This window comes from Hypanus sabinus, chromosome 29 (genome assembly GCF_030144855.1).
Source record: "Hypanus sabinus isolate sHypSab1 chromosome 29, sHypSab1.hap1, whole genome shotgun sequence".
NCBI lineage: Eukaryota > Metazoa > Chordata > Chondrichthyes > Myliobatiformes > Dasyatidae > Hypanus > Hypanus sabinus.
The window spans coordinates 23,784,545-23,928,723 of record NC_082734.1 but is presented as its reverse complement, the minus strand read 5'-3'; the positions used below and the strand labels follow the sequence as shown (position 1 = coordinate 23,928,723).

The following is a 144,179-nucleotide window of genomic DNA, read 5'->3' as shown; positions in this document are numbered from 1 at the left end:
GCCTCCCTCCCTCCCTTCTTGAAGAGTGGAGTGGCATTTACAATTTTCCAGTCTTCTGGAACCATTCCATAATCCAGTGAATCTAGAAAGATCCTTACTAATGCCTCCACAATCTCTTCAGCCACCTCTTTCAGAACTCTGGGGTGTACACCATCTGTCCCAGGTGACATATCTACCTTCAGAACTCAATTTCCCAAGAATCTTTTCTCTATTAATGGTAACTTCACACTCTTCATGACCCCTGATACCTGGAACTTCCACCATACTGCCAGTGGCTTCTACAGTGAAGACTGACACAAAATACTTGTTCAGTTCATTCACCAATTCCTTGTCCCCCATTACTACCTCTCCAGCATCGTTTTCCAGCGGTCTGATATCCACTCTCACCTCTCTTTTAAACTTTATGTATCTGAAGAAACTTTTGGTTCTTTATTATTATTATTGGTTAGTCACAATTGTGTCATCTTTCCTTTTGAATACTTCATCCTTTTTGGGATGTATATCTCCTATGCCTTCTGAATTGCTTCCAGAAATTCTAGCCATTGCTGCTCTGCCATCATCTCCGCTAGTGTTCTTTTCCTATCAGTTCTGGTCAACTCCTCTCTCATGGCTCTGTAATTCCCTTTTCTCCACTGTAACACTGATACATCTGACTTTAGCTTCTCTTCAAATTTCAGGGTGAATTCGATCACATTATGATCACTTGCCCATAAGGGTTATTTTACTTTAAGCTCTCTAATCAATTCTGGTCCACTGCACAACACCCAATCCAAAATAGGTGAGCCCGTACTGGGCTCAACCACGAGTTGCTTTAAAAAGCCATCTTGTAGGCACTCTATAAATTCCCCCTCCTGAAATCCAGTACCAACCTGATTTTCCCAATCTATCTGCATATTGAAATCCCCCATGACTATTAACATTGCACTGTTGGCATCCATTTTTTACCTCACATTGTAATTTGTAGGCCACATCCTTACTGTTGTCTGGGAGGTCTGTATACAACTCCCATCAGGGTCTTTTTACCCTTGCGGTTCCTTAGCTCTATCCACAATGATTCAGCACCTTCTGACTCTATTTCACCTCTCTCTAATGATTTGATTTCTTTTTTTTTACCAACAGAGCAATGTTGCCTTTCCCTTGCTTTCCTGCCTGTCCTTTCAATACACTATGTGTCCTTGGACGTTAAGCACCCTGCTATAATGTTCTTTCAGCAATGATTCAGTGATGCCTACAACATCATACGTGCTAATCTAAAACTGTGCTGCAAATTCATCCACCTTATTCCATATACTGTGCATATTTCATAGTTCCCTCAGCCCAAACCTCCCATTTCTACCTCCTACCCAAGATCTACAAACACTCCTATCCAGGTATACCCACTTGTTCCTGCTCTACTGAACTTAAATCTGCATATCCTGATTCAGTTTTATCCCCCGTTGGTTCAGTCCCTTCCTACCTACATCCATGACACTTCACACACTCTTGATCTTTTCAATGGTTTCAAGTTCCCTGGCACCAATCATCTTATTTTCACTATGGATGTCCAGTCCCTTTACACCTCAATCCCTCATCAGGAAGGCCTCAAGGCTCCTTGTTTCTTTCTGGACACCACACCCAAACAATTCCCCTCCACTGCCACTCTCCTCTGTCTGGCGGAACTGATCAATCTCTGTAATTTCTCCTTTGGCTCCCCCACTTCATTCAAACAAAAGGTGAGGCCATGGGCACTCGCATGAATCCCAGCTACGCCTGACTTTTTGTCCGCTACATGGAACAGTCTATGTCCCAAGCCTACACTGGTATCACTTCCCAACTTTTTCTACGCTGCATTGCTCCCAGTGTGGCCCGGTGTGGCTCCTGGTGTGGCCTCCTGTATATCACTGAGACGCAATGCAGATTGGGAGACCACTTCTTCAAGCACCTACATCAGCAAAAGCTGGATCTCCCAGTGGCCATCCATTTTAATTCTATTTCCCATTCCAATTCCAACATGTCAGTCTATGGCCTCCTCTACTGACATGATGAGATCAATCTCCATTTGGAGCAGCAACACCTTATACAGTATTCCATCTGGGTAGCTTCTAACCTGATGGCATGAACATTGATTTCTCAGACTTCCAGTAATGTCCCCCTCTCTCCTTCACCATTCCCCATTCCCATTCTCACCTTATCTCCTTGCCTCCCATCACCTCCCCCTTCCCTTTCTTCCATGGCCTTCTGTCCTTTCCTATCAGATTCCCCCTTCTCCAGCTTTTTATCTCTTTTACCAATCAACTACCCAGCTCTTTACTTCACCCCTCCCCTCTCCTAGTAGTTCACCACACCTATCAACAGCCTCTCCTCACAACACATTGCCTCTGTTTGTAAACCAGCCACCTCATCTTTAGCACTATTATCTGCCTTTCCAACGATACTTCTTGCATTGAAATATACGCAGCTCAGACACTAGTCGTACCATGTTCAACCTTCTGATTCCTGACTTTGTCAGAGGTCTTAACATCTGCATCCACAACCTCTCCACTAACTATCTGGCACTCTGGTTCCCACCCCCCTGTAACTCTAGTTTAAACCCCATCGTGCAGCATTAACAAACATTCCCACTAGGATATTAGTCCCCTTCCAGTTCAGTTGCAAACCGTCCCTTCTGTACAGGCCCCACCTTCCCCAGAAGATCCACAAATCTTATACCGTCCCTCCTTGATGCACCATCAATAACTCACACTGAGACGTAAGGCGAGATATCGGCTTTTATTGACTGGAAGAAGGAACCAGGAGTGAGTGTCTATCATACAATGTCCTGGAGACTGAGGCCGAGCGTCAGGCCTCAGATCGCCTTTATACAGGGGCCTGTGGGAGGAGCCACAGGAGCAGTCAGCAGGGGTCGTGTCCCGACAGGCACATAGTTCACCACACTCCTACACCAACTCTTTAGCCACATATTAAACTGTATAATCTTCCTAACTCTAGCCTCTGTTGCACACTCAGAACTAATACACATGGCAGCCTGATCAGCTCCACCAACAAGTGAGACCTCTCGAGCCGGGAGAGAAATCCTCCTTTGAAAGTTGAGAGCCGCAAGTTAGCCCACACTGTGTGGGGCCATTCATAGTGGAGAAGATTATCAACCGAGCCTCCTATAGACTGTTCTTATCATCATCGATAAGAATCACCCAGCGTTCCATGTTCCCCAGATCAAGCCGATAACTTTCTGCCCACTTTCTCCAGTCACCTCCCCCACCTGCCCTAGGTTTGGTGGATGGGTCCCTGGTCTATCTCACCGGGTGAAGGGTAGGGTCCAGTCCCTCGTGGACTGGGAGGGGTATAGCACAGAGGAACTTTATCAGGTTCCAGCTTGTGACATCCTGGACAAGTCTCTCATCCAGGACTTCCAGCAGACACAGGTTTGACTCCCCAGGAACTGCGCCTAGTGAGAGGCACCCCGTCACAACCACGAACTCTGCCACAGAGTCTGGGGGGCAGCTGAACAGGGTCAGCAATCACACTCACGATTATGCACATTCCAGAAAATTCTTTGTGGTATTACTTAACTCCCTCCCTTACATTTCTGTCTTGTTGAGACTTGAGCAAAGCACAACGATGGCTACGCTCCCTGCTCACCTTCGTCCTCCTTCTGGAAGACTACCACTTCAACTGACGCTGTAAAGGAGTGGAATTAATTCAACATTAAGCTACTGCTTCTGAGCTGCGGTGTCAACGTTAGCTTTAGTTTGAGAGTTTTAGTTAACAGCCATGTTGGGCTAAAGTTTAACACTTCATTTTCCCTTCCGTTCTGCACAGTTCTTATAAAAAGTCAGTGAACTGTTCAATTCACTTCAATGTCTCTCCTTCTGCACTTGGGCCTTCACTGCATATCCCTGTCAGTATAGAGGTGTTCCGGGACCACTGGGCACCACAGGGAATAAATGCCAACCTTGAAAGGGATGAGAACCTTCTAAATTGGTTTAAAAGTTTTAATTTAGTTATTGTGTTTGTGTTTGCTGTGGTACTGCAGCATAGAATGTGTAATCAACATATTTTTGTAAGAGAAAATGGTTAGATACAGAGTAAAGCTCCCACTACACTGTCCAATTAGCATAAGACCATAAGACATAGGAGCAGATTTAGGCCATTTGGTCCATCAAGCCTGGTCCACCATTCTATCATGGCTGATTTATTGTCCCTCTCAACTCCATTCCCCTGCCTTCTCCCTGTAACCTTTGATGCAAGATGGAATGGCCTAATTCTGCTTTTATGCTATGTCTTAAATCTTATGGTCTTATGGACTGTTCCCTCTGGTCTTAGACTCCCACGTTATAGGGAACATCCTTGCAATGTCCACGCTGTCTAGGCCTTTCAATATTTGGTAAGTGTTAATGAGATCCCCCCCTCATTCTTCTAAACTTCAGCAAGTGCGGGCCCAAAGCCATCAAATGATGTGATGATGTAATGACGCAGCTCTATAAAAGTCTGGTTAGGCCACACTTGGAGTACTGTGTCCAGTTCTGGTCGCCTCACTATAGGAAGGATGTGGAATCATTGGAAAGGGTACAGAGGAGATTTACCAGGATGCTGCCTGGTTCAGTGAATATGCATTATGATCAGAGATTAAGGGAGCTAGGGCTTTACACTTTGGAGAGAAGGAGGATGAGAGGAGACATGATAGAGGTGTACAAGATATTAAGAGGAATAGACAGAGTGGACAGCCAGCGCCTCTTCCCCAGGGCACCACTGCTCAATACAAGAGGACATGGCTTTAAGGTAAGGGGAGGAAAGTTCAAGGGGGATATTAAAGGAAGGTTTTTCACTCAGAGAGTGGTTGGTGCGTGGAATGCACTGCCTGAGTCAGTGGTGGAGACAGATACACTCGTGAAGTTTAAGAGACTACTAGACAGGTATATGGAGGAAATTAAAGTGGGGGTTTATATGGGAGGCAGGGTTTGAGAGTCGGCACAACATAGTGGGCCGAAGAGCCTGTAATGTGCTGTACTATTCTATGTTCTATGTTTAAATGTGCCTCATACATTAACCCTTTCATCCCCAGGATCATTCTTGGGAATCTTCTCTGGACCCTCCCCAATGCCAGCACATCCTTTCTTAGATAAGGGGCCCCAAAACTGTTCAGAATACTCCAATTGCACACTACTGCGTCCTGCCACACATTCCAAGGACAGGGTGGCACAGGTTTGATCCAGGATGAAGCTCTCTCTACACCAGCTGTTCAATTTCTCTCAGGATAGACAGAATGTGTGCTTTAATGCCGACTAATCGCCCTTTGCTCTGTCAAACAAATGGTTTATTCAGTTCCAAAAGAGCATCTGTGACAAGATCACTGTGTTCCAGTTTCCACATAAATAAACCTCAAGAGCTCTATAGATGAAATTGATCATTTAGCAACTGCCAGGACAAATACTGAATATTCATCACAGCTTAAACTTACAGAACCAAGATAATGTTCAGAGACATGTGAAAGTTACCCTTAGAAGCTGATCTCTGTACTTAATCGCTTTAAAGTTATTCCTCACTGTTTAGATGACAGAGGACATGCACAGGAGAGAAGGCATAAGAACCTTTGCATTCAGTGATCATAATGCCATATTCTTCAAAGTAAAAATGGAAAAGAGATAGGTCTGGTCAGTGGGTTGAGATTCTAAATTGGAGAAAGGCCAATTTCAATGGTATCAGAAAGGATCCGGCAAATGTGGATTGGGACAGGCTGTTTTCTGGCAAAGGTACTTGGTAAATGGGAGGCCTTCAAAGGTGAAATGTTGAGAGTACAAAGCCGGTATGTGCCCATCAAAAGAAAAGGTAAATTTCACAAATATAGGGAACATTGATTTTCAGGAGATGTTGAGGCCATGGTTAAGAGAAAAAAAAAGAGGTGTAGGCAGGGAGGAACAAATGAGGGGCTTATGGAGCATAAGAAATGCAAGAGAACACTTAAGAAAGAAATCAGGATTAAAAGAAAGCATGAGGTTGTTCTAGCAGACAAGGTGAAGGAGAATCCTAATGGATTCTACAGATATGTTAAGAGCAAAAGGATTGCAAGGAATAAAATTGGTCCTCTGGAAGATCAGAATGGTGACCTATGTGTGGAGCTAAAGGATGGTGGAGAACTTAAATAGATTTCTTTTGCATCTAATATTTACTCAGGAGATGGACACCAAGCCTACAGAAGTGAGGCCAAGCAGCATTGACTTCTTGGACCCTAGACCGATTACAGAGGAGGAGGTGTTTGCTGTCTTGAGGCACATTAGGGTGGATAAATCCCCAGAGCCTGGCAAAGTGTTCCCCTCAGACCCTGTGGGAGGCCAGTGCAGAAACTGCAGAGGACCTAGATAAGATATTTAAATCATCCTTAGCAAAACATGAGGTACTGGAGGATTGCAGGATAGATGATGTTGTTCTGCTGTTTTAAAAAGGTGATAAAAATAAACCAGGAAATTATAGGCCAGGGAGCCTGACACCAGTAGTGGGAAAGTTATGGGAAGGTATTCTAAGGGAGCAGACATATGAGTATTTGGATAAACACGGACCAATTAAGGATAGTCATCTTAGCTTTGTGCATGAAGATTGTGTGTAAGCAAGTTTTTCGAGAAAGTTGACAGGAATGTGGATAAAGGCAAGGCAGTGGATGTCGTCTACATGGACCTTGACAAGGTCCCGCATGGGAGGTTGGTCAAAGCGGTCACTCAGCACTCAAGATGAGGTAGCAAACTGGATGAGACACTGGCTTTGTGGAAGAAGTCAGAGAGTGGTGGTAGATGGTTGCCTCTCTGACTGGAAGCATGTGGCTAGTGCAGAGGTCGGCAACCTGCGGCTCCGGAGCCACGTGCGGCTCTTTGATCTCTGTGATGCGGCTCCCCGTGGTTTGTTAGCTTTTGAAATGTAATTCGAAATTTGAAGATTATGGTGATCTTGTACAATCTGAAAACTTTGCGGAGACACCGTTTCCTGGCACATCCGAACCGGCTCACAATTAGCCACCGTTCCGGCTAAGGGAGATAGCCTACGGGGGTTTGTGAGTACGTCTTTTGGAGCATCCGCGCCCACGGGGATGGGTTGAGGGAGGCTTTAAAGCAAGGCTGTTTAGTTCGAATAAAGTTACCTTTGACTGCAGTCTTTATTTTAGCGCTGCGTGTAGCACACCGCTACAACGTGTTTTTTTATCGCTATTAATATACATCACAACTGCCAATGCCTGACACCCGCCAGTGCTCGCATTCTTTTAATTCTTCGATCCAAGGTAGGCTACCTAAGTAGTAACCTTCAACCCAACGTCTTTTTTTCGGAGTTCAAAATGTTTTTGTTGCATGCAGAAATGTAATTTCGTTTTCTCTGCAGGAGTTCATCAATTTCATAAATGCAACACATTATAGTTTGTTTATACATAGCATAAAGGCAAAAAAAAACCGTTGTATGCAGTGTTATTTCATTTTTTGGCTCCCAGTGTTTTCTTTTCTGTGGGAAATGGGTCCATATTGGCTCTTTCAGTGGTAAACGTTGCCGACCCCTGGGCTAGTGGAATGCTGCAGGGAGAATGCTGGGGTCCTTTGTTTGTCATCTATATCAATAAAAGTAAAGTTGGTAACTGGATCTACAAATTTGCAGACGACAATAAGGTTGGGGTGTAGTGGGCAGTAAGGAAGGCAATCAGAGGACCAGCTGGAAAAATGGCTGAAAAATAGCAGTTGGAATTTAATGCAGACAAGTGCAAGGTCTTGCTCGTCGGTTGGACCATCTAGGGTAGGGCTTACACAGTGAAAGGTAGGGCACTGTGGAATATGGTAGAACAAAGGGATCTGGGAATACAGGTACATAATTCATTGAAAGTGGCAGCACAAGTAGATAGCATTGTAAAGAAAGGCTTTGACAAATTGGCCTTGATAAATCAATGTACTGAGTACAGGAAATGAGATGTTATGTTGAAGTTGTATAACATGTTGGTGAGGCCTAATTTGCATCTAGGCCTAATATGGAGTATTGTGTGCAATTTTGGTCACCTACCTACAGGAAAGATGTAAATAAGGTTTATTAATGTCCCATGTAGCTAGGTACAGTGAAACAGAGTACCAGAATGCACTAGGCCTAGTGTTCACAGTCCCATCGTTGGCCAGGCTGCTGCTCGAGGCTTAGTGATTGAAGTCCCACCATTAGCGAGTCTGGAGCTCAGGGCCTAGAGTCTGAAGCCCTGCCATTGGTGAGTCTGGTGCTTGAGGCCTAGAGTCCGAAGTCCTGTCACTGGCGAGTCTGGTGCTCAAGGCCTAGTGTTTGACGTCCCATTATTGGCAAGCCCGGAAAACCTACCTCTGATATTTCCTCAGCAGTCCAGGCGTCGTCTATGGAAAAGAGTACAGTCGATGTTTTGGGCCAAGACCCTTCAGCAGGACTCCTCCATACTTGTCTCCAATCACCTTAAAAATTATAATTATAAATTATTAACCATTTTCAGACTGGGAAAAAGCCTCAGGCTATCTGCCCTATCTATGCTTCTTATCATCTTGTGTGTATCTATAAAGTCACTTCTCATCCCCTTTGCTCCAAAGCGGAAAGCCCAAGGCTTTACCTCAGGGATGTATCCCAGGGAGAGAATCGGAATCAGGTTTGTTATCACTGATATACATTGTGGCATCTATCATTCTGCAGCAGCAGTACAGTGCAATACATAAAAAATACCATATAAATGTAATGAAATATATAAGTAGGGTAAAAGAGAGCAAAAATAGTGAGGTAGAATCCATGGGTTCATTGACCATTCAGAAACCTGATGGTAGAGAAGAAAAGGTTGAGGGTGGGTCGTCAGACTTGTACCTCTTCTTTGATGGTAGCAATGAGGAAAGGGCATTTCCTGGGTGGTGATGATCCTTAACGATGAATGTCACCTTCCTGAAGCAAGAACAGTCTCAGCCCGGAACGTTGACCGTAATTTTTCCCACAGATGCTGCCTGGCCCGCTGAGTTCCTCCAGCATTTTGTGTGTGTTTCTTGGAGCATCACCTTTTGAAGATGTCTTTGATGGTGAAGAGGCTAGTGCCCATGATAGAGTTGGCTGAGTTTACAACTCTCAGCTGCTTTTCCGATCCTGTGCAGTGGCCCCTCCATACCAGACAGTGATGCAACCAGTCAGAATGCTCTCCACGGTACTTCTGTAGAAATTTGCTAGAATCTTTGGTGACATAGCAAACCTCCTCAAACTCCAAATGAAATATAACTGCTGGTGTGCATTCTTTGTAATTGCATCAATAAGTTGGGCCCTGGATAGATCTCCAGAGATGTTGACACCCAGGAACTTGAAACCGCTCACAGTTTCCACTGCCGACAGTGTGAGTCAGTGACTGTGGAACTGCACGTTACAATACTCCAGTGTTTGGGTTTGAAACCTGGTGAGATTGAGAACCTTTTGAAGTGGAGAAGCGAATTGTGTTGGAACAAAATGATGTTGTCAATCACTTGCAGAAACACCTCTGCCAAATGCTATACAGAGCCTTCACGCCACTAACATGGAACAGCAGAAACATGCCAGTTATCTGCACGTCCTTTGCCACGCTCTCTGCTGGGTGCTGACTCCCTCCTCTACCCTCACAAAGGTCACTCCTTGTCAGAGCAGAGCGCCCGCAGAGAAGGAAAGTACATAAATTATAACTGATGCAAAATCAAAAGTTCAAAGTAAGTTTATTATCAAAGGACATGCATGTCACCATGAGATTCATTTCTTAAGACCATAAGATTTAGGAGCAGATTGGCTCATCATGTCTGCTCTGCCATTTCATCATAGCTGATCCGTATCACTCTTTCCTGTCTTTTCCCTGTAGCCCTTCATGCCCTGACTAATCAAGAACCTATCAACCTCTGCCTTAAATGTACCCAATGACTTGGCCTCCACAGCTGCAGGTGATGTCATTCACAAAAAAAATACAATAGGATCAATGAAAAGTTACATCTCCACCATGGACAGTCTTTGGGCAAGGAACTAACAACCTTATCCCATAAAAACCTACAGCAACAGATGCTCCAAAGACCTCATTCATGGGAGAAGAAGATTCTTTGCCTCTACTGACACCTCCTATGCCCCAGTAGGGGTAATGGGCTTAAGTAAATGAGAAACTATACACAAATAAAGACCGACAAACAACCAAGATTCAAAGGAAGACAAACTGTGAAAATACAAAAAAAACAAATAATAATAACAAACGAGAGGTTGCCGCAGTAGAGCAATGATATTATAGCGTGGGGCGTTTTGGAGTGCGGTGGTCAATTCCGGCACTGCTCTGTAAAGAGTCAGTATGTCCTTCCCGTGGAATGCATGGATTTTCCCCAGGTACTCTGGTTTCCTCCTACAGTCCAAAGACAGGTGTACTGGGTGGGTTAATTGGTCTTTGTAAATTGTTTAGTGATCATGTTAGGGTTAATTGGGTTTGTTGGTGGTGGCTGGGGTGGCAATGGCCTGAAAGACTGGAAGGACATACTCTGCTCTGTGTTGCTAAATAAATAAGACTGAGAACATGATTTGGAGAGTCCATAGGCTGCGGAGTCAGTTCAGTGTCGAGATGGGTGAAGTTATCCATGCTGGTTCAGGAGCCTGATGGTCGAAGGGTAATAATTGTTCCTGACCTGATGGGCGCAGTACCTAAGGCTCCTGTACCTCCTGCCCAATGGCAGCAGCAAGAAGAGACCATCCAGGCAACCTCCTTTGGCTTGAATCCTGCGGAAGAGCTCTTCCATTCTCTTGGTTCTTCAATGTCCCTGAAGACCCTTCCACCTTTTACCTCTCTGGAAATATTGTACGCCTCAGAGGAAGATTTTGGAAGAATTTAATCCCAATCTGTTGGCCTCCACGTGAGGCTGTGTCGCAGATTAGGGAGGCCGCTTTTTATTTATTTAGAGCTACGTCGCAGTAAGCATCCCCTCTGGCCCAACGAGCCTGCGATGACAAGTTACACCAACGTGACCGATTAACTGACAGACATAAGCATAAGAGAATCTGCAGTTGCTGGGAATGCAAAGTAACACCCGCAAAATGCTGGAGGAGCTCAGCGGGTCGGGCAGCGTCTACGGAGAGGAATAAAGAGTCAATGTTTCCGGCTGAGACCCTTCATCAGGTGGGGGAAGAAACCGGATCAAGAAGGTGGGGGGGGGGGGGGGAGGTGGACTAGCTGGAAGGTGCTAGGTGGGAAGGGGAAGGTAGGTGGGTGGGGGAGGGGGAATGAAGTGTGAGGCTGAAGAAGGAATCTGGCCTACTAACCTATATGTCTTTGGAATGTGGGAAGTCACAGGGAGAATACACAAACATTTTACTGACAGTAGTGGGGATTGAAACCATGTTGCTGGTGAGGTAATAGTGATACCCTAACCACCACCCTCCCATACCAGGACATATCCCATCTGGGCTTCACTGCAGTTACCCTAATTGTTCACATCATCCTTTCCCACCACCTCTGACCTCGCCAGGACCAGAAGCCTGTGAGATAAGGAGCTGGCCAGGAGGACACCAGCACAGGATGACCCTCCATGACCCACATCCCCGGGCGGCAACTGATAGCCACCAGCATCGCCGCGGCAACTGAGAAGGCAGAATCGACCTTCCATCTCCCCCCTTGCCATTTCTCTTCCTTTTGCGAGCAGCCACAATGACACACTGCTTGCATTAAAGTTATTAGCATTTATCAAAGTGTGTCTGCCAGGCAATTCCTCTCCACCAATGAGAGAGGAGAGGGATAGATCATATTTGTCATTATGTCATTGCAATAAATGACTCGATAACGCTCTGCCGTTCGATTTATGCTGCACAGATGCCAAGTGAAAATGCACAGGGATGCCGTGCACAGTTTGGCTGAAGGGACTATTCCTTCTACCTGAGGTCCCGGCAGCACTCCAAACGCTAAGATTGGTAAACAGGTTTGTTTTTGTCACATGTACCAGGGTAGGATGAAAAACCAGGCTTTGTATGCCATCTGCACCCTGTGGCCACTTTATTAGGTGCACCTGTACCCCCTCCTCGTTCATGTAAATATCTAATCAGCCAATCACGTGACAGTGACTCAGCGCATAAAGGCAAGCGGATGCAGTCGAGAGGTCAATTGTCATACAGAACAAATATCGGGATGGGGAAGAAATGTGATCTAAGATGCTTTGACTGTGGAGTGATTGTCGGTGCCAGATGGGGTGGTCTGAGTATCTCAGAAACTGCTGATCTCGTGGGATTTTCACACGCAACAGTCTTTGGAGTTTGCACAGAATGGTGCAAGGAAAAAACATTCAGTGAGTGGCAGTTCTGCAGGCAAAAAAAGCCTTGTTAATGAAAGAGGTCAGAGGAGAACGGCCAGACTGGTTGAAGCTGACAAGAAGGTGACAGTAACTCAAATAACCACACATTACAACAGTGGTGTGGAGAAGAGCGTCTTTGAATTCACAACACATCAAACTTGAAGTGGCTGGGCTGCAACAGCAGAAGACCATGAACATATGTCAAGTGGCCACTTTATTAGGTACAGGAGGTACCTATCTAATAAAGTGGCCACTGAGTGTATAAGATCATTACATGACAGCAGCACCATTGAGGTAGTACAAGAGAATAAAAAGAGAAAAAGAGAAAAGCAGAACACAGAATAAAGTGTTACAGTTACAGAGAAAGTGCAGTGCAGGCAGGCAATAAGGCTCAAGGGCCATAACAAGGTAGATCGAGATGTCTAGAAGCCACCTTATTCTACCAGGGAACCATTTGATAGTCTCAGTGGGTTTTTGTACGTTCTGCCCAGTGGCAGAGGGGGGATTAGAGAATGCCTGGGGTGGATTGGGCCTTTGATTGTGCTGTCTGCTTTACTGAGGCAGTAAGGAGTATAGACCGAGTCTGTGAAGGGGAAACACGAGGAAATCTGCAGATGCTGGAAATTCAAACAACAACACACACAAAATGCTGGTGGAACACAGCAGGCCAGGCAGCATCGATAGGGAGAAGCGCTGTCAACGTTTCGGGCTGAGTCCCCTCGTCAGGACCAAAACGTCAACAGCGCTTCTCCCTATAGATGCTGCCTGGCCTGCTGTGTTCCACCAGCATTTTGTGTGTGTTGTTTTTCGCTTCTTGTGGTCTCAGATAGAGCAGTTGCCATACCAAACTGGGGAATAACCGGAGAGAGCCCAGTCTGAGGTGACCTGTCCCCAGTTACTCCTCATCCCCCCCTCACTGATATGAATGGAGGAACAACATTGTACTGGTGTCACCAAGATAATAGTGGCCCACTGGGTGGGTGAAAGCCCGCTACCCCATTCTGTTTCTACCATCAGCAGTTTCTTCAGACATTTGAGAATCAGCCTCATTGCACTGAGTTCAAAATGGACCAGGTTTCCAGTCATGTAACCTGGTCTCCTTTCATTCAAACCCAACAAATCATGTCTTCCTAATTTTAAAAAAAACAAGAGATTCTACAGATGCTGGAAATCCAGAACAGCACACACAAAATGCTGGAGGAACTCAGTAGGTCGGATTGCATCTAAGGAGAAGAACAAACAGTCGACGTTTTGGGCCAAGACTTTCATCAGAACTGTGTCTGTTCCTTGTCTTTCTAATAGTGTCATAGTCATAGTAAGTTACCTACTAAACCTGCATGTTAACTTTTTCTCATAAAGCAGTAACCCACCCCCCCCACCACCACCAGATTGCAGCAGTACGGTGCAAAACATTAAAAAAAAACATAAATTGCAATAAAAATATATACAGGCAGTCCCCGAGTTACAAATGTCCAATTTACAAAACAACTCATACTTACGAACGACAGGAGGAGAACGCTATCCGCCATTTTAAGTCAGATCACGATGCCGTCCACCATTTTAAGTTGTTGCCGTTAATACTGTGTTGAGTGTGTAACTTTGTATTTGGCTTAAATATTTCTTAGCAAGATTCACTCCGTCCCAGTCAGCACTTGTCCCATTTAACCTGTCTCAGTTGGGTGGACTTTAGGACCCGGAGGAGCAGAGGACTCGTCACCCACGGTTGCTGCTGAATCCGCAATGTTTCTGTTCCATTGATGGAAAATAACCGCGATTGAAATTAAAGTGGAAACAATAAAGCAATCAGAAAGAGGTGAAACGCCAACAGTCACTGGAAAAGCGTTAGGCTACAGTCGGTCAACGATCGGAACAATTTTAAAGGATACAGGTAAAGGATAAAGTGATAATAATATACCATGTGAAAGGCCCTGCCCGATGAAGGCTACAATTATTACTAAGCAACGCAGTGTTTTTATTATTGAAATACATACGTTTCTTAAGTGTTTTATATGCATAGAATGGTAAAATACATACTATATACTAAGACAAGCATTTGATTAACTGACGCTAAATAATACCGGACGTACCCGTTCCGACTGACGTACAAATCTGACTTAAAGACAGACTCAGGAATGGAACTCGTTTGTAACCCGGGGACCGCCTGTATGTATCAAATATAGAAGTAAGGTAAAAAGAGAGCAAAAATAGTGAGGTAGCATTCTTGAGTTCATTGACCATTCAGAAATCTGATGGTAGACTAGAAGAAAATGTTGAGGGTGGGTCATCAGACCTGCACCTCCTCAGTTCCTGGGTGGTGACAATCCCTAATGATGGGTGCCACTTCCTTGAAGAAAAAAGAGTCTCGGCTCGAACTGCCGACTGTAACTTTTTCCATAGCTGCTGCCTGGCCTGCTGAGTTCCTCCAGCATTTTGTGTGTGCTTCTTGAAGTCAAGTCAAGTCAACTTTTATTGTCATAAAAATGAGACAATGTTTTTCAGGACCATGGTGTTACATGACACAGTACAAAAAACTAGACTGAACTATGTAATAAAAAAAAACACAGAGAAAGCTACACTAGACTACAGTGCAGGCATTATAATAAATAATAAACAGGACAATAGGGCCAGATGTCAGTCCAGGCTCTGGTTATTGAGGAGTCTGATGGCTTGGGGGAAGGAACTGTTACACAGTCTGGTCGTAAGAGCCTAAATGCTTCGGAGCCTTTTCCCAGATGGCAGGAGGGAGAAGAGTTTGTATGAGGGGGTGCATGGGGTCCTTCATAATGCTGTTTCCTTTGTGGATGCAGCGTGTGGTGTAAATGTCCCCAGTGATCTTCTCAGCTGACCTCACTATCCGCTGCAGGGTCTTGCAATCCGAGATGGTACAATTTCTGAACCAGGCAGTGATGCAGCTCCTCAGGATACTCTCAATACAACCCCTGTAGAATGTGATGAGGATGGTGGGGTGGGAGATGGACTTCCCTCAGCCTTCGCAGAAAGTAGAGACGCTGCTGGGCTTTCTTTGCTGTGGAACTGGTGTTGAGGGACCAGGTGAGATTCTCCGCCAGGTGAACACCAAGAAATTTGGTGCTCTTTACGCCTCACCTTTTGAGGGTGTCGTCAATGGTGAGGAGGCTAGTGCCCATGATAGGGTTGGCAGAGTTTACAACTCTCTGCAGCTCTTTCCCAATCTGTGTAGGGGCCTCTCCATACCAGACAGTGATGCAACTGATCAGAACGCTCTCCACTGTAAAATCTGTCGAGACTTGCTAAAGTCTTTGGTGACATGCCAAATCTCCTGTCTGTAAAAGGTTTGTACATTCTCCCTGTGACTGTGTAGGTTTCCTCAAATATTCCAAACACGTACAGGTTAGTAGGCTGGATTCTTTCTTCTTCAGGCCTTCACCTCTTCCACTTGTCCCCTCCCAGCTTCACACTTCATTCCCCCTCCCCTTCCCCCTCATCTGGCTTCACCTATCACCTTCCAGCTGGTACACCTCCCCCTCTCCCCACTTTTGGCCCACAATGTTGTGCCAGCCTTTTAAACTACTCCAAGATCAATCTAATGCTTCCCTCCCACATAGTCCTCCATCTTTCTATCGTCCATGTGCCTCTTTAGGAGTTTAGTAAATGTCCCTTATGTATCTGCCTCTACCACCACCCTTGACAGGGCACTCTAAGCTTCCACTCTCTGTGTACAAAACCTACCTCTGACATCTCCCCTGTACATTCCTCCAATCATTTAAAATTATGCCCCCTTGTGTTAGCCATTTCCACCCTGGAGAAAAAGTGTTGACTGAGACTCTTAACATCTAGTACACCTTTATCAAGCCACCTCACATCCTTCTTCACTCCAAAATGAGAAGCCATAGCTCGCTTAATCTTCTCATATAGGACGTGCTCTCTAATCCAGGCAGCATCCTGTCTAAAGTCTCCACATCCTTCCTGCGATGAGGTGACCAGAACGGAAGACAGTATTCCAAGTATGGTCCAACCAGAAATTTATAAAGCTTGTTGGATCCTGATGTTTTTGTGATCCAAAAGCTCTTTGGAAGTCAAGAGTGAAGCTTAAAACTTGCTTGCGATCGTGTTATATTAATTGTTGCAAGAGGAAAGAAGAGGAAGGAAGGGGAGGCATGGCAAGAAAGAACAGGGGAAAGAAAAGCCAGTGTGGTCTTCTCACCCCAGACTAGAGATGACAGAAATTCCATTGCTCACAATTAACCAATAAAATAGTCAGGTTCGAGTAATATGTCACTTGCCATTGAAGCCACAAGGTTTCCAGAAAAATTATATCTACTGGAAAACACACTGAAAAGTTACATGCAATACTGTGTAAAAGTCCTGGGCATATACATATAGCTAGAGTGCCTAAGACTTTTGCAAAGTACTGTAGATGGCATGCAAAACAAATGCAAAACAAAGCTTTTTGCTGTACCTCGGTGTAGGTGACAATAGTAGAGCGATTAACCTTTTCTCAGTGACGTTTTCGTCTCTTTTCTGGATGTAGGCATTGCTGACACAGCCTGGCTTCCTACAGTGAAGTTGTGCTGATTGGTCACCTCCCTCAATGGCTGCGGTGGGTGTCAGAGTCAGCAGTCAGGAATCACGAGTAGGTCAGATAGGGTGGAAGGGAACTGACTGCAAGCATACCCCGACAGGTTTCACCGCAAAGTAGAAGGTTTTAGAAGAAGAGGCACCAGAGATTCTGCGCCTGCTAATAATCCAGAGCAGCACACACAAAATGCTGGAACTCAGCAGATCAGGCAGCATCTATGAAGGGAAATAAACAGCTGATATTACGGGCTGAGATCCTACGTCAGAAGTCCTGATGGCTAATTCCCATGATGGAGCTGACCGAGTCTATAATGCCCTGCATGGTGGCTACTGTTCAATATTTCTACCTTGGGAGAACAATTCTGACTATCTATCCTATCTGGACCTCTCAAAACTTTCTCTCACCCTTCACCCTCTGACACTCTAGACTAGGTTGATCTGGACAAATATTCTCCCCTAAACAACATCCTTGTAACAGATTATTGGCTGTTTGTGAGATCATGCTGTGAAAATAACGATTGGCCCAATTTCATAAATAACAACAATTCATTACTTTTGATGAAGACATTTATGAGAGATTATAAGTGCAATATTAATTTGTACTGCGATGAGAAAACATTTCTCCCATTTCCATGGTGGTGTGGAGCCCAGTGCTGCCATCTGGAGTCAAGATCCTCTCTGCATCTTGCAGTTTATTTCTCTAAAATGTTCAAACTTCAGAGTAAATTAATTATGAAAGTATATATATATATATATATATAAAACCATATACTACTCTGAGATTCATTTTCTTGCAGGCATTCACAGTAGCATCAATAAAGAAGTTTGCTTGTGGGCCCCCAAATCCTAAGAGCTTTCTATAGGGGCACAATTGAGAGCATTCTGACTGGCTGCATCACTGCCTGGTATAGAAACTGTACTTCCCTCAATCGCAGGACTCTGCAGAGAGTGGTGCGGACAGCCCAGCGTATCTATAGATATGAACTTCCCCCTATTCAGGAAATTTACAAAGACAGGTGTGTAAAAAGGGCCCGAAGGATCATTGGGGACCTGTGTCACCTCAACCACAAACCGTTCCAGCTGCTAAGATCCGGGAAATGGTACCACAGCATAAAAGCCAGGACCAACAGGCTCTGGGATAGCTTCTTCCACCAGGCCATCAGACTGATTAACTCATGCTAACACAACTGTATTTCTATGTTATATTTATTATAAATTACTATAAATTGCACATTGCACAATTAGACAGAGATGTAATGTAAAGATTTTTACTCCTCATGTATGTGAAGGGTGTAAGTAATGAAGTCAATTCAAGTACAATAGAATCAATGAAAAACAACATGAAGACTGACAACCGATGTGTGAATACTAAAGGAAATAAAGAAAGAATACCTAGAACACGAGTTGTGGAGTTCTTGGAAGTGAGTCTATAGGCTGTGTTCAATAATTAGCTCAGTGTTGAGGTGAGTGAAGTTATCCATACTGGTTCAGAAGTTTGATGATTGCAGGGCAGTAACTGTTCCTGAACCCGGTGGTGTGGGGGACCTAAGGCTCCTGCATCTCCTTCCCAATGGCAGCAGTGAGAAGAGATGGACTGGATGCTGGGATTCCTTGATGATGGATACTGCTTTCTTGTAGATCTGGTCAGTGGTGGGGGGTGGGGCTTGTCCGTGATCAACTGTAATTGACCATTGCTATTATGTCCCATGTAACAAGAAAGAGTGAAATAATTCATTTGGATGCTATCCAGACAAATCATTCCACTCCAGGGGTGATACAGCAAGGAAAGAGGTGGATGTAACAGACAGCTGAAAACAAACCCCGGTGAGTATGGGAACTTGCGTGCCAGGAACTTTAAAGAGGTACGGAGAAAGGGCCTGGTTAGGAGCAGGGGAGACACACCTCAGCAATTTTACACAGAAGTGGGTGTGGGAGCAGGACTCCTCGGTGTTCAATCAGATGGTGGGGCCCTTCTGAACCAGTTGTCAAACTATTGGGATTTCCAAGCAATGTCAGAGTTCAACTATTTCATAAATCTTGCAATTATGTGTGACTTGCAATTATCTCCACCATAGATGTGTGGTGGAGAGTATATTTTCCGACTACATCACAGTCTGGTATAGAAACACCAATGCCTTTGAACAGAAAATCTTACTAGCGTAATGGATATGACCCACTTAATTGTGAGAAAAGCCCTCCCCACCATTGAACACATCTACACAAAGCACTGTCATTGGAAAGCAGTGTTCACCATCAGATCCAGGCCCTGTTCTCTTCTCACTGCTGCCATCAGGAAGGAGGTACAGGAGCCTCAGGACTCACACCATCAGGTTCAGGTACAGTTACTACCCCTCAACCATCAGGCTCTTGAACCAAAGGGGATAACTTCATTCAACTTTAGTCACTGAACTGTTCCCACAACCAATTGTCTCACCTTCAGGGACTCACTCTCATATTCTCGGTATTTGTTGCCTATTTATTTATTATTATTTCTTCTTTGTGTATTTGCACAGTTTACTGACGTTTGCTCACTGGTTGAACACCCAAGTTGGTGCGGTCTTTCATTGATTCTATTAATGTTATTATTTTATTAAAGATTCACTGAGTATGCCCGCATGAAAATGAGTCTCCGGGCTGTATACAGTGACATGTGCTTTGAGAATAAATTTCCTTTGAGTCTTAATTAATTTACTTTGAGCACATAAAACAGGACAGCCCATCTCGTCTGAGACTAATTACACTAAATCACCATCATTGAGCACATTTACAAGGAGCGCACATCCATCATCTTGGACCCTCACCAGCCATGCTCTCTTCTCGCTTCCAGCATCGGGAAAGAGGTACAGGAGCCTTATGTCCTCCACCATCGGGTTCAGGGACAGTTATTACCCAACAACCGCTGGGCTCCTGAACCCGTGTAGACATCATCACTCACCTCAGCACTGAACTGATCACTCAACACAAGGGATATAGATAGGATAGATTATCCATGCAAGCAGGCTTTTTCCACTGGTGTTGGATGAGGCTAGAACTAGGCTAAGGGTGAAAGGTGAAATATATAAGGAGCTTCTTCACTCAGACGGTAGAGAGAATGTGGAAGGAGCTGCCAGCGAATGTGGTGGATAGAGCTTTGATTTCGGCAGATGATAGAAATTTGGATAATTACATGGATGGGAGGTGTATGGTCCAAGTATGGATCAACGGCTCGAGGCAGAATAACAGTTCTGCATGGACCTGAAGTGCCTGTTTCTGCGCTGTAATGTCCTATCACTCTAAGTAGTGTTACAAACCCCGTAACTGGGTCACTCACCAGCAAAGATAGAGAGGTCCGTTGAAGTCTGATGATACTATTTTTAACAGTATTTATTAGTAAAAACACACAAAAATAATATCAATGCAAATATACAGATAATATATGTCGTCAATACTAAATCTAAAAGTGCGGGTATAATAATAATCAATAAGAAATAAGCTCTATCATTGTCTAGGGGATAATGTATTGTCCGATGGAAATATAAAGTTCTCTCTGTTCATGCAGGCTGCAGCCTTTGGGGACCGCTGGGTTGTAATGGTTGGAGAGAGAGAGAGTTTTGGGAGAAGAACTTGCCAGCTTTCCTTTTATGATTTCGATCCGTCAGGAGTCCTGTTGGGGTGGCCGTTCACTCGTGGCCTCTCCTTTAGCTAAAGCCGTTCTTCTGTGGTGAGCCCGCCAATCCCAGGCAAGGGAAGGACGCACACGAGCCCCCCACCGGCTGTCACTATTAAACGCTGTCACAGGATTTCTAGTATTTCTCCTGGTGTGTCTAAAGGGGTTGTTCCCCAGACCCTCTTTTATCCTTACTCACGGGGTCTCAGATGTCAATCAGGTTGGGATGATGCAATCCCTCAACCAGCCCACTCTGGTCGTCCCCTGAGGGGCTTCAATGAATAGTACAGTACTCAATACACAATTCCGTCTCCCAGAGACAATAGCCGTTATCAGTGGTTTTGTTTCCGCTGAGGCCAGGACACATTCCAAACCTTGTGGATTCTGTGTGTCTCTCTCTCTCATTTCCTGGGTCCCAGACCCGAATTAATAGCGATCTTGTGATTCTCAAAAAGGAGGGGGGCAACTTTGTACCCTTCGGCCCCTCAGAGTTGTGGCACATTCATAACAGTAGGTTTAAGAGATTATTACACAGAGCATTACCTATGTCTAATGGGGGGAAGAATCTAATGTTGCAGTCCTTCCTCACAGAACCTCTGCAGTGACTGTGTTATTTACCTTGCACGTCTGCGCCCCAGACTGGAACATTTGGTTGCGATCAGTCCCTTGCCCTACAAGATAAAACAAAGTACGTCCTCCATAGAGCTGATGACCCTCCTGGGTAAGGGTTGGTGTTTGTCCCAAGGAGCACAGTCCTGTGATAAAGATTGAAGATGAAAGAGATAAGCTTTATTTGTACCTCGAACATCACAACATACAGTGAATTGCCTCGTTTGCATCAATGACCAGGACAGTCCAAGGATGTTCTGGGGGCAGCCCACAAGTATCGCCATATTCTGATCCCAACATACGGTGACATATATGTACTTCGATAATAAATTTAATTTGAATTTTGAACTTTGCCAACAACTTACTGATTATATCATTATAGAGCATGCCATTACTTTTGGTTATGATATTTATTTATGTCAATATTACATGAATTTTTCATTCCAATTATTTTATCAGAAGTAAGTTTGAGAAGTTATTACAGAGTCCTGCCTTGGTCTGGTGGTGGGAAGAATCTATTATTAAAGTCTGCAGATGCTGGAAATCCAAAGCAACACACACAAAATGCTGGAGGAACTCAACGGGTCAGGCAGCATCTATGGAAATGAAGAAACAGTCGACGTTTTGGTCCGAGACCCTTTGTCAGGACTGAGAAGGAAGGGGGAAGATGCCAGAATAAAAAGGTGGGGGAGATGGGGAAGGAGAATTATCTAGAAGGTGATGGTACTGTGAAACTATTGTTGTAGATTTAGTAAACTTATATATCTTTGGTACATGGGAGAAAATAGGGGCACCCAGAGCAAACACATGGGGTCTGGAGGAGAATGTTCAAACTCCATATGGACAGTGGTGGCAATTGAATCCCAACTGGTAATCGCTTGTGTTAGAACAGTATTTCGCCAGCACTGGGTTACTGTACCACCCACAACTGTTCTGATATGCAAATGGTCTGGAGCCTCAACAAAGGCTATTGTACTCCTTCCAGGAAATTGATACAGTCTCGTAAGAAAAACTGAATGCGGAATATAGATTGAAGCTAGAGAGAGGGAGATGAGCTTCATTTGTTACATGTACATCGAAAAATACAGTGAAATGTGCCATTAGCATCACCGAGCAATGGACTCTGAGGACGCGCTGGGGGCAGCCCGCAAGTGTCACCAACATCGCGAGCCTACAACTCGCTAACCTGTACGTCTTTGGAATGCGGGACGAAACCGGAGCAGCGGGGGGGGGAAGCCACAACGTCATGGGAGAACATGCAGACGGGGCGGGAACTGAACCTGATCGCTGGCGCAGTAGAGCGTTATGCTAACCACTTTGCTACTGCGCCTCCCACAATTGTTCTGATAGGCCACAGTTCGCGAACCACTGCATCCCTTCTACCCTTTCCTGGAAACTGATAAACATAAAGCCATGAGCCTACAAGACCATTAGACACAGGAGAGAATTAGGCCATTCAGCCCTTTGAGTCTACTCCATCATTCCATCATGGCTGATTTATTATCCCTCTCAACTCCATTCTCCTGCCTTGTCCCTGTAACCTTTAACACTCTTACTAATCAAGAACCTATCAACCTCCGCTTTTTTATATACACATACACACACACACACACACACACACACACACACACACACACACACACACACACACACACACAATGACTTGGCTTCCACAGCCATCTGGGGCAATGAATTCCACAGATTCACCACCTTCTGGCTGAAGAAATCCCTCCTCATCTCTGTTCTAAAGGGACAACCTTCTATTCCAAGGCTGTGCCCTCTGGTTCTAGACTTCTCCATGATAGGCTTCAATGAGATCCCCCCTTCATTCTTCTAAACCTTAGTGAGTACAGGCCCGGGGCCATCAAATGCTCCTCATACATTAACCTTTTCATTTCCAGGATCGTTCTCGTGAACCTGATCTGAACCTTCTTCCTTTCCAGCCTATTTTTAGATATGGGGCCCAAAGCTGCTCTCAGTGCACCAGCTCGGGTCTGACTAGTGCCTTATGAAACCCCAGCAGTATGGTTTCATCCGCAGCCCCTTATGGGCAGTTGCAGTTTGACTGAGACCTGGGCTGCGCGTGAAAGGGATGAAAAGGGTGAGCCCTTCTCACCAACAGCAAGGCAAAATCTTGCTTCCCGCTGAACGCTCATGAGAGAAGTCTTTTCTGTCGTATGGGCTTGACAGTTTGCTCAGGAAACTGTCCAACAAAATGCACAGGGCTTCAAGCAAGAGCAGATCATTACTGACTGAATTCTGATCGACGATGCCCAACCACACAACCATCAGGCTCCTGAACTGACATGGATAGCTTCACACACCTCAACACTGAACTGACACCACAACCTACAGACTCAATTTCAAGGATTCTATAACTCACAAACTCAGTGTTATTTATTTACTTTTTACTATTTGCATGATTTGCCTTCTTTTGCACATTGGTTTGTCAGTCTTTGTTATTTATAAATGTTGATTTTTCAGTTTCCAATTTAAGATTTATTTATTGTCGTGGCTATCCCTCGAGGCCGAGGATGATGGTCTTCGTTCCGTTGATCTATCACAGAACGAAGATTCCTGTGCGTGTATTTGTTTAACGTGTACTTGATGTTGCACTCCAAGAAGCACACGATACTTCACAAATCAACCAACTGATTCCAATGGCATGGAAACCACGACGATTGGAGCTGATGGATTTGTTGCAGCCTTCCTCCACCTTCACGGCCGTTGAGTTCAAAGTAACTTCGTTGTTCTTTGTCAGGGACCTCACCCTCGACCTTACCGCCATGGGTGACCCTACCAGGAGCATAGCTCCAGACGGCATCTCTCTCGGGTTCTCAGGACTACACAAGCTTCTCCACCACGACAAGGTGACAATCCACGGAGAAGATTTATTTAACACACCCACGGACGTGTCGGGGTTTCCCGCAACTCTCGCCACGCATTCTGGCACCAACAAAGCGTGCCCACACAAAATGTTCAACACAATAACAACAACACAACGCCAGTAAAACAAACCTTTTTCCCACCCTCCCAGCTCCTCACACACAGGCCGCCAATCGCAAGACAGGCCACCTCCAGGTCTCCAATCTTTGGCACCAGGATCTCAAACTCACAGAGACTGGGCCTCCAATCTCCACATTTTTCCTGGTGCTTTCACTAAAGTTTGTCAGGAACTATTTCAATGTCTTTATTTTCCTGCAAGTGTCCACAAGAAAATGAATCTCAAGGTAATATATGGTGACACATACACTCAGTGGCCACTTTATTAGATTGACCTGCTCCTTAAAGCAAATATCGCATCAGCCAACAATGTGATGACAACTCAATGTATTAGACTCTATGACAAAAAGACATAGGAGTAGAATTAGGCCATTTGGTCCATTGAGTCTGTTCTGCTATTCAATCATGGCTAATCCATTTCTCCCCCTCCTCAACCTCACTCCCCGGCCTTCTTCCCATAACCCTTGATGCCACGGCCAATCAAGAACCTATCAATCTCTGCCTTAAATACACCCAACGACCTGGCCTCCACAGCTGCCTGTGGTAACAAATTCCACAAGTTCACCACCCTCTGGCTAAAGAAGTTACTCCGCGTCTCTGTTTTAAATGGACGCCCACTATCCAGAGGCGGTGCCCTCTTGTCCTAGACTCCCCCACAATGAGAAACATCCTTTTCACATCTAAGCATGCAGACATGGTCAAGAGGTTCAGTTCTTGTTCAGATTAAACATCAGAATGGAGAACAGTATGATCTAAGTAACTTTGTTCATAGAATGATTGTTGGTGCCAGATGGGGTGGTTTGAGTATCTCAGAAATTTCTGATCTCCTGGGATTTTCACGCACAACAGTCTCTCGAGTTTACAGAGAATGGTGTGAAAAACAAAAAGAAACATCCAGTGGGCATCAGTTCTGCTAACGAAAGGGTTCAGATAAGAGAGACCAAACTAGTTCAAGCTGATACAGAGGCAATGCCTGGTGGCCCTGGTGTGGATGCTACATAGTCTCCTCCTTGAATCTGAACCTGAAATGTGTGGCCATGCTTTTACTATGACCCTCTGGAAACCCTACAGTCAGTTCAAACTGATCTCAGAGCCTTAGAGGAATGAGATAGATCGGTCGGTTGAGTGGTATTTCAACAACAAACTTACACTCAGCGTCAGTAAGGAACTGATTGCAGACTTCAAGAAGGGGAAGTCAGGCAATACACACCAGTCCTCATCGAGGGGTCAGCAGTGGAAAGGGTGAGCAACTGAAGGGTTCCTGGTGTCAACACCTCAGTCGACATCCTGGGCCAAGCGTAGTGATTCAATCACAAAGAATGCACAAGATCAATAAAGGCTACAACAGGTTGTGGACTCAGCCAGTTCCATCATGAGCACTAGCCTTCCCTCCAAGGTTCTCTCCAAACGCAGTGCCTCAGAAAGCATCATTAATTACTAAGGACTCTCACCATCAGGACGTGCCCTCTTCTCATTTCTACCATCAGGGAGGAGGTACAGGAGCCTGAAGACACACACTCGACATTTTAGGAGCAGCTCCTTCCCCTCCACTATCAGATTTCTGAATGGTCCATGAACCCTCCAACGCTACCTCACTAACAGGAGAAAATCTGCAGATGTTGAAAATCTGAGCAATGCACACAAAATGCCGGAGGAACTCAGCAGGGCAGGCAGCAGCTATGGAAAAAAGTACAGTTGAAGTTGTGGGCCAAAACTCTTCGGCAGGTTTCGGTCCAAAATGTTGACTGCACACTTTTCCCTAAATGCTGCTTGGCTTGCTGAGTTCCTCCAGCGTTTTGTGTGTGTTGCTAACACCACCTCACTACTTTCTTTTAGATTTTTGACAATATTTCATATTTCAGCTTAGAGCAATTTTTTATATATTTCACTGTACTGCTGCAGCAAAACAACAAATTTTATTTGTCAGTGATAATAAACCTGACTCTCTGATCTCTGACATATAAACAGTGGGTCAGAGCAGAGGGGCTGATTATCACGTACAGGAAGAATTTGACCTGCAGGGCAGTGACTACTCTTATCTCTACGTCTTTTATGGTGGATTTCAGCCAAACACTTCATACTTTTGTTGGATGGGGGGGGGGGGGGGGGATAAGTCACCCAGATGGTTCCTCAGAAGTAAAAAATGAGGCTCAATCCTGAAAGTTCCACCTGCGTTATTGGATGTTCATCATCATGCAGGTCAGATTGCGTGAGCGATGGTAGTGTAGCAGTTAGCACCTTGCTATTACCACTCAGATGTTCCAGAGTTCAGAGTTCAATTACAGCGCTGTCTGCGACAATTTTGTGCGTTCTCCCCATGAATTGCGTGGGTTTCCTCCGGGTGCACCAGTTTAGTCCCACAATGTAGGTTAACTGGTCATTGCAAATTGTCCGTTGTTAAGTAGATGGGTTACTGGGCAGTGTGGCTCATTGGGCCTGAAGAGCCTGTTCCTCATTGAATTTCAGAATAAAAATAAACTTTAAAAAATACGGAGCAAATGAATAAAGAGAAACGAAAGGAACAAAGAACTAAAGACTAGACACCTCATGGTCATTCTTTGCACAGCAAGCATACTCTGATAAGAACAGTCTGTGAGACAACAAGGACAGTCTTGATTTACACAGCCATGAGATCTCAGGCTCACAAAGACACTACAGAAGTAAATGATAATTGAAAATCTGAACATTTACAGGCAAACTGGTGATTATGTAACATATAAGTGAGCTTAAGAAATTTTTTTATTCTTAGATGAAAGAAAAATAAAGGGCTATGTTGGAGGGAAGGTTGAGAATAATCTTGGAGTAGGTTGCAATTGTTATAGGAGCACACTCAAGAATGTCCTGACCAGCTGTATTGCAATCTGGTAGACAAATCACAAGACATCCAATGGCAAGACCCTACAAAGGATTGTGAGGACTGATGAGAGGATCATCAGTCTCTTCCCCCCTTCAGAGATATTTATTAGAATCACGGTGTATGCAAGGCCCTTACTGTAGTCAATGATCCCTCTCATCTATCTCACAATCTCTTTTGACCTCTGCAATCAGGCAGGAGGTATCATAGCATTAGGACAAGGACTGTTAGGATAGGCAACAGCTTCTTCCCCCAGGCCGTGAGACTACTGATCTCCCTGTTGCCACCAGGCCTCACCACATATGAAGTGCCGGTAGCGTTATTGTTCTGGCCACTAAAGGTGCAGTTCATTTTGTTTGAATATCACTTCCTGTACGCAAGGCTCTTTTTATGTTAATTTCCTGCAGAGCTTAATTTGGATTCAACTTGAAGCTCACGGCAGAATGACATCCATCTACATTTTCTCTTTATTGTCCCTTGAAACAGCAAAATCTGTGTATCTTAAGTTTTGTTAATGTCGGCAAACATTTAGTAGATATATTTTGAAGGAAGTACGTTTATTGTTTATCATTATTGAAATATCATTGCACTATGAGTTTACTCTTGTTTACTCAGCAAAGATATGGAGTGTGCATGAGTGTATTACCTTGGTGAATACCATTGTGAGAGTAATCAGTGGTATTAATATATTCAGGTGTGCGATGATTCTGTATTGAATTTAATATGCATTTTACATAATTTTCTGAGTTTTGCAAGTAAGATTTAATTAAGAGTTCCATCTCGGGTGATTTTTGAGAAGGAGTTTAATTCACTTCATAGCTTTGTACATATGCACTGCGAGGGCAATAGAATGAAAAGATCACTTGTTTTCAAGCACAACTTGAAATGCAGGTGGAGAAAGATCGCAAAATCACGAAGAAACCTTGTATAGACATGGAGAAAGCACGTGAGGACATTGAAGCACATGTATAGACTTGGACAAAGTGTATGTAAACATTGAAAAACATGTATAGGCATGGATAAAACATATGTAGAAACTACATTAAGTACACTCAAGGAAGAGCGTGAAGCTGAGGTTATTTCAGCAGAGGCAGAGCTGTATGAATCAGCACCTGACCCAGACAGTGATGAGTCTGTAACCAGAATCAGTCATACTTTGCCATCACAACAGCTAATGCAGCCTGCTAAAGAACGTCCAAATGAAGACAGTGCTCCAGCTCTACAAGGAGAAGTTGTCCACACCACACAGCCAACTTGTCTTTCACATAGTCCAGGTATTGACAGACAAGGTCTACAGCAGCAAAGATCTGCAACACCCCCTTCTGTCGTTTCATCACAGAAAAGACTTCAGTCAATAATGCCAATCCCATCCGAACAAACGTGATCAGACTGAACTTCCCTCTATCCCGGGACACACGTTTGGCAAACTAGTCTCCACAATTCTCTCATTCAGGAGCTGCCGGTACAAATCTGACTTGTCGAGACACAGTCACAGCGAGACTAAAAGTCTGCCAGTTATCTGTTCAGAAAGTCAAGCTTTTGCAATACCGTGGAGTGAATGAGCCTCAAACCTAATGAAGAGGTGGACCTTCTCTGTGAGCGGCTTGATGCGGAGTCACTGCAACATGCAAGAAGGGTTAAGGCAGTTCGGATGAATAATTCAGCTAAGTGTTTACAAATGTTGTGGCAAAGGCTGGACAAGTGCTGTGGCTCTCCAGGGGAATGAATCTCTCTTCAGTAGACCTGATGATTTTCCGAAGCTCTCACATAAACAATCTCGGAAGCTGCTGGACCTTGCAGATCTCTTGTCAGAACTGCAAACCACAAAAACCAAGGATTCCCTACTAGGACTGAGTCACTCGGACGCAAACCCTATCGTGGAGAAACTAACAAACAATATGCAAGAACAGTGGATAACGGACAGATTCAGGAATAAAACCAAGTATCATTTCCCCATCTGCCATTTTCGTTCTCTGTGGAATTCAACTGCATCCACGCAGAAATGCAAAATGATCCTAGTTTTATGCTCTCAACTTCCAGCAACAACTCATTCCAAGAAATGTCTCTAACAAACGCATGGAAAACCAAAACCCCTGTCAATGATCAACGAAACTGAAGTAGAAAGCTCTGTCACGAACGCTGATAGACAATGCCCCATCCATCAGAGACCTCACTCCTTAAGGAAATGCAGAAGATTCAGGGAAAAGATGCTCATAGATTGATAACAATTTCTAAAAGAGCACTCAATATGTTTCAAATGTTGTGCTTCAACAGCACGCTGAGCAGAAGTCTGTAAAGCTATCAGGTACTGCAACAGTGACCAGCATATATCAGCAATTTCATTCAGGGCCGGCACCTTGGGCTGTTACTGACCCCGGCACACCCACAACAGAGCACAGCTGAGCACACATCAGATGTAGCCACTTCCTCATGCACGGGGTATACGGGAAAGGATTCCAAGGCAAATCCAGCTCTAAAATAGACCAACACCTATCCAAAAGTCTGCTCCAGATCCTCATGTGCTTCAGAAATGAATTGAATTAAATTGACTTTATTACTTCCATCCTTGGATGAAGATGATGACTTGGATAGGTTAGGTGAGTGGGCAAATTCATGGCAGATGCAATTTAATGTGGATAAATGTGAGGTTATCCACTTTGGTTGCAAGATCAGGGAAACAGATTATTATCTGAATGGTGGCCGATTAGGAAAAGAGGAGGTGCAATGAGACCTGGGTGTCATTATACACCAGTCATTGAAGGTGGGCATGCAGGTACAGCAGGCGGTGAAAAAGGCAAATGGTATGTTGGCATTCATAGCAAAAGGATTTGAGTACAGGAGCAGGGAGGTGCTACTGCAGTTGTACAAGGCCTTGGTGAGACCGCACCTAGAGTATTGTGTGCAGTTTTGGTCCCCTAATCTGAGGAAAGACATTCTTGCCACAGAGGGAGTACAGAGAAGGTTCACCAGATTGATTCCTGGGATGGCAGGACTTTCATATGAAGAAAGACTGGATCAACTAGGCTTATACTCACTGGAATTTAGAAGATTGAGGGGGGATGTTATTGAAACGTATAAAATTCTAAAGAGATTGGACAGGCTAGATGCAGGAAGATTGTTTCCGATGTTGGGGAAGTTCAGAACGAGGGGTCACATTTAAGGATTAAGGGGAAACCTTTTAGGACCGAGATGAGGAAAAACTTCTTCACACAGTGGTGAATATGTGGAATTCTCTGCCACAGGAAACAGTTGAGGCCAGTTCATTGGCTATATTTAAGAGGAAGTTAGATATGGCCCTTGTGGCTAAGGGGATCAGGGGGTATGGAGAGAAAGCAGGTACAGGGTTCTGAGTTGGATGATCAGCCATGATTATACTGAATGGCAGTGCAGGCTCGAAGGGCCGAATGGCTTACTCCTGCACCTATTTTCTATGTTTCCATCCTTCACATACACGAGGAGTAAAAATCTTCATGTTACATCTCCATCTAAATGTGCAATATGCAATTTATAGTAATTTATAATAAATAGTATGTACAACAGAACTGTCAATATAACATAGAAATACAGTTGTGTCAGCATGAATTAATCAGTCTGGTGACCTGGTGGAAGAAGCTGTCCTGGAGCCTTTTGGTCCTGGTTTTTATGCTGCTGTACCATCTCCTGGAGGGTAGCAGCTGGAACAGTTTGTGGTTGGGTGACTCGGGTTTCCAATGATCCCTCAGGCCCTTTTCACACACCTGTCTCTGTAAATGTCCTGAATAGTGGGAAGTTCACATCCACAGATGCGCTGGGCTGTCGGCACAACTCTCTGCAGAGTCCTGCGACTGAGGAAAGTACAGACTGAGGGAAATGAGTCAGCCAAAATGACAGAAGGCATCGAGCAAATATTCCATAGCTTTCTAGGTGAGAGAAGACCAGCAATATCACCTCGAAATCTTGTGGTTTTGCGACCACCAACTAGCCAATGAGATTCTGGAGTAATGCATGAGAGTGCATGCATTTGGGTACTGTCCCTCTCCAGCTATGCCAATCTGTGGCCTTAAGAATACAGAGAAGGTATTCTGGACTGAAGCACGGAGGTCCAGTCCATAGATAAGCCTTTTTTAAATCATTTTCTGGTGCAGAAGAAGCAGCTAGCATGCCAAAAGCAGCTGAATTGTAGGTTGAAAGTGGTGATGAATCAGCATATAAGAGGGAGACTGAAAATCAGAATCAGGTTTAATGCCACTAGTAAATGTCGTGAAATTTGTTAACATAGCAGCAGCAGTACAATGCAATACACGATAATGTAGAAAAAAGTAAATCAATTTCAGTAAGTATCTATGTATATTAAGTAGTTAAATTAAAAATAGTGCAAAAACAGAAATAATAAAAGTGAAGTAGTATTCATGGGCCCAATGTCTGGTTAGAATTGGATGGCAGAGGGGAAGAAGCTGTTTCTGAATCACTGAATGTGTGCCTTCAGGCTTCTGTACCACCTGCCTGAAGAGGGTATGTCCTCAGTGATGGAGGTCCTTAATAATGGATCTTATAACCATATAACAATTACAGCATGGAAACAGGCCATCTTGGCCCTTCTAGTCCGTGCTGAATGCTTACTCTCATTTAGTCCCACTGACCCGCACTCAGCCCATAACCCTCCATAATATCCAAGGACCTTCTTTCTGGTCCTTGAAGGTGTCTTGGATTTTACGGAGATATGGAGATGACTAATTTTACAACTTTCTGTAGCTTCTTTCAATCCTGTGCATTACCCCCCCCCCAAACCCCATTTTCCAGACAGTGATGCAGCGTGTCAGAATGCTCTTCACAGAACATCTTTAGAAGTTTTTGAGTATTTTAGGTGACAAGCCAAATCTCCTCAAACTCCCAATGAAATACAGCTGCTGTCTTGCTTTCTTTATAGTTGCATCAGCATGTTGGGACCAGGTTAGATCCTTAGAGATCTTGACACCCAGGAACTTGAAATTGCTCTCTCTCTCCACTTCTGATTGCTCTAATGAAGACTGGTTCATGTTTCCTTGTCCTACCCTTTCTGAAGTCCACAGTCATCTCTTTGATCTTACTGATGTTGAGTGCAAGGTCGTTGCTGCGACACCACTCAACTAACTAATAGATCTCACTCATCTCCATCTAAGATTCTGCCAACAATGGTTGTATCAAAAGCAAATTTATAGCCTAGCCATACATTCATGATTATAGAGAGTAGAACAGTGGGCTCAGCACACATCCCTGAAGTGCACGTGTTGATCATCAGCAAGGAGGAGATATTACTAGCAATCAGCATAGATTGTGGTCTTCCAGTTAGGAAGCTGAGGATCCAATTGCTGAGGGAGGTACAGAGGTCCAGGTTCTGTAGCTTATCAATTAGTTCTGCAGGAATGACGGAGTTAAACGTTGAGGTATAATCAATAAACAGCTTTGTGACATAGGTATTTGTATTGTCGAGGTGATCTGAGGCCATATGAAAAGCCATTGAGATTGTGTCTGCCATTGACTTAGTATGGAGATAGGCAAATTGCAGTGGGTCCAGGTTCTTGCTGAGGCAGGAGTTGTTGCTGGCCATGACCAACTTCTCAAAGCATTTGATCACTGCAAACGTGAGCGCTACTGGATGATAAGGCAGCTCACACTACTCTTCTTGGGCACTGGTATAGTTGTTACCCTTTTCAAGTGGATGGAAATTCCAGCCTGTGGAGAGGTTGAAAACCTGGCTGAGTGGTACCACAACAATGACCTCTCACTCAATGTCAGCAAGACCAAGGAGCTGATTATTGGCTTCAAGAGGAGGAAATCAGAGGTCCATGAGTCAGTCCTCATTGGGGGATCAGAGGTGGAGAGGGTCAGCAGCTTTAAATTCCTCGGTGTTCTCATTTCAGAGGATTTGTCTGGTGCCCAGCATCAAAGTGCAATTACAAAGAAAGCATGGCAGTGCCTCTACTTGCTTAAAAGTTTGCAAACACTTCAAACTTTGACAAACTTCTATAGCTGTGTGGTGGAGAGTTGTGTCGCAGCCTGGTATGGAAACATCAATATCCTTGAGTGGGAAATCCTACAATAAGCGGTGGATACGGCCCAATCCATCATGGGTAAAGCCCTCCCACCATAGAGCAGGAAAGCTGCATCCATCAACAAGGACACCCACCACTCAGGCCATGCTTTCTTCTCGTGACTGCCATCAGGAAGAAGGTACAGGAGGTAATGGGACCCACACCACCAAGTTCAGGAACTTAAGCATCAGGCCCTTGAACGAGAGAAGATAATTTTATTTAATGGGAACACTCATATAACAGAGTGGGAACCAATGTTGGCTGGCCATATTTTAGATTTGGATTTGCCTTGGAACCCTTTTCCATATACCTCTATAGAAATGGATCTGATGGATACTCAACAGGTGTGCTGTGTTCAGGTGTCATCCAGGTGTTCAGACCGCTGTGGGTGTGCTGGAACCAGTGTTATACTGTTCACTTTTTAACGTGTTGTAAATGCACCTCATTATTTGATCCTTATTTATGGTAATATTACTTTATGTCTTGTTTATGCGCGTGCACGCATGAGAAGTATTTGTACTGTGTTGTGCACCGTGGTCTGCAGGAACGTTGCTTTGCTTGAAGGTACATGTGTTCAGTTCTTATCCTTCTTACCTATCACCCCTACTGGGGCAACATCAGCTTACCAGGGTCCTCTGTCCTGGGCCAATGATCGGCCCTATGGCTTTCACTTTCACCACACGGCTTCATACTTCTAGGAAATGATCCTTCCTCTCCCAGGGATGAGGTCTTTGGAGCTTCTACTGGCATTTCTGTAGCTCTGGGTTTTTATTGGATGGGGTTGCCAGCCCCATGCCCAAACCTCCTCCCTTCACAGCCAGGCTTGGGACCGTCCATGGCAGAGTTGCCTGCACAGTTGAATGAGAATAAACTTAAACTTGAAAGGTCGGCACAACACCATGGGTCATCGGGCCTGTAGTGTGCTGTACTGTTCTTTGGCCTATATGCAGAAAAGTTAACAACATAGCCCCTAGTGCAACTCTTGTTTCAGTGGCAACCAAACAGGAGCAATACAATCCTGTGCAGTACGGGGCAGAAAATTTGATTTCAGCTCCTACATTTGGACAACATAACCAGAAGCAAAGGAATTTTCTTTTTTCTGTACATTGAGCCTCTGCCACAGCTCCTGTCCTTGCGCAGTACACACCAAACATGAAAGTAAAGGCCTCATTCCCAGCTGATCAACCTCATCATGGCCCTTACCCTTCGGCTGTGTACCTGGGCAGCACAGTAGCGGAGTGGTAAGCGTAACGCTTTACAGCACCAGTCCGTTAGGAGGTTGAATGTTCCCCCTGTGGGCTTCCTCATGCATTCCAAAAGATGTATGGGTTACGGATAGTAAGCTGTGGGCATGCACATTGGTTGTATGTCAGTCTTTGTGTGTGTTTTTTCACTGATTCTATTGTATTTCTTTGTTCTACTGTGAAATGAATTTTCTACAAGAAAATGAATCTCATATGGTGACATATACATACTTTGATACAAATTTCCTTTGAACTTTGCTATGTTGGTGTTGGAAGCATGGCATCACTTCCAACTGCCTCTTGCACATCTGCAGATTGTTGGTCATTGATGCAAAGTAATGCACTTTACTGTATATTTCAATATTTCGATGTACATGGGACAAATAAAGCTAATCTTTCATCTTTAAACTACCAGCTTCTCCAGTGAAATGGGGGGATGGGTATCAACTGCTGGAATTACACCCTGCTTCAGTGAACAAACAATTAATTTCTCCTAAAATGTTGGCCGTTTCTTCTCCTGATGAAGAGAAAACAGGCATCAGTTCTTACATGGCTGGCTGCATCACTGCTTGACTTGTCAATCCCAAGCATCTCGTCTCAAACTCCAGTAATTGCTAGTAAATTATCTGACTCTTTTCACCATTTTCAAAACAATGGGAGTAACAGTTATTTGCAAATCTGCCTTCTGGGTGAAATCTCTCAACAACACAGATCTGGCAGGCAATTTGTTCCCTTTGCTTTTTGCTTTGCAGGGAAAAAAAAAGAACATTTCAACATCCAGACTTGTCAGATCTTCTACAGGGAACCTCATGCATGAGATCACAAACTCCCCCCTCGTGATTCTAACCTGCCACTATATAAAGTGAACCAATAGCCTCATTATCCGCTCATTTTAACAGCCCGCGTACTCCTTGATCTGTAAAAATTTCGAGAGTAGAACACTACAGCACAGACAGGCCAGTGACCCACAATACACTGCCAAGCTTCCAGTCTACTCAAAATTTAATCTAACCCTGAAGATGAGAAAATCTGCAGACACTGGAAATCTGAAGCAATGCACACAAAATGCTGGAGGAACTCAGCAGGCCAGGCAGTGTCTATGGAAAAGAGTAAGTAGTCGATGTTTTGACTGTTTCATCAGGACAAGGACACTTCCCTCTTACAAAGCCCTCCACTTTTCTATCACCTAAGTGCCTGTCTAAGAGTCTCTTAAATACCTCTCTAAGAGCCTCTATCACCAGAATCAGAATCAGGTTTAAGTTAAATAGTGCAAGAAGAGAAAAAAATAATGCAGTGAGATAGTATCCATGGGTTCAATGTCCATTCAAAAATCAGATTGCAGAGCGGAAGCTGTTCCTGAATTGTTGAGTGTGTGCCTTCAGGCTCCTGTACCTCCTCCCTGACGGTAGCAATGAGAAGAGGGCATGTCCTGGGTGATGGGGGTCTTTAATGACAGATGACGCCTTTTGATCACGCCTGGATGCTGAGTTTACAACTTTCTACAGCTTTTTCCAATCTTATGCAGTGGCTTCTCCATAACAGAGGGTGATACAGCCAGTTAGAATGCTCTCCACAGTACATCTGGAGAAATTTGCGAGTGCGTTTGGTGACATACCAAACCTCCAAAATAATAACACTTGGGAACTTAAAGTTGCTAACCCTCTCCAACTCTGATCCCCTGTTGAGGACTGGCTGAAGGACTTCTGGCTTCCTTCTCGTGAAGTCAATAATCAGTTCCTTGGACTTGCTGGCATTACTGTAAGTAAGAGGTTGTTGTTCTGGCACCACTTAGTCAGATTTTCAATATGCTGATTTATCACCTCTTTAATTCAGCCTACAACTGTGAGGTCATCAGCAAATTTGAATATGGCATTGGAGTTGTGCTTAGCCACAAATTCATAAATGTAAAGCAGGTGGAGCAGGGGACTAAGCACACAGCCTTATGGTGCACCTATGCAGATGGAGGTCATAGAGAAGAAGCTGTCACCAATCCGAACTGACCATTGTCTGCAAATGCAAGGATCCAATTGCACAGAGGTATTGAGGCCAAGGGCTTGGAGCGTATTGATCAGTTTTGAGTGGAAAATGACATTAAATGCTGAGCTGTAGTCGATAAAGAACATCCTGATGAATGCATCTTTGCTGTCCAGATGGTCCAGGGTTGAGTGAAGAGCAGTTGCTGTGGACCTGTCGCTCCAGTTGGCAAGCTGGAGTGGATCTAAATCACTTCTCAAGGAGGCGTTGATATGCTTCATCACTGTGGCTGTACGTGCTGCTGGGCAGGTCACCGTGCTCTTTACCACATGTTCATGGACTGTTAAGAGACCTGATGGCAGAGGGGAAGAGGCTGCTTCTAATATGTTGAGTGTGTGTCTTCAGACTCCTGTATCTCCTCCTTGATGGTAGCAATGAGAAGAGGGCACGTTCTGAGCGGTGAGGGTCTTTAATGAAGGATGCCGCCTTTTTTTTGAGGGAGGCTAGTGTCCACGATGGAGTTGGCTGAGCTTACAGCCCTCTGCCACCTCTTTCCATTCTGTAACGTTGGCACCTCCACACCAGTCAGTCAGGTAACCTGTCTGAATGCTCTCCATGGTATATTAACTTATTTATTGAGATACAGAGCAGAATAGGCCCTTCCAGCCACACTGTCCAACAATCCCCCCAATTTGAACGGAGCCTAATCACGGGACAATTTACAACAACCAATTAACCTACCAACCATAATGTCTTTTGTCTTTGACTGTGGGAGGAAACCAGAACAGCTGGAAAAAATCCACATGGTCACGGTAGAATGTACATGCTCCTTACAGACAGTGGTGGGTTGTCTGTACCGTAAAGCACTGTGATAACTACTAAGCTACCGAGTTGCCCATTTGTAAATATCTGGTAAAGGAGATTTAATAGAGTAAGTATTAAATATTCAGAAGAATGGGCAGCATCTGTGAAGATAGAAAAATGGTGTTGACGATATAGGTTAAAAATTGGCATCGAAACCAGCCAGTTATCACTGCAAATTAAAACACATTTGATTTCTTTTCCTACTGCCACTGAAAGATCATCATTATGCAACACTGATCCTGTTTCTCTCTCCACATAGACAATGAAGAACTATCAGTACTGTCCGGCTCTATTCCAATTTCTCCAGCTCTCCACGCAATTCAGATTCAGATTTATGTTCAGAAATGTGTCCTTAGCATCAGCAACCTAAGCTGGAGACAGCCCGCTGGCTGTTGCCACACATTCCATTGTCAACACAACATGCCCATAATGTTTAGCAGAACACACGAGGAATGGCAGCAATAGAACAGGACAAGACAGAACGAGAAACAAAATGACCACAGCTAAGCAAGCCCCTTTCTTCTTGCCCATCCCACACGCAGACAGTCCTCCAACCCCCGACAAAGCCTCTGGGCCTCAGGCCTCCAGCAGATTCAAAGACACCAGGCTTCCAATTTCCTGTCGGACTCTCAGACTCGTAGACCCGGGCCTTCGACTTCCAATCGACTTTCGGACTCTGACCTTCAGTGTCGATCCCAGGAGTAGTTGATAATGGCGTCCCAAACTTCAGACCTCGGACTGTGGACTCACTAGCTCACCAACCCAGTGGGGCCCTCGTGTCTCCTAATGCTCGCATGGTCACTTGATTCAAGTTGACATCCTGATGTCAATGGATATTCTTCACCACACATCCACATTGCTGATCTTTGAATGCAGAGTGGAGGCCTATACTCAAAACTCCTCTGCATCCCTGTCCCTAAACCACATATCTGTCTCCAAACCCTACCCTGACACCTAACTCCCCTCACTGTCCTCAAAACCATCCCTACAATCTTAAGAAGCCACACAGTCTATCCACATCCTCATTGGAGGCCTCACCTCGGCCGCATCTTGACCTAAGGACGGTTAGAATCTCTCGACCCAGAATCCATTTCCATGCTGTGGTACCCTACACCTCTATCTTGCTGAGATGAGAACTACATACAGGCTAGACAGGGCTAAGATGGCAAATTGAGGTAGTATTTAGCTAACACGTGGACAGGAACATGGAGGGTCATAGCTTAGAAGGATCTTGGTTGAATGCAGGAAATTCAGACCAGTTGGGTCGGTGCCATGGTTGGATGAACACATTGGAAAGAAGGAATCACCATCAGAATCAGAAGAAAACAGAGACACAACAGAACGCAGATGCTGGAATCTGGAGCATCAAACAATCCGGAGGAACTCAGAGGGCTTAGTGATCTGTGATCACTCCTAGAAGTTTATGCTCATACCTCTAGCACTGGATGTAATCCTTGAACCAACACACAAGATGCCAGGCGGCATTGATGGAGTGAGATGGACAGTCAACATTTTGGTTTGAAACCATATCCCTAGGTGGGATGCATCCAGTTGTGAGTCCACATGACATGATTCAACCCAAAATGTCAGCATTCATTCCCCTCCACAGATGCTGCAAAAACTGCTGAGGTCCTCCAGCATCTTATGTGTTACTTCCAGATTCCAATACATGTATTATGCCTGGAAAAAACACAAACACAAATAAATCTGACTAAAACTGATGGGTAGAGAGAGTCATAAAGAGAGCTTTGGAACATCGGCCTTCATAAATCAGAGTATTGAGTACAGAAGTTGGGATGTCAAAGTTGTGAAAGACATTGGTGAGGCCAAATTTGGAATATTGTGTGCCTACCTGCAGGAAAAATAGCAATAAGATTGAAAGAGTACAGAGGAAATTTACAAGGACGTTGCTGTGGCTTGACTGGCAGTCCATCTAAGAGAGGGAAAACTCTGATTTCAAACTTCTGCTGGCTTGCGGCCATACTTACTCATGGGAAAGGCTTCAGGAGTAAACCGAGGACAAATCCAGAACTGGAGTCCCTAAGGCAGTCGACTTTGCCTTCAACCTCATTCTGACAGCTGCTGTGACGACACTGGTGCCAAGCTGTATCGGCCTTTGCCCGTACCTTGGACAACATTGGTGTCATGGAGAGGGGAGACTTGCAGCATGGGCAACTGCCGGTCTTCTATACAACCTTGCCCAGGCCTGCGCCCTGGACAGGACACACCAGTACTTTCCAGGCGCAGTTCCATTGTCTTGCGAGACTAAAGGATGCCACCGGGGGAATGAGTGGAGGTTTGATAGAGGTATAGATAGGTAAATGCAAAACAGGTTTTCTTCCTACTGAGCAACACACACAAAGTGCTGGAGGAACTCAGCAGCCCAGGCAACATCTATGGATATGGACAAACAGTCAAAGTTTTGGGCTGAGACCTTTTTTTTAAAAAAAAGAGGTTCAACAAGACTGGAGCTAGTGGTTATCGGTTAAGGATGAAATGTTAGATAATTAGGGGGGACCTTCCACAGAGGGTGATGCAGGTGTGAAAGGAACTGCCAGCCGCAGTGATGGTTATGGTTTCAATTGAAACATTTCTAAGGGTATGGAAGGCTATAGTCCAGGTGTGGGTCGATAGAACCAAGCCTGAGATGGAATAGAAGGGCTAAAGGGGTGCAAGTCCTCTATGACTAAAATAATGTACAACGTTCACTGAGGGTGGTGAAGAAGGCTTTTGGCATCAGTCAGGGCACCGATTTGGGACATTACGGTATAGTTAATAAGCACATACTGACGTACTGAAATCCACATGCCCTTCACTCCCATCATTCGCCATTTCACAATTTCTACAATCGCTAAATGACGTCACATAGCGACCGCGATATTTGATTGGTTGAGCTAAGGCGGGAAGACTGACGACATGACAGACGATAGGTACAAACAACAACCAATCAAAAATGCTGACGTCAAGACATCGAAGCTACTATTGGTCGATTTGAAACTGGTCGACCGCTGATTGGCTCTAGCCGCGGTCCATCAAAGTGGGCAGCGTCGGCCGCCATTTTGTGGCGAGATTCGGAGAGGGAGTTTAGGAGGCGAGAGATCTGAACAGGAGAAGTCGTGGACGGCAGGTGAGGCCTATCGTGAAGAAATGTGCGGCTCTGGGAGTGGTGGTAGCCCGCAGCTCACCGGTGGGAGGGAAGAGCAGCGACCTGGTCCCGTTGTAATCCAAGCGGAGGAGCGTGGGCCCAGCGTTGCTGCTTGAGGCCTATTTACGCCCCCGTGTTCACCACTCCTCTTCTCCTCTTTACACCCCGGTATACCCATTTGTTTCCCACCTTTATACCCCAGCCCTTCCCTCTCTCCTTGCGCCTGCTTGTAGTCTTTTCCTTGCCCCTTGTAGTTCTCCCCTCCCCCCACGTGCTCCCTCTTGGCCCTCCCCGCCCCCCTGACCCTCAGCTCCCCCCTTGTGCCCCTTTTTGGCCCTCAGTTTCCCCCCCCCATGCTCCTCTTTTATACCTGTTAAATGCCCTGCTTGTTTCCCCTTCCCCCTTTCTGTTATCCTGCTGCCATCATCTTTGCTTTGCACAGTCTTCCCCCTGTGTTGCACCCACATTTATTATGCTGCCTCTATCCAAGTTGCAACATTCCTCGGGGCCTGTGTACACAACACAGTAATATAACTCGCACACAAAACATAAATTTATATTACCACAGATATTTAGCCATACTGTGCATTTACGATGCAAGTTTAAAAAGTAAACTCATACATGATGAAATTTGGAATGGCGACAGGGAGTTCAGTAGTCTTGTGAAATAAGCTGGTTCCTATCTATCCTCATGTTTTTCAAGTTTTGATGTTTAACATTTTGGTATGGATCTTCTCCTCTGCACTAGTTAATCACTCTCCTAAATCTAATGTCTGCTTTCTCTCGTAATTCTCAATTTTTCTCCTTTATTATATTATGTTGAGCTATGACAGGATTCTCATCCCTCAAGATTTCAATATTCATTTTAATGACCTCTCAAATGCTCACTCTGCCAGATGTATTCTGGAGCCTAGATCTTACCCAACATGTCACTGAGCCCACCCCATTGATTTGGAAATGCACTTAGTAATGACAAAAGGGTTAAATATTATTAGTGCTTCTCTCTCTGATACCACTGTGTCTGGTTGTTTCTGTGTAATTTTTTATGCTCGCATGTCTGGAATCAAAATCATGAAAGAAATTATAGCTAAAGAAATGTTCCTGATGCTGCAACTCCACTTAAATTCTCTGAGCAGGCTAGTTTATCTGACCCCTGTGACACTAAACTGCTCAGTAAATTGAAATGATTGATCCTTCCAACAATAACTTGACGAATATAATAAACATGGTGGCCCCATTTACAGTTAAAAAGAAATCACATATGTGATGTCAGAATGTTCACAAGATCACAAGACAAAGGAGCAGAAGTGGGCCTTTCGGCCCATCGTGTCTGCTCTGCCACTCCACCATGAGCTAAACTATGAACTCATCATTCAGAGTAGCTGAGTGAAAATGGAGGAAAACTGGACTAGAATACATAATTGTAATCAACAAATTTACTTCCATTAGGGAGAGTATAGATCGGTAACCTCTATAAAAAGAGGGTAACCATGTCAAAATTTATAAGTATTTTCAGTTCAGAACTGCATAAGATTATAACAAAGAGTAAATAGTTTACTTGCTGTCTCAACTCTGCCCCACTGCACCTTTTAAGGATTCTTAATAATAATGTTTTCAATTCTTTTAAGAAAATTATTAGCACATCCCCTTTTTCCAGATGCCTTCAAAGCAGCAGCTGTCAAACTGCTACTTAAAAAGTCAAGCCTCGAAAATGAGGTAGTACCTAACTACAGGGCTATATCTAAACTTTCCTTCATGGGTAAGATGTTTGAAAAAGTCATTTTCAACTAATTTGACAACTTTCTGAATGGGAACTATATTCTAGAAAAGTTTCAGGCAAGTTTTAGAACAAGCCACAGCATGGAAGTGGCCCTTACCAAAACTGTCAGCAACCTTGGACTCAGCACTAATGAGTTCTAATTCTTAAATCTGAGTACTTCCTTCAACACAATTGACCACAGCATTCTCCTAGATTGCCTTGGGAACTGGGTTGTCTTAGAAACCAATTTTCTAAGAGTTATGATGTACCTTTTGGTGGTGTTCAGGAAAGATGTCTTGGCCCTACTCTCCTCTGTAGAAACGCTCCCTTTAGGAGACATCATTAGAAAGTTTCAACTTGATTTCCCCTGTATGCTGATGAAACACAATTGTATGTCTTGGTTGAATCTGATCATAACACCCTGACTTTTGGAATGGCTAGAATAAATGGATGAGCAACAATTTTCTAAAACTATATGAAGATAAAACTGGTCCCAAGGTCAAAAAGAGATAAACTTGGGAGCTTTGCTCCCCTTGTAAAATCAGAAGTAACAAACCCGGGTGTGTCCTTGAATCAGATTTGAATTTTAAATCCCACATAAAGTGACTAGAGCAGCATTTTTACACTTGAGAAATATTGTAAAGCTACGTTTATTTCTGTCATGTAATCTTGCTGAAAAACTTATTCAAGCCTTAGTATCTCGAATAGACTTAGATTACTCCAATGCACTTCTGACTGGCCTTACAAAACAATCTATTGACAAACATCCAACTCATTCAGAACTCTGCTGCTAGACTTTTAACCAAAACCAGGATGAGGGAAATATCACTCCATACTAGCTACTCAGAATTGGCTTCCTGTACCTTTTAGAATTGATTATAAAGTTCTCTTACTTAGTTCTAATGCTCTTAATGGTCTGGGACTGGAGTGAGTATAACATAATTGTTTTTTTTTAATCCTGCTCCAGCTTTCCGGTCTTCTTCCGTCTGCCTCTTAAATGTAAACGATCTCCCTCTAAAGATAATCAGGTTTTTTGAACTACACTGCTAAACAGGAATACTTAAAAGTATAAGGGATACAGACTCAGTGGACACTTTCAAACGGCAGTTCAAATCCCACCTATTTTTGCTTTTATCCAGCATCTTTTTGTCTTATTATTTTCATGATTATTTTTAAATTTTCTTGTTTGTACTTTTATTCAATTTTTATTCACTTTGAAGTACATCTGTGTGAAAAGTGCTCTATAAATAATTATCCTAACAGTTGTCCTAATGCTACAGTACCTCTGGCCTGATGGTAAGGGATTCAGAGAGATCAGATTGGAGGGTGCATTGACTATGTTAAGGGCCCTGCATATTCAGTGCTGATAAATTTTGTGGATATGAAGAAGAGAATGATTCTTTTAGCAGTCCTCACAATTTACAATTAATTGTTTTTTTGTGAATGCTGTATATGGGGCTATACACCTATAAGTGACAATAAACTCAACTTGTCTTGGCTTCTTTCAATTTCCAAAAGTATTTTAATCTCTTCTGAATGTGATCTGCAACTGATCCTGACACACTCTAATTAAAGAATTCCTAAGGTTGACTGAGTTTTGGATGAAGATTTTTTTTATACTGTTCAGAATATATGTCTAGTTTGCTTTAATATCCTCAAGGAGTTGGTCTATTGAGCATTTGCTAACATCAACCTTTTACCCTTCATTTGTTAAGTTGGGACATCAACATGCTATTCCAGTGCTGGATATAATTAAATCATCTCTAGTCTGATATCCTCTTGCAAATAGTAAAACGTTCTTTACTTGCAAGTTAATTTTTAGTGATTTATGTAGAACATCACTGAGCATTTTCTGAACATCAGCGCTTTTCAGTTGTCTCATTTACAAACATGAAATCGCTAGTTTTCTAAGTCGATGACGTCCCATGCTTCCACTTTATATTTTATCTGCCACATCACTGCACGTTGACTTGACCTTTGTATATTACCCGAAGCCTTTCTGCATCTCCACTGCTGCCCACTTTTGTGTTACCAGCAAATTTGGTTTTGTCGCATTTGATCTTTTCATCCGAGTTATGCATGCACAAAATGCTGGAGGAACACACAGATCAGGCAGCATCTATGGAGTGGAATAAAGAGTGTAGGTTTCAAGCCAAGACCCTTCACTAGGACTGGAATGGAAGGGGTGAGGAACCCAGCAAAATCTTTACTGCCACAATGATGCCACTCTCAGGTTGGAGCTGGGTAGCCTTCAACCTGATAGCATGAACATCAGTTTTTTTCACTTGCTGTAGTTTCTCTTCTCCCCCCCACCCCCCTTTCCATTCCCTGTTCTGGTTCTCCCCATTTCCTTCTCGCCTATCTCTGGTACCTCTCTTTTTGTTTTCTCCCACGGTGCACTCTTCTCTCCCATCAGTTTCCTCCTTCACTCCTGTACCTCCTCTCAGGCTAGAGAGCACAGCCTCAGACTAGAGGGATGTCCATTTATAACAGATGAGGAGGTGTGGTGAGTCTAGAATTCATGGCCACAGAAGGCTGTGGAGGCCAAGTCATTGGGTATATTTCAAGCGGAGGTTGATAGTTTCTTGATTAATCAGGGTGTCAAGGTTATGGGGACAAGGCAGGAGAATGGGGTTGTGAGGGATAAAAAATTAGCCTTGATGGAATGGCAGAGCAGACTTGATGGACTGAATGGTCTAATTTGCTGCTATATTCTTAAGGTCTTACACCTATCTCCTCCCATCTTATATCATTCCTGTTCTCAACTACCTATTTCCCCCCCCCCCCCCAATTAGTTTCACTCATCACCTGCCTGGTTTTACTCCTCCCCCCTCCCCTACCTTCTTATTCTGGTTTCTTCCCCTTTCCTTCCCAGTCTTGATGAAGAGTCTCTGCCTCAACATTGATTCTTTATTCTTCTCCATGGGCACAGCCTGACCTGCTAAGTTCCTCCGGAACTTTGTTGCTATGGATTTCCGGCATCCACAGACTTTCTTGTGTATGTAATGGTGCACAGCTGGATTTCACTGACACATTCGTGCAGCATCTCACAAGCATCTGTTTCCAAACACAAGTGTGATTTTTTTTCCAGAGGCATGAAACTGGATGCTGGAATCTGGAGTACCTCCCCTGCCTGGCACCAGGCATTATCTGCCCGTCATCTAGTCCACCGATTGCCTCAGAATCCATTCTCATCACTTTTCTTTGTGCTAACCGTTTCATTATCATTTCATTATGATGTAGCATAAAGACTCAAAGCTTCAACAGCTTCTTCACTCCATGATGCTGCATGACCCACTGAGTTTCCTCAGCACATTGTTGCTCTTTTCTGTGCTTTGTTCTTTTTAGTTCTCAAGACTCAACATTGTTTAACATAATTTCCAGTGCACAAATGTACAGGAGAATGAAAAAATTGTTGCTTTGTATCTGATGCAGCATAATTAATAAGTCAATGAACACAATAATTTAAAAAAGCATGATAAATATAAATACCTAAAATAGCTTATAGGAAGGATCTCAGCCTGCAAGTTCAACTGTGTGCACTTTTCCTGACTGGCTAAGTTCCTTTAGTGTTTTTTTGTGTGTGTGTGTGTCTACAGCTCATTACAGGCCCTTCGGCCCATAATGTTGTGCTGCCCATGTAACCTACTCCAGAAATTGCCTGGAATTATCCTACTGCATAGCCCTCTATTTTTCTAAGCTTTGCGTACTTTCATGTCTCTGAAAAGACTCTTGTATCTGCCTCCACCACAGTCGCCAGTAGTGCATTCCACACATCCACCACTCTCTGGAAAAACTTATTACTGACATCTCCCTTGTACCTTACTTCCAAGCACCTTAAAACTATGCCCCCTTGTGTTAGCTATTTCAGCCTGGGGAAAAAGCCTCTGGCTAACCACACGATCAATGCCTCTCATCATCTTATACAAATATGTAATTAATTTATAGATTAATTGTATGTTCATAAAGTGACACCAGGCATAGGAGTGTCTACATAATGTGACTGACAGGAAATTATAAAGTAGTGGTTGGGGGGCTGTTGACTAGCCTTGCTGCTTGGGGAAAGTAACTTTCTGAGTCTGGTTGTTCAGGCATGGATGTTACATACCTCCTTTCTGATGGAAGTGGAACAAACAGTCCATGAGCAGGGTAGGTGTGATCCTTCACAATGTTACTGGCACCTTTCTGTATATGTGCCCTTGGTGGGTAGGCTGGCAGGGGTGATGCATTGGGCAGTTTTGGCCACGTGTTGGAGAGCCTTCCTATCCACTGCAGTGCAGCATGTTAGGATGCTCTGTACTGTTCATTTGTAGAATGACATGAATGATTATGCGCTGCATAATCCAGCTCTTTTTAGCCTCCTCAGAAAGTAGAGGCTTTGGTGAGCTTTCCTGATTGTGCAGAATGTGTTCTAGGATAATGAGATGTTTGTTTGAGATGTGTACTCCCAGGAATTTGAAACTGCTTACTGTTGATGTAAAAAGGGATGTAAGTTGTGCGAGTTTTTCTGAAGTTTCTCCTTTGCCTTGTTGAAATTGAGGAAAAGATTACTTGCCTGGCACCATGTTTCAAGCTCTTCCCACCTCTAACAATCCATGCCAATATATCACCCAATCTTCCGCAAAGGTTGTTTAACAATGTTTTGAATGATACCTTATCAAAAACTTTCCAGAAGTCCAAATATACCAACTAATTTGCATTTGTTGATTGAGAGTGATACAAAAAAGCAGAACAACAACTCAGCAAACTTGTGAAGGGCAATTTCACTTTGATCAATCTATATTGACATTAATCAATCCTAATATTTATTTTTTAACTTTTCCAGAATGGTAGATTCTGGTGTTTTCCCTATTAATGTCGTTTAGTAATCCGGTTTTCTCCTCCTTCATTTCAATGTTGGAGTTATTTTGATTACAGCATTCATCCAGAATCCATGGATTTATGCCCATTACTCAGCATTTTCAAAACCATAGGATATAGGACTGTAGGTTCTAAGGATTAGCTATCGTTTGATCCAATTAATTACAGCGCTAATTTTTGAGTTTCTTGTTTAGACTATTCCTGTATTATCTTTTTGTGTTGTGCAAGTCGACACTAGTTAAAAATAGTTTCACTTCCTTATTCCTCAGTGTAATTTATCCTGTCTCTGATGTGAACTAATTGATCATTTTCTGTTTCTGTGGGAGTTATTAGCCTTTCTTTGATTTTTTTTCCCCACCAATAGCTCTCATTCTACATTATTTTTCCTTAAAAATACCTTGGTCTTTCTTTCACGAATTCTGATTTTCCCCCTTCATATCCCCAGGCTATTGTTTGTTTTTGGCCATAGGTCTATTTCCTTGAAATATTACTACCTCCTGATAGCCATGGCTGCGCTTCTCTTGCAGTTGAGTTTGATTTGCCTAAAGGATTATATTGTTTGTAAACAGATATGTTTCCTTAGATGTTAGCTACACTCAAATCTCTTAATGTAGTTTTCCAGTGTGCCATGGGCAGCAGCTCCTTGTACTTTTGTTCGTTCCCATGCTCGCTGTGAAGGTGTGTTTTATTATAGTATCATGCTCGTATTCTGTTTTCTCACACAGCTGACTGTATAAATGGTAAATTCAACCTTGATCATCTGCACAGACCTTCACTTCTGGAAGACATTACACGTGGCAATCAAAAACAATGAGACATAGGCATATTAGCCCACTTGACCTTTCGAGTCTGCCCGTCATTCCATCGTGGCTGATTTATTATCCCCCTCAGCACCATTTCCTGCCTTCTCCCTGTAACCTTCGATGCCTTTACTAATCAACAACCTATATGTCTCTTTTAAATATACCCATAACTTGATCTCCATACCTGTGGCATCAAATTCCACAGATTCTTCACCCCTTGGCTAAAGAAATTCCATTTTACTAAAGAATGTGTCTCTATTCTGAGGCCTAGACACCCCAAGAAGGGAAATGTCAGCATGTCCACTCTATCTAGGTGTTTCAATATTTGATAGGTTACATTTAGATCATCCCTCATTGTGCTAAGTTCTAAGGAATACAGGTCCAGAACTATCAAATGTTTGTCATACTGTCATTCTCGTGAACCTCATCTGGACCCTCTCCAATGTCAGTGCATCTTTTCTTAGAGGCCCAAAACTGTTCATAATACTCACAACTGTGTCCACATCAGTAATGTGCAGAGGTAGCAAATGGCAGTTGAAGCAACAGAACAGCTTGCATTCATTTAGCACCTTGGATACATTACTACGCTCTGAAGTGCTTTGCAGAAGATACTGATCCAAGTTTGACAGTGACCCTTAGAGGTGTTGAGAGAAATGCCATTTTGATAGAAATGACTTGTAGAAGGAAGAAGGGTATACTGGTAATTTACTTTAGAAGCTAGTCCAAGGGAATTGGGAGAAGGAATTGAAAGACAAAAGTTTTTGTAGGAAAAGGTGGGCTACAGATTGATGTGGAAGGATGCCTCCCCCCACATGGCCGAGTTTAAATCTTGAGATGTTACTGAATCAGGAACTAGCTTATGCATGCAAGCTGATGGGTAAACAGGAATTGGGATGTAGGGAAAATAGAAACATAGAAAATAGGTGCAGGAGTAGGCCATTCGGCCCTTCAAGCCTGCACCACCATTCAGTATGATCATGGCTGATCATCCAACTCAGAACCCTGTACCTGCTTTCTCTCCATACCCACTGATCCCTTTAGCCACAAGGGCCATATCTAACTTCCTCTTAAATATAGCCAATGAACTGGCCTCAACTGTTTCCTGTGGCAGAGAATTCCACATATTCACCACTCTCTGTGTGACAAGTTTTTCCTCATCTCAGTCCTAAATGGTTTCCATTTATCCTTAAATGTGACGCCTCGTTCTGGACTTCCCCCAACATCGGAAACAATCTTCCTGCATCTAGCCTGTCCAATCCCTTTAGAATTTTATACATTTCAATAAGATCCCCCCTCAATCTTCTAAATTCCAGTGAGTATAAGCCTAGTCGATCCATTCTTTCTTCATATGAAAGTCCTGCCATCCCAGGAATCAATCTGGTGAACCTTCTCTGTACTCCCTCTATGGCAAGAATGTCTTTCCTCAGATTAGGGGACCAAAACTGCACACAATACTCTAGGTACGGTCTCACCAGGGTCTTGTACAACTGCAGTAGAACCTCCCTACTCCTGTACTCAAATCTTTTTGCTATGAATGCCAAAGTTAGTATTAGTGTAATTTTTAAAGTGGATGCTAGTTGTGCAGTTTAATTTGAGGAGCAACTTACCCATTTTACATAAATTACTTTCTTTATGTGTCAGGTTTGCACTAACTTTGCTACCATATGAGTCAATTATAATACCACACTGTGTTTGAGGTGATTCAGTTAGTGATTGTGTTCCATGACCTAATTTTAAAGCAGACTACACATTCTGAGTGGGGGCTGCAAGTTTTCAGCGGTAGTGATTTAAAATATAAAATATATTTTACTGTCTTGTATAAATGGAAAAGAAGTAGTAACACTGTCGTACATCTCCAAAAGCTGTGGAGACATTACTGAGATGTTAAAAAGTGTTCTATTAATTTTAAGTCTTATGAGCAATTGTTTCCTGGAAACATGTATGGAGAGGAATAAACTGTTAGTGTTTCAGGCCAAGGACTTTCACCAGGACCTGGTGAAGGGTCTCGGTCCAAAACATCAGTTCATTCCTCTCCGTAGATGCTGCCTGACCCAAGCTCCTCCTGCATTTTTTTTGTGATGCCATGGATTTCCAGAGTATCTTGTGCTTATAATAGCTTCTGGGATTGTTTTCAATTTGGTATTCAGAAATCAAAACTTTTTAATAAGGTTAAAAAAGAATCAGAATCAGGCTTATTATTACTGATGTGAAATTTGTTTTGTGTACAGTGCAATATGTGAGATATTATAAGTTACAATAAAAAAATTAAGTGTGGTGCGAAAAGAGCAAATAGTGAAGTAGTGATAGAGTGGAAGAAGCTTTTCCAAAAAATTGAGTGTGAGCCTTCAGGCTTTTGCTGGTAGCAATATGAAGAGGGCATGTCCTGGGTGGTGGGGGACCTTAATGATAGATCTCCCTTCTTAAGGCATCACATTTTGAACAGGATCTTGATTAGATTTTAGTTTGACAGTGAATCGTAATTGGTTACAGTTCATAAGTAAATATGAAAGTAGGGATGGCGTCAGAGATTGGATTTAAGGTGGGTGGAACTTTCTTTAGACCTAATTACACTTGGAAGTTTGACCTGTAGCCACTGGGTTTGCACAAAATCTGTTGGTAAGAAGCTGGTGAAAGAAATGCTGAAGGCAGAATACATCTGTCTGATAACTGCGTTAAGTGCTGACACTGCTTAATATCGAGACAGATTGTGTGGGAAAAGTCTCAGCTCTAAACATTTACCCACATTTTTTTCATCAAAGGCTTTATAATTGCATGTTACTGTTTGATTTTTTTAAAAAAGTGTTAATAAGGTAGGCGTTAATTAGTTTGGATTCAGAAGGTGTTCTCATGTTGTCTGACTTGAAAGAATTACTCACTCCCTGTTATCTCAGCCACAATGCATGACGTTTTGACAACTTCTATTTCAGACTATTACTGTGATGATAAGCATTTCATTAAAATTGAATTGCTGTTGGATATGTAGGAATAAAGATTAACCAGTAGGTTAGATAGTATTCTGCTTTGTCAAATCTGTGTTGAAAGCAATGCTGTAGATGTCAGAATACCAAAAACCATGTCAATCCTGTCAGGGTTTCCTGGGATTCTTGACACATTCCTGAATGTTACAGTGGCATTAAGCAAATGGAAATTAGCGTTAACTATCTGTAGTCGTGGAAAACACCAAACTGAACCTTACTAACACACACAATGCTGGAAGAACTTAGCAGGCCAGGCATCGTCTGTGAAGGGTTAAAGAGTCAACATTTCAGCCGAGGGCTTATGTCGGGACTGGAAAGGAAGGGCATAGAAGCCAGAATAAGAAGATGAAGCATTTTGAGTGTGTTACTCTGGATTTCCAGCCTCTGAATAATCTCGTGTTTAAACTTAGCCTTATTCTTTGCATGAAGTATTTCTCTTAACTTCTTCGTGTGAGAGAATTAAATTTGAGGGTTTCTGTATGCACAGGAGTATTGGCAGAATAATTTTTTTTACTGTCAGAAGGACAAATGGTGTACTACTTCTATATGAAATAATACCTATTGACCTGCAAGTTTGTGTAAGATTCACTTTATAGTTCAGCTGAAGTTGATTAGCAGCGGATGTTTTTAAAAATCAGAGTAGGAAATTTGAATCCAACCTAAAATGTGACGAAGTACATGTTTGAATTTTATTATTTTTAATAACAAAGATAAAAAACTAGGCTGCATATATCATTGAGGACCTTCACCGCCAAGGACATGCCCTTGTTTTATAACTACCATCAGAGAGGAGGTACGGAAGTCTGAAGGTACATACTCAACATTTTGGGGACAGCTTCTTCCCCTCTGACATCAGATTTCTGAACATACAATGGACCCTTGGACACCACCTCACTAATTTTGATCTTTTTGTACTTTTGTAATTTATAGTATGTTTAATGTATTGCACTGCACTGCTGCAAAACAAATTTCATGACACATCAACGATAAAAATCCTGATACTGAGCAGATTAGTGCTTAAATTTCTTTTTTTTAAATATTAGTGAACCCCCCCCGTGAACCAAACCCTGGTTTGTTTGGATACTGTGTAATTTGCTGCACATCTGCATATGATTGAAGAAGTTATATTTATGAATCTTAATTAAAGGGTTAGTAAAGAAATAAAAAACAAAAAGGGCCCATCATAATTAAATAGTCATATGTCAGCAAGTTGGAGCTCAACTCTTCCAAAAGGCATATTTACCAATCCTCAGATTCGCTCCATCAAATCATGGTCCCCACCAGGTCAAATCCTGCAGCGATCCTTCTCTCTTCATCTTCTGCCAAACAAAGGGCCCCGGACCACGCTGTTGTCTGGCACACGACACCAAAACCTGCTGCTCAGTGGGACAGCTCACATTCCAAAGCACCCGTTATCTCTAACCATAACCTAAACACTGCTTCTACAGAAAGGCCATTACATTAGCAGTGAAACGTTTTCCAAGGTGTGATATTAGCATAATTCGCTTCTGAGCATTGTGATGTTAATGATGTGCTTCTTAATGTTGGATTTGTGTTCTTGTTTTAAAAAGAATTCAGCTGAACGATGATGCGCCGTGATTCCTGCCCGCTTGACTGCAAGGTATATGTGGGTGATCTGGGAACCAATGGGAACAAGACCGAGTTGGAGCGCTCATTCAGCTACTATGGACCCCTGAGGAACGTCTGGGTTGCAAGGAATCCTCCTGGCTTTGCATTTATAGAGTTTGAGGATCCTCGTGATGCAGCAGATGCTGTGCGAGAATTGGATGGCAGGTATGGAATTGGTAATGAGCTCAACAGTTTAAACGTAATATTCCCCTTGATCTGCTCCTTTATCATACACAAGTTGCAACAAACAAAATACCATCAATGTAGATCGCAAAGGGAGCATACAATCACTTTTGTAGAAATACCATTTTCATAGGACTCATGGATTACAGTTTGGAATCGTTTGATTCCAAAGACCGGTATCTGCATTCATACTTTCAGTTAGATTAGCTTTATTTGTCATATGTACATTGAAGCATAAGGTGAAATGCATCAGTTTTGCATCAGCAACCAACACAGTCCAAAGGTGAACAGCCCACAGATGTTGCTGTGCTTCTGCCACCAATATAGCATGCCCACTATTCACTAATCCAAACCATTGTGGCTTTGGAATGTGGGAGGAAGCCTACACAATCATGGGAAGAATGTACAAACTTCTTACAGACTGCAACAGGAATTGAAGCCTGATCATTGTGTTAACCACTGTGCTGCCGTGCCACATATCTGGAATACTGTTCCACAGGTCTGGTCTACCCTTCAAAGGACATAACTGCGATAGGATTGCTACAGTGGAGGGTCATCAGATTTAAAGCTAGCACACATAGGTTAGTCACAGGAGTAAGGGATAAACTGACCTTCATGAGATAGAATGAAAATTTTTTTATTGCACTAGATAGACATTAGAGATGGGATTTGGAGTTAATGGTTGTTCACAGCATTCTGGTTAGATTGTCTACCTCAAGGGTGACATCAAAACACTCGAGGTGTACACAGGGACCAGAGGTCATGGGCATACATTTCCAGTTGCATTTAAAAAGTAAAGGCAATTTAGATCAATAACACTTCGTTACAAATTATTTTTGTTAAGCTTGGTAAGCTCTCAAACCATTGTAAAACAACTAATATAGATTTAGTGATGGGAAAGTAATCAGGTATGTAACATTTTAAAATACCGAATTTTTAAAAGAAGTCTACCAAAAATAATAGTAAATCTATTAAAGCAACCTTTTCATGCAGGAGATTGAGAGTACAGTCAGCCCTGCTTATCTGCAAGGGATTGATTCCGGGACTCCCCTGCGGATACCAAAAGACCCTCAAGTCCCTTAATTAGCTTGTCTCAGTGCGGTGGACTTCAGGACCCGGCAGAGCTCGGGACCCGCCGCCTGCAGTGTTTCATTGACGGAAAACGATCACGAGTGGAAATAATAAAGCAATTGGAAAGAGGTGAAATGCATTGGTCATTAGAAAAGCGTTAGGCTACAGTCGGTCAACAATCGGAACAATTTTAAAGGATAAAGTGAGAATAATGGAGCATGTGAAGGCCCTGCCCCAATGAAAACTACAATTATTACTAAGCAACGCATTGGTTTAATTATTGAAATACGTATGTTAAGTGTTTTATATGCATAGAAAAGCAAAATATATACTATATACTAAGACAAACGTTTGACTAACTGACGCTAAATAATACCAGATGTACCTGTTCAGACTTAGAGAACTTCCTTTTTTTTGATTCCCAATCCGCAGTAACCTATGCACATCCTCCCATACTTTAAATCATCTCTAGATTATTTATAATACCTAATACAATGTAAGTGGTATGTAAATACTTATACTGGTTTGTTTAGGGAATAATGACAAGAAAAAAAAAGTCTGTACATGCTCAAACAACAAGTGCTGGAGAGAGAACTTCGGGCTTTTCCTGATCCACAATTGGTTGAATCCACACATGCAGAATGCACAGATAAGGAGGGCTGACTGTATATGGGCAGAACGCAGGAAATTGAGACTAGTTGCTTGGACACCATGGTTGGCGTGGACTCATAGTCATCGAACACTACAGCACAGAAACAGGCCCTTTGGCTATGCCGGTTGTTGTTCTGACTCATTCTATTGACCTGCACCTGGACCATAGGCCTCAATATTCCTCCCATCCATCCAAGCTTCTCTCTGCACGTTTGGTGCAGGGTCTTGTCTGAAATATTAACTGTCCTTTTGCATCCATAGATGCTGCCTAACCTGAGTTCTTTCAGCAGTTTATTCAATTTCAGGTTCCACCCTCTGCAATCTTTTGGCTTGCTTGGCTAAGTACTGTCCAGTAAGTGGTGATTCTGTCTGTTGAGATGTCAGTGGTGAATTTTGGAAGTACTCTGACCTGATCATTTGGTGTATGCCATTGTCTTCTGTCACGCTGTGATTTGGTTCTTGAGAGACAAACATTTAAATATTATTTTGTCTTCAGAGATACCAACAGTTCATCTTTTATTGATTAATACAGAACCTTGTGTGGGGTTCGTGTCCGAGTGGAGTTGTCTTCCGGTGAAAGGAGGAAGCGTTATCGTGGTCCACCACCACCCTGGAACAGACGTCCCCGTTACGATGATTACCGCTATCGCAGCCCACCACGGCGACGTTACTCTAGGTGAGAGTGGATCCATTCGTGGTAACATTGATTTTTTTCACTCCCAACCTTGTGTGTGAAGCTAAAACAGGTACAGAGATGTGTTGGACCCCTATGTTTAGGGTCCATTATGTAGAAGGGTCAGCTTTGAAAAGGTAAAATATTTCCTAACCTAGTTCACTATTGTAATTCTGAAAAACCAAGCCTTGGAAATATTAAAATGTGAATGTTTTAGTAATGCTGCCCTGAACTTCTACTGCTCTGTCATTTTATTGGCAGGTGAGTGCGGTCTGTCAGATCTTAAACTTCTTTCCATGTAGAAAGAGTAACGGAGACTTCAGTATAATCTTTGGAAATTTGAATATCTGAAGTTCACTTGACTCTTTAGAGATTTTATGTTTTATAAATATATTAATCCCTTTTTCTGTTACACATTAAAATCCCACAATCTTCAACATGGCTTTGATGTTAGCTGCTTCAGACTACCTATTGAACAGCTAATTTAATTCAATTTACAGTCATAATCACATAGCATAAATTTACAAATTGCCTCCAATATATTGTGAAGAAATAGATCAAACCTTGGATTTTCCTGAATTAAATTCGGATATCTAGATTAAATTCTAACTGTGAAATTCCTTTTGTTTTGGCAGAGAGGGGATTTTTATTATACCAGGCTCATTTACTGAACAAGCTCCCATAACTCTTTAAAACTTTAATTGGTCATCTCATCTTTTTGCTATCTCAAAGAAATAGACATGGCTATATAGTAAGGAGTATTGGCAAAGTGCCATAAAGGACTACACAACAAGAAAGTATCCAAGGAGCACAGTAAATCATTTCTGCAGTCTTTCACAGCTTTGGGGAAGGGTTTCAGTATCGCACCATAATGTTTTATTAAGCATTGCAACAACATATAACCAGTATGTATTTAGTATAAATAGTGCTTCTGTGGTGCAGCCGATGTTAGAATCATAAATTACAGTTAGGCAGATCCTTAGTTACCATCAAGGCCTTAAGGAAGTTAACGAAAGATATAGGAAAATTGGGCTATTTGTACCATCGAGTGTGCTCCACCGTTCCATCATGTCGACCTCATTCTCCTGCCTTCTCCCTGTAATCTTTGAAGCCCTGCTTAATCAAGAAACTATCAGCCACCACTTTAAATGTACCTAATGACTTGGTCTGCACAGATATCTGTATCAAAGAATTCAAAAGATTCACCACCTTCTGGCTAAATAAGTTTTCCTCATCTCTGTTTAAGTGGATGCCCCTCAACTCTAAGGCTGTGCCCTCTGTTCTTAGACTCCCCCACGATAGGAAACTCATTGTCCACATCCATTACACCAGAGCTTTCAATATTTGGTAGATTTCATGTGATTTCCCTCCCCCCCCCCCCCCCCCATTTTTTTAAGCTGCAGTAAGAATCAAACTCTCCTCATCTTAACCCTTTCATTCCTGGGTTCACTGTCGTCAACCTCCTCTGTCAGAACATCCTTTCTATCTTTGACTTCCCTTGTCAGCCATGGTTGTCTCATCCTCACTTTAGAATACTTATTTAGGTTTTATCTTTCCTGTGCCTTCCAAATTTCCCTCAGAAGCACCAGCCGTTGCTGTTCTGCCATCTTCTCTATGTCCCCTTCCAATCAACTTTGGCCAGCTCCTCTGCCATGCCTCTGTAATTCCCTTTACTCCACTGTAATGATACATCTGATTTTAACTTCTCTTTATCAAACTGCAAGGTGAATTGCATTAAAAATGAACATTGTCTCCTCAGGGTTCCTTTACTTTAAGCTCCCTAATCAAATCTAGGTCATTACATAACACCTAATCCAGAAATACTATTCTCCTAGTGAGCTCAACAACAAGCTCAACACCAACAAGTCTACAAATTCCTTCTCTTGGGGTACAGCACCGGCAGGATTTTCCCAATCTACCTGCATATTGAAACCCTACATGACTATCATAACATTACCCTATTGTATGTATTTTCTGTCTCCTGTTGTAATTTGTAGCCCACATCCTGGCTACAGTTCATGGTCTTTTTTACCCTTGCAGTTTCTTAACTCTACTCGCAAGGGTTCTACACCTTCCGATCCCGTGTCACCTCTTTCAAGTGCTTGATTTCATTTTTTTTAAACCCATAGAGCCACCCCTCTCCCTATCTGGCTGTCCTTTTGATACAACATGTACCCTTTGATGTTAAGCCCCCACCTTTGATCTTTACCCAGCCAAGACGTGGAGATGGCCACAACAACATAAATTCCAATCTCGAGCTGTGCTACAAGATCATCATCCTTATTCTGTGTACATGTATTCAGATATAACACCTTCAGTCATGTAGTCATTACCGTTATTGATTTTGGCCCCCTGTTACACTTCAGCTCATCACAATGACTGCAGTTTTGTCCCATTATCTGCCTGTCTTTCTCAGTCTCACTACACACTGTCTACTTACACAGCATAGTAACTGTCCCATGCCCCTGCCAATTTAGTGTAATCCCTCCCAAACAGCTCTAGCAAACTTGCCTGCAAGGTTCAGGTGTAATCCATCCTTTTTGTTTAGGTCATTGGGTTCCGAAATCCTGAAACCTTCAGACACACATTCATCTGCCAAAACATCCTTTTACCCCTCTATTGGCGCATGACACAGACATCAATCCAGAGAATACTATCTGCTTTTCAGCCTTCCACCTCTATATTCTTTCTTCAGGACCTCTTCCCATTTCCTACCTATGTCGTTGGTACCAGCATGTACCATGACTTCCGGCTGGTCACCCTCTCCCTTGACTCAATCAGAGACATCCCTGACCCTAACACCTGGGGGGGGGGGGGGGGGGGCAGCATACCCTCCAGGTATCTCTTCCACATCCACAAATCTGCTTTCTGCTTCCCCAATTATGGAATCCCCTGTCACTACCACTCCTCCTCTTCCCTTCTTCCTTACTAAGTCACAGAGCCTGACTCAGTGCCAGAGACTTGGTCACTGTGACTTCCCCATGTGGGTCATTTATCCCCCCCCCCCCCCCCAAACAGTGTCCAAGGCAGTATACTTGTATACTTATTATTAAGAGAACTGGCCATGGGTGTGCCTAATTCTTTCTCTATCCTGGCAGTCAGGGTCACTACCTCGCTATGCTCCCATCTTTTTCCTCATGCTCCCATATGAGCCAAAAGTTATCAGGCTGCAGCTCCAGTTCCATAACATGCATAACATGGCCTCGAAGGAGCTGGAGATCTCTGAAATTTCCCACATTTCATACAAAAACATACCACTACCTCCAGATCGATTCTCAACACACCAGTTCTGTATTAACGGGAAAAAGTACTCATGAGAAATTTTGTTGCTTGGAACCATGGCCTTTGCTTCCCCAAACCTGTTCTCACCTAAGCTTGTTGTGCCAAAGCCAAGGCCACTCTTAACAGTGCCCCACTCACTCAATGGCTGCTCTGCTTACATTTCTTTTCCTTTTTTTGGCTCTGCTCTGATTGCCGCCAGCTGAAAAAAAGCCGAAATTCACCCTAGCTCTATTTAAACGTTATGCTGCATCACCAGTAATTGACCTCTAGTGCAGATTGCTGCTTGCTGACAAAAATATTTTATCTAGAAGTGTTTTATAACATTGTTTACCCAGCATTTACTCACGCCTCTGTCTCTAACACAAAGATGCTATGCAAAGCGACCAATAAGCGCCTCCACTGCTAATCCAGAGCAAATGATTTAGTATACAGTGCGCTGTAATTGCTGGCTGTTAAGAGTTCTGTAGATTTCAGCCTGGCTTGTTTTGAGGTCAGAATCAGGTTTATTATCACTAACTTGTGTCGTGAAACTTGCTGTTTTCTGTCAGCAGTATAATGTTAAAATATAAAAATAACGATAATTTATAAACTAAATAGAGCCAAAGATAAAGAATAACGAAGTAGAGTTCATGGACTATTCAGTAATCGATGGTAGAGGGGAAGAAGGTGTTCCTAAATCATTGAGTGTGGGTCTTCAGATTCCTGTTCCGCTATAAGATTAAAAAGAGAAGATAGCTCTCTGTTTTTGAAAGCTATTTAATGCACTTCATCTGGAGATGTGCGAATGATAAATAAGGGCAAGATCATATATGTCACATCAACAAAACATTCAGTGATTTATGCTCACACAGGAGAGCGTATTGCAAAACTAGGAAAGAAAACAACTATCAAAAAGGTTTTATTGATGTGAAGTTCTTTTTTCTTGCACATCTATAATTAATGAAGAAGCGTAAGACTAGGTCAGAGGTTAAGTTCTCAAAAGCAAAATACTGCAGGTGCTGGAAATCAGAGAGATAAAATGGAACAAATGTAGAGTAGCATCTTTGGGGGGGGTGGGAGAGAAAGGGAGGGCATGTTGACATTTAATGTTGATAGCTTTTCATGCAAACCTGGGTCTGTAATGATTTTAAAAGTTAATTCTGTTTCCCTCGTTTTCACCCAGGTGTTGCTTGCCCCGCTTAGTATCTCCAGCATTTTATTTTATACTAAGATCCCGTCTTCATACGAATGGCACTGGCAAAGTAGAGAATGATGATTCCCACTTTCTGTGCTTGCACCTTCTGTTAAAGTGTGGCTTTCTATTCCTGCTTTTTATACATATTCTGGGAGGGATATGCTCTGATGCTAAAAGTAAGTCATTGACGTCCTCCAGGTTTCCCGAGGTGATGCTTTGCATATCCTCTTGCCTCTCATCTTTCTTTTCTATTTGAGGAAGAGGACAATTACCAACCCCTCATCCCCATTCTCCCCTAAAAACCTTCCTCAACCTCACTGTGCATACCCGACACCAAGGTCTTGCAGGACTTAACCCTTAATGTGAAGAATGTATTTCACATTCACTCTGCTCTGCTTTCTGGTTCCATAGATGATCCTTTTGTAAATGACTGTGGCAAAAATAAATAAGTAGCAGACATCAGATTGTTAGTGGAGAGCCATAACCTACTTTTTAACATTGTTTAAAAGAAAGAAGCTGTAATCATTCACCTGGTTCATTCCCTCTCAACTAGGACGAGTGAATTAATGCTATTCAGACATTGTTTACTAGTCTTAACTTGAATTCACCATTTCCATCGTGTCGATGTTGAATGAAATTTATTGAAATCAAGCAGCTGCATATTGCACTATTATTAGGCTAACCATTAAAAATAACAGTAGCTGGTGTTATATGTAATGATTGTTCTTGGAGATCATAGAACACTTACAGCAAGGTACAGGCCCTTCAGCCCACACAATGTTTTGCTGAACTTATAATTTACTCATAAGATTAATCACTCTCTAAGAGCAATCAAATATTTACAATTAAAACATAACAGGCTACAACATTGCACAATGTGGAGTTTATTATATGTAGATCTTTAAGCTGAATTACTGTTTTTGTACGTGCTGACTAAAAGTTTATAAATTTCATAACAGCACAAAGTATGAATTTCTTTAATTGTGTACTCGCTAATGAATGGAATTTAAAAAATAATCTACAATTTGGAACAAACAGTTGGAAGTTTCATTATCTTTGCAATGTTCGGAGTTAAAAAACAACAATCCTAATGATTTTTCTTAGTTGTCACTCTTCTTGTTTAATGTTGACTGTACAGCAAAAAGTACAACAGGTACATCTAGCAATCCTATTAGAAAATGTCACTAGCTAGTAATCGAGGGCATGAACCCTGCTTTTAACTTACTCCATAAGATATAGGAGCAGAATTAGGCCAATTGGCCCATTGAGTCTGTTGTACCATTTCATCATGGCTGATTCAATTCTCCTTTCAGCCCCAATCTTCTGCCTTCTCCCTGTGTCCCTTCATGCCCTAACTAATCAAGAATCAATCAACCTCTCCCTTAAAGTATACATAAAGACTTGGCTTTCATAGCTGCCTGTGGCAACAAATTCCACATATTCACCACTCTCTGGCTAAAGAAGTTTCTCCTTATCTGTTCATTCTGAGACTCTCTCATCTGGTCTTAGACTCTCCCATCATAGGAAATATCCTCTCTACATCCACTCGGTCAAGGCCTTTCACTATCAATGGGTTTCAATAAGGTCAACCCTCATTCTTCTGAAATCTAGTGAATATAGGGCCAGAGCCATCAAACAGTCCTTACTTTAAAGTTGTTTGGGTCAGTTAGTGGGTTTTCTTTTGACCCAGCTAAGGCTAGTTAAGACATTTCAGAGATTTATTAGTGCTGGATCAAGGCCATTTTTGATTGACTTACTATATATAAAAAAAAATTCCAATATTTGCAGTCTGAGTTTATTTGCTCATTCCTGCTTGCCTTTTACGGTGGCCATTTTGAACCACAGCAGTCTTAAAGGTGTGGGTATACCCTGAATGCTGCTGGGCAGAGAGAGTTGGAGGATTTTGACCTAATAACTTGTAGCTATTGGAAAATAGAGGTTGCAATAGTTCAATTTGTCACCGTGCTTGGGTTGGTGTCTATACCCAAAATACACAGCAGTATGGCAATATTAGGATGTTAGCAATGTCATAACCTAAAAGTTTTACAGGGAAAAGTTTGATTATTTCAATTCAACACTGATATTATGACTGCTCAAACTTAAAAGTGATAATCAGAAGTTTTTTTTTTCTTTGTGTTCTGTATATTCAGTGTTGGATGATTTTTTAAATCTCGTACTGGTGTGTATTTCTATGTATTGAAAAATTAAGTTAAATGAAAATGCATCATCATTGGTTAGATAGTAACTGGTGTTTCTGTGCATTTTTTTTTCTTTTGATGAAATGTGCAGTTGAAACCCACGCACTCACCCCCTGCCCCCTTTCAGAGACCGTCCACTTCTCCGAGTCTACATTAGCCAATCAACTGGTTGTGTCTACATCAGGGGATCAGCACGTCCCAATCTAAACGAACGCCTCACACTTCAAATGTCCAGCATTCACGTGTGTCTGTGAGTGTGTGCAACCGAATGGCCAACCGCTGGACCGACAAGTTTGGGTCTTTTCCTGCGCACCCCAGCACGCTGTTTATAAACAACCATCCCTTCTCTACTGTTTCTGCCGGCAACCATAACGACCAAACAGCCAACGGGGGAAAAAAAATAACCATCTGAAATCCTCTCGATCCATCAGTGGGGTGTGGCTGTCCGCCAGCCTTTGCAAACCCAAGGCCTGCGTCGGCAGTAAACTGGTACCAACGCACTCTAAAAGTGGCTGCTCCGATTGGTCTCCGTGCCAATACACAGCAGATAAATTAATACCTATTTTTATTTAATTCTACACTTTACATCGTGCATGAATCCAGGTGCAGGCCCCTTTTTTTCCCTCCCCACCACCATCGTCACACGACACGCCCTGCAGATGGCTGTTGAGTTGCTATAATGTTGACTGTTCTAGTAAGTTTTATCTGCCTTTTACGTTTTAAATTGAGAATTCACTTTCGTGTTTCCCACTCTACCTTCCCATCCCTTGTGATTTTTCAGTCCCTTCCGATCCTGGCTCTTTAAAGTTTTTCTATTGGACTGATAACCTGAAATTTCTGGAATGTGAAACAGTTGCTGCTATCCTGTTGAGTTAGTGTTAGACCTGTTGAATGATTTCTTAAGAAAAGCAAAATATTAAAAATTCACACAGTTCTTAAGCAGGTTGTGTACTTAAATTAATCCTGAATGCAGGTGGACCTTTGTAATTCCAGTTTAGTTTTCAAATTTTTAAACTATTAAACTAAACTATTTAAACTATTTTTAAAGAATTCAGATAGCTTAATTCCGGCATAATGTGCAAGTTCCAAATCTAACACAAAGGCATAACTAGAGATTCACACTGTGGAGAAACTTAACCTGTCACCAGGCGCCTGTATTGGACAAGTTTATAATTATTACTGGATCATGTGGACAATGTTAGTTTTCTTCCTGAAAATTTTCCTTTCCTCTCTTGCTGAACTGGAGATCTTGTTGGTTAAGAGATGCTAGTGCCTTAAAAAGATAAGTTTAGGAAAAAAAACCTGCTTTATTTGCCAGGTATACATTTTTAAAAATTCATTGAAATACATTGTTGGTGTCAAATCAGTCAGTGAGGGTTGTGCTGGGCAGCCTGCAGGTATCGCTCTGTTTCCACAGTCAACCGAGCATGCCCACAGCTTTCTAACTCTAGCCCATGTCTTTGGAATGTAGGAAGAAACCGAAATAGCTAAAAGAAACACACGTGATTACGGGGAGAATGTACACTCTACACAGTGACGCAAATCGAACCCAGATCTTAGCTGGTGATGTAAAGCATTATGCTAACCGCTTCGCTCCCATGCCACTGGCGTGTGTAGTGTAGCGAATATAGCTAGGCGAGAATTAGTTTAAACTCTGCTGGGAACCACCCCTCTCTGCAACACCCAACAGTGGCAAGGGATGATTGGAGTGGTATTTGAGCCTAAAGCAGATAGCAAAGTTGATTAGTCTTGACTTTGGTACAATGTTGGTAGATCAGGCGTGTGGAGGCAATTAGTCCCTTATCTAAGGAAAGGTTTTACTAGCATTCAAAGTAGAACAAAAGATATTCACCAGCTTAATTTCTAGAATTATCACACCTTTCTAAAAAGGAGTTGCATTTCATTCCCTATTTGAACAGTGATTGACATTATTGAGATCATAACGCAGGGGTACATTTTAGATTATGGTAATGTAGCATTTGTGGGATGCTGTTACAGCTTGGTTCATCAGAGTTCAATCCTGGCATCCTCTGTAAGGAGTTCATTCGCACTTGCCATGGAATCTCTGGGTTTCCTCCCATAGTCCAAAGACCTACCAGCTGGTAGGTTAATTAGTCATTGTAAATTGCCACATGATTAGACTAGGGTTAAATCAGTGTGTTGCTGGTGGTGCTATTCTGTGCCTTATTGCCAAATAAATAAATAAATAAATAAATAGATATTTCCACTAGTGGTGAGTGTCAGACAAGGGGGTCATGAATTCCAGAAGCGGGAACATGTTCGTGTGTAGTCTCAGTGAAAGCTACCACCTTTACATGTATTTGGAGGCTGTTATGCTTGGATGCTGGTCACTAAATAGATTTGATCAGTACATAGTGGCTTCTTCTAAATGGATTTTTTTTTACTAATAAGGCATGTTGCTGCTTGATTGATCAGCACATTGTTTCACAATCCAGACATTGGAGGTTGCTTAAGAATCAGTCCTTCAGCTGGGAAGACAATGTCACCAAAATCAAGAACTTATTGGGCTGCTTTCAGGCCCACAGTACGTTTTAAATCAGATGAGTGATTTTTCTCAGAAGTATCTTTATATTTTGCCATGGTGAAGATTTCCAGAAATTGCTTATATGTTTGGATGTAATAGTGTCTCAAGGGTGACCCAACTGTCAGTAAAGGCCATTTGATATTGGTGTTGGAGGTGGTTGTTACCGGAAGGTGTCCTTGCTGCCATCCAGACAAGTTGAGTGTGCGTGTTACTTTCACTGTTTCCAGGTGCTTGTAGTCATGGTGAAAGCGACCTTGATTAGGGAATGGCCAGTTTACCATTGGATCTCCATACCTATGGGTAGTGGAAAGCTGCACCTTTTTAACAGATCAGATTAATTACTTCACAAGCTAGATATGATTTCATAGGCTCATAATGGATTTCTCAAAATCGGGTTTATTATCACTGACAAATGTGAAAGTAGTTGTTTGTGGCAGCAGTACAGTGTGATAAATTTTAAAACTTACAATGAGAAATATAATGCAAAAAGAGAGCAGAATAGTGAGATAGTGTTCATGGACCATTCAGAACTCTGGCAGAGGGGACGAAGTTGTTTCGAAAACATTGAGTGTGTGTCTTCAGGCTCCTGTACCACCTCTGGTAGTAATGAGAAGATGGCATATCTTGGGTGGTGAGGGGCCTTACTGATACATGCCAGCTCGAGGCACTACCTTTTGAAAATGTCCTCAATGGTTGATTTTTTTTCATGTAAATTCCCAGATGCATGATAAACTTGTTCTAAGTCAAAAATTGCAGTTCTTCCTTTGAAGCCCTATGGTGAAAGAGTAGATGGTTTATAATGGTTTGAGAGTAGAGCATGGAGAAAATACACATGGGGAAATTTCATCTGCAGTTCGTAAGTTTTAACTCCTCAGGATCATGATGCTTGCAACAGAATAAGATAATGGGCCTCTTGAATCTCGTCTCTTACCTTCTGTTCGATATCTTCATTTTATAGAGGGAAGGAGTTTACACAAAACTTCATTTTGTGCCCTTTAACTTTTACCTGTTCATTTTTCAGGATTTGATCGTTGTCGGCAAGGCAGCATTTAGTCCCTAACTCTAGTTGTTCCTGAAGGTATTGGTGACCCAACCTTTGACTTGCTGTTGCCCTTCAGATGAAGGTATTCTCACTTCTATTGGATAGAAGATCAGAATTTAGACCCAGTGAGGCAGAAGTTAACACCCACTCACTTCCACCTCAGGATGATGTCTGATTGGTGAAACTGTGGATGATGGTGGTATCTCCGTTGTCACTTTTTTCCATGTTCCCTTTGTGGTCGAGATTGATCTGGTCATTTGCTGTTGGAATAGGTTTGGTGAATAACTGAAAAATGGTTGGTGTACACTGCAGACACTGTGGAGGGAATGGATTGGATGCTGGTCAAATAGTGGTTCTGAATGTTGTCAGGCTCCTCTCATCGGAGTAAATTTCATTGTAATTTGTGTAACGTGCAGTACTGTGCAAATGTTTTAACATGTATAGATTGCAAGAAAAAGTTTGTGAGCCCTTTGCAACTAACTGGTTTTCTGCATTAATTACTCATAAAATGGGGTCTGATCTTCATCTAAGTTACAATAATACACACAATCTGCCTAAGCTAATAATACACAAACAATTGTACTTTTCATGTCTTTATTGAACACATTGTTTAATCATTCACAGTCCAGGCTGGAAAAGTATGTGAACCCTTCTATTTAATAACTAGTAGAACCTCCTTTAGCAGCAGTAACCATCAAATGTTTCCTGTAGCTGTTGATCAACTTGCACAACAGCGAGGAGGAATTTTAGACCATTCCCCCATACAAAACTTTCAGTTCATCAATATTTCTGGGATACCTTGTGTGAACAGCCCTCTTTAGGACATGGCACAGCATCTCAATTTGATTAAAGTCTGGGCTCTGACTTGGCCATTCCAAAATGCAAATTTTCTTTTTTAACCATTCTGTTGTTGATTTACTCTTATGTTTTGGATCATTGTTTTGTTGCATCATTCAGCTTCTATTAAGATTCAGCTGTCAGACTGCTAACATTCTTCTGGAAAATGTCTTGATACAGTTTTGAATTTATTGTTTCCTCAACAACTACAAGCTGTCCAGGCCCTGAGGCAGCAAAGCAGCCCCATGCGACAATACTCCTTCCACCATGCTTCACAGTTGTGATGAGGTTTTGGTGTTGGTGTGCAGTCCCCTTTTTCCTCCAAACATAGAAGTGTGCATTTCTGCCAGAAAGTTTAACCTTTGTTTTATATGTTCACAGAACATACAGGTGTTCTTTTGCAAACTTGTGAAGTGCAGCAATTTTATTTTCCTGTTTTGAAGAGCAGTCATTTACTCAGTAGTGTCCTTCAATGAACACCATTCCTGTTCAGTGTTTTCCTTATAGTGGAGACATGAATAGACTTCAGTAAGTTCAAGAGATCTCTGCAGGTTTTTTGTTGTTACTGTTGGGTTCTCTTTCGCCTCCTTCAGCTTTACACATTGTGCTCTTGGTGTGATCTTTGCAGGACGCCTACTCCTAGGGAGAGTAGCAACAGTACTGAATTTCCTCCCATTTGTGGACAATGTCTCTAACTGGAACAATGAACACTCAGGTCTTTAGAAATACTTTTGTAGCCCTTTCCAGCTTACATCTCTACAATTCTTTGAGGCATGGTGCACATAAGTAGACTTTTCTTGAGAAGAGCAGGCTCGGTCAGCAACCTGACTTTTTTTTATATAGGGCAGGGCATCTCTACAATCCACACCTCCAATCTCATCTAATTGACTCCATATAGCTGTTGTTGACGGCATTACCCTAGGATTGCGATTGTTTAAATGGTGCACTCAGTATTGAGAAGTAGTACAATTGTTTGCATATTATTAGTTTGGGCAGATTGTGTTTCTCTATTTTTGTGACTTTTATGAAGATCAGACCACATTTTATGAGCAATTAATGCAGAAAACCAGCTGATTGCAAAGGGTTCACATACTTACAACTGTATATAGCTAGAATGCTTAAGACTTTGCGCAGTGCTGTAGTAATTTTGTGTATTGCACTGTACTGTTAGCACAAAAGGAAACAAATTTCATGACATATGTGAGTGATGATAAACCTGATTCTAATAAGGGTCTCTATTGTGGACTTGAGTGGGAAGGGGCCAGGGAGAGGGGGATCATGCTTGGGAAAAGGGGATACATGAGGGGAGGGAGCAGGAAGCACCAGAGAGATTCTGTAATGAACAATAAGCCAATTGTTTGGAATCAAATGGCCTTTTCTGGTGTCTCAGGGCTCGGTGGGTCTGCACCTGCTCTGCCCCCCAACCCTGATACTCCCCTGTACCACCTGTCCAACATGCCTCTTGCCATTCTCAACAGCCTTTGCTTCCGCCAAATTTACAAACTCACTGTCTGCTCCACATTGACAGTACAATGTTGTGCGAAAGTCCTGGACACTCCAGCTGTGTACTGTATGTAGTGTCATAAGGTAAAACAATTGCCTTGGCATACTCGGCCTGACCTGTTACTGATAACAGTTTGTTTAGTTGAGTTTCTGGTCAGAGGTGATTCCCGAAGGTTTGGTGATTCGGTAAGTTAGTGATAGACTTACCAAGCAGTCTCGAGGAGGGGTTATTAGACTGTCAGTATTGATGGTGGTGCCATAGATGTCACTTCGGTAGTTCAATGTTTGCAAAGAGGTGCTGTGATTAAAGATCTGTTACGTAGCTCAGTTGTCCGTTAGCATTTTCCTCATTTGCCCTGCAACTCGAAGTAAAGTACTCTTTTCCACAGGTGATTCAAGGGAGATGAAGGGGGAGAGACTTAATAATTGATGTAATAACTGGTATTGGAACTCTGTGCCACCCTTGTAGTTACAGAGAGTGTGGACTTCAGAAGTAAGTTTCAGGATTAACACAACTTAAAATGATTCATTAGCTCCCCTCAGGTGGTTACTGCCTCTTCAAGGTCCGATTGACTACACTGCACTCTGGTCTTTGCTATTGCAGATAGAGGAAGGCAGTCAGGATTCGTATTCCTCTGAGAAATTAAAGAATGCAATTGAAATTTTGCTAGATGGTGATGGTGCTCTTTTCTGGAGTAAATTTTGATTAAGTTTTTAAGATGGTAATCTCACCATTATTACTGGGTTTATCAGATGGTTATGGGCAAAGCTGAAATGCTGCAAATCTTTATCCTGGGGGAATATTTCCTACCTCATTTTAAAAGGGGTTTACCTACCCATGTATTTTGTGCATTGGGGTAGCATCTTCATTATTTCTGAAAGTTGCCAGATTCTGTGCATTTGTTCACAGACTAATTCAGAAAGTGCACTAGCATCATTTAGTGAAAACAAAAGGTTGCTGTGTAGTTGTGGTTTGCATTAAAATGGCTTGAGATTTTCATTTTTATGGTGTCTTCCCCTCTCACATTTGATAAGATCCCTGTAGTGGAGTTTATAATGCCTGAGTACAGTTGGCTCACATGATCTTTGCTCCTGTTTCACTTGGTTCACCACAGGTCTCGGTCCAGGGAGAATAGGCGTCGTGAGCGTTCAATTTCAAGGGAAAGGCGTGAACCATCAAGATCTTTCTCCAGGTCACACAGGTTGGTAGTTATTTAAGATCCTTCAGCCCATCTACTACTGTACTGATTCTGCCTAGTCCAATTGATATGCATCTGGACCATATCCCTCCCCTCCATGTACTTACCCAAACTTCTCTTAAATATTGTAATCAAACTTGAATCCAGCACTTCTGCTAACAACTCATTCCACACTCTCAGAGGCGTTCAAAGAAGTTCCTGCTTGCTTACCCTTTAAATGTTTCATCTTTCACCCTTAACTTATGACTTCTAGTTCTATTCTTGGCTAACTTCAGTGGAAAAAGTACGTATGTATTTACTGTCTCTACATCCCTCATAATTTTTGTAAATCTGAATTAAGTTTCCCTTCATTCTTCTGTACTCCAGAGAATAAAGTCGTAAACTGTTCAACCTTTCCCTATAACTCAGTCCTCAAGTCCCAGCAATGTCCTTGTAAATTTTCTGTATTCTTTAAATCTTAGTGTTGAATTTCTTGATGGAATTTTCTTCTATATGCATTCTGTTGCTGTCTTGAGATTGTAAGAATCTTTTAAATTAGATTCTTGCAATGTGCTAGATTTATTAAATCTGTCAGGGGCAGCATGGTAGCATAGTGATTAGTGTAACCCTTTACAGTGCCAGTTTTTAAAATTGGGGTTCAATTCCCACAGCTGTCTGTAAGGAATTTGTATGTCCTCCTTGTGACTGGCTTTCCTCCCACTTTCCAAACACAAAGGATTAGTAAGTAATGGCAGGCTGTTTTTGCACTGGAAACATGGTGACACTTGTGTTGGTCTTTGATGTAAACAATGAATTCATCTGTATTTTTCTATATGATAGAAAAGCTCATCTCTAACAAAATGTTGAGTAGAAGAATTTGTCAATGAGGTAGCTATAGAATATGTTGTTACAAAAGAAAATGCAGGCTGATGTAGTCCCTTGCCATGTATCTGATCATAGCAAAATTTGTTAAATTACATGAAGTGATCAGACAACAGAGCACTAAACAACAAGGGAGTTTTGTTTGGGGAAGAATATTACTACTGTTTTCGAACCGGTGGCAGTCTGGAATTGTCCCTGACCATTGATTTGATAATTACTGAGCAATTTGCTACTGATACGTGGTAAACAGCATGCAGGGGGACTGTCACCACAAGCAGATAAATGCATGCCATTGAGAAAATTGTGACATGTGTGTAATTAAAAACAATTGATGAATGGTGGGGAGGACAGAGAAAATTAAGAGTTTAGTTCTAGTGCACAGCATGACGATTATAATATTCCTTTTGCAAAGAGAAGCAGTTTATACCAGCTTGTCCCAGTTGTTGATAATTTGGGAATCTTCCAAGTCCTCAGTGAATGTAGCAATAGGTGGTGGGGTGGGGATGGGGGGGTTACCAACCTTCATTTTGTGAATTGGTTTGATAATTTAGTCATTAGGTTTTAAAACTTTGATTTCTGCAGCAGTGTAGGTGAAAACCTCAAAAGATTTCTTTGGCGACTGTCTGCCTTGGTATTTCTATTTATGGTCATGTAGCCTGCAACATAAACACAGATATTTTTCCCCTTCACCTTCTCTCTTCTGTTTGCTCTCTGGCTTGCCTCTTATCTCTTCCCCTCATCTGCCTATCGCCTCTCCTGGTGCTTCTTCCCTTTCTTCCACAGTGCACTCTTCCTTCAGATTCCTCTGACTTTTTCCAGATCACCTTCCAGTTTCTAACTTCATCTCTCCCTCTCTCTTCCACCCTCCCCTCCCCTGTGAAGTTTGTTACACTTAGGGTTCATTAGTCTTCAAAGGACAGAAGTTTCTTAAAGGGCTGAAAATTTTCTTAAGCTATTTTTCCACGTCTTCCTTTTCATGTCATACTGTTTATTTATATGTTTATGTAGTCTTTATGTATAGTTGTTCATAAATTCTATTGCATTTCTTTATTTTCCTATGAAAACCTCAAATTACAAGAAAATGAATCTAGGGTGAGATAAACAACTTCAATAATAAACAATTTGACTTTGACTTTTTCCTTCCCTGCAGTCGTTCCCGATCTGTTGAGAGGAAGTAAAATCTCTGGTGGAGATGGCCTCTTCTCCATCCTGACCCCTGGGAGATGAAGAACATCTACAACGCTCCTTTGATTCTACATCTGGTGACAATTTAAAAGCAGCAGGGTGGGGTTGGGAGAAGAGGCTCTACGTTCTTTTATTCTGGTTTGAAGGATGAGCTTTAACCAGCTCACTAATTTTTTTTGGAACTTTTTTTAAAAACAAAAAAAACTTTTGTCATGCAAAATATATAAAATTTCATACTAATTATCAAAGGGGGTCAGACCAATATTAGAGTAGTAACAAAACTTCTATTTCTTGTCAATCACGTGTAATTTTTCTTGCTTTCATTACCCAAGGAGGTCAACCATTATTCATTAAATCCCAAGTGATTTTTTTTAAAGTTTGTCTTGCAACGAAAAGTTACTGTGTGTGAAAAAGGGCTGTTTTCACCAAGATGTGCGTACTGTTAATAAACTGTACCCCATAGTTTGAGGTGAGCAGGGATGGGACAGTTTGGAGGAGAGGAATAATGGAGTCTGGTTTTGTCAGGTTGGTCATTGTATTGAACTGCGTGGATAAGGTTTTTTGTAGCAGTGAGTCAGATCTGGTTTTGGGGAAGGGACCATCTTGTAAACAATGGTTTAAGCAGCTCTAGCGACAGTGGCCTTAACTCACTGATGTACTGCTAGTTGATTTTGATTAACAGGCCCATGGCTGAAACGTGATGGGGACCACCTATTGTTTCTTTAATGTTAAGGTGCCCAGACTGTGTTGGTAAATGTATTCATCCCTGTAACAGAGGAACCCTGTAAATGCTGCTGATTCAAAATTAGATGAAACATCATATTGTAACAAAGTGTATTACAATAAATGACCCAGAGTGGGGGTGCTTGTCTACTTGGCTGGCAGCCAATGGCCCAATGGCCCAAGGGTGGGAGCTAACAGCCAACGGCCTGGAATGAGAGCTTGTCCACCTGGCTGGGACCCAATGGCCCAGGGGTGGGAGCTAACAGCCAATGGCTGGGAGTGAAAGCTTGTCCACCTGGTTCAACTTTGCAGCAAAACATTCCTATGAAATATGACATGATTTAGGGTGTGGAATAGATTGTATGCTGTGCACCTCTGTCTTGAAGCTTTTTTTTCTTGTGTAAAAAGCATTGATTGTGCACAATTCCCCGCTTTAGTTGTTGCTGATAACTCTTGTGGTGGTGTGTACCTTGTGTTGTTGACATAAGTGATGACCCATAGAGGTTTACCCCAAAGGGCTGACAACATCTGCATCTCTGACCTTGTCACTTTGTGTATTGCCGCCAGTTAAGTCCATTTTGTCTTCACGGAAGTGTTCACTGTTGCATTTTTTTTGAAGGCACTGTACATTGTTCTTGCAAAGCATCCGATCATTGTTCAACTGCAGGTCCTGACTCAGGCCAGGTGTACCTTGCCCTGTACAGTGGAATTTGATTTCAGTCATCTTTGCTTGTAGTGACTATTCAGTTGCAAGCAATCAGTCTACATTTGAACTCCTGCTTGCTCTATGTTTTCAGTCTAATTGGTAATATCTTTATGCTTGTATGGGAATCAATGCTTGCAAGGGAAGAAGACCTCCGGTGCAAAAAAGTCATAATCCATAGTGCACATTTACATTTATTAACTAAATAAATGCGATCGTGCACCATGGGATATGATTTTTAAATAAATATGGGAGATTTGGTGTTTTAATAAGGTTAGTGTTACATTATTTCCTCAGGACATCTAAACCTATTCTCCATTGGTAATGGTGAGAAACATTCTTGTTAATATAATGTTCTCGGTGACAGCGCCCCCGCAAATTATTGTTGCTGTCTGGGAAAGAGATTTAGGTGTAATAGGACATCACCTTGTTAACTAGCATCTCTGATGTTCTTGGGTTAATATTCAAAAATGCTGAGTGAAGTGATTCGTCAAGGTGTCTGATGTGAAATAAAAGTGGTGTGGAAGTCACAATCTTGTTACTGTAGCTAATGTGCTAGTTAGTTCTATTGCCTGGGGCTGATGGGTCTAATTAACAGCTAATTCTCCAGATGAATGAGAATTCCATTGATTTTCCCCTTTGGTCCAGCAGATGGTCTGTCTCATGTGGGAATACTGGAGCTACATCTGACAAAGTAATAAAATGGCAAGATTTTTCTCCCTACTTATTAATCCAAATAAATGTCAGTTCTTTCATGGGATATATTTCTGTTGGAGTTACTTAAGGAATGGCAGCTACTTAATCCCGAAACTTTGCTGACTTTGCAAGGTCACAATCAATCTACTATTCCTAAGTAACCTAACTCCAGCCAATAAGAATTTAAGAATAGCAGCAAGCATTAATAAGAGTTGTTGGCTTCACAGTGATGGTGACTGGTCACTGATACTGACCAGGCTCAAGACTAGAGAATTCTATCTTTCCTGATACAGGGACTAATAACTCTTATTGGCATTGCTAATATTACCAAACAGAGACGGCTAGAAATCCACCTTGATCCTTTGGAGCTTGTTATTGAGCATTCAGAACCAGCTATACCTGTTGTTCTGTTGTTTAGTTTGGATTTCCAGTGCCACATTTTGCCGATTTAGTCATAAGATCTGCAGCCTATTCTAAAGGTTCTCTCACACACTGTGAAATGCTTACATCCCTGTGTAGTTTGCTTCACAAGAGCTACCAAAGGCCATTCTGTAGCTCCAAAGACACTGCTGTGCAATGGTTTAATATGTTCATGTAGACAGGATTTTGATAATGGAGTTTAAAAAGGATTGTTTACTTTTGTAATTTTTTTGGTGGGAAAATGGCATTTCTACAGCACTGTTGAGTTTGTCACTACAGTGGAGCAGATTTGGTTCAAAAATGATTAAATGGGAAGGAATTCTGTTTGCAAGTCTTGCTTGCAGGCTTACTTATCTAAGTACTTTTACAAAGAGCAGTGCTTGTCATGCTATTTATTGTTGCAAAATATGTTATGTTGCAAATTCCCAGTTAAGAACTTTGAACTGTTTAATGTATTTCAGACCTGTAACCTACACCTTTAACCTTGTTCTGAGAAGTTTTGAATATATCCAGGTGAATGTTTGCAAATCTTTTACTGTTGGACCAGTTGTTCAGTTAATCTGAATCTCTTCATTAAGTTACTGCATTCTAAAGCTCCTGCAATGTTAATGACCCCTCATGTGTGACATTAGTGCTAAGAAAATGATTTCTGATTGTCTAACTGAGAATATGGCGTGGCATCCACAGCCAAACCCTTTTGAAGTCACTGTGGACAGCTGCAGTCACACTGTCAAGAAATGACTTTTTTAAGAAAAGACTTGATACTAGCTGGATTGATGTCTTGATTGTACTTTCTTTTGTTCTGTGTTTTTTGTCAGATTTCAATATAAAAGTTATTACAATCACATTTGTCTGTATTGGCATTGTTCTTTAAGGGCCAGTTGCACTTAACATTTTCATTCCAATGTCAGGCATCCCACCAATCCTGGAAGTTCCGGGAATCTCCTACGTATTAATAGCGGCTCCCTGACGCCTGCAAATTATATACAATATCCTGGAAATCGATATTTTGAGAGTGTGAGAGAGAGAGACAGAGCGAACGAGAGAGAATGTTGTGCTGCCCAATCAAGAGATCCCAGACATTAAAGAACAGAGAAACAAGCCCTTTAGACCAACTAGTCCATGTTGTCCACGACCCATATGGCAGGGGTTCCCAACTTATTTTATGGCATGGTGCCTTAAGATTAACCATGGGTCCATGGACCCCAGGTTGGGAACCACTGCTCTATAGCTTTCCTATCTAAGAATCTCTTGTCTCAACCACTTCCTCTGGCTGCTCGTTCCATAAACAGGCCACCCACAGATTTTTTTGATATATCTTTCTTCCCCCCTTAATGCCATTAGTAGCTAGCATAATGCTATTATAGCGACATAGTTTGAATGTTGACCCCATGATGACACGAGCTCCGGATTGCTGCCAGATTCCAGAGTCATCAGGGTTAGTGAGTTGTGGGCATGCAGTGTTATCAGGCAGCCCAGTACAACCCCTGCTGATTTGATCGGACACAAATGACACGTTTCACTGTTTTGGTGAGCTTCCGACAAATAAAGGTAATCTTTCGTTCCTAATTTGCATTCCCTTTGGAAAAAAGTGTGCATTCACCCTGTCTGTGTCCATCGTGATTTTATAGGGTGGGTTCAGTTTTAAAAAGTTAGCGTACTTTTACCTCAAGAACAGTAGCTGTAACATGCTGAGGGGGAAAATAATGAGAGATGGTGAGCAATGGTTCCATTTAATATCAGTGAAAATACAGTATACAACCTGGAACTTGTACTCTTCGCAGACATCCACGAAACAGAAGAAAATAAAATCCACAGAATGAATGACAGAAAAAAAATGTTAGAAGCCCCCCCCACCGAGCAGCAGCAAAGCATTAACTCTTCCCCCTACCACTTGTTCCAGCAGAAATCATCAGCTGCCCCACCCCCCCAAACCACCATTCAAGAATAGCAAAGCCTGCAAAGAGACCATGATCTAGAGTCCATAAAAAGCCACTGTTCATCTTAACAGTTTGAGATGCCTCAGGCTCCCTCACGCTAACGACGGAGAGTTAAAACTTCAGCCACAGCACGAGGGAGACCCAACAGCTCACTGTTTTTGATGTTGTAGTCAGCAGTGTTGCTTATTTCGACAGCAGTGTACACTGTTGTCTCAATGGCTTCATGTAGATGATCCTGGCTAAGATGGTGTTGAACGGAATGTGGTGATCATGGTGGGTGGGCAGTGAGAGATGGGAGGCAGCTGTAGTGGCTGATGAGCATTGGTGAGATCTGTACTGATGTGAAATGGTTAGGTGAATCAATAAATGATCTCAATGAAAGCCTGTGTGGTACTGCAGCACACTGATAGACAATCTGGATTATTTCCTTATGTTCTGGAACAGGGCTTTAACACAATCTTGATTTGAGAAGAAGTTTGCAAATGATGATAGGACTTGCTGCATACCTGTCCTGCAGACATGGCAAAAAAATCCCACCTTCCAACAAATGTTAGAAATTAATGTAGAATTCTTCTGGGACGGTCTCAAAGGATGGTTCGGAAGTGGCTATAGTTTCAGTTCTCTAAAGTTCAAAGTAAATTTAGCAAAGAACGTGTATATCACCAGATACTATACCGAGATTCATTTTCTTGCAGGCATTCACAATAAACAAAGAAATAATAGAATTAATGACAAGCTACACAAAGACTAACGAGAAATCCATGTGCAAAAGATGACACTGCAACTACAAAAATAATAAATACTGAGAACATGAGTTCTGGAGTCTTTAAAGTGATGTGATGGGTGGGTAATTTGCGATGTGGGAGTTACTGGTGAATGCTAGGTGTTCATTTCTAAGTTCCTGGTAATCAGGAGATAATGAAGCTGTGCAATTTCCTTTTATCTCTGGACAGGTGGAATCTGAACAAATAGCCCCAGCAATTCCCACTGGCATAGCAACTGAGCGTGAACACATTTGTTCTTTTGTTGTTACTGCAGTACAAAGTGTTTGCAGTGCATTTGATCAACAATTAAGGGTCAGATTTATTTATCGCGTGTACATGGAAACAGTCGAAATGTGTCATTTGTGTTAAAGAGTGCCTCGGTAGTGTAGCCGTTAGCATAACGCTATCCTCCCTCAGTTCAAAGTTCAATTCAGTATCCTCTAAGAAAGTTTGTGTATTCTTCCCATGAGTGTGGCTTTTGTTCAAGTGCTCCAGTTTTCTCCCATGTTCTAAAGACATCTCAGTTAGTAGGTTAATTGGTAATTATAAATTGCCCAGTGATTAGGCTAGTGTTAAATTGGTGGGTTGCTGAGAGATGTATCTCTAAATAAATACATTTAAAAAAAAAATACACAACCTGGGGTAGTCTGCAAGTGTCCCCACGCATTCCAGCACCAACCAATGAATAAGTAAAGCCATGAAGAACCTTGTCAGACCACTTCCTCCTTTTGACTGCGATAGGCATCAACAAGAAGATCTCAAATGACAGAAAATCTGCAGGTGCTGGAAATCCAAAGCAACACACACAAAATGCTGGAGGATCTCAGCAGGCCGGTCATCTGCTATGGAAAAAGATGTAAACAGTCAATGTTTCAGGCTGAGACCTTTTGGAGGATCTCTTTATTTAATAAATGGCCATCCACAATACAGTGCTGTGGTGGTTAGCATAACGCTTGGCAGCACCAGCAGAGCAGCAATGGCTGGAATTTCTTCTAAAAATGAGGGAACTGCAAGACAGACATATCCCAAATAAATTTTCAAAGGGAAGGACACTATCGTGGCTGACAAGTGAAGTCAGGATTAGGAAGCTTTAAAAAACTTGCAGAAAGATAATAAGGTCATTAGGAAAGAAAAGATGAATTATGAGAGGAGGCTGGCGACTAATATCAAAGAAGATACTAAAAACTATTAAGGGTAAAAGAGAGTTGAGGGTAGATAAATACAAAATGACGCTGGAGATTTTGTAATGAGAGATGCAGAGGAACTCGATGCGTATTTTGTATCACTCTTCACAGTGGAAGACATCTGCAGTATACCGGACAATCAAGAGTGTCAGGAAAGTGAAGTTTGTGTGGTGAAAATTACGATTGAGAAGGTGCCCAGGAAGCTTAATAGTCTGCGGGTGGATAAATCTGGACCTTTGGGTCCTGAAGGAAGTAGCTGGGGAGATTGCAGAGGCATTAATGATGATCTTTCAAGAATCAATAGATTCTGCCATTGTACCAGATGACTGGAAAATTGCAAATGTTACTCCATTATATAAGGGTGGGAGGCAGCAGAAAGGAACCTATAGATCAGTTGTTGGGATCGACTGTTAGGGATGAGATGATGGAGTACCTAGAGACACATAAGATAGGCCAAAGCCAGCATGGTTTCCTGAAAGGAAAATCCTGCCTGACAAACCTACTGAAATCCTTTGGGGGAATTACAAGCAGGGTAGACAAAGGAGATACAGTAGATGTTGTGTACTTGGATTTTCAGAAGGCCTTTGACAAGGTGCTGTACGAGAGGGTGCTTATAAGAGCCCATGGAATTACAGGAAAGTTACTAGCATGGGTGGAGCATTGAATGATCAGTAGAAAACAGAGTGGGAATAAAGGGATCCTATTCTGGCTGGCTGCTGGTTACCAGCGGAGTTCCACAGGGGTCGGTGTTGGGACCATTGTATATCGATGATTTAGACTGCGGTATTAATGGATTTATGGCTAAATTTGCCAATGATACAAAGATGGGTGGAGGAGCAGGTAGTGTTGAGGAAACAGAGAGCCTGCAGGGGAATGGTCAAAGTGGCGGCAAATGAAATACAATGTTGGAAAGTGTATGGTAATGCACTTTGGCAGAAGAAATAAACAGGCAGACTGTTATTTAGATAGGGAGAGAATTCAAAATGCAGAGATGCAAAGGGACTTGGGAGTCCTTGTACAAGATATCCTGAAGATTAACCTCCAGGTTGAGGTGGTTGTGAAGAAGGTAAATGCACTGTTGGCATTCATTTCTAGAGGTGTAGAATATAAGTGCAGGGATGTGATATTGAAGCTCAAAAGGCAGTTGTGAGACCATACTTGGAGTATTGTGTGCAGTTTTGGGTTCCTTATTTTAGAAAGAATATACTGACATTGGAGAGGGTTCAGAGAGGATTCACAAGAATGATTCCAGGAATGAAAGGGTTACTGTATGAGGAATGTCTGGCAGCTCTTGGGCTGTATTCCTTGTGAGTTCAGGAGAATGAGAGGGGATCTCATAGAAACATTCTGAATGTTAAAAGGCCTGAACAGATTAGATATGGTGAAGTTATTTCCCATGGTAGGGGATTTTCGGACTAGGACACAATTTCAGGGTTGAAGGATGTCCTTTTAGAACTGAGATATGGAGAAATTACTTTAGTCAGAGGGTGGTACATCTGGAATTTGTTGCCATGAGCAGCTGTGGAGGCCAAGTCATTGGGTGTATTTAAGGCAGAGATAGACAGGTGTTTGATTAGCCAGGGCATCAAAGGGCTAAGGCAGTGGAGTGGGGATGGAAGAATTGGATCAGCCCATGATTGAATGGCAGAGCAGACTCAATGGGCCAAAAGGCTTACTTCTGCTCCTATATCTTATGGTCTTAAGATCAGGGTTCAGTTCACATTCCTGTCTAAGGAGTTTGTGTGTTTTTCCTCCCACATTCCAAAGACATACAGCTTAGGGTTAGTAAACTGTATGTATGTTCTGCTGGTGCCTGAAACGTGGCGACACTTGCATTAGTGTGTTGGCCATTGACACATGATACATTTCACTGAATGTTTTGATGTGCACATAAAGCCAATCTTTTTCATCTTTCCAAACAAAAACAATCTAATTACTTGTGTATAACCAAGCAAGGATCTATTTATTCTTCACAGTTCTAGTCACTTATGTAAATATGCAGACACTGGATAAAATATACTTTGCCTACATTTTCTGAAGACCTTTCACACAAACACAGAAACGAGAGGTAGAACATCTGGACCCTGTAACCTGCCCAAATTCAATATGATCATGGATGATCCTCAGCAGGCCTCAGCTCCTTTTGTGTCAGATCTGCACAGTGCTCTATCACCCAGCCTTTCAAAAATGTGTTTACCTTCACTTTAAATATACTCATGACATAGCCTTAATCATAATAGATTCTGGAAATGCAGAGCATCACACAAAATGCTGGAGGAACTCAGCAGATAAGGCAGCATCTATGGAGCGATATAAACAGTCCATGTTTTGGGCCAAGACACTTCAAGACTAGAAAGAAAGGGGACAGGTGGTGGTGGAGAGAGGGAGGAGTACACTAGCAAGTGACAGGTGAACACAAAGTACACTGCAGATGCTGTGGTCAAATCACGTACAAACAAGCCGGAGGAACTCAGCAGGTCGGGCAGCATCTGCTGACTGCTCATTTCAACGGATGCTGCCCGACCTGCTGAGTTCATCCAGCTTGTTTGTACGAATTGATAGGTGAAACCAGGTGAGGGTGAAAGTGGGTGGGTGGGGTAGAGAGGGTGATGTGAGAAGTTGTAAGGTGTTAGAATAAGTAATGGTTTGAAGGAGGAATCTTAAAAAGAGAGGACAATGGACTATGGGAGAAAGAGGAGGAGGGGAACCAAAGGGATGTGATAGGGGAAGCCAGAATGGGAAATGGGAAGGTTGGGGGGGGGGGGTGGTGATGGGAGCAGATTGGAAGAAACCCTAATGCCATCAGGTTGGAGGCTACCCAGACAGAATGAGGTGTCCCCTCCAGAAATGCTTCACTTCCCCCACCTTCTTACTCTGGCTTCTGCTCCCTACCCTGACGAAGGGTCTTGGACTGAAATGTCAACTCGTTATACCTCTCAGTAGATGCTGCTGGACCTTCCGAGTTCCTCCAACACTTCGGGTATGTTGCTCTGTATTTCCAGCATCTTGTTTAAAATCCTCCACCCCACTCTGTCTGTTTTGAAGTTGACCCAGCGAAGCCTGACAACATCTCACCTCCGATCAAGGCCTGCTTCAGAAATCAATGCTGAGTCACTTCACATGATAAAGCAAATCGGCAGTGAAGCACAACCATTGGCCTACTGAATCAGTGTAAGAGTAGGCAATTGCGTGAGCGTTCAAGGGGTCAGCCATCTCTATTGTTATGTGAAATGTTTTGAAATTGCAAAACTGGCAGCTCAAGCAGCCAGAATTATTTGTAACTTACTTCCTTGCTGTGCACAGCCGATTAAATCAATCCTTGGGAAGAAATAACAGTGAGATCGGAAAAATATTAGAAACTTTAATCTAAAGTCTTCAACAAAATGGTCTCAAATCAGGAAGTGAAATCACAAAGCAACATGATCACGAGAGAGAAATAACTTTGGGCGAGCAGATGCAGTGGAAGTCAATGCAGAAACACTCATTGTGGTCAACTGAAAGACAAGGGTATCCACAGAACGGGTAAACATGGACCCCAGGTCAAGAAGGAAACATGGGTAGTCAAATTTGTCTTCTTCAATACCAAAAATAAATTAGATGTAAGCATTTTATTAGATATGTTTAAACACCCCTTTTCTGTGTATGCTTCCTTGTTTTCTATCATTAAACACATCCTTCATCAAACTGATTTTCCAGCATGTTCCTGATCAATTAATTCATATCTTTCTCCTCATCTCCTTTGATCTTTACTTGCTTTGCTTTGTCCTTCTGCTGTGACCTCTTCTTCTTTTCCTCCCTCGCTCGCTGTTTCTTCTCCTTCTCCTCCCTCTGCTTAGCCTCCTTTGCCCTCTGCTTCTCTTCCTTTGCCCGCTGCTTCTCTTCAATTGCCTGCTGCTTGCTCCCCTTATCCGTGCCCCCCTTGTCCTCCCTCCCTTTCTTTTTACCCTTTTCTTGTTGCCTCTTCTCCTCTTTCTCCTTCAGCTCTTGTTCTCTTTCCATTTGTTTTTCCATTTTCTCCTTCTTATCTTTATCCCTCTGTTTCACCTCTTTGTCTTTTGATTTCTCCTTCTGCCTGCCCTTGTCTTTGTCTGACCTCTTCCTGTCATCTTTCTCCTCACTCTCCTCCCCCTCCATCTTTCGTTCCTCCTCATAGTCTTCAGTTGGAGTTGTCACTGGCCCCGGCCCCGGCTCCGGCCCCGGCCCCGGCTCCGGCCCCGGCCCCTTGTCTTCCTCTGGAGATTTCTCTTTGGAGCCCTTGTCTTTCTTGAAGAAGTTGAAGCCTATTGGCCCTGCCAAGAAAAGCAAAGGGATTACACCACAGTCGTTTCAGCTTACCGTTTGGCTTCAGTTAGCCGGAGCCAAAGAGAGGAGCACTTTCAGATTGAAAAGTGAAGATTGATTCGTTAATTAATTGACAGACAACTAAAAGATGTTAGGGTCAACAGAGCGGCCATTGTGGGAATGGTGCCGTAGTAGAGTGGGGGAGCTGTGTCCTGGTCGAGCAGAGGCAACAGCTAAGGTGAGATACTGGTTAGTTCTTTTTTATTCTTTCTTATTGCACAGTGAAGCAGTGGGAATGCCCGTCAAGGCAGTGGAGTGCTCCTTTTGCGGGATGTGGAAGTCAAACAGACCTCCACTGTCCCTGGTGACAACACCTGCTCCTTACAGACCGTGGTAGGGAACTGGAGATGGATCATTTGAGAGACTGAGGGGTTGATAGACAAGAGTTCAAGGGAGAGGGAAAGGAAATGGGGAGTCAGTATGGAGTACCCCTGTGGTCATTCCCCTCAAATAGCAGGCATACCATTGGGGGGGAATGGGGTGGGGGAAATGACCCCACCATGGAAAGCTGCAAGGGCCACATCTCTGGCACTGAGTCCGGTTCTGTGACTCAGAAGGGAAGAGGGGAAGAAGAGGACTGCGGCGGTGAGACGGAATTCAGAAGTTAGAGGAGCAAACAGAAGATTCTGTGGATGTAGTAGAGACACTCGGATAATATATTGCCTCCCAGATTCCAGGGTCAGGGACCTCTTGGATTGGGCCCACAGCATTCTGGGGGGTGGGGGAAGGCGAGCAGCCAGAAGTCATGATTCATAGTGGTACCAAACCAGGCAGAAAGCTGAAAAGCAGGACCTCAAGGGTGGTAATCTTGCCTGTGCCTCATGCCAGTAAGGGTAAGAATATGATAATTTGGCAGTGATTGAGGAAAAGGTGCAGTGGGCAGGGTTTCAGATTTCTGGATCATTGGGATCTCTTCTGAGGATCTGTCCAAAAGGGACAGGTTACACTCGAACTCAAAAAGGACCTTTGGCTTGTTAGAACTGTTAGGGGAGGGCTTAAATGAGATAGGGAGTGGAATGGGAACTGGAGTGATAGGCCAGAGGTTGAGGCACTGAGTAAAGTGAGAGACTTAGAAACCGCAAGAAATTGGTAGGGCATAAACTCAGTCAGTTGTACAGGTTGAAACGAGTTTAATGCAAGTAGTATTAAGGACAAAGGTAATGAACTTGGAGTGTGGTTCAGTAGCAATCAGTTCTGGGACCCCACTCTTCACGATCATTACAAATGACTTGGATGAGGAAGTGGAAGAGTGGGTTTGCAGATGATATGAAGGTCGGTGGTGTTGTGGAGAGAGTAGAGGGTTATTGGTAGGGTACTGATGGAATCCAATCCAGAAAGATGTTAAGCTGTACACTTTGGAAGTTCAAATTAATGGCAGGATTCCTATCAGTGCGGGGGAACAGGAAGATCTTGGGGTGCAAGTCCATAGATCCTCAAGGCTGCCACGCATGTTGTTAGGGTGGTTAAGAAGATGTATGTTGGACTTCATTAATTGAAGAATCGAGTTAAAGGGGTGCGAGTTAATATTGTTTCTCTATAAAACTTTGGTTAGACCACACACTTGGAATATTGTGTTCTGATCTGGCCACCTCACGTGGAAGCTTCAGAGAGGGTGCTGAGGAGATTTATCAACACGCTGCTCAGATTAGAGCGTATGCCTTATGAGGATAGGTTGAGCAAGCTAGGGCTTATCTCTTTGGCCCAAAGGAAGATGGGAGGCATAGAGAGAGTGGGCAGCCTGTGCCTCTTTCTCAGGGCGGAAACGGCTAATAGCAAAGGATATGCTTTTAGGTTAAATAGAGAAAAGTATAAAGGAAATGTCTGAGTTAAGTTTTTTTTTAAAAAACAGTGGTGGATGAATGGAATGCATTGCTGGGGATGGTGATCGAGGCTGATACAACAGAGACATTTAAGTGGCTCTCAGATAGGCACATGGATGAAAGGTAAATTGAGTTAAGTTATGGGCTGTGTGGAAGGGAAGGACTAAATTGAGCGTGAAGTAGGTTTAGGTAGATCAGCACAAAATTGTGGGCCAAAGGTCCTGTGCTGTGCTGTAGTGTTCTATGTTTTGCGTTTGGAGTCCTTGTAGATATGGCACAAAGTAGTTGGTTTTCTCAACAGGGTAGGAGCGAGCTAAACTGGTTTGAAGCTTAGCTTCAAGGAGACTTGGTCCACAGCCTGAGATCAAAGGGCATTTTAGATGTCTGGAAGGGAAAGCCTCATCTTGAGAGTGGATGTAGAGGAGTCGGAGACATTGGAACATGGGAATGGCAGCTTTACAGGATAGGGTGGGAAGAGGCGTAGCCGACTTAGTAAAGGGAGTCAGTGAGTTTGTGGTAACTATTAGTCGATGGTTTATATCCTGAAATGGTGACAGCAAGATTTAGAAAAGTAGATAGATAGAGGTATGCATGATTGAGTGGACAGCCCAAAGACTAAATTAGCCCAGAAATGGCTAATACAAGAGGCAGAATTTTAAAGTGATTATATGAATGTATGGGGGGAGAGATTTTAGTGGTAAGTTTTTTTTTAAGTATGAAGAATAGTGGGTATGTGGAATGCACATCAAGGGTGGTGGTAGAGGCAAATACTTTAGAGGCATTTAAGAGACTCTTAGGTAGGCACATGGATGAAAGAAAAATGGGGGCAATGTAAGAGGAAGGATTAGAGTCATCTTAGAGGTCAAATGGTCAGCACAACATCATGAACTGTGCTGTAATGTTGTATGTTCTAGAAGGAAGAGAAGTATCAGGAATGTTCCACATGAGAGCAGGGTGAAACAGGGAAAACGGATACATTTCAGACTGCTTTCCCATTGAACGGTAAAATATGTCCGAGGGCCAAATGGCCTCTGCCTGTTCCTACAGAATGATCATCATAACTTCTAAAGGGGAAGGCGTGCAGCCAGAGGTCGTGGTAAATACTGGACTGTAAGTGTTATATTCGAATGCACGCAGCATAAGAAATAAAATGGACAGTTTTGAAGTTCAGCTAAAGATTGGCAAGTATGACGTTGTGGCCATCTCTGAAACTTGGCTAAAGAATGGCTGTCATTAAGAAATGAACGTCCAAGGATATACGGGGTATCGGAAAGATAGGTTAAGAGGCAGGGGGAGTGGTGTGGCCCTGTATGGAAGAAATAATATTAAATCATGACATAGGTGTAGTCTCTATGGGTTGAGTTAAGAAATGGCAGGGGTAAAAGGACCCCAAAGGCTATTTGTAAACAGGCCTCCAAACAGCAGCAAATTACAGCAGGAGATAGAGAAGGCATATCAGAAATCAACATGATAATCATTGGAGATTTTAACATGAAAGTGGATTGGGAAAACTAGGCCAGTACTGATCCTAACGAGAGAGAATTTGTAGATGTCTAAGAGATTGCTTTTAGAACAGCTTGTTGTTGAGCCCACTAGGGGATCGGCTGTGTTGGATTGGGTATTCATGCAATGATCCAGAGGTGATAAGAGAGCTTAAGGTTAAGGAACCCTTAGGGAACAGTGATCACAATACGATCAAGTTCACTTTGAAGTTTGAGGAGAAACTAAATTCCAATGTGTCAGTATTTCAGTGGAATAAAGGAAACTACAATGGCATGAGAGGGGAACCGGCCAAAGTTGAATGGAAAGGGGCACTAGAAGGAAGGATAGCAGAGCAGCAATGGCTGGAGTTTCTGCAAGAAATGAAGTAAGTGCAAGAAAGATATATTGGTGCAGGGGACAGAGTTTCAGATTTCTGGATCATTGGGATCTCTCCTGGGGAAGGTATGACCTGTACAAAAAGAATGGGTTAAACATGAGCCTGAGGGGGACCAATACCCTTGTGGGCAGGTTCACTAGAGCAGTTCAGGGAGGTTTAAACTAATTTGTCAGGTGGATGGGAACGGGAGTGATATGGCTAAGGATGGGGCAGTGTGTACTGAGATCGTGAGGAAGGACAGGCAAATGATAGGGTAAAATTGCTGTCAGTGAGGTAAGTTGAACTGTAACATGGGGGCAAAATCAAAAAGGATGATGAATACAGGACTGAAGTGTTACATTGGAATACATGCAGTATATGGAATAAGGTAGATGATCTTGTAGCTCAATTAGAGATTTGCAGAGATGATATTGTGGGCATCAATGAGTCGTGGCCGAAAGAAGAACATAATTGGGAGCTTAACACCCAAGGATACATATCGTATCAAAGGAACAGGCAGGTGGGGTACCTCTATTGGCAAAAAATTAAATCAAATCCTTAGAAAGAGGTGACTGACATAGGATCAGAAGATGCAGAATCCTTCTGGGTAGAGTTAAGAAACTGCAAGGATAAAATGACCTTGATGGGAGTTTTATACAGTCCTCCAAGGTAGTACCCAGGATGTTGGCTACAAATTACAATGGGAGATAGAAAAGGCATGTCAAAAGGGCAATGTTACGATTGTAATGGGAGATTGTAATAAGGTGGTAGATTGGGAAAATCAGGTTGGTGCTGGATCTCGAGAGAGAGAATTTGTAGAATGCTCATGAGATGACTTTTTAGGAGTTGCTTGTGGTTGAGCCCACTAGGAGAAAGGCACTTCTGGATTAGATGTTGTACAATGAACCAAATTTGATTAGGGAGCTTAGTGTAAAGGAACCCTAAGGAGACAGTGATCATAACGTGATAGAATTCATCCGGCAGTTTGAGACAGGAGATGATAAAGTCAAATATGTCAGTACTACAGTGAAGTGAAGTAAAGAGAATTACAAGGGCACGAGAAAGGAGCTGGTCAAAGTCAACTGGAAGGAGACACCATCAGGGAAGATGGCTGGACAGCAATAGATGGAGTTTTGGGGGTAATTCTGAAGGTGCAGAAAAGATACATCCCAAAGGTGAACAAGTATTCTAAAGGGAGGCTCAGGCAACTGTGGCTGACAAGTGATGTCAAGGACAACATACAAGCAAAAGAGACGGCATACTATATAGCAATAATCAGTGGGCAGTTAGAGGAGCCGTGAAGTTTTAAAAACCAACGGCAACCAAAGAGCCATAAAGAGAGAAAAGATTAAATATGAAGGGAAGCCAGCTGATAATATACAAGAGGACACAGAAGTTTTTATTCAAATATCTGCATAAAGAGTAAAGGAAAGGCAAGAGTGGATACTGGACCACTGGAAAATGACGCTGCAGATGTAGTAATGGGGACAAAGAAATGGTGCACAAATTTACTAAGTATTTTGAATCAGTCTTCACTGTGGAAGGCACTAGCAGTACACCAGAAATGCGAAGAGTGTCAGAGGACAGAAGTGAGTGCATCTAAGATGATGCTTGGGAAGCTGAAACACATGAAGGTGGATCAGCCATCTGGACCAGATGGATTAACCCAGGGTTCTGAAGAGGCTGGAGAGGTTGTCGAGGCGTTAGTAATGAGTTTTCAAGAATCACTAAATTCTGAAATGGTTCTGGAGGACTGGAAAATTGCAGACGTCACTCGTCTCTTTAAGGAGGGGCAGAGCAAAGTTATGATGGCACTAAACGGCGACTCCTTCGCTCGCATCTTCAGACACAGCTCTATTTCTATCCCTAATATCTCCTTTTTTCCCTTTTCAAGGTTCTTTTGGAGACCCTGACCTGGAGTTACACTCTGAATCTTGTGGGGAATGGAACCCACTCTCAGGGCCTTATGACCGGCCACTTTTTGATATTCCAAGGACGGGGCCTGGAAGACGAGCGTGCCTTCAGGGTGCCAGATTTTCGTGGCTCTGGAGATGGGCTGATTCAAGGCCGGTGCCCCTGACTGAGGCATCATGGGAGAACATGGAACATCGGCAGCAGCGAGTTAGCTGTCACGGGCCATGTTCAGAGACCTGGGTCTTTCTGGGCCAAATCTCCGGGCACGGAGCTCGGAAAAAAGCGACGCAACAGACTTTTAACCTAATAAATCTGTGACTTGTTTGTTACGTCTCCCCTCTCACTGTGAAACAGGGACACCTCTTTTTCCTTTATTAGGGAGAGAGCGAGCCTGTGGTATGTCAAATTACCAGGTGAACGAGTAGTCTTTGGGGTTCTGCAAGTCTGTCTCTTTATCGATGCTTTGCTGCGTGCTCCCGTGCTCGGCTGAGGGTGCAGATGCTTTTTTTGCTGGTGGGGAGGGTGCGCTCTTGTCTTGCTGCTGTTTGTGCCTGGTAGGGAGAGTTGGTGGAGGGGCTTTTGGGCTCTAACTGTCATTCATCCTTTGTTTTCGTGGATGTTTGCAAAGAAAAGGAATTTCAGGATGTATATTGTATACATTTCTCTGCCATTAAATGTACCGATTGACCTACTAAAAAAGCGAGGGAGACAGAAGAAAGCAAACTATAGGGCAGTTAGCCTGACTTCCATGGTTGGGAAGATGTTGGAGTCCATTATTAAGAATGAGGTTTCAGGGTACGTGGAGTCACGACAAAAATCATCGTTTCCTTGAAGCCAAAGTCAGCATGGTTTCCTTAAGGGGAAATCTGTTTGGAATTATTTGAGGAAATAACAAGCACGAGAGACAAAGGAGAGCCAGTGGATGTTGTTTACTTGGATTTTCAGAAGGCCTTTGACAATGTGCTGCACATGAGGCTGCATAACAAGAGCCCAAGGTATTACAGGAAAGATACTAACATGGATAGAAGACTGGAGGCCAAGAGTGGCTGCCTTTTCTATTGTATGTCAATGATTTGGATGACGGAATTGATGGCCTTGTGGCCAAGTTTGCAGTTGATACAAAGATAGGTGGAGGGGCAAATAGTGTTGAGGAAGTAGGGAGTCTACAGAAGGACTCACAGATTAGGAGAATGAGCAAAGAAGTGGCAGATGGAATGCAGTGTAGGGAGGTGTGTGCACTTTGGTAGAAGGAATAAAGGCAAAGACTATTTTCTAAGTGGGGAGAAAATTAAAAATCATAGGTGCAAAGGGGCTGAGGAGTGCTTGTGCGGGATTCCCTAAAGGTTAATTTGCAGGAAGTCAAATGCAATGTCAGCATTCATTTCGAGAGGATTAGAATACAGAAGTAAGGAAGTAATTCGGAGGTTTTTTTAAGGCACTGGTCAGGCTGCAGTTGGAGTATCGAGAGCAGGTTTCGGCCTCTTATCCGAGAAAAGATGTGCTGGCACTGGAGAGGTTCCAGAGAGGGTCACAAGAACGATTCCAGGAATTGAAAGGGTTAACGTACAAGGAGTGTTTAAATGGTTCTGGACCTGTCCGTGCTGGAGTTTAGAAGAATGAGTGTGGGAGGAATCTCATTGAAGTCTAAAAAGATTTTGAGAGGTCTGGGTGGAGTGGATGTGGAGAGGCTGCTTTGTACAGTGAGTGAGTCGAGGACGAGAGGGTCTCAGGCTAGAGGGATGTCCATTAAGCACAGAGATGAGGAGAGATTTCTTTAGCCAGAGAATAGTGAATCTGTGGAATTGATTGCTATGGACGGCTGTGCAGGTCAAATCATTGAGTATATTTAAAGTGGAGGTTGATAAGTTCTTCATTAGTCAGGGAGTCAAAGGTTACAGGGAGGCTGAGAGGGATACTAAATCAGTCATGATGGAATTGCAGAGCAGTCTTGATGGGCTGAATGGCCTACTATTCCTATGTCTTATGGATATTTTGACTGGTTTGAAATCTATTCGCTGGATGCGGGCAAAGGGACCATCCATTAGCAAATTTTCCTTCAGCAGTATTTCAAACTTCTCCAGCAACAGGGTGGAAGAACCGCATCGTTACGATTAAACTCCTACTGTTGATGCAACGCGGATGCTTGGTTCCATGCCCGTTAACGGTGCAAGGAAACAGGGCAAGTGAAGGGTGACGTGAGCATCTGTTTGGGCCCCGAGTTCTCTCAAGTGCCACAAAGTGCTGGAATTATTCAATGGGTTTGCAGCACCCACGGAGAAGGAGAGTGGTTTGTACTTTCACGTAGATGTCCTTCTACCTCTAACAGGGCATAAAACAGGTTTAAGATTCAGAGGAAGGAGAGAAAAGAGAAATAGTAGCTAAGACTAGCTGGAAATGGGATGGGTGTCTAGATGTTTACACTAAACCCTCTGGTGGGCAACAATGTCAAACCATCATGGTCAACTCTGATACACTTATTAACCTCCCGGACTCTCCCCTCCCCTTAAGTCATTCTTACTTTACCCAAACAGCTCGATCTCCGTGCCAAACAAACATCATACCTTGGGTCTTCTTCTTTCTCTCGGGCCTGTTGGATAAAGTACGACGGCGGTTAGTGGAAAATCGCATTGAGTTAATGGGGCACATGCAGTGATTTTATGTCACACATCGGGAACAAGGCTAAGGTTCAAAGTAAAATTTATTATTAGTGTACATACACGTCACCACGTACTACTCCAATATTATTATTGCTGCGAGCATAGTCAGCAAATTTATAGAATAGTAACTGTATACAGGATCAATGAAAGGGCAAGAGCATAGAAGACACCAAACTGTGCAAATACAAATATAAATAAATAGCAATAAATAACGAGAACATGAAATAACAAGATAAAGAGTCCTTAAAGTGAGATCATTGGTTGTGAGAGTAGATGAATGTAGTTATCTTCTTTTGCTCAGGAGCCTGATATTTGAGGGGTAGTGACTGCTCTTGAACCCGGTGGTGTGAATCCTGAGGCTCTTGTACCTTCTACCTGAAGGCAGCATTGAGTGGTGCAGGCTCGAAGGGCCGAATGGTCTACTTCTGCACCTATTGTCTATTGTCTAAAAGAGCATGGTCTGGGGGATTGCTGAGGATCCTTGCTGATGGATGCTGCTTTCCTACGACAGCACGTCATGTAGATGTGAAGTAGGGAGAGCTGGAGACAATCTCAAAGTTCAAAGTAAATTATCAAAGTACACATATGTGTGGCGGGGTGGAGATACAGCTCTCTCTCAAAGGAGGTGTAAGGCACGCCTTCCCTTCCCGAGCTTTCAGGTCACCCTCGGGCAAGGTGTAGCACCTGCTTAGCCCCACAATTAGGGTCACGTGAAGCCGTGGGAGCAGGTGGTGGATGGTCATATGAGCAGCTGGTGCAGATCAAAGGTCCTGGTTAAGCGACCACTGATGCCAGGAGGACAATCTCTGAAGAGCATTGATAATGGCTGGGGTCACCCATCACCCATCTTCCTCCCAGAGGAAGGCAATGGGGCCAAGCCACTTCTGTTGAAAAATCTGCCAGGAATAATCATGGTGACGGAAAGACAATGATCGCCTATGTCATATGATATGGCACATAATGATGATGACATGCATGTCTTTTGCACATTGGTCATCATATACCATACAACCCCGAGATTCATGTTCTTGCGGGCATTCATAGTAGAACAAAAAAAACAATAGAGTCAGTGAAAAACTACACACAAGGACCGACAACCAACGTGCAAAAGACAAACTGTGCAAATTATAATGAGAATATAAAATAATTCCAAAGAAATTACTTGTAAAGCCTTGAAGCTGAGTCCATTGGGATCAGATGAGATGATTACACGATTGATCTGCTGAATACTAGAAGATTCCAATGGCCCACAAGGAAATTTTGCAGCTTTTTCCCCCCTGAGGAAACTCTTCCAAGAGCTTTCTGACTGGAGCCAACCCTTCTATCACCACCCACTTCCCTATGCCCCCAACTCTAATCCATTGAGACTTCATTAGGTTCCTCCTGTACCCACTTTATTAGAACCTCCTCTACCCAATAAAGTGACCACTGATTGTATGTTTGTGGTCTTCTGCTGCTGTGGCCCATCCACTTCAAGATTCAGAGATGCTTTTCTGCACACTACTGTTGTAACACTTGGCTATTTGAGTTATTGTTGTCTTCCTGTTAGCTTGAACCAGTCTGGCCATTCTCCTCTGATCCCTCTCATTAACAAGGCTTTTATGCCCCACAGGACTGCCACTCACTGGAGCATTAGTTGTCAATTCTAGAGCAGGGGTTACTAACCTTTTTTTTAAAGCTACGGACCGATACCATTAACCTCGAGGTCTGTGGACCCCAGGTTGGGAACCCCTGCACTGGAGCTGTATACTTTTGTGCGTGAAAATCCCAGGGATTCAGCACTTTCTGCTTTACTCCAACCATCAACAATCATTCCAAGGTCAAAGTCAAGTAGGGATCATATTTCTTCCTCATTCTGACATTTGGACTGAACGACTGAACCTCTTGACCATGTCTGCATGCTGTTGAGCATTGAGTTGCTGCTATATGATTGGCTAATTAGATTAGCAGGAGGTGTACAGGTTCACCTAATAAAGTGGTCACTGAGTATGTGTTTCTCACCCATTCTCCAACTGTCCTCTATTACTCTCTGTATTTTGCAGTTCTCCACAACCCTTCCCTGCACATGAATTCCTCTTCAATTTCCCTGCTGCTTCTTCTGGCAATTCTCCTTGTGACGTTGCCTCCGGCCAGTGGCTCTCTCACAGACTCCAGTCCTGCCTCAGCACCCTGAGCCCAAACAACATCAGCACTGCTCCCACAACCCTAACCCATGCAAATCCTGTCACCATCCACAGCCTCGCTCCCTTCCACCCTCCTCTGCCTTTTCAAATGGAACAGTTTACCATTAATAAGAAAAAAACATCCTGTGGAGTTTTGAATTAAAAACTCAGCAGATCAAGCACCGTCGGTGGAGGAAGAAACTTAGGTATTATTTCATCTACCTGAAATGTTAACTCAGTTTTTTCTCTCTTGTATGCCTCATGAGGTTAGGTTGAGCGAGTGAGGGCTTTTCTCTTTGAAGGCTTTAATAGTGGACAGAGACTCTTTCCCAGAGCAGTAAATGGATGATACCATATAATAATTAAAGCACAGAAACGCCATCTTGGCCCTTCTAGTCCGTGCCGAATGCTTACTCTCACCTAGTCTCACCGACTTGCACTCAGCCCATAACCCTCTATCCCTTTCCTGTCCATATACCTATCCAATTTTACTTTAAATGACAAAATCAAACCTGCCTCTACCACTTCTACTGGAATCTCGTTCCACACAGCTACCACTTTCTTAGTAAAGAAATTCCCCCTTGTGTTAGCCCTAAACTTTTGCCCCATAACTCTCAACTCGTGTCCACTTGTTTGAATCTCCCCTGCTCTCAATGGAAAAAGCCTATCCACATCAACTCTATCTATCCCCCTCATAATTTTAAATACCTCTATCAAGTCCCCCCTCAAACTTCTACGTTCCAAAGAATAAAGACCTAACTTGTTCAACCTTTCTCTGTAACTTAGGTGCTGAAACCCAGGTAACATTCTAGTAAATCTCCTCTGTACTCTCTCTATTTTGTTAACATCTTTCCTATAATTCGGTGACCAGAACTGTACACAATATTCCAAATTCGGCCTCACCAATGCCTTGTACAATTTTAACATTACATCCCAACTCCTATACTCAATGCTGTGATTTATAAAGGCCAGCATACCAAAAGCTTTCTTCACCACCCTATCCAAATGAGATTCCTCCTTCAGGGAACTATGCACCATTATTCCGGAGTATTAATACTTAAAATTTCTTTTAAGGTGAATGGAGGACAGTTTAGGGGATGTCAAAATTGTTTTTTTTTCTTACACACACAGAATGGTAGGTGCTTGATCGTGCTGCAAGGTTACTGATAAAGGCAGATCCAATTGGGATTCTTACGACACTCTTAGGTGCAGTACATGGATGCAAGAACAATAGAGAGTAATGGGCCAGACAAGAGAGACAAATTAGATTAATGGTAGAACAGGTCAACAGAATATTATGGGCCAAAGGACCTGTACTTGTACCTGTACTGTATTTGCATTGAACCTTTCAGAATCACTTTTGCAATGCTGTATTGTAGGAAAAAGATCATCAATTTGTACGCAGTCAGGTCCATATATACAGCAACATTGGCCAGTGATTTGATTTTACCAATATTAATTCAATATTAACTATCCTGAAGGTTATCTGAACAACTCTTAAGATGGGTAGGGTGGAAACAAGTCCTTCAGCTCATCGAGTTGATACTGACCAGTTACAACAATCCTACGCTACTCCCATTTCTGCCGGGCAACGTGGCCATGCTACGTTGGTGAAGCTTGGTCCCCAGCTCATCTTAGCACAAAGGGCACATTTCACTGTACGTTTCCATGTATTAATCCGAATTTGAATCACAAGATGTCCGACCACTGTTTGGAGTGTGGGAGGAAACTGGAGCGCCCAGGGGGAAACCCACGTGGTCGCAAGGTGAACGTGCAAACCCCACACAGACAGCGCTGGACGTCGGAATTGATCCGGGAGCTCGGAAGCAGCGACTTACTCACTGCGCCGCTGTGGTGTGGGGGTGGGGGTGCGGCTTGTTTGCCAGTCGGAAGCCGCTTTCGTGATCAGTTAGTTTAAAAACTGCAGGCACCCTTCCCGTCGTTGGCTTGCGCGCCAAGGCACCTGGTGTCCAGTTTCAAACACCCCGGGGGTAAAGAGTAACACACGCTCTCTTTCCTTTTTGTTCTCTGGGCATGCCTCGCAGAACCATCAGGAAGGTATGCACCACATGCACTTTTAACTAAGCATTTGCTGAATATTTAGTTACCATATTTAGAACTGAATATTTAGTTCTGTAGTTTGTGTAACTTGGGGGTTGGTCAATTGTTTTTTAACTATTTTTAAATAAATGATTAATATGCTTATCTGTAGTCGGTAATGCTGGTGGAACACAGCAGGCCAGGCAGCATCTATAACGAGAAGTCCTAACGAAGGGTCTCAGCCCGAAACGTCGACAGTGCTTCTCTCTATAGATGCTGCCTGGCCTGCTGTGTTCCACCAGTATTTTGTGTGTGTTGTTTGAATTTCCAGCATCTGCAGATTTCCTCGTGTTAACCAATCCCGTGAACCTGCTTCCACATTACAGCCACCAAATTTGGTTTGGCTGGGGTTAGAGGAGACCTTAGCTGCAGAGACAGAGACTGTAGCCCTGGTCCATTCGATTGAATAACACTTCCCTCTGAGAGAGGAGATGGGATCTTGTTTCGATTCCACATCTACACCTTCTCTCCCTCCGTACCACAGTGATGTTGGACTTTCTCTTGAGTAACAGCCCAACTCCAGCCATCGTGATCTATTGCTGACACCCATATATACACACACACACACACACACACACACACACACACACAAAACCTACGGCACCCACAAGGGGGATACCCACGGTTTGACGGGAGGCCAGGGCTCGTGCTCCTGGCTGAAGTCCGGAAAGTTCTCGGCCTCCCCCACATTCTCTCCCGCTTTGCCCGAGTCGCTCTTCCGGCTCCTGCTCTGCGTCCTTGTGCTGCAGTCTTCAGGCTCCCGGCTCCTCGCGCTCTTCCTGCTGCTGGCGCGATTGGCCTCGTAGTACTCCCGCATGGCCTGGCGCAAGGGGGCGGGGTGGGGAAAGAGGGAGATCATTAGTTCTATGTTACCGAGGGGTAGGAGCAGGGGTTAAGGCTGGTTGCCCCATTATAGGAAGGGTGCGGGTGCTTTGGAGATGGTACTGAAGAATCCCATCGGAATGCAGCTCGCACTGGAGGGGCCACTTCTGATTGACCCATCAAGAAGAGCACATGCAAACTAAGACAAGACCACCAGGAGCAGATATTATTCCCTTAAAATGCTACAACTCGGCATCCTACCCCACAAATCCACAGCATTGTTGTCCACATTCATGGGCAAAGTAAGTATGTAGTTAATGGCAAGACCTTCAGGTGCACTGAGGTACAGAGGGATCTTGATGCCCAAGTCCATAGCTCCCCTGTAAGTAGCTATAATTGAGAACAGAGATAAAGGTGGTGTTTGCATCCTTGCTTTTAACGATCAAAGCACTGAGTACAAGAGTAAAGATGTCAAGTTGCATCTGTTAGATCACAGTTGTTACCTTGTGCTGTTCTGGTTGTCCCATGACAAGAAGAATATGGGGGCTTTGGAGAGGGTGCAGAGGATCATCTCCAGGGTTCCTTTGGGGCCGAATCGCGTGGAGTTCAGGAAAATGAGGGGAAATCTCATTTGAACCTACCAAATATTGAGGGGCTCGGATATAGTGGATGGGAAGAGGATATTTCCAATAGAGGTAGAGTTGAGGAACAAAGGGCACCGCCTTAGAATACAAGGGCATCCTTTTAGAACAGAGATGAGGAGGAACTTCTGAGAGGGTGGTGAACCTGTAGAATTCTTTGCCGCATGAAACCAAGTGAAGGCAGAGGTTGCAAGATTCTTTACTGGTAAGGGGCTTGAGCGTTACTTGGATTCGAGAGCATGTCTTATAGGGTGAACAAACTAGGGCAAAAGAGGACAAGAGGTGACTTGATAGAGGTGTACGTGATGATTGGAGGCATCGATCGATTGGATAGCTAGGGACTTTTTCCCTCAGGGCGAAATTGGATAATACAGGGGAATGTAATTTTAAAAGAAGATTGGAGGAAAGTTTAGGAAGCTTGTCGGAGGTTTTTTTAAAAAATGCTGGGTGTATGGAATGTGCTGCAAAGGATGGTTGTAGAGACAGATACCTTAGGGAGATTTAAGAGACTCTTAGATAGGCAAATAGATGAAAGAAAAATGGAGGGGTATGAGGGAGGGAAGGATCAAAAGTCAGCACATCATTGTGGGCTGAATGGCCTGTACTGTAGTGCTCCATGCTGTATGTTAAAACAGTGAGCAGGCGGGGAAATAGGATAGACAAAATCAGCCAGGGTGCTCAGACTTGATGGGCCAAATGGCATAATTCTGCTCTTATATTTTATTGTTTAAAGGTCTGACCTTAAAGAGCGAAGCCGCCACCCCACCGTCACCCTTTGAAAGAGAGACTGGACCTACCGGTGACATGGCAGGTTCTTCCAGCTGCCAGTCAGAGAGCTCGGTGGCCAAGGTCTCGACGCTCGTCTGCTCCAGGATGCACTCGATCTCAGGAGTGACGGCTTCGTAGCCGTACACGTTCTCCGGACTGTTGCGGAGGAGGGCCACAAGTTTCATCCAGCGCTCGAAAACTTCATTCTCGCAATCCGGGTGAACGTACAGCTGAAGGTAAAAGGCACGGCCGTTGGCGAGTTTCAACCGCAGCTGCCGGTTGTAGACGTCGTGGATCGAAATGTTCACGAAGCAGAGGGGGAAAAGCCTGTCAGAGAAATGGAGAGTGAACCAACAGTCCACGTGGAAAGGAGAGCAGACATTGACCGTCACCAAGCAAACAATGGCACAGATACAGCACAGTGACAAGTGTCCTGCCTCAACGACTACAGTCCCATTGATCTCACATCTATCACCGTGTTTCCTCACGTTTGCTCTATCACCATGAAGTGTTTCGAGAGGCTCGTCATGAGGCAATCAGGGCCCTGCTGCCCCCCTCACTGGACCCAACTGCTCAACAGACAATGCCATTGCCACCACCCTCCACCTGGCCCAAACCCACCAGGACTGAAAAGGACATGTACATTCAAATGCTGTTCATAGTCTTCAGTTCAGCATTCAACACAATCTTCCCTCAGAAACTGATTGGAAAGCTGAGCCTATTGGGCCTGAACACCTCCCTCTGCAACTGGATCCTAGACTTCCTGACTGGGAGATCTCAGTCAGTCCGGATCGGGAGCAGCATCTCCAACACCATCACACTGAGCACGAGGCCCCCCAGGGTTGCGTGCTCAGCCCACTGCTGTTCACTCTGCTGACCCACGACTGTGCTGCAACATACAGCTCGAACCATATCATCAAGTTCGCCGGTGACACCACCGTGGTGGGTCTCATCAGCAAGAACGACGGGTCAGCTTACAGAGAGGAGGTGCAGCGGCTAACGGACTGGTGCAGAGACGACAACCTGTCTCAATGTGAACAAAACAAAAGAGATGGTTGTTGACTTTGGGAGGGCACAGAGCAACCACTCCCCGCTGAACATTAACGGCTCCTCGGTAGAGATCGTTAAGAACACCAAATTTCTCGGTGTGCACCTGGCAGAGAATCTCAACTGGTCCCTCAACACCAGCTCCACAGCAAAGAAAGCCCAGCAGCGTCTCTACTTTTTGCAAAGGTTGAGAAAAGTCCATCTCCCACCCCCCAATCCTCATCACATTCTACAGGGGTTATATTGAGAGCGTCCTGAGCAACTGCATCACTGCCTGGTTCAGAAATTGTACCGTCTCGGATCGCAAGACCCTGCAGTGGATAGTGAGGTCAGCTGAGAAGATCATCGGGGTCTCTCTTCCTGCCATCACGGACATTTACACTACACGCTGCATCCGCAAAGCAAACAGCATTATGAAGGACTCCACACACCCCTCATACAATCTCTTCTCCCTTCTGCCGTTTGGGAAAAGGCTCCGAAGCATTCGGGCTCTCATGGCCAGACTATGTAACAGTTTCTTCCCCCAAGCTATCAGACTCCTCAATACCCAGAGCCTGGACCGACACCAACTTACTGCCCTCTTGTCTTGTTTATTATTTATTGTATTGCCTGCACTGTTTTGTGCACTTTATGCAGTCCTGGGTAGTTCTGTAGCCTAGTGTAGTTTTTTTGTGTTGTTCTACGTAATTCAGTCTAGTTTTTGTACTGTGTCATGTGACACCATGATCCTGAAAAACGTTGTCTCATTTTCACTGTGTACTGTACCAGCAGTTATGGTCGAAATGACAATAAAAGTGACTTGACTTGACTTGAGCAGAATACAGACAGGGCGAGGAAAAGAGCGAGGAGCCAAAAGAAAACAGGTGGGGGGGGGGGGAGAGGGAGGGATTGGGGATAGGAAGGGGGTGAGCGGTGGGTGGGTGGTCGGTGAGGGGGTGTAGAGGCGTTGTGAAGTTCCGACTAAAGAAACGTCGACCTGAGCGATTGCTGTGTATATGTTATTCCTCCACAATTGTCGGTCGGTAAGAAATAACTTTCTCCTGGTCCCACCATCCCGAACGGCTGACACAACATTCCCAAGTTAAACAACGTGGCATCTTATCTCAAGCCGAAGCCAAAACATTCTATCAGCAGGACGTGCTGCTTTGCAGATCACTGCTGAAATTAAATACCTACAGCAGAGCGGGATAAATCTTAACCAGGGCATTATATTTGTATTGTGCTTACTCTCTGAAGAAGCTCAACACTGTATACGGGTGTTCTAGGTGTAGGATGTATAACCTGGCCCGCAATTCGGTGCCAAACGAGTTGAGCTAAAGAAATTGCAGAGTTGTGGATTCAGCTCAGCACGTCACGAGATCCAGCCTTCCCTCCACAGATTCTGTCTATGTCTCGTTGCCTCGGTAAAGGCAGTCAGCACAACCAAACACCCTACCCACCCACCCCGAACATTCTCTCCCTCCCCGCCCCCCATCCGGGAGGAAATACAAACGTTTGAAAGCATGAACCACCAAGCTCAAGGACAGCTTCTATCCGACTGCTACCACACTCTTGGACAATAAGATGGACTCCTGACCTCACAATGTACCCCATATCATCTCACACCTTATCGTTTACCCGCACTGAACTTTATTCTCCATTGTTACGTAGAACAATACAGCACAGTACAGGCCCTTCGGCCCACAATGCTGTGCCGACCCTTAAACCCTGCCTCCCATATAACCCTCCACCTTAAATTCCTCCATATACCTGTCTAGTAGTCTCTTAAACTTCACTAGTGGGTCTGTCTCCACCACTGACTCAGGCAGTGCATTCCACGCACCAACCACTCTCTGAGTGAAAAACCTTCCTCTAATATCCCCCTTGAACTTCCCTCCCCTTACCTTAAAACCATGTCCTCTTGCACTGATCAGTGGTGCCCTGGGGTAGAGGCGTCTATCTGTTCCTCTTAATATCTTGTATACCTCTATCATGTCTCCTCTCATCCTCCTCTCCAGAGAGTAAAGCCCTAGCTCCCTTAATCTCTGATCATATTGCATACTCTCTAAACCAGGCAGCATCCTGGTAAATCTCCTCTGTACCCTTTCCAATGCTTCCACATCCTTCCTATAGTGAAGCAACCAGAACTGGACACAGTACTAACTAGAGTTTTATAGAGCTGCATCATTACCCCACGACTCTTAAACTCAATCCCTCGACTTATGAAAGCTAACACTCCATTAGCTTTCTTAACTACCCTATCTACCTGTGAGGCAACTTTCAGGGATCTATGGACATGTACCCCCAGATCCCTCTGCTCCTCCACATTCCCAAGTATCCTGCCATTTGCTTTGTACTCTGCCTTGGAGTTTGTCCTTCCAAAGTGTACCACCTCACTCTTCTCCAGGTTGAACTCCATCTGCCACTTGTTACCTTGATCTACCTCAATGCACTATGTAATAACTTGCTCTGTATGAACAGGATGCAAACAAAAAAAATCACTGCATCTCAGTCGATGATAAACCAGCATTAACACCTAATTCCTGCTGTCTGCACATGGTAAATATCCCTCTGTACTCTGCACGTGCCTATCTCCAAGAGCATTTTAATTGTCTCTGTAATATCTGCCTCCACTACAACCCCGGCAGTATATTCCAGCCACCCACCACTCCCTGTGTCTTGCCCCACACATCTCCTTTGAGGTCCTCCTTTGGTTGCCGTTGACCGTGGATATTGCCTCTGAGCTTATCCCTGTTACTTTCGAACTTATAGTCTTTTAACATCTTTGGACTATTTTTACTGTGCCCATGGTCTGTTTTTTATCACTTGTGGTTTGTCTGCACTGTTGTAACCATATGTTAACTATAATTATATGTAGCTATGTGGTTTTGTGTAGGTCTTGTAGCTTTAGTTTTTGGTTTGTTGGGTGGTAGAGTTGGTCTCCTGACTTGGTGTGTCTGGGTAGTCTTGTTTTGTCTGGGGGATTTGGAGCTCCTTTCCGGGAAACGCGCTAAGACGGTAGCGCGATATTAATACGCGGCAGCCTCTCCGGACTCTGGATTTGGGGATTATCAAACGTTATGTTGGTTTTCTGGTGTAGTCTGTTTTGTCGTGTTTTTGTGACATCATTCTGGAGAACGTTGTCTCATTGTTTAACTGTGTTGCATTTGTGGTTTCTAAACGGCAATGAACTGAAACTGAACTGAAGGAAGCCACATCCACCCCCTCGTCCTCGATCAATGCACTCTAGAATTAGACATTTCAACCCTGGGGAAACCTCAGGAAAAGGGCAACAAATCCTCACTTGCCAAATACACAGATCATAAGAAAATATTGAAAGAATTGCGTCTTAAAGTTGGGCTAAAATGCTGCAACGTATCTTGGGAACATCAATGGGAACAGACACCAGCTAATTGATAGGTCACATGTCCCTGCCTTTGATGGAACAAGAACAACCTCTTTTTACATAACACCTGGAGAAAATCCTTCCGCAGGATTATGGACTAGAGGGAACAGCCTCAGAATGGAAGGATTTCCCATTAGGACAAGAGATGAGGAGGAATTTCTTCAGCCAGAGGGTGGTGAATCTGTGGAATTCATTGCCATGGACAAGTCATTGGGTATATTGAAAGCAATAGGTTCTTGATTGGTCAGGGTTAAACAGAGAAAGCAGGAGAATGGGGGGTTGGGGGGGGGATAATAAGTCAGCCATAATTGAATGGCGGAGCAGACTCAATGGGCCGAATGGCCCAATTCTGCTCCCATGTCTTATGGTCTTATAAAACGTTGAAGGAACTCAGCAGATCAGGCAGAACCTGGGAAGGGAAATGAACTTCCCAGGAATTAGGTATTGATTATAGATTATCAAAACCAGGGAAGGCTGCGACCCTTCATCAAGACCTGTACAGGCTTTCTTCCACAGAGGCAGGCAGACTGCAAGGTACCTTCCACATTAAATGTTATTACAACAGCAGGCAGATTGGTTATTCACATGCAGACAAATACATATTGATGTAATTGCCATCATTATTAACAGACAGTGTCAGGACGCAACTATTTTATTTAATTTTATTGAGAATCAGTGCAGAATAATCATGCAGCAACCCCCAATTTAATCCTAGCCTAATCTAATTTAACCTGCCAACTGACCGATATGTCTTTGGACTGTGGGAGGAAACTGGAGCACCCAGAGGTCACAAGAGTGTACAAACTCCTTACCAATAGTGGCGGGAATTGAACCAGGGTTGCTAACCACCACGCTACTTGTACCAATGGCTTTGGGTCAGGAACGGTGGGGCGACAGAAGAGGAGGATATGTAAGAGGGAAGTCTTCGGAGACTCGTTAGAGGCCGCAGAGAGTTGGAAGGAGGAGGAGAGATGAAACACAACAGCATGAACTGAGAGCTCAGTAAATCAGAGCCACAGGAAGCAGACAGTAAGAGGACCTGGAATAAGCAGGGTATAGGAGGGATGCGAGCTCTTATTTTATTAAACTCTTCATTCTGAATTGGCAAGTATGACAATCCTGAAGGCTAATCACCTTCCTTGTTTGACATTTGAGGCTTCACGTCTTGTCACAGTTCATTGCTGCCACCATGTGGTTGATTTGCACAGTGCGGCCAGGATAGGATTAACACCTGTGAGTCCAGCCTAACATTGTGGGCCGAAGGGCCTGCCCTATTCTGTACTGTTTTATCTTCCAAGTGTTAATGTATTTGCCTTGACATTCTCTGACAGCTATACAGACCACCCACTGTGTGTAAAAAAAATTGCCTCTCAAGTTCCCTCTCACCTTAAACCCATCTCCTCTAGTTTTTGATTCTCCCTTGTTGGGAAACACACTGGGTGCATTCACCCTGTCCAGGCCCCTCACATCTCTGTAAGATCATCCTTCAGTTTCCTAGCCTGTCCAACCTCTCTCTATAACCCATGCCCTTGAGTCCTAGCAATGTCCTTGTGAATCTTTTCTGCACCCTTCCTACAGCAGGCTGACTCCAAGTCGGTCCACACCACCTCCCCTAGACAGCGGCTGGTGAATCTGTAAGATTCATTGGCTTCGATGGCTGTGGAGGCCAAATCATTCAAAGGAGGTTGATGGGTTTCTGGTTAGTTCTCTCAGTTAGACACGAGGATAATAGAAAAATGGAAGGGCACGTTGAAGGATGTTAGAGTAGGTTAAAAGGTCAGCACAATGTTATGCCCCTGCCTGCATGAATGAAGTCACCAGAGGGAAGTACAGGTAGATATGAGGCAGGGTCTTTATTTGTCAAAGTATCACAAATGAACTGACAACCTTTGGAGTCACGAGAGAGAGCGAGAAAGAGAGAGAGCCCCTTTCAGAGCAAGAGGTCTGCCTAGCCCAACTTTACATGATATTTTATATGCTAAAGGTCAGAGGATTCAGGCTAAAGTTCAAAGGACAATTCCATATTTACAATGCTTCCTTTGAATCACATGTAACAGTTTCAAATGCCTGGATCTTCCCACCATCACTCCTCCCTGTTCGCACCTGTATTACAGACATCCAAACACATACAAGTAATGAATTTAAGTCAGCGTTGTCTGTTCTTCCAATTAACCGTTCTTAGGGGCCATTGTTGAGAGCTGCATTTCAGATTTCATCCACAATTCCTGTTTGAATCTGACGGCTAGTGGCTGATATCAGTTAAACATATTTGCTACATGTGCTAGCCCCAAACATCGCTCTACTGGGGCCTGTACTTTGCTGTAATGTTCTGTGTTTTCCCTAGTCCAAATGGTTATTTGCTGGTCAGTGAGACCCAACAGGCTTAAGGCCCTGTTTCCCTGCAGTGTGGCTCTTTGATTACCATGGTGACAACAGGAGCAGCTCAGAGGCTGGGTATCCAGGACTGGCAGTTCACCAGCCACCCAACACCATCTGGGTAAAAGCAATGTGATTGATTGGCACCCAGCCACCAGCCTAATCCCTCACTACCACCTTCCCCCACCGTTGGCTGGCCACACAGCGGCCGATGTACAAAGTCCCTTGAAGTTATTCGCTCAGGCTACCTTGACAACAGCTTGCAAACCCATCTAGGCCACGGACAGTGGGGATAATATAGGGGGATAATACGACATGCACTCTACTGTGCCATTTTCTGAGGTTTAGACGCTCCAGTATGGATATGGATAGCTGCTGTGACTCTTAAGCATTCAGGAGCATCCTGCTAATTAGCAGACATGGTTTGGGCATCAAGAATTGAGTATTTAAAGAGCCCCTGAACTGAGGTTTGGTGGTTTAGTGCTCTAACAAGAGATATCGTCTAGCATTGTGTTTCTTTTTTTTCCCCCAATCTTTTTATTAATATCAACATGATAAGATTAGTGCATAGATAATGGGATTACAAACTTACAAAATTAAAATGAACATAAAAGGATACACAAGCAATAAGTACAATATAGTTAAGTCTTCCCAAATCATGAATGATACAAATGTCATATAAATGAAACAAAAAAAAACTAGGTATATCATGTTGGGAAAAAAAAACAGAAAAGAGAAAAATAAAATATTATTACCCTAAGAAAAACTAATCTAACAAACTAACCACTAACTAATAAAGTAAAAAAAAAGAAAAAAAAAGAAAAAAAATGGAAACCACAAAATGCTGGCAGGACTCAGCAGGCCAGACAGCATCTATGGGAGGAGGTAGTGACGATGTTTCGGGCCGAAACCCTTCATCAGGAGTGAAGTAACATGGGATGGTCGAGGGGGGATAAGAAGTCAGGGGACGGATGAAGTAGAGAGCTGGGAAGTGATAGGCTGGAGGGAAATGGGCTAGGGGGAAGATGGAGAATTATGGGAAATAAAAGAGAAAAAAAGGTAGGGCTGGGGGGAGATTATAGCGAGGGGGGGAAAAGAGAGAGAAAGAGAACCAGACTAAAATAATAGATAGGGTTGGGGGTAAGGGTGGGGCAGGGGTATCAATGGAGGTCTGTGAGTTGGATGTTCATGCCGGCAGGAAGGAGGCTACCTAGGTGGGAGATAAGGTATTGCTCCATCGACCTGCATGTGGCCTCATCTTGACGGTAGAGGAGGCCTTGGACAGACATGTCGGAGTGGGAGTGGTCTGTGGAATTGAAGTGTGTGGCCACAGGGAGATCCCGCCACTGCTGGAGGACCGAGCGCCGGTGTTCGGCGAAACGGTCTCCCAGTCTGCAGCGGGTCTCCCCAATGTATAAATGGCCACATGGGGAGCACCGGATACAGTATATCACTCCAGTTGACTTGCAGGTGAAGTGGTGCCTCATCTGAAAGGACTGTCGGGGGCCTGGGATGGTGGTGAGGGAAGAAGTGTGGGGGCAGGTGTAGCACTTCTTCCGTTTGCAGGGATGAGTGCCCGGAGGGAGGTCGGTGGGGAGGGATGGGGGGGATGAATGGACAAGGGAGTTGCGTAGGGAGCGATCCCTGCGAAAAGCCGAGAGTGGGGGGGGGGGGAAGATGTGGCTGGTGGTGGGATCATGTAGGAGGTGGCGGAAGTTACGGAGGATTATACGTTGGATCTATAGGCTGGTAGGGTGATAGGTGAGGACCAGGGGGACTCTATCCCTGGTGGACTGGTGGGGGGGGGGTGGGGTGAGGGCAGAGGTGCGTGAAATACGGGAGACGCGATGGAGAGCAGAGTTGATAGTGGACAAAGGGAAGCCCCTTTCTTTAAAAAAGGAAGACATCTCCTTTGTCCTAGAATGTAAGGCCTCATCCTGAGAGCAGATGCGGCGGAGGCGGAGGAATTGAGAGAAAGGGATAGCATTTTTGCGGGAGACAGGGTGGGAGGAGGAATAGTCTAGGTAGCTGTGGGAGTTAGTAGGTTTGTAGTAGTCGGTGGATAGACTAAAAAAGATGGGCTGTTTATAGTATCTATATAAAAAAATACAAAATCATCAGTGTCTCCAACTCCGATCCTCTCAACATATATATAAAATCAAAACCTGAAAAACAAATAGGATTGGAACAGGGTCAAATTACATCATGTGAAAATATTGAATGAATGGCCTCCAAATCTTTTCAAATTTAATAGAAGGGTCATATATGACACTTCTAATTTTCTCCAAACTTAGACATAACATAGTTTGAGAAACCCAATGAAATACGGTAGGGGGATTAATTTCTTTCCAATTCAACAAAATAGATCTTCTAGCCATTAATGTAAGAAATGCAATCATCCAACAAGCAGAAGAAGATAAATGAATTGACTCCATCATTGGTAAACCAAAGATTGCAGTAATAGGATGAGGTTGTAAATCAATGTTCAATACCATGGAAATAATACAGAAAATGTCTTTCCAATATTTATTCAAAAGCGGACATGACCAAAACATACGAGTTAAAGAAGCTATCTCAGAATGACATCTGTCACATATAGGATTTATATGGGAATAAAAATGAGCCAATTTATCCTTGGACATATGAGCCCTGTGCACTACTTTAAACTGTATCAATGAATATTTAGCACATATAGAAGATAAATTAACTAATTGAAGAATTTTATCCCAATAGGGATAGTAAAGTTCTCTTTCCCAATCATTTTTAATCTTATAAAAGGCCTCTGAATGTATTTTCATAATTATATTGTAAATATTTGATATTACACTTTTCTGAAAAGGGTTTAGTTCTAACAATTTCTCCAAAATACCTGAAGAATCAAGATTTGGAAAGGTAGGAAGTACAGTGTTTAAGAAGTTCCTAATCTGTAAATATCTAAAAAGATATTTACAGAAGGCAAGGAAGGAAGGTGGATTGGCATTGCCTAATTTTAGATTTTATTATTGGGCAATTAATATTCGATATTTGAAATGTTGGTTAAGGGACTGGGATTTATCTCCTAGCCCTCATTGGGTAAGTCTGGAAACTAAATCTGTACAAGGATTTTCATTGGGTTCTATTTTAGGGACTTCTCTTCCCTTTGCTCTTTCTAAATTGCATAAACGACTTGACAATCCGACAGTCAAACACACTTTACGTATATGGTTTCAATTTCGGAAATTTTTTGGGTTGAATCAATTTGTTTTAACTATTCCTATTGTATCCAATTTCTTTTTCCATCCTTCTATTATGGATCAAGCTTATTCAGCTTGGAAGACTAAAGGAATACTATGATTTTCTGATTTATTTTTGGATAATTGTTTTATGTCTTTTGAACAACTATCTAATAAATATAATTTGCCTAGCATTGTGTTTCTGTTCAGTTCTCGTTACAGCTTAATACTCCGTCTCGATTCCAGCCTTGGACACTCCAGCACTTGGGTCCAAACCATTCGCGTCATGGCCTCTCGTCATGAATAAAGCCACTGCCTGTAGGTTGTCCTCAGTCTCGCACACCACCCTGACTGGATATACTAGACAGATCTTTCGTCATTATACTAGAGATTCTGCCAATGCTCGAAATCCAGAAGAACACACACGAACCCTACAGCACCGTACAGGCCCTTTGACCCACAATGCTATGCCAAACATATACTGACTTCAGAAATTACCTAGGGTTACCCACAGTCTTCTATTTTTCTGAGCTCTATGTACCTATCCAGGAGTCTCTTAAAAGACCCTATCGTTTTCGCCTCCACCACCATTGCCAGCAGCCCATTCCACGCATTCACCGCTCTGCATAAAAATCTTAACCCTGACGTCTCCTCTGTACCTACTTCCAAGCACCTTAAAACTGTGCCCTCTTGTGCTAGCCATTTCAGCCCTGGGGAAGGGCCTCTGACTATCCACACGATCGATGCCTCAAATCTACCAGGTCACTTCTCATCCTCTGTCACTCCAAGGAGAAAAGGCCGAGTTCACTCAACCTATTCTCATAAGCATGCTCCCCAATCCAGGCAACATCCTTGTAAATCTCCTCTGCACCCTTTCTATGGCTTCCACATCCTTCCTGAGTTAACGAGAACTGAGCACAGTACTCCAAGTGGTGAAAGGTTGTCAGGTTAGGCTGCATCTACGGAGGGAAATAAGTAGTTAGGATTTCGGGCTGAGAACAGTGACCACTGATAAGTTCCTCCTGCATTTCGCCTGCGTGTTACACTTATGTCATTACTGGGTCCAATTCCTATGATTCTCTCCCCAACAGCACCTTCACCAGAAGAACTGCAAAGGTTCGAGAAGGCAGCTCACTGCTAGGCCCCCCAGGGTCAGTTAGGAACGGGCCTTATTCACGTCTATATCCCCCACACACACACACACAAAAAAAGCAATTGAAAGCAACCCACTTAGGGTGTACCTCTGTCTTGGTCTCCTAATGGATCTGATTCTAACTTGACCACTCCGAGAAGTCCGGAACTGTGTCAATGAGATGTTGAGAGGTGAACAACGGGGTGGAGGCAGTGCCACGGTTAGCATACCACTATGACAGGGGAGAGGTTGACACCCTGACACAGTGGTGCCAAGGTAACAACCTCTCCCTCAATGTCCAACAGGCTGATGGTGGATTACAGGAGGAATGGAGACAGGCATCGATGGGACTGCAGTTGAGAGGGTGACCAGTTTCAGGTTCCTCGGTATTCACATCACTGAAGATCTCACCTGGACTGCACACACCGGCTTTGTGGCAAAACAAAAGCACAACAGCTTCCCTTCCACCACAGGCGCCTGAAGGAGTTTGGCATGACCCCCAAATCCTCAAGACCTTCTACAGGGGCATCCTGACTGGCCGTATCACCGCCTCGATCACTGAGCACTGCAGAGGGTGATACAGACAGTCCAGGGCATCTCTGGATGTGGACTTCCCTCCGCTGAGGACATTTACAACAGCAGGTGCGTAAAAGAGCTCAGGAAGATCATCGGGGACACCAGTCACCCCGACCATAAACCGGTTCAGCTGTTCCCGTCTGACAAATGGTGTTGCAGAGTTAAAGCTGGGACCGACGGGCTTCTTTCTACAAGCCATTAGACCTTTAAATTCACATGCCTGTGCATCGCAATGGAGCCATAACGCAAAGGGTTGTACTTCCTCACGTTGTGGGATGGGGGATGTGAGATTTAAATAAATTCAAATTCAAATCGATTCAAGTTACTGCACCAGCAACTCCGGTTCAATTCCTGTAGCTGCCGGTACTGTGTTGGTTTCGGCCTGGTGCAACGGTTTCCTCTTACATCTCAAAGGCACCTGGGCTGGTAGGTTAATTGGTCACGTGGGTGTAATTAAGTGGGCTAGGCTTGTTAGGCTGGAAAGCACAGTTAAAATAAAAAGATTTAGTGTCCAACTATTCCCATTCTCCACTGACATTATCAAGTACACTAGTTTACCTCACCTTTCACCCCCAACAACCTGTGGCAGTCTGGCTACTGAATGCTTCTGTGGCTCCTCAAGCAGGGTTCCCTTGTGCCCCCCACTCCCTTACCTGGTGAGCTCCATGGGGCATCTATCGGTTGAGATTCGGCAGTTGCACACCATCTCCCTCAGGCTGTTGATGGGTCGGGCAAGTAGCATGACATTCGGAAGGAAAAAGCTCGGGCTTGTGGATGTCACTCCCACGGTCACCATGGTGATGTCTTTATGTATGCTCAAGACCTCCCCCCTTTTCGTCACCTGTGCGAGACAGAGATCAGTGTATCCTGGTGCTCCACACTTCCATCCATGCAGCGCAGAGGCGTGACGTTCTGCTGAGGCGGCCACGCACACGCACACACACAATGCTGGAGGAACTCGGCAGGTCGGGCTGAGCTAGCTGGAGCACGCAATCACTGGGGTACGGGGACACGCAAGTCGAGGTACAAAGCTCAAAGTAAGCTTATCGACACGCCAAGGACGCAGCCTGGAAGACTGGTACACCTTCAGGGTGTCGGATTTTCGTGGCTCTAGGGGTGGGCTGATTCGAGGCCGGTGCCGCCGCCTGATGTGTTGTGGGAGTACGCGGAAGCTCGAAAGCAGCCAGCTGGCCGTGTGCCCAGAGACCCGAGTTCTTTGGGCACAGAGCTTGGAAGAAGCGACGCAATGGACTTTTAACACCATAAATCGGCGAGTTGTTTTGTTATGTTGCCCCGTCTCACTGTGAAACGGGGACCCCTCTTTTTCCCCTATTAGGGAGAGGGAGAGCCTGTGGTCTGTCAAATACCGGGTGAAAGAGTAGCCTTTGGGGTTCTGCAAGTCTGTAACTTTACTGATGCTTTGCTGCACGCTGGAGTGCCTATTGGGGGGGGGCTGATGGTTTTTGCTGGTGGGCGAGAGGGGGGGGGTTGTTGCTTTGCTGCTGTTTGTGGATGGGAGGGGGAGTTTGGGATTCCAACATTTAACTGTCATTCATTCTTTGGGGCACTCCTCTGTTTTCATGGATGTTTGTGGAGACGAAAAAGAATTTCAGGATGTACATTGTATACATTTCTCCGATATTAAATGTACCTTTGAAACATATATGCCACCATATACAACCCTGAGATTCATTTTCTTATGGGCATTCACAGTAAATCCAACAAACATGATTGAACCAATGTTCAAAAGTCAACAAACTGCAAATACAAAAGAGAGAAAAAAAGAAATACCAATAGAAAGATTAATAAGTCATAAATATTGAGAACATGAGACGAAGAGTCCTTGTAATTGAGTCCACAGATTGAGAAAGCAGTTGATTAATTAACTAATTTAGCAATGCAGCACAGAGTCATGTTGCCCCCGACAACCAGATTAACCCTAACCTAATCACAGCAGGATCATTTACAATGCCCAGTGAAGCGACCCAGTATGTCTTTGGACTGGAGGACCAGGAGAAATCCCACACATTCCACGGGAGGGGGGGGGGACGACTTACAGAGATTCCTTACGGAACGGTGCTGAAATTGAACTACAAACTCTGGGATGCCCCGAGCTGTAATAGTGTCCCTACCACAGTATCCAGTTCAGTGGTGGGACGAGTGAAGTTACCCCCACTGGTTCAAGAGGCTGATGGTTGATGGGCAATAACTGTTCCTGACTCTAGTGGTGTGGGTCCTGAGGCTCCTGTACCTCCTCCCTGATGACCTTAGATGGCTGAGCAGGTTAACGAAAATCAGCAATAACTTGATTGTTTCAAACACTAAGCACATATATGAGAAAGGAGTTAATTTCACAAAGAAGAGTGTAAAAAGGTGCCTTTTTGACATCAATAACTCTGGAAGACCACGAGTCTACAGCACAGCAACAGGCCATTTGGCCCACAATGTTGTGCTGAACCAGCTGAAAAGCAAATCAAAAACACCCAAACACTAATGTCTCGTATCTACACAATGTCCATATCCCTCCATCTTGCTTACATTCATCTGCCTATCTAATGCATTTGCCTCTACCATCATTCCAGAGATCCACCACTCTGAGTAAAAAACCTACCTCTTACATTCCCTTTGACCCAATCCCCTCTCACCTTCAATACATGCCCTCTGGTATTAGACATTTCAACCCTGCAAAACAGATGCTCTCTGTCCACTCTATCTATGCCTCTCATAATCTTGAAAACCCCCATCAGGTCTTCCCTCAGCATCTGAGGCTCCAGAGAAAACAACCCAAGTTTATCCAGTCTCTCGTGATAACACATTCTGGTATCCTGGTAAAATCTCTTCTGCACCCTCTCCAAAGTCTCAACGTCCTTCCTATATCGGGGTGACCAGAACTGTACTCAATATTCCAGATGTGGCCTAACCAGACTTTTATAGAAGTTGCAACATAACCTCATGACTTTTGACCTCCGTGAAAGTAAGCATTCCAAAAGCCTTCTTAACCGCCCTATCGACCTGCATTCCCACTTTCAAGGAGCTATGAACTTGCACCCCAAGATCTCTCTGTTCAGCAACACTGCTAAGAGTCTTGCCCTGAACAGTGTACTGTCTCCTTGCATTTGCCCACCAAAGGTGCAACACCTCACCATCTCTCTGCCCATATCCACAACTGATCCATATCGCACTGTATTCTTTGCCAGTCTTCTACGCTATCCACAACACCGCTAATCTTGGTATCATCTATAAACTTACAAACCCAGAGACTCACAGCTGGAAGGCAGCATCCCTTATCAATGGCTTGTTGTCGTGATGTGCCCCGGCAGAATATGATCTATTGCGTAGTGGCTACGAACTGGTAAGGCTCAAAAGAGACATGCTGAGTTTCTTTAGCAATTAAGCCAAAGTAAATGCAGAACCAGATTACAACTTGGCCCATTGACTATCTTTTCATTAACGGCCATTAGTTCAATCAACTTAAAGTTCACTAACTCTTCACTTCCACATAGACAACTTTCTTTCAGCAGTTTCACAGCCTTCAAAACTCACTATTACCTGCTCGAGATGAATCTGGCTGGGGTTCAATGTGGCCATTTCCCCTCTGTGTTGGGAACTTCAAAATAAATTTATTATCAAGGAACATATATGTCATATGTTGTCATATACATGGTGACATATATGTACTTCGTTAACCAATTTACTACTTTTACAGTAGACAGATAGGAAGAAACACAAAAGGATCAATGGAAAAACCACACACAACAAGATGGCCATAAAATCTCCATGGTAACGTAATAGTAGGCCACAACACTTTGGATTCAAACAGGCAATCTGGATTCAATTCCCACCGCTACCTGTAAGGAGTTTGTTCTTTCTCCCTGTGGCCGCGTGTTTTCTCCAGGTTGCTCCAGTTTCCTCCCACAGTCCAAAGACGGTCGTACTGGTTGGACGGTTAATTGGTCATTGTGAATTGTCCCGTGATCGGGCCAGGATTGGGGGACTGCCGCGCGGTGTAGCTCGGAGGGCCGGTAGGGCCTTTTCCGCATGGTATCTCCGTAAACAAATACACAAATAATCAGCGTGCAAAAGGTGACAAAATATCCAAATATAACAAAAAAAATCAATGCAATAATAATAAATATGTAAGCAATAAATATTGAGAATTGTGAAAAGTCTGGAAGGAGGGTCCACAGGTAGTGGGAACAGTTCTCATCAAAGCCCGGTATGCCAACTGTCTGCGCATGATCACACGAAAGTGAAGAGCTTTGGACACAGCTTAGGACACCACATGAAACCAGCTACCCCTCTATGGAATCCATCAGTGATTCCTGCTGCCTCAGCAAGACACCACCCACCTCAGAGATTCCCTCTTCACTCCTCTCCCAATAGGCAGAAGAAAATGAAGCCTGAAAGCCTGTCCTACTAGGCCGAAGGACAACTTCTACACCACTATACCAGAACGGATCTCTTGTACTCTTGGCTCCACGATCTGCCTCACTCTGAACGCGCACTTGGCCATTAACCTGCCCTGCACATTCTTGGAAGCTTTTACACTTTGTTCTGCATTGTTATGGTTTGACCTTATTCTAGCTCAATGCACCGTGTGACAGTTTGATCTGCATGAACAGTATGCAAGTCAGCTTTTCATTGTGTCCTGGTAAAAGGATAAAGAGAGCAGATTCGGGTAAGGCTGGTCTTTTTGGACTGTGTCGGTGTCACCTCAGCTGCAAATAAAAAGAGTGTAGGCTCAGGTGGAGCGGCCATTGTGGGAGTGTGCCGGTGATAGAGTGTGAAGGCTTCGGCTGAACAGGCTTCGGCATGAACAGGCGGAGGCGCAGTTAAGGAGGGGCAAGCCTTTTTCTTTACTGGGACAGGGCAGCCAGGACGGAATGCTCCTCCTGTCAGATGGGGGAATTCAGGACACCCGATGACGAAATCTGCGGGAAGTGCACCCAACTTCAGCTCCTGGTTGGAGCTGGAGTCGGACGTACTCAGGATCACTCGGGAGAATGGAGACATCATAGATGAGACTCGTGAAGAGCTGCTCGCACCCGGAGGGCAGGCTTTGGACAGTAGATGGGGGACCACCAGGAAATGTAATGGGAATAGGACATCACTGCAGGGTTCCCCTGTAGCCACTCCCCTCAGCAACAAGTATACTCCTTTGGATACTGCTGGGGAGGGGTGGGAATGGCCCATCAGATCTCAGCAACCGCTGCCAGACTGGGGCTCGCTTTGAGTCTCGGCAGGGAAAGGCAAGGTCGGGCCGTGTGGTAGTTATACGGGACTCGATAGTTAGGGGGACAAAAGGGAAATTTTGCGGAGGCAAAAGAGACTCCAGGATGATGCACTGTCTCCTGGGTGCTGGAATCCACGATGTATTGGAGCGGCTGTAGGATATTCTCAAGGGAGAAGGAAACAACCAGAAGTCGTTGGCACCAAAGACATAGGCAGAAAAGGGGAAGAGATCCAGTGCAGTGAGTATGGAAAGTTATGATAAGGGCTGAAGAGAAGGACCAACAGGGTTGTAATCTCCGGATTACTCCCGGTGTCATGGGCTAGTGCAGGCAGGAATGAGGTGATAGCCCAGATGAATGCAGAGATGATGCAGGGGACAGAATTTCAAGTTCTTGGATCTGGGGAATGGATGACCCATATTAGAGGGACGCGTTGCACTTGGACTGGCGGGGGAGCCGATATCCTGGCCGGGAGTTTTGCTGATGCTATTTGGAAGAGTCTGAATTAGTCTTGCAAGGGGTTGGGAGCCGGAGACCCTGGTCGGTACAGTAAGGATTGGACCAGCAGGAAAAGAATTGAAGGCAAAATTGATATAACGGGTATGATAGGTCAGAGGGTTTGAAGTGTGTATATTTTAATGCTTGGAGTTTATGGGTACAGGTGATGATCTTGGTTGAGGGGCAGGAATGGGTGAATGGATGTACCAGGTTTTCAAGGTTTTAGAAGGAGGTTTTTGAAGGTAGAGGAGAAGGTAAATGAGGGGGCAGAGTTGCACTACCAATCAGGGACAGTATTCACTCAGGGAACATACAATGGAGGGGTCAGAGACCGAGTCCATTCGGGTGGAACTCAGAATAGGAAGGGTGCAATGCTGGGATTGTATTCCAGACCCTGCCCCCCCCCACCAGTAGCCACCAGGACACTGAGGAACAGATACGTAATCAGATTAAGGGAAAGTGCAAAAAAAGGGGGGGGGGTTGTAATGGGGGATTTCAACGTCCCTAATATAGACTGGGACCTTCTTAGTTTAGATGGAGCTGAATTTATTAAGTGTATCCAGGAAGATTTCTTAAATCAATATGTGGACGGTCCAAAGAGAGGAGGGGCCGTACTGGACCTGGTGTTGGATAATAAGCCTGGCCAGGAGACTGACCTGTCAGTGGGTGAGCGGTTAGGGGACAGTGACCACAACTCCTTCTCCTTCTTCAGGATAGCTCTAACACAAGGATAGGTAAGGTCCTTGTGGGAGAGTTTTAAAGGGCAAGTTATGAGATCATTAGGTAGGAACTAAGAAATGTTAATTGTTTTTCCGGTAAGTCAACATCAGGCGTGTGGAGGGCGTTTGAAGATCAATCAAACAGATGGTTCCTGGTATGTTCCTGTTAGAAGGAAAGATGAGGATCGAAAGACAAGAGAACCTTGGATGTCCGGAGCGGTGATGAACTTAGGCAAGAAGATAAAGGAAAAGTATGTAAAGCTTTGCAAGTCAGGGTCAAACAGAGCACGAGGAGAATAAGGAAACCAGAAAAGGACTAAAGAAGGGAAATAGGAAAGTCAGAGGGGCCACGAAAAGTCCTTGGCAAGTAGGATTAAGGTGAACCCCAAGGCTTTCTAAACACATATCAAGAACAAAAGGACAACTAGGGAGAGGGTGGGACCACTCAAAGATTAAGAGAAGAACATTTGCTTGGATGCAGAGAATGTAAATAAGGTACTTAATGAGTACTTTGCTTCAGTATTTACCAAGGAAAAGGACACGGAGGACCAGGAGATCAGTGCTGAGTGTATAAATACATCAGGGCATTTAGATGTCATGGAGGAGGAAGTGCTGGGCCTCCCAGTGAACATTAAGCTGGACCTGATGGGATTTTCCTCAGGTTATTGAAGGAGGCAAGAGGCAAAAATCGCTGGGCCCTTGACCAATATCTTCATGTCCACAGGAGGAATGGCGAGTGACTAATGTTGCACCTCTGTTTAAGAAGGGAACAAGAGTAAATCCTGGGAACTATTGACCAGTGAGTCTCATGTCAGTTGTAGAGAAATTGCTGAGGAAAATTCTTAGGGCTTGGATATATGAGCATCTGGAAACCCATGGGCTAACTAGGGAGAACCAGCACGGCTTTGCGCATGGCAAGCACTGCCTTACCAACTTGATTTGAGTTTTATGACAGGGCGATGACAGAGATTGATGAGAGTAGGGGAGTGGATATTGTCTACATGGACAAGGCATTGAGTTCAAAAGTCAGGAGGCTATGTTGCAACTTTATAAAACTCTGACCAGGCCACATCTGGAGTATTGAGTACAGTTCTGGTCACCCCGCTATAGGAAGGATGTTGAGGCTTTGGAGAGGGAGCAGAAGAGGTTTACCAGGATGCTGCCTGGTTTAGAGGGCACGTACTATCAAGAGAGACAGGATAAACTTGGGTAGTTTTCTTTGGAGTGCCAGAGGCTGAGAGGAGACCTGATAGCAGTTTACAAGATTATGGGCGACATGGAGTAGTCAGGCTGTATCTGTTTCCCAGGTTGGAAATGTCTAATACCAGAGGGCAAGTGTTGAAAGTGTGGGGTGGTAGGCTTAAAGAGGTTGTGAGGGGTAAGTGGTGGATGCCTGGAATGCGCTGCCTGATATGGTGGTAGAGGCGTTTGGACACGTATGAGGATAGAAGGGTATGGATGTGGTAGGTAAGAGGGATTAGTGTTTGGGTGTTATTGATTGGCCTTTTAGATAGTACAGCACAACATTGTGGGCTGAATGGCCTGTTCCTGTGCTGTACTCTTCCATGTTCTAAATGTGACAATAATAAAGCAATAGGTAACATCGGAATGGGTCAGGCCCCAAGCAGAAACGTGCGTAAAGGGAAGCCTACTGATTCTGAGGGTAACGTGCGTGTGTTTGGGCTGAAATGCCCATTTCTGTCCAGCTGCCACATGCCGGTTTCATGGGGGAGAGGAAATGAAAGATGCCACAGCGGATGCTAAATAATTTCTTGTCACCTGTATGAAATCGCTCTCGAAGATGGGGGCGTACTTGAAAGGGCTGTACTCTCCATAGAAGAGGTGCTGCTGGAGGGCCCCAGGAACTGGAGATTTGGAGCAAATCTTCTTCTTGGCAAGAGGGCTGCACAGCTTTGTTGCTTCGGTGTCCGGGAGGACCATTCTGAAATCTGGCCCAACAGAGACACGAAAATGAGAAAGGCTGGAAAGTGATCCCTCCAAAGGTCAACATGACATACAAAGATAACTTGAAATGCAGGAAATACTCGGCAGGTCAGGGAGTATCTGTGGAGTTAGGCACAGAGTTACTGTCTCAGGTCTCTAGCCTTAGATCAAGAACCAAAACATTAGCACTGTTTTGCTCTCTCGCGCGTTATGATCTTGCACATATTGTTTATCTGTACTGCACTTTCTCCGTAGTTTTTACACTCTATTATAATAGACAATTGGTGCAGGGATAGGCCTTTCGGCCCTTCAAGACAGCACCGCCATTCAATGTGATCATGGCTGATAATCCACAATCAGTACCCCGTTCCTGCTTTCTCCCCACATCCCCTGACTCCGCTATCTTTAACAGCTCTATCTAACTCTTTCTTGAAAGCATCCAGAGAATTGGCCTCCACTGCCTTCTGAGGCAGAGCATTCCACAGATCCACAACTCTCTGGGTGAAAAAGTTTTTCCTCAACTCTGTTCCAAATGGCCTATTCTGATCTGTATGAACAGTGTGCAAGACACCCTTCACACTGTGTATTGGAATGTTTCCTTGTTATGTGCTAAGTCCTAAGACATAGGAAATTATGAAGTTTTCATGACCATGCTTGCTCCTGGAAAATTTTTCCACAGAAGTGGTTTGCCATTGCCTTCCTCTGGGCAGTGTCTTTACAAGACAGGTGGCCCCAGCAATTATCAATACTCTCCAGAGACTGTCCAACTGCGTCAATGGTCACATAACTAGGACGCGATATTCACCAGCTGCTCATATGGCCGTCCGCCACCTATTCCCATGGTTTCACGTGACACTGATCGGGGGCTAAACAGATGCTACACCTTGCCCGAGGGTGACCAGTAAGCTAGCAGAGGGAAGGAGCACCTCAGACTACATTTGACTTATCGCCAACCCACCACCCTATTGGTTTATTACTGTCACATGGCTCAGTGCACCAATTGCAATAAACCAATTGCAATTCTAATTCCAATACGGAACCAGCCGTTCTAGTCCAGTCAGGTGAAATAACATTTAAAAGACAATTGGAATAAGTATGTGGAGAGGGAAGGATGTGTGTCAAATATGGGCAATCCGTTCTCTAGAAGGGTATAGATCTGGTCTGGACCAGATCAGTAAGATGTTAGATTGTTAAGGACGAGGTGTTAGGAGTACTTGGAGGCACATGATAAAATAGATCAAAGTCAGCACGATTTCCTTGAGGGGGAATATTGCCTGAAAAATCTGCTGGATCTCTGAGGAAATAAAGAGCCGGACAGGCAAAGGAGAATCAGTGGGTGTTGCTTATTTGGATTTCCAGAAGGCCTTTAACAAGGTGCCATTAAACAAGAGCCCTTGCATTACAGTAAAGATGCCAGCATGGTTAGGAGGGTGGCTGACTGGCAGGAGGCAAAGTGTGGGAATAAAGGGTGTCTACTGATTGGCTGCCGGTGAGTAGTGGAGTACCGCAGGGGTCGGTGCTGGGACCGTTTCTTATGATGTCATATCTCAATCATCGGGCTGATAGAATTGATGGCTTCGTGGCCAAGTTTGCAGACGATACGAAGATACGCGGGGGGATAGGTAGGAGTGAAGGAAGCCATGAGTCTGTAGAAGGACTGAACAGATTAGAAACGGGCAAAGAAGCGCCAGATGGAATACAGCGCAGGGCAGGGAATGAATATGTAATTTCACAGAAGGAATATAGGCTATTTTCTAAATGGGGAGTAAATTCAAAAATCAGAGGTGCAAAGAGGCCTGGGAGTCTTTGTAAAGAATTCCCTAAAGGTTGACTTGTAGGGTGAATTGGTGGTAAGGAAGGAAGGCAAATACAATGTTAGCATTCATCTCGAGAGGATTGGAATGTGAAAGTGAGGGTATCATGCTGAGGCTTTACAAGGCATTTGCCAGAATGGAGAATTTTGAGCAATTTTGGGCCTTTTATCCAGAAAGGATGCGCTGGTATGGGAGAGGGTCCAGAGAAGGTTCACAAAAATAATCCCAGGAATGAAAGGGTTGATGGACGAGGAATGTTTAATGGCTCTGGGCCTGTACTCAGAGGCTAGAAGATTGAGGGGAGGATCTCAATGAAACCTATCGAATGTTGTAAGTCCTGGATAGAGCAGATACGGAGAGGATGTTTCCTATAGTGGGGTCCAGCAGCAGAGAGCACGGTCTCAGAATGGAAGGTCCCTTTAGAACAGAGATGAGGAGGAATTTCTTCAGCCAGAGGGTGGTGAATCCATGGAATTCACTGCCACAGATGATTGTGGAGCCAAGTCATTGGGTATGTTTAAAGCAGAAGCTGATAGGGCCTTGATTAGTCAGGCATCAAAGATTATGGGGAAAAGTGAGGAGAATGGGATTGAGGTGGATAATAAATCAGCTATCATGGAATGGCAGAGCAGACTCGATGGGCTGAATGGCCTCATGATGCCTCTATGACATGATCCTGTGGCGTCTTGGTTGGCATGAACTAGCTGGGCTGCAAGGCCTGTTTCTATTTACCAAAGCTGCCTGGTCTGAATCACTGGCCTTGGTGACTAGTGTGCCTTTCTGAGTGTCCAGCCAGCCACATCTGTTCCTGTGGGGTTTAACTCACAAGCGGCATTCTTCCCTCAATTACACTCGTTGGCTTCCTCAGTCTTGGTGGCAACTTCCCCTGGGTATGGAATGAAATGCAGGCAAGGAAGACTCCCCCCAACCTTATATACATTTAAAATTGGTGGGTCACCTTAGCCAAATTATATAAAACATGCAAGTAGACCTTTCGGCCCAACACTCCTCTGCCTACCAAAATGTTTACCTGACCTATTTATCTCCATTTGGCCCATATCCCTCCAAACCTTTTCTATCCATATACCTACCCAATTATCTTTTAAGTGTTGTAATTGTAACTACCTCACCCCTTTCCTCCATCAGCTCGTTCCATGTACGTGCCACTTTCTGTGTGAAAAAGTTCACCTTTATGTTTTTGTTTGAATTTTTCCTCCCCCCTGACCCCCAATCTTAACTCTGTGCCCTCTAGATTCTGAGTTCCCTATCTTGGGATAAAGGACCTTATCTAAGCTCCTCATGACTTTTTACATGCCTGTAGTGTCACCCCTCAACCTCCGAGGTGCCAGGTAAAACAGTCCCCGCCCTCCAGTCCTGGTAGCACCCTCATGACGCGTTTCCGCGCCCTTTCCAACTTAACGGCATCCTGACTATAGCTGGGCGACCAGATCTGCACACGTTACTCCAGGTGTGGTTGTAATCCCAGCCAGCGCCACTAGCCTCCCCAGCATCGAGGGCACCTCAAGAAGGTGGAATTCATCATGAAGGACTCACCATCCAGGTCATGCTTCTTGTTACTACCTTCAGGGAGGAAGCACAGAAGCCTGAAGACTCACACTCAGCACTTTAGCAACAGCTTCTTTCCCACTGTCATCAGACTTCTGAATGGACAACGAACCCATAAACACTACCTTACTATTTTTGTTTCTTTTCACACTACATTTTTTCCGTGTGTGTGTGTGGTGTGTGTGAGTGTGAGTGTGAGTGTGAGTGTGAGTGTGAGTGTGGTGGAGATACGTCTCTACCACAGGAGATGCAAGGTGCTCCTTCCCTCCGCTGGCCTGCAGTCACCCTTGGGCAAGGTGTAGCACCTGCTTAGGCCCCCCCGATCAGGTCATGTGAAGCCATGGGAACAGGTGTAGGATGGTTGTCTAATCCTGGTTATGTGACCACTGACGTCAGGCAGACGGTCTCTGAAGAGTATTGATATTGGCTGGGGGGAGGGGGGGGGTCACCCGTCTTGTAAAGACACTGCCCAGAAGGTGGCAAAACACCACTTCTGTAGAAAACACAAAGTACACTGCCGATGCTGTGGTCCAGTCAACACGTACAAACAAGCTGGATGAACTCAGCAGGTCGGGCAGCATCCGTGGAAACGAGCGGTCAACGTTTCGGGCCGAGACCCTTCGTCAGGACTATATAGATGCTTTGAAGATGAAACAATTGGTTATTAAGGGAAAGAAATAAATATACATATTAAAATTATTACGAATTCCATGGAGCATGTGGAGATCTTCCAACCACCAGGCATTCATTCATTCTTTCTTTCTTTCCTTCTTTCTTCTTTTTTTTTCTATGGGGCAGTTAGGGGGGAGGGGTTAAGGGGAGGGGGTATGGGTTATATACATTGTTTTTTCATACTTTGTAATCATTTAAAAATGCAATAAAAAATTATTAAAAAAAAAAAAAGGACTGAAGAAGGACGGGGCAGGGGCCCCATAAAGAAGGTGGGGGGGGAGGGTGGAAGGTGCCAGGTGAAATAACCCTATTTATCCAAATAATTATATACCCTGTCCCTTAGAATACCTACCAATAACTTTCCCACGACTGATGTCAGGTTCACCAGCCTTTAATTTCCTGGTTTATTCTTAGAGCTTTTCTTAAACAGCAGAACATTAGCTATCCTCCAATCCCCCGACACCTCACTCGTGGCCAAGGATGTGGAGAACAAGGGGGAATTGATATTGGGTACAAATAAGGAAATGGTCGAGGCTTTGAATGACTATTTGAGTTGGTCTTCATGGAGGACGACACATGCCAAAGAGAGATGCTATGGTAGGCGAGGACCTCGATACAATAGCTATCACTAAAGAAATATTGCCGAGCACACTCGTGGGCTTAAAAATAGACAAGTCCCCTGGTCCTGATGGAATACATCCCAGGGTACGGAAAGAAACGGCAGCAGTTATAGTTGAGGCTTTGGTGATAATTTATCAAAGTTGTCTGGACTCTGGGCAGGTTGCGACAGATTGGAAGAAGATAAGTGTCTTGCCACTGTTCAAAAAAAGGCAGGTAACTATAGGCCAGTTAGTTTAACATCTGTAGTTGGGAAAATGCTTGAAGCTGTCATTAAAGAAGAAATAGTGAGACATCTGGAAAGAAATGGATCCATCAGGCAGATGCAGCATGGATTCAGCAAAAGCAGGTCCTGTTTGACAAACTTACTGGAGTTCTTTGATGATGTAACAAGCGCAGTGGATAGAGGGGAACAGATGGATGTTATTGGAGTTCCAGAAGGCGTTCGATAAGGTGCCACATAAAAGACTTATCCATAAGATAAAGATGCATAGAGTTGGGGATGATGTATTAGCATGGATAGAGGATTGGTTAAAGCAGAGAGTTGGGATACATGGGTGTTACTCTGGTTGGCAATCAGTGGTGAGCATCGTGTCACAGGGGTCGGCGCTGGGTCTGCAACTGTTCACAATATACATTAACGATCTGGAAGAGGGGACTGAGCATAGTGTATCTAAATTTGCTGATGATTCTAAATTGAGTGGAAAAGCAAATAGCGCAGAAGAGACAGAGAGTCTGCGGAGAGATATAGATAGGTTAAGTGAGTGGGCAAGGGTCTGGCAGATGGAGTACAGTGTTGGTAAATGTGAGGTGTTGGAAGGAAATAATGGAAGTTCAGGTTATTATTTAAATAGTAAACCATTGCAGCATGCTGCTGTGCAGAGGGACTTGGGAGTGCTTGTGCATGAATCACAAAAGGTCGGTTTGCAGGTGCAGCGGGCTATCAGGAAGGCAAATGGAATGTTGGCCTTCAGTGCTGAAGGGATCAAATTTAAGAGCAGGGAGGTTATGCTGCAACTATACAGGGTACTGGTGAGGCTGCATCTGGAGTACTGTGTGCAGTTCTGGTCTCCTTACTTGAGGAAGGATATACTGGCTTTGGAGGTGATGCAGAGGAGGTTCACCAGGTTGATTCCAGAGATGATGGGGTTAGACTACGAGGAGAGATTGAGTCGCCTGGGGCTGCACTCGCTGGAATTCAGAAGGATGAGAGGAGATCTTATAGAAATATATAAAATTATGAAAGTGCTAGATAAGATAGAGGCAGGAAAACTGTTTCCACTGGTAGGTGAGACTAGAACTCGGGGACATAGACTCAAGAATCAGGGGAGTAAATTTAGGATGGAGATGAGGAGGAACTGCTTTTCCCAGAGAGTGGTGAACCTGTGGAATTCTCTGCCCAATGTTTGGATAGATTTTTGCATTGTAGGGGAATTAAGGGTTGTGGGAAAAAGGCAGGTAGGTGGAGATGAGTCCATGGTCAGATCAGCCATGATCTTATTGAATGGTGGAGCAGGCTCGACGGGCCAAATGGCCGACTCCTGCTCCTATTTCTTATGTTCTCATGTAAGAATCAGAGTGGTCAGCTATGTGTGGAACCGAAGGAGATGGGAGAGATTTTGAATGATTTCTTCTCTTCGGTATTCACTAAGGAGAAGGATATTGAATTGTCTAAGGTGTGGGAAACAAGTAAGGAAGTTATGGAACCTATGACAATTAAAGAGGTGGAGGTACTGGCACTTTTAAGAAATTTAAAAGTGGATAAATCTCCGGGTCCTGACAGGATATTCCCCAGGACTTTGAGGGAAGTTTGTGTAGAAATAGCAGGAGCTCTGACGGAGATCTTTAATATGTCATTAGAAACGGGGATTGTGCCGGAGGATTGGCATATTGCTCATGTGGTTCCATTGTTTAAAAAGGGTTCTAGAAGGAAGCCTAGCAATTATAGACCTGTCAGTTTGACATCAGTGGTGGGTAAATTAATGGAAAGTATTCTTAGAGATAGTATTTATAATTATCTGGATAGACGGGATCTGATTAGAAGTAGCCAGCATGGATTTGTGCGTGGAAGGTCATGTTTGACAACCTTATTGAATTTTTTGAAGAAGTTATGAGGAATGTTGACGAGGGTAAGGCAGTGGATGTAGTCTATATGGATTTCAGCAAAGCCTTTGACAAAGTTCCACATGGAAGGTTAGTTAAGAAGGTTCAGTCGTTAGGTATTAATGCTGGAGTAATAAAATGGATTCAACAGTGGCTAGATGGGAGACGCCAGAGAGTAGTGGTGGATAATTGTTTATCGGGATGGAGGCCGGTGACTAGCGGGGTGCCTCAGGGATCTGTTTTGGGCCCAATGTTGTTTGTAGTATACATAAATGATCTGGATGATGGGGTGGTAAATTGGATTAGTAAGTATGCCGATGATACTAAGGTAGGAGGTGTTGTGGATAATGAGGTGGATTTTCAAAGCTTGCAGGGAGATTTATGCCGGTTAGAAGAATGGGCTGAACGTTGGCAGATGGAGTTTAATGCTGAGAAGTGTGAGGTTCTACATTTTGGCAGGAATAATCCAAATAGAACATACAGAGTAAATGGTAGGGCATTGAGGAATGCAGAGGAACAGAGAGATCTAGGAATAACTGTGCATAGTTCCCTGAAAGTGGAGTCTCATGTAGATAGGGTGGTGAAGAGGGCTTTTGGAACGCTGGCCTTCATAAATCAAAGCATTGAGTACAGAAGTTGGGATGTAATGTTAAAGTTGTACAAGGCATTGGTAAGGCCAAATTTGGAATATTGTGTGCAGTTCTGGTCACCGAATTATAGGAAAGATATCAATAGAGAGAGTGCAGAGACGATTTACTAGGATGTTACCTGGGTTTCAGCACTTAAGTTACAGAGAAAGGTTGAACAAGTTAGGTCTCTATTCATTGGAGCGTAGAAGGTTGAGGGGGGATTTGATCGAGGTAATTAAAATTTTGAGAGGGATAGATAGAGTTGACGTGAACAGGCTGTTTCCATTGAGAGTAGGGGAGATTCAAACTAGAGGACATGATTTGAGAGTTAGGGGGCAGAAGTTTAAGGGAAACACGAGGGGGTATTTCTTTACTCAAAGAGTGATAGCTGTGTGGAATGAGCTTCCTGGAGAAGTAGTAGAGGCCAGTTCAGTTGTGTCATTTAAGGTAAAATTGGATAGGTATATGGACAGGAAAGGAGTGGAGGGTTATGGGCTGAGTGCGGGTAGGTGGGACTAGGTGAGATTAAGAGTTCGGCACGGATTAGGAGGGCCGAGATGGCCTGTTTCCGTGCTGTGATTGTTATATGGTTATATGTAAATATATCTGCTAGGGGCCTCGGCAATTTCTGAACTAGCCTCCAACAGGGTGCGAGGGAACTCCTTGTCAGGCTCTGGGGATTTATCCACCCTGAATTGCCTTAAGGCTGCAAGCACCTCCTCCCCTGTAATCTGTACAGGGTCCATGACTTCACTGCTGCTTTCCCTCGCATCTGGAGACCACATCTGTCTCCCGGCTAAATGCCAAAAATTAACCCACCTCTCCCACCTCTTTCAGCTCCACACATAATTACCACTCTGACCTTTCAGAGGGCTAATTTTGTCCCTTGCTCTCTCTTTGATTTTAATATATCTGTAGAAGCCCTTAAGATTCTCCTTCACCTTTATCTGCTAGAGCAAGGTCATGCCTTCTTTTAGCCCTCCTGATTTCCTTTCTCACATTTCCCATACCCCTCGAGTAGCTCTGGACCAGTTAGTGAAGAAATTGTGGAGACAGGACGTTCTTTGGACCCCAGACGAAGTCAGGAAACAAAAGGTTGAGCATGGTGCGACTGATGTTCTGAGCTGCAAGAAGTGTCTTAGGAAAGGCAGGTGAGCTCGGGACACGGAACAACGCTTGGAATTCTGATATTGTAGTCATTGGTGAGGCTTGTTTGCAGGAAGGGCAGACTGCTAGCTCAATATTCTGGAGTTCTGCTGTTTTAAATGTGACAGAGCACAAGGGTTTAAAGGAGAGATGGCATTATTAGTCAGAGAAAATGTCAGGGCAGTACTCAGTCAGGACAGACTGGAGATCTTGTCTAGGTGTTATGGGTGAAACTGAATAATAAGAAGGGTATGACCATGGGCTAAATGACAGACCATCCGACAATCCAAAGGATTGAGAGGAACAAATTTGCAGAGATCTCACTGACTGCTGCAAGAAACCTGAAGTTTTTATAGTAGGCGATTTTAACTTTCCACATATTGACTGGGGTTCCCATACTGTAAAATGACAAGATGGGATGCAATTTGTCAAATGTGTTCAGGAAAGTTTCCCTAATCAGTACATACAAGTCCAAATGAGAGAATGTGTGATTCTTGAAGGGAAATAGACATGACAGGTGACGGAAGTTTGTATGGGGAACACTTCGCATCCGGTGATCACAAAGCCATTAGTTTCAAAGTAAGCATGCAAAAAGATAGGTCTGGTCTGCGAGTTGACATTCTAAATTGGAGAAAGGCCAATTTTGATGGTATTGGAAGGGATCTTGCAAGTGTGGATGGGGACAGGCCGTTGTGTACTTGGTAAGTGGGAGGCCTTCAAAGGTGAAATTTTGAGAGTACAAAGCTCGTATGTGGCTGTAATAATAAAAGGTAAAGATAAGTGGTGTAGAGTACCTTGGTTTTCACGAGATTTTGAAGGTCAAGAATGAAAGAGGTGCACAGCAGGTACAGACAGGTAGAAACAAATGAGGTGCTTATGGTGTATAAGAAATGCAAGAGAACGCTTAAGGAAATCAGGAGGGCTGCAGTAAGACGTGAGGTTGCCCTAGTAGACAAGGTGAAGGGGAATCCTATGGGATCTTGCAGTTATGTTAAGACGAAAAGGATTGCAAGGGACAACATTGGTCCTCTAGAAGATCAGAATGGTAATCTGTGCGTGGAGCCAGAAGAGATGGGGGAGATCTTAACTGCATTTTGTGCATCTGTATTTACGCAGAGGATGAACACAGAGTTTACAGAAGTGAGGCAAAGTGTTATCAATGTCATGGATCCTGTAGTGATAACAGAGGAGGAGGCGTTTGCTGCCCTGAGGCAAATTGGGGTGGCTAAATCCCCAGGGCCTGACAAGGTTCCACCGAACCCCATGGGAGGCAAGTGCAAAAAGTTGCTGGGGAACCTGCACAGATATTTAAATCTTTAACAACAGATGAGGTACCAGAGGATTGGAAGATAGCAAATGTTGTTCAACTGTTTAAGAATACCTCTCAAAACCAACCAGGCACTTATAGGCCAGTGAGACTGACATCAGCAGTGAGAAAGTCTTTGAAGGGTATTTGAAGGGACCCGCTATACAAATACTCGAATAGACATAGTGATAATAATCCTGATTCTGATTCTAACCTTCTGAAACCAGTTGGGTCCCACCATCCACTACCCGTGCTGCCACACCCACCCGCTTCTCTCTCTAGGCCTTGCTGTCAAACCCTACCAGTAAATCCCAAACCCAGCTGCTCACCCCACTGCTTGTGGCTTAGTGCATGGAGGAAGGAAGGGAAGTTCAGTGGGTTCCATAGCAGAACAACCCACTGAGGTGACTGATGCCATGTTAGTATAGGACGGGACCACCACACAGATCCAGAACCAGCCAACGTGCAGGAACACAGGGATCTAGGAGGACACATCCATTGATTCTACAAAGTTGCCACACAAGTTGATAGGGTGTTTAAGAAGGCCTATGGTGGGTTGACCTCCATTACTTGGGGGTTGGGTTCAAGACCATGAGGGAATTTTAGAGTTTTATAAAACCCTGGTTAGACCACACGGAGTATTGTGTTCAGCTCTGGTCATCTCATTATAGGAAGAATGTGGAAGCCTTAGAGAGGGTGCATAGGAGATTTACCAGGATGCTGTCTGAATTAGAGAGCATGTCTTATGAGGATAGGTTGAGCGAGCTAGGGCTTCCCTTTTTGGAGCAAAAGAGGGTTGACAGAAGTGTACAAGATGCATAGAGGGGACAGCTAGAGATGTCTCAGTAGAGTCATCACCACAGAAGCAGGTCCTTCTGCCCATCTAGTTCGTGTCCAACTGTTATTCTGCCTGATCCCATGGACCACAACCCTCACATCCATGTACTTATCTGAACTTTTCTTTAGCGTTGGAGTAATGACAGTTGAATGGCAGTAACTGTTTCGGGACGTGGCGGTGTGGGAGCAAGGCTGTAGCTCCTGGCCGACAGATAGTAGCGAGAAGAGAGCGTGGCCTGGCTGGTGTGTGGGGGTCTTTGATGATGGATGCCGCTTTCCTGTGGCAAGTTTGCTTAACAGTAGGGAGGGCTTTTCCCTCCATGGTCTGGGCTGTATCCACAGTTATGTAATTAATATTTCAATAATATTTGAGTAACCTGGTGTATATATTGGTTGATTAGACATCCTTGTTCATTTAAGTTATTAACTACGGGTTATAGTAAAAGTACATTAAATACGTACATCATCACGCCACCACGTGAACGTGCGCGTCTCGCTGAAAGAACGAACGAGTCCCGTATTCTCAGACTCGCGTGTATTTCTTAGAATTAATGTTTTGAAGTTACAACACATTAAATTAATTAAAAGACAGACACGTGATGTTACAAGACATAACACCCACCACTAATCCCAATGACAAACTTGGTAATTACCACTCACAACCCGTCTACAAGAGGTTACCGCACACTTGGGCAAGTACTTACGCCCTTAATGGAACCGCACATGCAGTGTCAGGGGGAGCCGGTAGCCGCCTTGCCCGTGCCTCTAACAGCTCCGTAGCGGACCATCAACAGCGGTACAGGGAAGGGGAAAAATCATCGATTATTATTAATCTCCGAAAAGTCCAAAGTCTGCCGGGAATCCCCAAAGCCTGTCATCGGGTTGTGGACGTCACAGGGGCGCCCCTTCACTCTGTAACATTGATCCCGTTTAAGGTTAAGAACTTTATCTCCTCCCGAAGGAGGCAACTCCCTTGCAAAGTTCTTCTCTCCGTGTCACTCTCCTCAAAGCCGGAGCCCAACGCAGCCGTCTCCCATAATTTCAGCGCCTGTCTCCCTGTCATTATTATGTCATTGTGCTAATCATTCACAAACGTCTGATATAGATCAACATTTTAACTTGCTCCCCCAAATCCCTTCCGCGCTCACCTGTTTCGTTAATTTGCCACGGGTCTACGTGTCTGCATGTGCGCTCCAGGAACCGTTATCTCTTAAAAAAGAAAGAGTTTTTATATTTTCCGACATCTGGCACAGGATGGTTCAAGAAATCACTGTCGCAGAATTAATAACATGCAAATTAGAAAACGATGATGTCACCATGAACTGTCACAAAGTAATATCAGGGGCTTTGGCTAAACTTTTTTCCCTTGCAACGCCCACCTCCGCCATCTAGTGGTTGTTTAAGGCACCACACGCATTTTTCACAATAAGGCAGAGATGTGATGCTGAAGCTGTACAGGGTACAGGGTATTGACTAGACTGCTCTTGGGTAGTGACCTGTTTTCGGTCGCATATCTGAGAAGGGATGTGCTGTCATTGGAGAGAGTGCAGAGGAGGTTCGTGAGGATGATTCTGAGACCGTGAGGAGTGTTTTAATGGCTCTGGGCCTGCACTTGCTGGAGTTTAGAAGAACGAAGAGGGACCTTATTGAAACCTATTGAATATTGAAAGACCGAGATTGGATGTGGAGTAGAAGTTTCCATTAATGGGTGAGTCTAGGAGCAGAAGGCACATCCTCAGAGCAGAGGGACTCCCTTTAGGATAGAGATGAGGAATTTCTTTAGTCAAGGGGTATTGATTCTGTGAAATTCATCACCAGATATGGTTGTGGAGGCCAAGAACTTGGGTTTACCGGTGTGTTTCCCCCTCCCTTACAGAGGTAGATCGTTCCTTTGAAACCTTTCTTAAGCCAAAAGAGCGTAAAGCGAAGTACCATTAATTTATATGGGAACATTTTAAGTAAAAGTGAAAATCCTCTTGGTAATGCGAAAACAGGTTACTAATGTAGGTATTTTGTAAAAGCGAAGTGGCGTAAAGTGGGGAACACCTGTATTTAAATTGCAGTTCATAGGTTCTTGATTAATAAGGTGTCAAAGGTTATGGGGAGAAGGTAGGAGAATGGAGTTGAGAGAGAAAACAAATCAACCATGATGGAATGGTAGAGCAGAATCGATGGGCTGAATGGCCTAATTCTGCTTCCATGTTTTATGGTCTTAATTTAGTATTACAGATACAAAAGACCGCAGATGCTGGAATCTGGAGCAACGCACGATCTACTGGAGGCACTCGGGCTGAGCAGCATCCGTGGGGAGGGAGAGCAATCATTGAGGCTCCAGTTTGAACCCTGTGTCTGCAGTCCCTTGTGTCTCCATTTTCACCCTCTGTTTGAGTGTCTGTCAATCTATGGGTCTGCTGGAGGTGTGTGTGTGTGCGTGTGTGTGTGTGTGTGTGTGTGTGTGTGTGTGTGTGTGTGTGTGTGTGTGTGTGTGTGTGTGTGTGTGTGTGTGTGTGTGTGCGTGTGTGTGCGCGTGTGCGTGCGTGTACAGGTTTGTTTTGCTGTTGTTGTTTTGTTGCTTGTTGTTCTGCCGAGCACGGTGGGCACGTTACAGTACATTGGTGCTGGAATGTGTGGTGTCGTTGGGTTCTCTTGGCTGTTAACACTCTTATCTTTCGATGGGCAGGTCATAAATAAACGAGTCTTGAGTCTGAATGCAGTCTGAAGTCTGTTCAAGGCAGGGCGACTTCGAAAAGGCTCACCTTAAATCCAGATGCAGGACTTGGACAATTCCCTTCCGACCCCTCCCAGGGATGCTGCTCGGCCTGCTGAGTGCCTTCACTGCAGGGCCAGGGAGGGTCGCTGAGCAAACTGTCCTAATCATCCAGCAGAACGCCTCATTGCCAGGCAAGCACCAAGACCTCACTTTGCTGGCAGTGAGAGAAGTCCCCACAGCCAGATCCTCCCCCTACAGGTGACGCACCTTGTCCAAAGCACACCCACTGGCAGGATGGCCGAGGTGCTGACATGTTCTCCTGCTGGCACTTGGTTCCATTATCTCTGGTAATTAGAGTGGTGCCATCACAAACTTTTCCACTTTTAGCTGATGGATCTCGGGAGAGCAGAGAGAACAGTGCTGAGTGAACAGGATGTGGAGATATTCTTGCTTCGTCTTACTTGCTGCCTCCTGCCAGAGAGCAAGTTTGTGATCCACCTGCAGACAGACCTTGGAAAGTTAAGCCAAGGATTACTCCTCACTAAATCAAGTCAAGCTGGGGTCAAATAATTAACACGCGAGTCCGCCAATGTCGGAAACCCAGAGTTAGACATACAAAATGCTGGAGGAACTCAACAGGTCGGGCAGCATCATTGGAGACGAATAAACAGTCAACGTTTCAGGCTGAGACCCTTCGTGAGGACTGGAAAGGAGGGGGACAGAAGGCAGAATAAGAGGGACGGAGAGGAGGAGGGCTACAAGGTGGCAAGTGACAGGTGAGACCAAATGAGGGTGGGCAGGGGAGGTGGGGTTTGACATGAGAGCTGGGACATTATTTGTGGAGGAGTTAAAGGGCTGAAGAAAAAGGAATCTAATAGGACTTCCCTCTGGATACAAATAATTTTATTACACTTTTTTGAATAAGAGATGGCTTTGACAATGTTGATGAAGTAGATTGTCTAGTTACTTGTCGCTTATACCCATGGACGTACTGGGAAAGCAAATCGGCCTCTGCACTTAGCGCATGCTGTGGGGGTGACCCGCAGAACGCTGTCACCAGATACTGTTTCAGCAACTGCAGGTTTGCTGAGCAAGGCACTATATAAATGCAGAGTTTTCACTCCAGTCATTGAAGAGAATCATTGAAAATTACAATTGACAGGAGACCATTTGACCAGCTGTGTCCATGCTGGCCGCACATGGAATTACACTTCCCAACTGTTTTTAGCTCTGTAAGACACAGCTATTCAAGCTATTCTCTGAAATTAGATTTCCACCACCATCTATTGAATGAAATATTATTTTCTTTTAACTTTTATTTTTTATTTCGAGCTACAGCACGGTAACGTGAACCCCCACTGCCCGATTACACTCACCTAACTAACCTACAAACTTGTACGTCTTCGGAATGTGACAGTAGCCGGAAGAAACTCATGTGGTCATGGGGAGAACGTACAAACGTCTTACCAACTACAGTGGGAATCGAACCTGGGTCGCTGGCGTTCCAGTAGCATCACCCTAACCACTATGCAACTGAACTGACCCAGTTTTATTTCAGCTATTCTGAAAGCTTTAGAGAGGGCGCAGAGGAGATTTGCCAGGATGCTGCCTGGATTACTGAGCTTGTCTTGCAAGGATAGGTTGAGTGAGTTGAGGCTTCTCTCTTTGGAGCAAAGTAGGCTGAGTGGTGATGATAGAGGTGTACATGATGATAAGATTAGGTCGAATTGACAGCCAGCGACTGTTTCCCAGAGCGGAAATAGCTAAAGCTAATGCGAGGGGACATGATTTTAAGGTGATTGGAGGAAAGTATGTCAGATGTCAGAGATAGGTTCTTTTTTACACAGAGAGTGGTGGGTGTGTGGAACACCCTGCCAGTGGTAGTGGTGAAGACAGATAAATTGGGACATTTACAAGACTGAGATAGGCACAAGGGTGAAATAATAATGCAGGACTGCACAGGAGGGGAGAGTTAAGTCCGATTTAGAGTGGGTTAAAAGGTCAGAACAACATCATGTATAGAACGGCCTGTATTCAGCTGTACTGTTCAATGGTCAAGAAACCTTCTGCCAAGAAACTTTATTTTCTGCACCAGCACCCTCACTCCAGTCTCTCCCCTCTCCCCCCATCAGGAAGATGCAAAAACGTGAGAACACGTGCCGCTAGACTCAAGGACAGCATCTCTCCTACCGTTATCTCTCTCTCATATTGCTGAAGATGATCTCCAATCTGCCTCCTTTTGACCCCTGCTCTTCGTTTGTTAATCTGCTCCATACTTTATCTGTAGCTCGAGCACTACTTTATGCTTTCTTTGTAATATCTCATACTTGCGTATGGAATGATCTGTCCGGCTAGTAAACAAAAGCTTGATAAATCGGTAGATTGTTTGATCATTGTCAGATGTACTAAGGTACATGTCTTAAATACTATTTATACGGATCTTTACACCTCTCACCTTAAACATATACCCTCTAGTTTTAAACTCTACTGCTGTACTATCTTATTTACCCTGTTGTGATCTTATAATACTGAATAAAGTAACCCCTTAGAAGCCTTCTCTCTAGCGAAAACTGTCTTATCTCAGCCTATACTTCTTGCTGCTTCAGTAAAGCAGCCAAAGACCTCATTCACCCCAGACGTTCTGCCTTCTGTCCTCTTCCATTGAATGGGAGATACAAAAGCCTGAAAGCATGAACCACCAAGGTCAAGATCAGCTTCTACTCTGTTGTTAATACGACTATTAAATTATCACAGAATGCTGGAGGAATTCAGAAGGTTAGGTGGCATCTATGGAGAGGAGTAATTTCCTTCAGCATTTTCTGTGTGTTCCTCAAGATTTCCAGGATCTACCAAACCTCTTGTGTTTATTAAATAGTCCCCTGGTACTGTAAGGCAGACTCTTGACCTCGTTATGATCTTGCGCCTTGTTGTTTAGCTGCACTGAACATTCTCCGTAGCTGTTAATTTATTCTGCGTTCTGTTATTATCTTCCTCAATACACTGTGTATTGATTTGATCTGTATGAACAATATGTAAGGCAAGGTTTTCACTGTGTGTCAGTACATGTGACAATGGCAAACCAAATCCAGTACCAATTCGTAACTCAAGCAGCACCCTTCTGAATCTTTTCTGCACCATCTCCAGCTTGCCCGTTATCCTGTACGCAAGCGATTCTGCAGATGCTGGCAGTCCAGAGTAGCACACGCAAATGCTGGAGGGGTTCGCCAGGTCGGGCAGCATCTATGGAGACGAATGAAGAACAGTGGGTTTCGGCCCAAAATGTCACTTCTTTATTCCTCTCTGTAGATGCCGCCTGATCAGCTGAGTTCCTGCAGCATTTTATGGGCATTACTCCAGCTTAACCTTATCTTTCCTGTAGTTTGCCAAGCAGAACTACACATAATCCTCCCGATGCAGTGGCACTACTGTCTGGAATGGTCGCAACATGACATTCTAAATCCTGTAATTAATGCCCTGACAGGATGGGTGTCGTTGCCGACCAACTGGGCACTGGAAACACACTCGTTCCTCAACTGCAATTTATTTACCTGTGCACAGGGAGAAAGGCATGGCCCTAGTCAGCCACACTGTTCTGAAATCTGAGAAAGGAAGTGCCATTTTTATACAGGTAGTGTCTAGTGGATAACGATATCGGTCAATTGGTAAGCTGGTGTATGTTCAAATTCATTATTTTCATTATCAATCACCAATCGCACTATGATAACGCAGGTGTTAATAGCCACTAGAATCTCCATGTTAAATACCAATGATACTTTGGAATTAGTAAAGTGACTAACTAATAGTAAGAGTCAGCACAGAAATCTTCATTTTTCATCCTTACCTTGTCTCCGTAAGCCAAATGGCTCCAGTGCCCAGCTATTAGAAGGGAAGTTGTGCTCTTCAAAGACTTTTCTTGCCTGGGCTGTCTGCACGTTATCCACGGACGGCCCATGCCAGGACATGACCTTAATCCGCGCCTTGTGACTTCCACAAAGTCCAGCGTGCCAAGTGCCACCTTCACCACCTGAGTCACCTCTTTCAGGAACTTGAACCCCTGGGAGAATATTATGGAGATACAAGATGAGGATTGGAGTTGTGGGACTCCTCTGCAGAGAGGTGCACAAAACCTTTAGGCTGAATGGACCTCTGAGTTAAATCACACACATTGGTTGGGCCATACTTCAGGTCCAGGCTAATGGCATGCATCCCAAACACCAAAACTACCAAGTAGACAAAAATTTACAATTAAACTCTTAAATCATCACCCAGCTAATGATTCCTCTTCCCTTACTCCCGTGGTCCACTCTCTTCTTCTATTAGATTCCTTTTCCAGCTCTTTACCTCTTCTACCCATCACCTCCCAGCTTCTCATTTCATCCCTGCTCCTCCACACACCTGTTATGTTTTCGATGTTTCAGTAATATTTGAGCAATATTGTAAATATGTAGTTTTATTAAGCATTCTTGTTCATTTAAATATGACTATGTGAATATTTAACTATGTGAATGGCATACGTCATCATGCCACCATGTCATATGTGTGCTTTGCTTAAAGTAAAGGCGAAACTAAGATATGTTTATCTCCCAGCTCCCTTGTTTTCCTTTCCATTTGTTTTAATGACTTGGAGTTACAAAACACAATGATGACTACATAACCAGGTCTACCTTCTCCCTCACCTGGTCTCACCTGCCTGCTTACACTCCTACCGCACCCACCCCCACCTCCTTATTCTGGCTTCCTTCCCTTTCCTTTCCAGTGCTGATGACAGGGTATCAGCCCAAAACAACGACAGCTTATTTTTCTCCATAAAAGCCGACTGACCAGATGAGCTCCACCCAGCATTTTCCATTTGTTCCTCTGGATTTCCGGCATCTGCAGAATCTCTGGTGTGCTGGAGAATTGGAGGGTTGTTCACTGTTTAAGAAAAACCCCTAAGGATAAACCAGGAAATTATAGGCTGGTGAGCCTGACATCAGCAGTGGGAAAATTACTGGAAGGTATTCTAAGGGACTGGATATATGAATATCTGGATAGACATGTACTTATTAGGGATGTTAGCACTGTGTGGTAAGTCATGTCTAACCAATCTTATAGAGTCTTTTCAGGAAGTTACCAGGACAGTTGATAAAGGTAAGGCAATGGATGTTGTCTACATGGACTTTAGCAAGGCATTTAATGTTCAATGCTGAGAAGTGTGAGGTGCTACATTTTGGTAGGAATAATCCAAATAGGACATACATGGTAAATGGTAGGGTATTGAAGAATGCAGTAGAACAGAGTGATCTAGGAATAATGGTGCATAGTTCCCTGAAGGTGGAATCTCATGTGGATAGGGTGGTGAAGAAAGCTTTTGGTATGCTGGTCTTTATAAATCAGAGCATTGAGTATAGGAGTTGGGATGTAGTGTTAAAATTGTACAAGGCATTGCTAAGGACGAATGTGGAGTATTGTGTACAGTTCTGGTCAACGAATTATAGGAAAGATGTCAACAAAATAGCGAGAGTACGGAGGAGATTTACTAGAATGTTACCTGGGTTTCAGCACCTCAGTTACAGGAAAAGGTTGAACAAGTTAAGTCTTTATTCTTTGGAGCGTAGAAGGTTGAGGGGGGACTTGATAGAGGTATTTAAAATTCTGAGGGGGATAGATAGAGTTGACGTGGATAGGCTTTTTCCATTGAGAGTAGGGGAGATTCAAACAAGAGGACACGAGTTGAGGGTTAGGGGGCAAAAGTTTAAGGGTAACAGGAGGGGGAATTTCTTTACTCAGAGAGCGGTAGCTGTGTGGAACGAGCTTCCAGTAGAAGTGGTAGAGGCAGGTTCGTTATTGTCATTTAAAGTAAAATTGGATAGGTATATGGACAGGAAAGGAATGGAGGGTTATGGGCTGAGTGCAGGTCGGTGGGACTAGGTGAGAGTAAGTGTTCGGCACGAACTAGAAGAGCCAAGATGGCCTGTTTCCGTGCTGTAATTGTTATATGGTTATTGAGAAGGTCCCACATGGGAGGCTGGTTAAGAAAGTTCAGTTGCTTGGCATTCAAGATAAAGAATTTGGGTGAGAGTTTGGTTGTGAGGGAGAAGCCAAAGAGTAAATGTAGATGGTTGTCTCTCTGACTGGAGAACTGTGACCAGTGGAGTTCTGCAGGGACTGAAAGAAATGGCAGAAGTTATAGTAGAGGCTTTGGTGATAATTTACCCAAATTCTCTGGGCTCTGGGCAGGTCCCGGCTAATTGGAAGAAGGCTCATCTCACACCACTGTACAAAAAAAGAATGTTGGCAAAAGGCAGGTAACTATAGGCCTGTTAGTTCAACATCTGTAGTTGGGAATCTATCATTAAAGAAGAAATAGCGAGGCATCTGGAAAGAAATGGATCAGCAAAAGCAGGTCCTGTTTGAAAAACTTACTGGAGTTCCTTGAGGATATAACGGGCGCAGTGGATAGTGGGGAACAGTTGGACGTTATTTACCTGGATATTCAGAAGGCGTTTGATAAGGTGCCACGTAAAAGACTTAATCATAAGAGAAGATGCATAGGGTTCGAGGTGATGCAGTAACATTGATAGAGGATTGGTTAACAAATAGAAAGCAGAGAGTTAGGATTGACGGGTGTTTCTCTGGTTAGCAATCAGTAATGAGTGGTACACTGCAGGGGTCGGTGTTGGGCCCACAACTGTTCATGATATACATCAACGAACTGGAAGAGGGGACCGAGTGTAGTGTATCTAAGTTTGCTGATGATATTAAATTGAGTGGGAAGCAAATTGTGCAGAAGAGACGGAGAGTCTGCAGGGAGATATAGATGGGTTAAGTGAATGGGCAAGGTTCTGGAAGATGGAGCACAATGTTGGTGAATGCGAGGTCATCCACTTTGGAAGGAAAAATGGAAAAGCACATTATTATTTAAATGGTAAACCATTGCAGCATGCTGCTGTGCAGAGGGACTTGGGAGTGCTTGTGCATGAATCACAAAAGGTCGGTTTGCAGGTGCAGCAGGCTGTCAAGAAGGCAAATGGGATGTTGGCCTTCATTGCTAGAGGGATTGGATTGAAGAGCAGGGAGGTTATGCTGCAACTGTACGGGGTACTGGTGAGGCCGCACCCGGAGTACCACGTCCGGTTCTGGTCTCCTTACTTGAGGAAGGATATACTGGGTTTGGAGGCGGTGCAGAGGAGGTTCACCAGGTTGGTTCCAGAGATGAGGGGTTAGGCTATGAGGAGAGATTGAGTCACCTGGGACTGTACTCACTGGAATTCAGAAGAATGAGAGGAGATCTTACGGAAGCATATAAAATTCTGAAAGGGATAGATAAGATAGAGGCAGGAAAGTTGTTTCCACTGGTAGGTGAGACAAGAACTAGGGGGCATAGCCTCAAGATTCAGGGGAGTAGATTTAGAATGGTGATGAGGAGGAACTGCTTTTCCCAATGTATGGTGAATCTGTGGAATTCTCTGTCCAATGAAGCAGTGGAGGCTCCCTCAGTAAATATATTTAAGATGAGGTTGGATAGATTTTTGCATGGTAGAGGAATTAAGGGTTATGGGGAAAAGGCAGGTAGGTGGAGATGAGTCCATGGCCAGATCAGCGGTGATCTTATTGAATGGAGGAGCAGGCTCGACGGGCCATTTGGCCTAATCCTGCTCCTATTTCCAATGTGGTTAACTGGGTCAGCAGATTTGTGGATGCCAGCAAGATTGGGGGTGTAGTGGACGGGTGGGGGGGGGGAAGCTATCAAAGCTTGCAGAGGGATCTGAACCAGTTGGCAAAATGGGCTGGAAATGGCAGATGGAACTTAATGCAGACAAGTGTGAGGTTTTGCACTTCGGTAGGGCCAACTGGTAGGGCACCAGGGAGTACGGTAGAGCAAAATGATCAAGGAATGCAGAACCATAATTCTTTGAAAGTGATGTCACAGGTAGATAGTATCATAAAGAAAGCTTTTGCAACCTTGGCCTTCATAAATCAAAATACTAAGCACAGGAGATGGGACGTTATGTTGAAGTTGTAGAAGACACTGGTGAGGTCTGGTTTGGAGTATAGTGTGCAGTTTTGGTCACCTCCCTACAGGAGATATGTACGTAAGGTTGAAAGAGTACAAATAAAATTTACAAAGATGTTGCCAGGACTGAAAGACCTGAGTAATAAGGAAAGAATGAAAAGGTTAGAACTTTATTATTTGAAATGCTGAAGATTGAGGGGGAATTTTGATGGAAGTAAACACATTTATTAGGGGTATAGACAGGGAAAGGCAAGCAGTCTTTTTCCACTGAAGGTCATGGGTTAAGGGTGAAAGGTAAAGAGTTTAAGGAGAGCTTAAGACCATAAGATATAGGAACAAAATTAAGCCATTTGTCCCATCGAGTCTGCTCTGCCATTTCAGCATGGTGATCCATTTTCCCTCTCAGTCCCAATCTCCTGCCTTCTCCCTGTATCCCTTCATGCCCTGACTAATCAAGAATCTATCAACCTCTGCCTTAAATATACCCAATGATTTGGCCTCCTCAGCCACCTGTGGCAATGAATTCCACAGATTCACCACTCCCTGGCTAAAGAAATTCCAATTCTCCTTCGTTCTAAAAACACCTCTCTGTTCTGAGTCTGTGCCTGCTGGTCTTAGACTCTCCCACCATAGGAAACATCCTCTCCACATCTGCTCTATCGGGGCCTTTCACAATTGATAGGTTTCAGAGGTCACCCCTCATCTTCTGAATTCCAGTGAGTTGAGGCCCAGAGCCAACAAACACCCCTCATATGACAAGCTGTTCAATCTCAGAATCATTTTCCTGAACTTCCTTTGAACCCTCTCCAGTGTCAGCACATCCTTACTAAGATAAGGGGCCCAAAACTGCCCACAATACTCCAAGTGAGGCCTCATCAGTTCTTTATAAAGTTTCAACATTTCATCCTTGCTTTTATATTTTAGTCCTCACGAAAAGAATGCTAACATTGCATTTTCCTTCCTCAACACCAAATCAACCTGCAAATTAACCTTTAAGAAATCTTGCAAAGAGGACTCCCAAGTCCCTTTGCACCTCAGATTTTCAAGTCTTCTCTCCATTTAGAAAATCGTCTATGCTTTTGTTTCTTCTACCAAAGTGCATCTACCAAAACCATCAATTCCATCATCCAAATCATTGGCATGTGACATAAAAAGGAGCAGTCCCAACACAGACCCCTGTGGAACACCACCAGTCACCAGCAGCCAATCAAAAAATTATTGGCTGTTACCTTTATATTCCATTCTTTTCTTCTTTATGAATTTTTTAATTGCCTTCTGCTGTTTTTTAAAAGTTTCACAATCTTCTAACTTCCCATAATTTTTGCTGTATTATATGCCCGCTCTTTAGCTTTTATGTTGGCTTTGACTTCTCTTGTCATCCATGGTTGTGTCGTTGTGCCTTTCGAATACTTCTTCCTCCTTGGGATGTATATATCCCGGGCCTTACAAATTGCTTCCAGAATTCCAGCCATTGCTGCTCTGCTGTTATCCCTGCTGATGTTTCTGTTCAAACAATTTTGGCCAGCTCCTCTCTCAGGCCTCTGTAATTCCCTTTTGCTTTTCCTTCTCAAATTTCAGGGTGACTTCTATCATACTATGATCACGGTCTCCTGAGGGTTCCTTTACCTTAAGCTCTCTAATCAATTCCAGTTCATTGCACAACACTCAATCCAGAATAGCTGATCTAGTGGGCTCAACCACAAGCTGTTCTAAAAAGCCATCTCATAGGCATTCTATAAATCCCCAAACTGGGATTCAGCACTAACCTAATTTTCCCAATCTACCTGCATATTGAAATCCCCATGAGTGTCATTACCCTCTGGACATGCATTTTCTATCTCCCGTTGTAATTCCTAGACTCTATCTTCACTACTGTTTGGGGGTCTGTATATAATTCTCATCAGGGTCTTTTTACCCTTGAAGTTCCTTAAGTCTACCCACAACCTTCCAGTCCTATGCCACTTCTTTCTGATGATTTAATTTAATTTTTTATCAATATCAGAATCAGAATCAGAATCAGACTTTAATCGCCAAGTACCTGTGCACATACAAGGAATTTACTTCTGGCAGATGTTGTCTCTCTGCTCATAACAATAATAATGATAAATATAAATGAAAATATAGATTATACATACAAGTAGTGCAATCCAAGTAATAGTTAGCCGACAGTTAACCGGCAGTTAACTGTTCAGCAAAGTGACCGCAGTAGCGAAAAAACTTCTCCAGTGCCTATTAGTCTTAGTCTGGAGGGATCTGAAGCGCCTACCAGACGGAAGCTTCTTCACTCAGAGGGTCATGAGAATGTGGAATGAACCAGTGCAAGTGGTGCGAATGAGCTTGATTTCAACATTTAAGAGAACCTTGGATAGGTACAGAGATGGCAGGGTTATGTAGCCATGATCCGGGAGCCCGTCAACGGGATTAGGCAGCTTAAATGGTTCGGCACAGACTAAAACTGCCGAAGGGTCTGTCTGTGCTGTACTTTTCTATGACTCTATATAGAAATGCCCTTTTAATTTTTAAAAACTTTGTTACAAATTCTCAAGTTCCCTGCTGTTTTCTTGCCCCTCTCGCTGGTGGCTAACCCAGGCAGGTTGAAAACAAAAGACCATCTCAATAATTCCGCTGCAATCCTTCTCCAGCCTGTGGGTTGTGAGAGCCTCTCCCCGCCAGCAGAGGGCAGTGCTGACCAGCACATGGATTTAGGACTTGCCCTGCTCTCAGGTCTGAGCGAGAGCACTTAGTGTGGATGATAACATAACTGGAGTGAATTACAGGCTGGAATCTAACTGAGGGTTATATAGTATACACTCAGTGGCCATTTTAATAGGCACCTTCTGTACATAGTGAAGTGGCCACTGAGAGCATTTTTGTGGTTTTCTGCTGCTGTAGCCCATCCATTTCAAGGTTCGGCGTGTTGTGCAATCAGAGATGCTCCTCTACTCACTACATTTATAATGAGTGCTTACTTGAGTTTCTGTCACCTTCCTGTCAGCTTGAACCAGTCTGGCATTCTCCTCGGACCTCTCTCATTAACAAGGTGCTTTTGCCACTTACTGGATTTTTTTTTGTTTTTCCGCACCATTCTCCGTGAACTCTAGAGACTGTTGAGCGTGGGAATCCCAGGGGATCGACAGTTTCTGAGATACCCATCCCACCCCGTCCGGCACCGACAATCATTCCGCGAAGGGGCCTGACGAAGGGTCTCGGCCCGAAACGTCGACAGCGCTTCTCCCTGTAGATGCTGCCTGGCCTGCCGTGTTCCACCAGCATTTTGTGTGTGTTGTTGTTTGAATTTCCAGCATCTGCAGATTTCCTCGTGTTTGAATCATTCCACGGTCACAGTCTCTTAAATTCTGATATTATGTTTGAAAAGCTACTGAACCTCTTGGCCATGTCTGTGTGCTTTTATGCACTGACACGCTGCCACACCATTGGCTGATTATATATTTGCAGTAATGAGCAGGTGAACAGGGGTAACTACTAAAGTGGTCACTGAGTATAAAATAAAGTTGCCCTCAAGGAACTGCATCTAGATCCTGATGTGACTTATATCTGGAGTTCAACAGAGCAGCTTTGGGGTCTTACACATGGAGTCATGGAGCCCAATCCTTTTTTATGCCATGGTCCCTACCATGGAGGGGGTCCATGGACCCCAGGTTGGGAACCCTTGCTCTAGCCTGGGTTGTAACTGGACTTGCACTGAGGAGGCTGGGTCTGTATAGTAAGTGACAGATCCCTGAAGTTTTACACTTGGAATATATCAGAGGGACTCCAGTGTTTTCTATACAGACTAATGAATGTCTTAGCACCAAGTCTCTTGCTGTTCACCTGGTGGAGAATCTCACCTGGTCCCTCAACACCAGCTCCACAGCAAAGAAAGCCCAGCAGCGTCTCTACTTTCTGCGGTCCATCTCCCACCCCCCCCCCCCCCCATCCTCATCACTTTCTACAGGGGTTGTATTGAGAGCGTCCTGAGCAGCTGCATCACTGCCTGGTTCGGAAATTGCACCATCTCGGATCGTAAGACCCTGCAGCAGATAGTGAGGTTAGCTGAGAAGATCATCGGGGTCTCTCTTCCAGCCATCACGGACATTTACACTACACGCTGTATCCGCAAAGCAAACAGCATTATGAAGGACCCCACACACCCCTCATACAATCTCTTCTCCCTCCTGCTGTCTGGGAAAAGGCACCAAAGCATTCGGGCTCTCACGACCAGACTATGTAACAGTTTCTTCCCCCAAGCTATCAGACTCCTCAATACCCGAAGCCTGGACTGACACCTTACTGCCCTATAGTCCTGTTTATTATTTATTGTAATGCCTGCACTGTTTTGTGCACTTTATGCAGTCCTGGGTAGGTCTGTAGTCTAGTGTAGCTTTCTCTGTTTTTTTTTACATAGTTCAGTCTAGTTTTTGTACTGTGTCATGTAACACCATGGTCCTGAAAAACGTTGTCTCATTTTTACTATGTACTGTACCAGTGGTTATGGTCGAAATGACAATAAAAGTGACTTGACTTGTCTTGAAAAGGTGCGGGTTAAGGCGGAATTGTGAGACTCATCTTGCGTAAAGGTGAGTAGACAAGATGGAAAGTGATCACGACAGGTCGGCAGGCTTGGTAATTGAGAAATGGTTTATTATTGTCAAGATACAGTGAAAGGCTTTTATCTGCATCCCCTCCAGACAGGTCATTCCATACATGGCAGTGGTACAAAGGAAAGCAATAACAGAATGCAGAATAACACCTTACAGTTACAGTGTAGGTAGACAATCAGGTGCAAGGGCCAGGACGAGTTGAAGAGTTCATCGAGCAACTGGGAGTATTTCTGCGGACAAAGAGATGCTCTGGAGACTTCTTATCCAGAGCTTTGGCATCAAGCGCAACTTATTCCCACTCTGGTTCTGTGGAATCCGTCAGCTTTGCCACGTGTTACCCTGAACCTTGGTTCAACCGATGAGATAAAATTGGAATAGAATCTAACTTTCACAATAAAATCAATGATTCTGACTGCTACAAAACTACCAAACGGTTGTTAAACTTTTGTCCTCTGTACCCTATCATCATCATTATTATGTGCCGTGGCATATGATGTGGGCGAATATGGTCTATGACTATGATTGTTTTTGGCAATTTTTTTCCCAGAAGTGGTTTGCCATTGCTTTCTTCTGGGCAGTACCTTTACAAGGCAGGAGACCCCAGCCATTATCAATACTCTCCAGAGATTGTCTGCATCAGTGATCACATAACCAGGACCGTGATATGCACCACCTGCTCATACGAGCATCAACCTCCTGCTCCCATGGCTTCATGTGACCCTGATCATGGGACTAAGCAGGGGCTACACCTTGCCCAAGGGTGACCTGCAGGCGAGGAGAGGAAAAGAGTGTCTTACACCTCCTTTGGTAAAGACGTAGGACACGACCCACCCAGCCAACACACTTTTTGTCCCTCTTCCCTCCGGGAGAAGGTTCAGGAGCTTGAAGATTCGTAAGGCCAGATTTGGGAACAGCTTCTTTCCGACTGTGATAAGACTGCTGAACAGATCCTGACCCGGATCTGGGCCGAACCTTCCAAATATCCGGACCTGACTTGCACTAACTTACTTTCCCTTTTCTAATTTCTAATTACGATTTATAATTTAAAATTTTATTATATTTACTTCGATTTGCACTTCAGGGAGCGCAAAGTGCTGAATCAAATATCGCTGTGATGATTGTCCGCTCTAGTATCAATTGTTCGGTGACAATAAAAGTAAAGTAAAGTGAAGTATCTCCACCCCAAGACCCATTAGTACCCGATAGCGATATTAAATGGCTTCTGAAACGGGTGGACAGGACAGAGATGGGGTGAAGAGTCTGCACTTCCTCGATAGATGAGCTCACAGAAGATCTGTTGCCAATTAAACCTGGGCTTTCTTACCATTTTTATGTTATATGTAAAAATAAACTTTAATCATTTGCAAGAATAAACCTTGCAATACCTTTTCATTCTTACATTCATAGATAAAGCGTAAATAGGGTTCTATGAAATTAAACCCAATTGACAATCATGTGTCCCTCTGGGGTGGTACACCACAGGCGGTCCCCGGGTTACGAATAAGTTCCGTTCCTGAGTCCGTCTTTAAGTCAGATTTGTACGTCTTTAAGTCGGAACAGATACATCTGGTATTATTTAGCGTCAGTTAGTCAAACGTTTGTCTTAGTATATGGTATATATTTTATCTTTCCAATAATTGAGGCGATTCCTCACCCACCCCAGCCCCTTCCTGCAACACACACAAAATGCCGATGGAACACAGCTGACCGGGCAGCATCTATAGGGAGAAGCACTGTCGATATTTCGGAAATGATGTTCATTTCGCATTTCCCCCTCCCCCCACTACTTTCAAGCCTCTTACTATCTTTCCTTTCGGTTAGCTCTGACGAAGGGTCTCGGCCCGAAACGTCGACAGCGCTTCTCCCTGTAGATGCTGCCCAGCCTGCTGCGTTCCACCAGCATTTTGTG

The 144,179-nt window shown here is 43.9% G+C and overlaps 2 protein-coding genes across 2 annotated transcripts; one reads left to right on the top strand and one right to left on the bottom strand.

The window, feature by feature from the left end:
• The first annotated feature begins 40,092 nt into the window (after positions 1-40,092).
• On the top strand, positions 40,093-74,028 carry LOC132383134 (serine/arginine-rich splicing factor 3-like). The gene is made up of 5 exons (XM_059953963.1): positions 40,093-40,188; positions 52,178-52,400; positions 54,673-54,816; positions 68,510-68,596; positions 70,605-74,028. Exons 2-5 carry the CDS (start codon positions 52,192-52,194, stop codon positions 70,630-70,632), a joined length of 468 nt encoding a protein of 155 aa, XP_059809946.1. The 5' UTR covers positions 40,093-40,188; positions 52,178-52,191; the 3' UTR covers positions 70,633-74,028.
• Positions 74,029-80,780: 6,752 nt separating this feature from the next.
• Positions 80,781-111,935, bottom strand: LOC132382786 (DNA ligase 1-like). Its single transcript, XM_059953248.1, has 6 exons — positions 111,729-111,935; positions 108,534-108,721; positions 96,182-96,479; positions 94,545-94,741; positions 89,564-89,589; positions 80,781-81,358 (listed from the first exon to the last, which is right to left on the bottom strand). Exons 1-6 carry the CDS (start codon positions 111,918-111,920, stop codon positions 80,781-80,783), a joined length of 1,479 nt encoding a protein of 492 aa, XP_059809231.1. The 5' UTR covers positions 111,921-111,935.
• Positions 111,936-144,179: the final 32,244 nt, after the last annotated feature.

Bases quoted from the DNA above. Each gene is read 5' to 3' on its own strand.
- LOC132383134 (XM_059953963.1), top strand. From the start codon at position 52,192: ATGATGCGCCGTGATTCCTGCCCGCTTGACTGCAAGGTATATGTGGGT. The intron at 54,817-68,509 runs GTGAGAGTGGAT...GGTTCACCACAG, and splicing joins CCACGGCGACGTTACTCTAG to GTCTCGGTCCAGGGAGAATA. The intron at 68,597-70,604 runs GTTGGTAGTTAT...CCTTCCCTGCAG, and splicing joins TCTTTCTCCAGGTCACACAG to TCGTTCCCGATCTGTTGAGA.
- LOC132382786 (XM_059953248.1), bottom strand. From the start codon at position 111,920: ATGCGGAAAAGGCCCTACCGGCCCTCCGAGCTACACCGCGCGGCAGTC. The intron at 108,722-111,728 runs GTAGCGGTGGGA...TGTCTCGCACAG, and splicing joins AAAGAACAAACTCCTTACAG to GTGACGAAAAGGGGGGAGGT. The intron at 96,480-108,533 runs GTAAGGGAGTGG...TTTCTCTGACAG, and splicing joins TGCCCCATGGAGCTCACCAG to GCTTTTCCCCCTCTGCTTCG.